Raw genomic sequence first — 121896 nt, 5'->3', positions numbered from 1 at the left:
GTGACCGCTTCGTGGAACAGCTACGTTCTGTCCACAAAAAAGACGGAGCTTCCAATTACCTGTCACTTCAACATACCACTATGTTCCCTGGCCATTATCTCTGTCTCAGGCCTGCTGCAATGCTCCAGCAAAGCTCAGCATAAGCTGAAAGAACAGCACCTTATTTTCTGCTTGACGACCCTGCAGCCTCTTGGACTCAATATTGAGTTAAATCATTTTTGGGCTTGAGCACCTTCTCCTATGCCCCTACTCCAAACTCCACATTATTATTCAAATGGGTTACTGACATAGCCATCCTATTGTAAGCGACTTATGGTCCTCATTAGCAACCATTGATTCTTCAGACTGACCTTTACCCATTCCTTCCTCTGCTCAACTGTTTTTCTCTCTCTGGGCATCTCGTCCACCTATTGTTTACCCCCCTCCCCACCCCATCTTCAGCATGTATACTAACAGTTTTCTAGCTACAATCAGTTCTCAAGAAGGGTCAGTGGACCTGAAATGTTAACTCTGCTTTCTGTCCATGGATGCTGCCAGACGTGAGTATTTCAGCTCAGCTTGAGGCAAAAAAAACTGCAGACGCTAGAAACCAAGGTTGACAAGCAGGAGGTTGGAAGAATACAGTAAGCCAGATAGCATCAGCAGGTGGACAAGTCAATGTTTCAGGTCCTGAAGCTGGATCACACCCAAAACATTGACTTCCCCACCTGCTGATGCTGCCTGGCTTGCCGTGTTCTTCCAGCCTCATGCTTGTCTACTCTGTATTTCAGTTGACACCTTGTCCCAGAGTACTGTTTGGAATTCGATTCCATAGTGCTTGTTGCATGTTGTTTAAACTATGCAGAGATTAAAAAAACACAGTCAACTACAAAAATGGTGTGTTTACTACCTCTGCCGATAGCAAAACCTGACGCCAAACTGCCCTGTCTATAAATAATAATGAATAGAATGTTGAATGAGAGACCTAGGGTCATGAGGTAGTATTGGGTCAAATTCTGTAGAACTGGTGCCGGTCCCACCGCTACAACCACCCAGAGAGACGCCAGATCACTGATGTAAACTTTCCAGACAGTCCTTTGTCTCAGAATCATCAAAGATCCCACAAGGCAATCTGCCAGGTCAACCCAGGGTCATCAAGTGTAATCATTCCTGGAGGAGGACAGACATCTGGCAGAGCCAGTAGGCTCAGCGGGGACATCTCAATCCTGAGGCACACACTTTTGAGGGCTCCAGCCTTTGTTATTTGTATGCAGTGCTCCAAGAAAGGAAACCTAGGTGAATTCTTTGTAGAAATGTGGGCTTCCAGCCAAAGGCAGCCTCCTACGTGCTGCAGAACATGTCGAACTGCCAGAGTCACCGCATGCACAGTAATCAGTCAGCCCATGTGTACTTGTTTGCAGGACCTGTCCAATCAGATAAGCCTTGGAATTGTCAGAGATGCGACAAAGGGATCGTAGAGAGCCTTGGTTGTAAATAGCAGAGGCTGTATCCGTGTCACTGACACTGATCTGAAGCTGGCAAGTGTGCAGTAAACATTTGCATGGACACTCGGGCTAAATGAGGACTGCTCAGACAAGATTTGTTTTGACTTAAAGCTGTACCTCGGCTACTTTAACTCAGAAGGAGACCATTCGGACCATTGAGACTGTGCAGGCATTTCAAAAGGGCATCGCATCACTCCCCCCACCCCTGATCCTGCCCCAACCCAACCCATCCAAACCTTGATGTGAATTTCTTCATTCATTTGTGATTGATCAGAAAGGTATAAAGAGAGACTGGTGCTACACAGGAGGGAAGTACTAGTGAGCAAACAAAGATAAGGCTGCGATCTGTGGCTAATAAATGATCAGGAAACATATTGGTGTCTAGTTTCATACGTGGCTTGGGACCACTATATCACAGTTGCTACATTACAACAGTGACTACTCTTCATTAAGGGCTAAATTGCGTATAAAATGTTTGAAGATATTCGGCGGTTGTGAGAAAGTATTACACAAATGCAATTCTTTACTTTTCTTGTTATTAACCCTTCAACTGCCAGTGGGTCACAAAAGTACAAACCCCCTTGCATTGGACTGGTCTCAGCTCAAGCCTTCTGCGGCTAAATAAAACATATACAATAATGAATATTTAATTTCAGCAAGAAATAATTAATGTTTAATTCCAAATTTCTTGGCTGCCTGTTATTTTACAATTTTACCCTCCACTGTCAATGTAAACACCACAAAACAGAAGCACAGAGTAACTAGGAGATGTGGGTGCAGTGGTAATATCACTGGATCTATAATCCAGAGGCCCAGAATAATTTTCTGGAAGACATCAGTTGAAGTACCATTGTGACAGATGGTGGAATTTGAACTCAATAAATCTGAACACTGCCAAACTACCGCTGATTTATTAGTATCTTTTCAGGAAGGTAATCTTCCATTCTCATCTGGTCAAGATCACACATGACTCTTGACCCACTGTTGTGACCCACCTAAATTTATTACTGGATAAGTCCGTTTCTAGATCAAAATCTGGCTTGATTTTGTATTTACCTTTGGCTTTAATGAGGTAATCTCTCACTGAAATACATGTATGCAGTGTTGCAGATTTGTATTTTAACAATTAAACAGATTTATTTTGCAGAGGAAATGAAGACAAAATAGAATAAACATTTAATGCACGTTTAAAGATTTTGAAACACATAGTAAGAATTGTAATCGCATTAATCTCAAAAATATTCCTTTACAGTTTCCCAAACAATATTCACATGAGAGAATTTCCTTCTGTATCTTCTCTATACATTTAAGGCAACTTGTTGGTTTACCCAAACACTGCTGACATGGAACTGTTACTAAACTCTTTACTTCTAACAAATCTAAACCAATTTTTCCCTTTCACAGGTGCAATTGCTTTACAAATGCATCTTCAGCTAAAAATCTGTGGTGCCGCAAAATGAAACCAAAACTGAAAGATTTCTCTCAAGCTATAAGCATTTCCCCCTTAAATTAACAAAAACAAATTCAGAATCTTCCATCAGAAAGCCCAATGTCCTACAGTGTGTATTTTGTTCATTTGTGAACTCTTCCACTGTAAACAAGAACCTGTCACGACTCGGTTCTCTCACCAAACTATTTTAAAATAAATACTTGCAAGTTATTTATTAAAATCGAACAGTCACACAAAAAACCCCATGTGCTATGAGTTCAAAATTCAAAAATCCAATCACAAAAATAAATGATACTGGAATATATATTAATCACACACCCTACGTCATACCATAGTAATGTGGTTGACTCTTAAGCTGCTCAATTCAAGGGCAGTTAAGGATGGAATAGCTAAATAATAATGAATCGAAATGATGGCCAAACCATCAATGGCCACATCCCGCGAAAAATGAAAATATTCCAGGTTTTTGCAACGGTGATGATAAAAGAATGCAATAGATTTCCCAGTCAAGGTGGTGTTTGACTTTGAGAAGACCATTTAGGTTGTGGTGCTCCCATACGCTTCCTACTTTTGTTCCTCTGGTGAGTTACAGCAGTGCATCTTGTAGCCAGTACTCACTGCTCGCATTGGAGAGAGTGAATATTGAAGTGTAGATAGGGTGCCAGTGAAGAAGGGGTGCTTTGTCCTGAATAATGTTGAGTTTCTCAAGTGCTTTTTGAGTTGTATTCATCCAGGCAAGTGGAGGGTATTCTATCACACTTCTGATTTGTGCCTTATAGATGGTAGACAGGCTTTGGAGAGATAGGAAGTGAGTTATTTGCCATAGATTTCCTAGCTTATGAGGTGATCCTGTAGCCACAGAGCTGGTCTGTATTCAATTTCTGGTCAATGGTAACCCCCCAGGATATTTGGGTGTTTCGTGATGGTAATGCCATTAAATGTCAAGGTGTGATTTTCTCTTCTTGGAGATGGCCGTTATGTGGCATGAATGCTGTTTGCCACTTATCAACCCAAGCTTAGATGTTGACCAGGTCTTACTGCAAATGGACATGGCCATTTCAGTACCTGAGGAGTAGCATTGAGCAATCATCAGCAAACATCTCTACTTCTGATCTGATGTTGGACAGTAAGTCATTGATGAAGCAGCTGAAGATGGTTGGGCCAGAATATTACCTGGAGGAACTCCAGCAGAAATGTCCTGGAACTGAGATATCTGACTTCCGACAACCACGACCATCTTCCTTCGCGCCAGGTTGGACTCCAACCAAAGGAGACTCGGTCCCACCTCCCTGAGTCGCATTGATTGTAGTTTTACTAGGATGTCTTGATCCCACATTTGGCCAAATGCAGCATTTATGTCATGGTCACTTGTACCTCACCGCTGGAGTTCAACTGTTTGTCTATGTTTCAAACAAGGTTGTAATGACTCAGGATCGAAAAGTGCGGCACTGGAAAAGCACAGCAGACCAGGCAGCATCCGAGGAGCAGAGAATCGACATTTCAGGCATAAGCCCTTCATCAATAATGACTCAGGAACTGAGTCACCCTTGCACAACACAAACTGAGTGTCAGTGAGCAGGTTATTCCTGAGCAAGTTTGTGGCACACAGAGTAACACAGGGATTGACTGTGTCATATGGAGTACCATAGAGACATAAGTATGCCTCACAGAGTAAATATCAACAGAGACTGGAGTGTGTCACTACAATGACTGCCAAGTTTGTGTTATAGTCTGGCGAGGGACCAGTACTTTTTAAAAAAAACTCGACAAAGTGTGAGATCCAGAGGACTTAATGACGGAATAAAGCCACAAGATTCCATTTGTTTTGAACAACAACCACAATAAACTTTACTATACAACATTCGAAGAGTCATATAATGATACAATACATGTATAACTTATATCTAACTCCCAGAATTAACATGTGGCTGAACACCCAACAGGGCATATGCAATGGAACTGTGATCAACACAAATCTGACAGAATTCTCAACAACTCTATCCAGATGTTAATGACACAGTCTGTAAACAAATCTCATCACACTGCAAAAGGGATCACAATTCTCCACTTTAAAATCTGGTCTTGAAACTCCCTCTCAAGAGTTGTTCCATCATGGGCTGTTGTAACAACTATTCATATTCTGTTAATCACTCTTCTTTCCTGGGTCAATGTTCCTTTCGACTCTGAAACTGCACTTCATAGGTTGAACTCCAGCTTTTCACTGACTGTTAGCTTCACCAAGTTAGAACTGCCCTGATTTTTTTTCCCTTAGCTCAGTTGCAACAAGCTTGTGAGCTTTTCAACACCCTCTCCACTGAACTATTCATTGCTCATGTTTTCTTTTGCGCCCCCATAGGTTCCAGTACTTTCCCAGAAACTTAACTCCAATACTTAGCTGTTTGCTAACTCCTAGAACTTTGTTTCAAGTTCCAACACCACAAAGCCATCCAACTATTGACTTTGCACCAAGTCCACATCCTGTGGATGTAGGTTTGCTCGCTGAGCTGGAAGGTTCATGTTGAGATGTTTCGTCACCATACTAGGTAACATCTTCAGTGAGCGTCTGGACGAAGCATTGCTGATGATTCCTGCTTTCTGTTTATATGTTTGGGTTTCTTTGGGTTGATGATGTCACTTCTTGTGGTGATGTCATTTCCTGTGGTGATGCCATTTCCCATTCTTTTTCTCAGAGGGTGATAAATCGGCTCCAAGTCAATGTGCTTGTTGATAGAGTTCTGGTTGGAATGCCATGCTTCTAGGAATTCCCGTGCATGTCTCTGTTTGGCCTGTCCTAGGATGGATGTGTTGTCCCAGCTGAACTCCACATCCTTTAGATGCCTTCCCAGTAATACGACTAATGGCAGCCCTGTCTAACATGGAGTCGGTGTCTCTGTCTGTTTCTTTCTCCAAGCAGCTGTAATCTTTGAACTCTCTTCAGTGACCCACAAACTGTCCTGAGTGACCTATTGAAAACATCATAATAAGCACCTTGCCTATTTCTATGCAGAAATGAAGGTTGCCACCTAGCAAGTCGTGAAACTGTCTGTTCCATAAATATTATGGATAAATAAATATTAAGGGTGGCACGGTGGCTCAGTGGTTAGCACTGCTGCCTCACAGCACTAAGGACCCGGGTTCAATTCCCGCCTCGGGCAACTGTGTGGAGTTTGCACATTCTCCCCGTGTCTGCGTGGGTTTCTTCCGGGTGCTCCGGTTTACTCCCACAGTCCAAAGATGTGCAGGTCAGGTGAATTGGCCATGCTAAATTGCCCGTCGTGTTAGGTGCATTAGTCAGGGGTAAATGTAGGGAAATGGGTCTGAGTGGGTTGCTCTTCAGAGGGTCGGTGTGGACTTGTTGGGCCGAAGGGCCTGTTTCCACACTGTATAGAATCTAATCTAATGACCAGTCATAGATTGCATAGGTAGAAATACAGTACTGATCATCATCGTACCTTGGAAGAAAGAAAACTTCACCACAGTAAAGGTTTCTATCCAATGACTTTGGAAAGGTGATTTGTATTCATAAATTTCGAACAAATAACTTATTACAGACATTATAAAACCTAACATTAACAAAAGCAACTGGAATTAAAAACAACAGAAAGTGCTAGAGAAATTCAGTAGCTCTGACAGCTTCTGTGGAGAGAGAAACAAAGTTAACATTTGAGCCCTATATGGGTGGCATGGTGGCTCAGTGGTTAGCACTGCTGCCTCACGGTGCTAGGAACTCAGGCTCGATTCCAGCCTCAGGTGAATGTCTGTGAGGAGTTTGCACGTTCTCTTGTTTCTGCATGGGTTTCCACTGGCTATTCTGGTTTCCTCCCACAGTCCAAAGAAGTGCAGGTTAGGTTGGCTATGCTAAATTGCCCATAGTGTCCAGAGATGTGTAGGTTTGGTGGATTAGCCATGGGAAATACAGGGATAGGGTGGGTCTGGGAGGGATCCTCTTCAGAGGATCAGTATGGGCAGAATGGCCTGCTGCCACAGTGTAGGGATTCGATAACGTTTCTTTGGAAAAGCAATGCATCTTTTATTCATTCATAGGATGTGGATATCACTGGCTGGGCCAGCATTTGTTGCTAATCTCTAGTTGCCTTTGAGAAGGTGGTGGTGAGCTGTCTTCATGAATCACTGCAATTCCTTTGCTGTAGGTAAACACACAATGCTGTTGGGGAGAGATCAGGAAGGTATATAGTTTAGAAGGGAACTTGTAGGTGATGGTGTTACTATGTGTCTGTTTGCCTGCACCCTTCGAGTTGATAGTGGTGATAGGTTTGGAAGGTGCTATCTAAGGAGCCTTGGATAATTTTTGCAGTGCATCTTGTAGATGGTGCACACTGCTGCTACTCAGCGATGGTGGTGGAGGGATCGAGCTTTGGTGATTGTGATTACAATCAAGCGGGCTACTTTGTCTCTGGATGATGTTGAGCTTCTTGAGTCTTGTTGAACCTGCACTCATCCGAGCAAGTGGGGAATATTCCATCACAGTCCTGACTTGTGCATGGCAGACAAGTTTCGGGGAGGTGAGTTACTTGCTGCAGCTTTCCTAGCTTTTGTCCTGCTTTCAGGGTCATAGGTTGTACAGCACAGAAACAGAAATCTTCGATCCAATTCATCCATGCCATTTAGTCTCATTTGCCTGTGTTTGGCCCATATCCCGCTAAACCCTTCCTATTCATTTCCCCATCCAGACGCCTTTTAAGTGTTGTAATTGTACCAGCCTCCACCACTTCCTCTGGCAGCTCATTCCATACACGCACCACCCTCTGCATGAAAAGGTTGCCCCTTAGGTCAGAACAGAGTGGGTCACACAAAGAGTGGGGTGTGTCACAAACAGTAACACAAGACTGGATTCTGCCACAAAGCATTTGGTGAGACATGTGACCGCTCTAAACAGCTTTTCACGCAGAAGATTTGAGCTGCAACCTTGTGACATCAAGGTCCAAGTGTCCAGTGGCTTTACTCAAATGGGACTGGCCTGATCATTGTCACCCATACTGAGAATTGCAATGAGCCACAGTCTCTCTTGGCTGCTTGTTAGATAGCAAGAGCAAGAGATTATCTTCTCTGCAACTGGTATGTGTTCAATTTGATTTGTTTCGCTATTCTTTAAAGGTCCTTTCAATACCACTCCGATTCAAAACCAGACCCTTGCAGTGCAGATTCTGCCAGGAGTTGTGCACTGACCACGCAGTGCACTGCAATGCAGATAAAAAGGAGCATAGCCTCAGCCTCTTTATGCAACAGGCAGAGAATTCTCTGGATAGCTCCAGAGTCAAAACCTTTCTATTGTTAGGACGAACGGTCTGTTCCGCAGGCAGATCCAATTCAGTCATTCAGAGATGTTTACACTCTGGCTGCAGCAGGAATGCTGTGTGCTTTTTGGGGGGTAGGGATCTGGTGCTTACTTCTACCCTACACCTCGTCCAACAGTGCAAGTTCTGTGCCAACATCGTCTCCTTTGGCCCTGGGCATCTCTGGTACCTTGACAGTCTGGCCCTGTTCCAGCTGTAAGACTAGCCCAGGATGTAGCCAGCAGGGTGACCAAAGAGTGCACCATCCTCCCTCATCCCTCATCCCACCTAGAGGTGTGTAGAGGTCACAGGTTTGGCAAGATTGCCCTCGTTTTGCTATGTGTCTGAACTAGTCACATGGCACTGAGCCACGATGACCAAATAGTTTCGCTCAGTTAGCTGATCTGAGCAAGGGTAGTCGCTCAGAGCTTGACAACTGGCTTTAATGGCCTTGTACTAAGAAAGGGAAAAAATATCAACTCTCAGTCCCTCTGCTGATCACTATCATGTGAATTCTTACTGGGAGGTGTTAAGGATGAATGTCCATTAGAAAATGCCATCAGGCCCCATCCTGTCTCTGTAGAGTAAACCAGTCAGTCTCAATTCCCCCTGCTCTATCCCACAGCCCTGTAAGTTTATTTCCCATCCAATCACTGTTCCTTTACTGTTTTTTTTGTAAATATATTTATTAGCAAATTTTTTTAACTCTACAAGCATATAAAATTATTGAAAGATACAATCATAACAAATATCAGTATAATAAGGAAAAAAACCACAAATTACAATACAACTACTGTCTACTAACTACTAACCTACCCTATAATACAAAACAAACCCTAACATTGTGCAAAGCAACACCAAAAAAAAGAAAGAAAAGCAAAAAAAAACAAAAAAATACACAAAATACAGAACAGCTATGCTCGGCGCAAAGCTCCCAAGCAAAGGAATGGGAGCATTGTATATGTACCCTTATTAAGTCAGGAGACCCCCTCCAGGACCCAGGCTTGACAAATCTAACCATCCTGGTTAAATAAATGCCATAGTTAAGATAACTGACAAATCTATATCCAAATAACTCAAGTAGGGCTGCCATGTCTTATCAAAATGGTCTGTTGTGTGGTGCACAATGTTTGTAAAAAGGTCCAAGGGAATGTGCTCCATAATTAACTTCTGCCATCCCAGCAAGCCCAGCAGGTTCTCAGACACACAATTCATCAGAATATTCTTCAGTGCACAGTATGCAAGAATATTAAATAGTTTCTTCCCATGCCCGTCTAAAGATGGTAAATTTGGTAGATCTAAGAGAAGAGATATCGGGTCTACTTTGACTTTAGTCCTCAATACCTCAATACCCCTGTTCCTCACTGTTACTGGATCAAAATCCTGGAACTCCCTCCTTAACAGCATCGTGGATATACCTACAGCACATGGACCGCAGCAGTTCATAAGGCAGCTCAATACCACCCTTCCAGGGCAACTAGCCTTCAGTGAGGCCTATTCCTCATGAGTGAATTAAAATGAATCGCCTTTAGAGAAGGTGAGGTAGTTTCTTGAAGACAAAGAGTTGCTTGCTACAAAACACTGCAGATGCTGGAGACCTGAAATAAGAACGAGGGGACAGACAGAGTTAATAATTCAGGTATACAAGTGGTTTGCCAAGCCATTTCAGACAGCAGTTAAGAATCAACCACATTGCTGTGGGTCTAGAGTCACATGTAAGGCAGACTGGGGAAGGTTGGCAGACTTTCTTCCCTTAAAGACACTAGTGAGCCAGATGGGAGTTTACCACAATCAACATGATCACCGTCTGTGATACTAGTGTTTTAGTTCAGATGTATTAAACGGTTGAATGTGATGCTCCAACAGGATTTGAATTCATATCATCAAGATCATTTGGCTTCAGAATTAATAGTCCAGTTACATATCCGCTATGTTACTCCAGGACTGTCTCTGACACTGAGCTTAAGGAAATGGAAAGGAGTCTAACAACATGTCTGACTTATTTTAGCACCTTTTAACTATTTTAAGGCAGAAGCATATTTGGAAAGTGTATCCAAAGTTTTATAGGTCTGGAACAGATTAGAGGGTGACAAATGTAGAATCATAGAATCCCTACAGTGTGGAAGTAGGCCATTTGGCCCATCAAGTCACCAATAACCTTTTGAAGAGCATCTCACCCAGATCTGTCCCCTTACCTTATCCCTGTAACCCTACACTTCCCATGGCCAATCCACCTAGTTGTACATCCCTGGACACTATGGGCGATTGAGCAAGATCAATCCACCACACCTGCATATCTTTGGACTGAAGGAGGAAACCAGTGCAGACTTGGAGAGAATGTACAAGCTCCACACAAACAGTCGCTTCAGGGTGGAATTGAACTCAAGTCCCTTGCGCTGTGAGGCAGCAGTGCTAACCACTGACCCACCATGCCACCTAGTTCCACAGGGAGGAAATCCACTGTTTAAAGATGGATGCAAGGAGAAAACAGAGAATTAAGACCAGTTAGTCCAGCATCAGTAGGTGGGAAAGTTAGAAAGCATGTGATAACAGGGTATTTAGAAAACATCAATATTAGTTGAAGTTGACATGAATTTATGAAAGGGAAATCATTTTGACAAAACTAAGAATTTTTTTGAGGATGTTGAAAAGATTGGGCTGAATAAGTGGATGTGATGTATTTGGATTCTCAGTAAGTTGTTGATAAAATCTCGCATAAAAGGTTATTGTGCAAAGTCAAAGTACATGGGTTTAAGGATAACATATTGGCTTGGATTTGGAATTGAGACAGGAAACAGAGTGATGGGTCATTTTCAGGCTGGGCTCAGTTATTCACAATGTATACCAATGATTTGAATCAGTGAATGAATGACGCAAAACTAGGTGGGATTGTGAGTGGTGAGGACAATGTAAAGAAGCTGCAAGGCAATTGAGACAAATTGAGTGAGTGGAGTGTACATGACAAATACAATATAACTTGGATTAGTGTGAAGGTATCTAATTTAATAGGAAAAACAGAATGACAGAGTATATTCAAATTATTATAGATTGTGTGATTGTGACCAGGTGGACCTCATTGACAATGCAGTTTTTAACTGGGATTGTTAACCTAGGCCAATCAGAAAAGCCTTGGTTGACCAAAATAACCAGGAAAATACAAATAAAGTTTTGAATTCCCTGCTGGTAAATGAAGTCCCATTGTCCATGCCCTTTGTCCTACATCTGCACAAACATGACATAGATGCTGGGGAAAAATAGTGTCGGGGTAAGGGAAAAAAATCCCTGGAAATTAGAATCTTCTCAGTTGAGCACTCCAAACTGGCTGGCCACAGCTAGTATAATGTGCACTAGTAAATAAAGGATGATTTGATGACAGGACCCAGTCTCTGTGCAGTTACTTCAGTGGTGACGGGAGAAGACAGGACGTCCCTGAAGAACATTGGCTTGCAACTGTCACCTTGGAGTTGGGGTAAGCATTTCTGGCATCATGCCTTTATTTGGGAAGCTTGACTCATTTGACCTTGCTGTCGAAGACCGTGGAAAGAATGCAATATTTAACCAGGCAAATGACATTGGGGCAGATAAAAAGCAATGAGTAATCCTCTGACTGCATGTGGACCTACAGCATTTTCGGTTATAAGGGGCTTAATGTTCCCAGAGGCACCAATCGCTAAAACCTGCCAAGAGTTGACAGAGTTGGTTAACTAATATTGGGAACTCAAACCTCCTCGAATCCTGAGATGCTATCAGTTTTATTTGGCTGGTGGTAATGGGGGAAACAAAAGGGTCATCGCAACCAGGATTGAAACCTATTTGGACCTGGTGAGACCAGATCACCGCAGATAGCATATTACTGTGAGGAGCCCTTCATCAGGGATGAGCTCATTCCCGATGAAGGACTTTTGCCCAAAACATTGATTTACCTGCTCCTCGGATGCTGCCTGATCTGCTATGCTTTTCCAGCACTACTCTAATCTCCAGCATCTGCAGTACCCACTTTCACCAATTACTGTGGGGAAGCAAGGGTGATTGACCCAAGTAAAGGTTGCCGTCAGACACTGGCTGACTTCCACCAGGGTCATCCAGGGGTTCCAAGATGAAGATGCTGACAAGAAGCTATGTCTGATGGACAGGCCTAGATGCTGACACAGCCGTGTTGACGGGGCAGTGCCCAAGTGCCAACAAGGACAAAAGTTGCCACCAGCAGCACCCTCACATTTGTGGGAATAGCTGGGTAAATGCTGGGCTCGGTTGCATGTTGGCTATGCTGATCCTTTCATGGGCTGAATGTTCCTGGTCATTGTGGATGCCTGTTCAAAGTGGTTGGACGTGCATAAAGTTAGTTCAGCAAACTCAGGGACAATGATGAAGAAGCTCTGAGCACCATTCACAATACATGGGCTCCCAGAAGTATTAGTCACGGACAATGGGACTTCATTTACCAGCAGCGAATTCAAATGTTTCCTCAAGTCCAATGGCATTTGGCACATAAGGACAGCTCCATATCTTCCCTCACCCAATGGTCTAGTGGAAAGAGCGGTCCAAACATTGAAGGCAGGCTTAAAGAAGCAGCCTACAGCATCAATTGAGACCAAACTATCCCATTCCTGTTCGATTATAGGTCCATCCTGCACTCAACCACAGGGATAACTCCAGCGGAGTTGCTGATGGGGAGAAGACTCTGCATCAGGTTAAAGCTGATATTTCCAGACCGAGAGAGGGGAATGAAATGGCAATAGGAACTCCAATGCCAGCCAAATGCCTCCTCCAAGAGAGAGAGACAATTCAGGGGTGAAGTTTAGTGCCGGAACCTTGGAAATGGCCCTGTATGGGTACAAGACAGGGTTAATGCAGTCAGGTCCCATGACTTACAAAGTTTGTATAGATGATAATGTCCTGAATAAACATGTGGATCACCTGAAAGCTGTTACCTTGAAAACAGGACAGGAGGAAAACACAGTTGGCCGCTCTGAACAGCCAGAAGGCCTGGCAGAAACCACAGGTGCTCCCTCTCTGTCTAGTCTCAGGGAAACTTCAGAGTCTTAAATGGAAGCCACTGAAGAAGAGAAGAAAACTCTCCTGAGACTTTCTGGTTGCAAGAGACAGGCCACAGTCTGGTGCACACCATCTGTGTCCAAACCCGAGTCAGAGGAACCGGACCTGGGGCAACAACGTTGCAATTGAAGCTACAAGCGAAAGCTACCAGGCCTACATCATGGACTTTGGGGGTGGGGGGGAAGGGCTGTAGTGATTGGGACCAGATGGACCTCATTGACTATGAGCCTCTTGATTGGGGCAGTTAACCTGAGCTGTACTCAGGTAAATAAAGAGTGACTTGGTGATGGGACCCGACCTCTGTGCAGGTATTTCAGATTGGGAAGTTTTAATAAATAAAGGGACCTAGGTGACCTTGTAAACCAGTCATTGAAGGCAAACATGCAGGTGAAGCAAGCAGTTAGCAAGGTAAATGGTATGTTGACCTACATTACAATGGGCAGCACAGTGGCTCATTGGTTAGCACTGCTGCCTCACAGCACCAGGGACTAGAATTCTTAGGCGACTATCTGTGTGCGGAGTTTGCACGTTCTCCCTGTGTCTATGTGGGTTTCCTCTGGGTGCTATGGTTTCATCCCACAGTCCGAAAATGTGCAGGTTCGGTGGATTGGCCATGCTAAATTACCCCATAGTGTCCAGGGCTATGCAGTCTTGGGTGGATTAGCCAATGCGAAATGTGGGTTGTAGGGAATGGGAGAAGGGGGGATTTGAATGGGTTGCTTTGTGGAGGGTTGGTGTGGACTGAATGGTCTGCTTTATATTGTAGGGATTCTTTGATACAACAGAGTTTGAACAAAAAACTAAGGATGCCTTATTGCAGCTGTACAGTGTTTGGGTGGGAGCTCACCTGGATTCTTGTGTGCAGTTTTGGTCTCCTTAATTAATAAAGAATATACTTACCATAGAGGGAGTACAGCAAAGGTTCGACAGACTTATTGTTTGAGAAGAGATTGGGTTAAATAGGCTTGTTTTAACTGGAGTTTAGAAGAATGAGTGGGAGATCTCATTAAAACATACAAAATCCTTCCAGGGCTGGACAGACTGGAAACAGAGACCGGGGTCTCCAGAACAAGGGGTCACAGACTCAGGATGCAGAGTAGGCCATTTAAGATTGAAATGAGGAGAATTTTCTTCACTCAGAGGATGGTGAACCTGTGGAATTCTCTGCCAAAGAATGCTGTGGAGGCCAAGTCACTGAATATATTTAAGAAGGAACATGAGTTCTCAAACTAAAAGGGTGATAGGGTTCTGGCATTGAGATAGCGGAGCAGTCATGATCATGTTAAAAGATGGAACAAGCTCACTGAGTTGACGCTTGCTCCTAATTTCTGTGTTCCATGTGCTGAACAGTGTAATGATGAGATCAGTAGTCAAGTGCTATGGAGACTCTAACCCTTCCTCTCCAACTCCCTAATTGCAACATGACCTCTCTACCCCATTCATTGACTTTCCAGTTGGGGTTCGCTTTGATTGATGTGACCTTGTGACACAAGGGGTCATTTCAAGGACCCTTCCCTCCTCTCCCAGAGAACTGGGACCACTATGTGGGACCACCAGGTTAAAAACTATTTGCTTGTCTGTTGGGGTTGTGACCTCCTGCTTGATATCCATCTAAGAGACCAGCTGTGGCCTGAGTTTTCAATGTTTCAGTAAAGGTGTAGCACTCCTACGGGACAGGTAGTGTCGATGCAAAGAGGAAACTAGGTATGAGGGAGAAGAGTAGAGGTGGGTATGTTAATGGAGTGAGATGAAAACCTATTGGAGGAGACTCATGTGGAACATAAACCCTGATTCAGACTGAGTGAAGAGGTGACCGTCTAGTGGGAACGTTACTGGAGAGCTTTAAGTTTAATGGTGTGGTGGAGACAGTTCAAATCCCATATAGCAGGAATTTTAATTGAATAACTCTTAATAATGGTGACAGTGGTCAGGTGGGACTAGATTGGATTGGGATAGCTGGTCAGCATGGACGAGTTGGACCAAAGGGTCTGTTTCCGTGCTGTACATCTCTATGACTGTATGACAGCTATCATCAGTTGTCAAATCCATCTGATTCACCAGTTTCCTTGAGGGAAGGAAATTTGCCATTCTTACCTGCGCTAGCCTCCATGTGACTCCAAGCCTATGGTAATACGCTGACTGAATTGGCCCAGCAAGGTACCCAGTTCATACTGGGATGTCAGCCTTGATTTTTCATGCTCAAGTCCCAGACTTGAACCTGGATGTTGGGACCACAGCTCCCCACTGAGACCAAGTGAAAGGTTTGAAAGGATGGAACAGGGTCCACAGAAGATACAACTCATTTTCTGTAGGACGGGTGACAAAAACAAAGGGCTATAGATGCAAGAGTGAGGGCCGATGGGGGATAAACCTCTTTGCAAACAAGGTAGGGGAATGCTCACTCTCTGCCATCTGGTTGAGGCAAAAACTGTTGGAACACCATTCCCTTAACTGTCAGCACATACCCCAAGCCCACAGAATTTCCAAAGTCTTGACCAATATCCTTCCTCATCATCAAGAGCCGAACATGACTTGGTCAAGTCGCTGAAGACAATGAGTCCAATATGGTAGATACGAACAGCATATGCGTGGTAACTCCAACACATCTAAGTTCACCTCTGAGTTACAAATATTATTTGACTTGGATACATATAGCATTGCTGGGTCAAAATCCTACTTAATATCAGATTGAAGATGGCTAGGCAGTAAGTGTAGAATCAGAGGCTTTTCACTTTCCACAATGGGAAATGTGCCATTAGCTGATGGTACACAGACTAGGGGGCCACAGATTTAAGTTCTGGGAAGGTAGGGATATGAGGAAAAATGTACCTTTACACAGCAAGTAGTAGTGACCTGGAACTCAATGCCCAAAAGCGGGCAGGGGAAGTGGCCCAGAAAGGTACGCAGTCCAAGGGCAATAAGGGCTCGGCAACAACAGTGATGCCTGAAAGAACGTGTATTTTAAAATGGGCAGAGGAAGTGGAGATGATCAGTGATTTCCAAAAGGAAACTGGGTGGATACTTGAAGAAACTCGCACCAACCAACCCAACCGCCCCGTGGCTGAACACTTTAACTCCCCCTCCCACTCCGCCAAGGACATGCAGGTCCTTGGCCTCCTCCATCGCCAGGCCATGGCAACACGACGCCTGGAGGAAGAGCGCCACATCTTCCGCCTAGGAACCCTCCAACCACAAGGGATGAATGCAGATTTCTCCAGCTTTCTCATTTCCCCTCCCCCCACCTTATCTCAGTCCCAACCCTCAGACTCAGCACCGCCTTCTTGACGTGCAATCTTCTTCACGACCTCTCCGCCCCCACCCCCTCTCCGGCCTATCAACCTCATCTTAACCTCCTTCCACCTATCGCATTCCCAACGTCCCTCCCCCAAGTCCCTCCTCCCTACCTTTTATCTTAGTCTGCTTGGCACACCCTCCTCATTCCTGAAGAAGGGCTTATGCCCGAAACGTAGATTCTCCTGCTCCTTGGATGCTGCCTGACCTGCTGCGCTTTTCCAGCAACACATTTTTCAGACTTGAGGGAAATAATCTTGCAGAGGTCACAGGTATAGAGCATGGAGAATGTGACTGACTGAATTGTTCTACATGGACTTGATGGTCTGATGCTGCAATGAATGCGGCAGATAAATGCATTCAGAGTGAGGCCTGAACAGTAACACGGAGTAAATGGATCGAAAGGCTTGTTTTGCCCTTGTCACTGTTGCATTATGAATCACATCAATTCTGTGAAGCCGACTGCTCAGCAAGACATTAATCACCTCCAGAGAGCTGCATCCATCCGTGACTGGCAGGGATTCTCTCTTGTGCATTGCACAAGGCATTGCTTGAACTTGAATTTCAAGGCACATTTTCGATTCCTGGAAACTTCATGGGTTGACACTGAATCTGCAGCACACCCTAATGGCTCCCAGTGGTAGTGGATACAAGTGGACATGCACAACACACACATTTCCAGCACGGAAACACACAGTGATAAGGGCAAAACAAGCCATTCGATCCATTTACTCCATGTTACTGTTCAGGCCTCACTCTGAATGCATTTATCTGCCCCATTCATTGCAGCATCAGACCATCAAGTCCATGTAGAGCAATCCAGTCAGTCACATTCTCCATGGTCTATACCTGTGACCTCTGCAAGATTATTTCCCTCCAGTGTCCACCCGGTTTCCTTTTGGAAATCCCTGATCGTCTCCACTTCCCTTGTCCATTTTAAAATACACATTCTTTCAGACATCACTGTTGTTGCTGAGCCCTTATTGCTCTTGAACTGGGTACCTTGCTGGGCCATTTCAGTCGCCATATTACCAAAGGTCTGGAGTCAGATATAAGCTAGCACAGGTAAGAACTGCAGATTTCCTTCCCTCAAGGACATTGGTGAATCAGATGGATTTCTGACAACTGATGATAGCTGTCACAGTCCCCATTATTAAGAGTATCTTTATATCCCACACGTATTCAATTAAAATTCCTGCTATGTGGGATTTGAACTGTCTCCACCACAACATTAAACTTAAAGCTCTCCAGTAACGTTACTGCTAGTCTGTCAGCTCTTCACTCAGTCTGCATTAGGGTTTATGTTCCACATGAGATTCCTCCCACAGGTCTTCACCTCACTCCATCAATATACCCCCACCTCTACTCTTCTCCCTCATATCTAGTTTCCCCTCTGTACCGACACTATTTGCTTCAACTGTGGGAGTGAATTCCATATTCTCCCCACTGTCTGGATCATGAGGTTTCTGCGGAACTCTCCCCTGGATTTATTAAAATCTGTCTGAGATTGATGGCTCACCTGCAAGCAGTAACACCTTCCTCATATCTACCCTGTCCAACCGCCTTCATCATTTTAAAGTCCCCAGTCGCTTTCCTAAAGGTGTGGAGGTGCTGGTGTTGGACTGGGGCAAACAAAGTCAGATGATACCAGGTTATAGTCCAACAGGTTTACACGAAATCACACGCTTTTGGAGTGCTGCTTCTTTGTCACCTTCTATAGCAGGGTGACCAAACTCCATACAGTATTCCAAAAGTGGCCGAACCAATTAATTGAGATCTCTTTGTAATCTTAGATAACCTTCTTCACTGTTCACTATATCACCAATCTTTAGCAACCTTTTCACGATCTATAAGATCATCTACGAATAAATGAGAAATAGAACTGTGCACCTTATTCAAAGTGAGCCCTGTGGTTTCCATACAAGTTCATGATAGCTACTCTGCTTTTGAATCCTAATCCTTTCAGGTTGAATCCCAGTGCTTTGCTCATATGGTTTTGCATAACAAGATCCTGCATTTATATGGCACACTTTGGTGCAGCAAACACAAATGATGCACAGCAAGATCCTGATTGAGATCATTACTTGAATCAAGTGTATTTTTAAAAAAATATTCATTTGTCAGATATCAGTCTCGATCGCTCGCCAGCATTTATTGCCTGTTCGTAGTTGCCCCTTGAGAAGGTGGTGGGGGTGAGCTGCCTTCTTGAACCGCTGCAGTCCACCTGCTGTGGGTTTACCCACAATTCCCTACGGAAGGGAATTCCAAGATTTTGATCCAGCAATAGTGGAGGAATGGCGATATATTTCCAAGTCAGGATGATGAGTGGCTTGGAGGAGAACTTAGAGGGGGCTTGTGTTCCCATGTATCTGCTGTCCTTGTCCTTTTAGATGGAAGTGGTTGTGGGTTTGGAAGGTGCTGTCTGAGGATCTTGGGTGAACATCTGCAGTACCTCTTGTCGATATTATACACTGCTGTTACCGAGCGTCGGTGATGGAGGGAGTGGATGTTTGTGGATGCAGTGCCAATCAAGTTTTGTTCTGGATGGTGTCAAGCTTCTTGAATGTTGTTGGAGCTGCCCCCAACCAGGGCAAGTGAGGAGTATTCCATCCCACTCCTGACTTGTGCCTTGTAGATGGTGGACAGGTTTTTGGGAGTCAGGAGGTGATTCACCACAATATCCCCAGCCTCTGACTTGCTCTTGTAGCCACTGTGTTCATGTGGTGATTTCAGTTGAGTTTCTGGTCAATGATCACCCCTAGAATGTTGATAGTGTGGGATTCAGTGATGGTAACACCATAGAATATCAAGGGGCAGTGGTATGGGCAGGGTATGTGAGCATCCTATCTACAAGACATGGAAGTTTTGAATGTGATCCATATCTTTGCTTTGGGCAACTTTCCCAATGGCTGTGAAAGCTGATCGTTGCGCGTTCAGCTACATGATCCACATGTGACACTGTGGGTTGTTGTTTTCAGCACTGGTGCTTGTTGCCGGAGTGCATGCCAATCTGCGATTGGGTTCACCATTTTCCTCTGTTGCCAGCTATTGTCTCCCTGGTACAATAATGGATATTTGGGGCCTTCATGTTGAGCTTCATGCTAGCATCCTTAGAGTCTTAGAAGCCCCCACAAGTCAGCTGTCCTGATTACCTCATCTTCAGGAGTTCCTCCACTATTATTGGGGTTGGTTAGTTCAGTTGGCTGCATGGCTGGTTTGTAGTAGGTATTATACCACTAGTTTGGGTTCAATTCCTGAACTGGCTGAGGGTACCATGAAGGACTCTCCAACTCAACCTCTCCCCTCGCCTGAGGAGTTGGTCCTCAGTTTAAAACCACTACCAGTTGCCTCTTTCTTGTGAGACAGCAGCCTTATGGCCTGGTAGTATGCTGGCAACTTGAGTCAAAAAGTGTGGTGCCGGAAAAGCACAGCTGACCAGGCAGCATCCAAGGAGCAGGAGAGTCGACATTTCGAGCATAAGCCCTTCATCAGGAATGAAGAGTCGAATCTCCTGCTCCTCGGATGCTGCCTCACCGGCTGTGCTTTTCCAGCACCACACTTTTTGATTCTGATCTCTAGCATCTGCAGTCCTCACTTTCTCGTGATGGCAGCTTGACCTTGGCTGTTAGAACATTTTTTTTTATCCTGCAGTTGCACCAAAGTCACCAAGTTCATGTGATCGTTGTCCTGCCAAATCGTATCCATGATGTTCCATGGATATACGTAAGATCCTGAGGGGATTTGACAGGGTGGATGCTGAAAGGATGCTTTCCCTTATAGGAGAGCTGAGAATGAGGGACACAGTTTAAAAATAGGGGTCTTCCATTTAAGATAAGGATGAGGAGAATTCTTTTTCTTTCAGTTCATGGTGAGTTTTACAACTCTCTATAGAGGATTGCAGGATATGAGCTATAAGGAGAGGCTGGACAAACTAGGGTTGTTTTCTGTGGAGGGGGCGGAGGCTGAGCAGAGACCTGATACAAGGTTAGAAAATTATGCGAGGCACAGATTGGATCGACAGTCAGAATATGTTTCCCAGAGGTTGAACTGTCTAATACTAGAGGGCATGTGTTTGAGGTAAAAGGGGGAAAAATTCAAAGGTGATGTGAGGGAAAGTTTTTTACACAGAAGGTGGGAGATGCCTCATAGAGCTGCAGCTTTTAATAGGTTTTCTTAAAATCATGAGGAAATATAGATAGGGTTAACGGTGAGTGTGTTTTCTTTAGGACGGGGAATTTCAAGACTAGTGAGCATATTTTTAAGATGACAGGAGAGAGGGGTATGAGGGACGTGAGGGGCAAATTTTTCACACAGAGGGTGGTTCAAGTGTGGAATGAACTTCCTGAGGAAGTATGGATGCAGGTACAGTTACAATGTTTAAAATACACTTAGATCATTATGAATAGGAAAGGTTTGGAGGGAGGTTGGAGGGATATGAGCTAAGTGCAGGTGGGTGATACTAGTTTAGATTCGGAGATGCCGGTGTTGGACTGGGGTGTACAAAGTTAAAAATCACACAACACCAGGTTATAGTCCAACAGATTTAATTGGAAGCACACTAGCTTTCGGAGCGACGCTCCTTCATCAGGTGTCAGAACCTCATAGATATTCTTTTGAAGATACAACAGATTCATTCTTATTTGGATCTTGATGCAACAAAAGCAGTTCAGGCCATTCTTCCCATCGGGTTTGTGCTGGCATTTTGAAAAAGATATCCAATTCATCCCAAGGACAGATTTGTTGCCAACACAATGCATGTGAGAGTTTGCACATTTGCAACGACATTGCAGAATTTTTGTGGACATGCCAAACAGTGACCACATTGGTATTGTCAGCATAGGGTCATAGAGATGTACAGCATGGAAACAGACCGTTCGGTCCAACCCATCCATGCCGACCAGATATCCCAACCCAGTCTAGTCCCACTTGCCAGCACCCCGTCCATATCCCTCCAAACCCTTCCTATTCATATACCCATCCAAATGCCTCTTAAACGTTGTAATTGTACCAGCCTCTACCACTTCCTCTGGAAGCTCATTCCATACACGTACCACCCTTTGTGTGAAAAAGTTGCCCATTAGGACTCTATCTTTCCCCTCTCACCCTAAACCTATGCCCTCTAGTTCTGGACTCCCCGACCCCAGGGAAAAGACTTTGCCTATTTATCCTATCCATGCCCCTCATTATTTTGTAAACCTCTAGGTCACCCCTCAGCCTCCGACGCTCCAAGGAAAACAGCTCCAGCCTGTTCAGCCTCGCCCTGTAGCTCAAACCCTCCAACCCTGGCAACATCCTTGTAAATCTTTTCTGAACCCTTTCAAGTTTCACAACATCTTTCAAATAGCAAGGAGACCAGAACTGCACGCAATATTCCAAAAGTGGCCTAACCAACGTCCTGTACAGCTGCATCATGACCTCCCAACTCCTGTACTCAATACTCTGACCAATAAAGGAAAGCATACCAAACGCCTTCTTCACTAACCAATCTATCTGCGACTCCACTTTCAAGGAGCTATGAATCTGCACTCCAAGGTCTCTTTGTTCAGCAACACTCCCTAGGACCTTACCATTAAGTGTATAAGTCCTGCTAAGATTTGCTTTCCCAAACTGCAGCACCTCACATTTATCCATCTGCCACTTCTCAGCCCATTGGCCCATCTGGTCCAGATCCTGTTGTAATCTGTGGTAACCCTCTTCGCTGTCCACTACACCTCCAATTTTGGTGTCATCTGCAAACTTACTAACTGTACCTCCTATGCTCGCATCCTTCGCTCCACGTTGCTCATTGGGTCAAATCCTAGAACTCCCTCACTAACATTGCCAGCACCCTCTCAAGGGGCAATTATCTATGCACACAAAGTGCCTGTGATGCCAATGTCCCATGCATAAGTAAACTTAAGAAAAAGAATACTGGCAGAAGGGGAAGTGAATGAGGGCCAGTAAAGATGGCTGTAGTAATTTGGAGAAGTGAGAGAATGGAGTTTGGTTGATAAGGAGCGTATGGAGAATTTGAAGCAGGATTACAATGGTTTTACAGAGCAGTGAGAGGAGTGTGTGATAATGCAATGGAGGTGAAAGTAGACACCAACTGACGAAGGAAAGACCTAGACTTTGTCAAGAGATTTGTTAAAATATATGAAGAGCTGGTATGGGGAAGACTCATGTGTATAACAGGACATCAGTCATCCTGTATTTGCATTTTGCTTCATATTTAGTCTCTGGACGTATTACTGCAGTAAAGGCGCTTGGGAAACACAAGTTTTTGTTGTTGTAAAGCCGTCTGATTGGTGGGGTGCTGTCCGGGAGGTCTGCTTCGGTGGGCAGTGTGGTGCACTCTTGCATCGTACCTGACACTCGTTGACTCAGGATGTTGAGTGCGGGCCCGGGCTGCCGCCATGTTGTTGAGGTCCCTCACGCGCATGTGTATTTGCGAGCGGCGGGTCGGAGGTTGTGACGGGGATCGAGCTCCAGCTCCAGCTCCCGGTTTGTGTTTCATCGGCGGCGCCGAGGCCCAGAGACCTTCCCCACCACCTTCCCGGCCCCGGCCTTGGCAGCGGACTAGGAGACCCCACTATTACCCGCTGGTGGGTGTCAGCTGTTCGACTCGAGGAGGCTTCGCGGTTCCGACGTGGTGAGTGCGGCTGTTCAACTCTACGAGCCATCACCATTCCTGGGTGCTGAGGGCTGGCTGTTCAACTCTACGAGCCATCACCATTCCTGGGTGCTGAGGGCTGGCTGTTCAACTCTACGAGCCATCACCATTCCTGGGTGCTGAGGGCTGGCTGTTCGGCCCCAGGAGCCATCACCATTCCTGGGTGCTGAGGGCTGGCTGTTGGGTCCCAGGAGCCATCACCATTCCTGGGTGCTGAGGGCTGGCTGTTCGGCCCCAGGAGCCATCACCATTCCTGGGTGCTGAGGGCTGGCTGTTCAGCCCCAGGAGCCATCACCATTCCTGGGTGATGAGGGTTGGCTGTTCAACTCTACGAGCCATCACCATTCCTGGGTGCTGAGGGCTGGCTGTTCGGCCCCAGGAGCCATCACCATTCCTGGGCGCTGAGGGTTGGCTGTTCGGCCCCAGGAGCCATCACCATTCCTGGGTGCTGAGGGCTGGCTGTTCGGCCCCAGGAGCCATTACCATTCCTGGGTGCTGAGGGTTGGCTGTTCGGCCCCAGGAGCCATTACCATTCCTGGGTGCTGAGGGTTGGCTGTTCGGCCCCAGGAGCCATTACCATTCCTGGGTGCTGAGGGTTGGCTGTTCGGCCCCAGGAGCCATCACCATTCCTGGGCGCTGAGGACTGGCTGTTCGACCCCAGGAGCCATCACCATTCCTGGGCGCTGAGGGTTGGCTGTTCGGCCCCAGGAGCCATCACCATTCCTGGGTGCTGAGGGCTGGCTGTTCGGCCCCAGGAGCCATCACCATTCCTGTGTGCTGAGGGCTGGCTGTTCGACCCCAGGAGCCATCACCATTCCTGGGTGCTGAGGGCTGGCTGTTCGACCCCAGGAGCCATCACCATTCCTGGGTGCTGAGGGCTGGCTGTTCGACCCCAGGAGCCATCACCATTCCTGGGTGCTGAGGGCTGGCTGTTCGACCCCAGGAGCCATCACCATTCCTGGGTGCTGAGGGCTGGCTGTTGGGTCCCAGGAGCCATCACCATTCCTGGGTGCTGAGGGTTGGCTGTTCGGCCCCAGGAGCCATCACCATTCCTGGGTGCTGAGGGCTGGCTGTTCGGCCCCAGGAGCCATCACCATTCCTGTGTGCTGAGGGCTGGCTGTTCGACCCCAGGAGCCATCACCATTCCTGGGTGCTGAGGGCTGGCTGTTCGACCCCAGGAGCCATCACCATTCCTGGGTGCTGAGGGCTGGCTGTTCGGTCCCAGGAGCCATCACCATTCCTGGGTGCTGAGGGCTGGCTGTTCGGCCCCAGGAGCCATCACCATTCCTGGGTGCTGAGGGCTGGCTGTTCGGCCCCAGGAGCCATCACCATTCCTGGGTGCTGAGGGCTGGCTGTTCGGCCCCAGGAGCCATCACCATTCCTGGGTGCTGAGGGCTGGCTGTTCGGCCCCAGGAGCCATCACCATTCCTGGGTGCTGAGGGCTGGCTGTTCGGCCCCAGGAGCCATAAGACATAGGAGCAGAAGTAAGGCCATTCGGCCCATCGAGTCCACTCCGCCATTCAATCATGGCTGATGGGCATTTCAACTCCACTTACCCGCATTCTCCCCGTAGCCCTTACTTCCTTGTGACATCAAGAATTTATCAATTTCTGCCTTGAAGACATTTAGCGTCCCGGCCTCCACTGCACTCCACGGCAATGACTTCCACAGGCCCACCACTCTCTGGCTGAAGAAATGTCTCCGCATTTCTGTTATGAATTTACCCCCTCTAATTCTAAGGCTGTGTCCACGGGTCCTAGTCTCCTCGCCTAACGGAAACAAGAGAACCAAATATCAGTGGTTAGCACTGCTGCCTCACAGCACCAGGGACCTGGGTTCAGTTACAGCCTCGGGCAACTGTCTGTGTGGAGTTTGCACATTCTCCCTGTGTCTGCGTGGGTTTACTGTGGGTGCTCTGGTTTCCTCCCACAGTCCAAAGGCATATAGGTTAGGTGAATTGGCCGTGCTAAATTGCCCATAGTGTTCAGGGATGTGTAGGCTAGCTGCATTAGTTAGGGGAAATGTAGAGTAATAAGTATAGGGGAATGGGTCTGGGTGGGATACTCTTCGAACGATCAGTGCAAACCTTTTGGGCCAAATGGCCTGTTTCCACACTGTAGGGATTACAGTTAAGTGAAAATCAGATTTTGGCATTTTTACTCAATGACACAAGAGCATCTTCGCCTACCTTCATTAAATTATTCCTTGGTTCAGCACACTCTCAGGATGTTCTTAAATACCACTGTCAGTTTTACTTTTCTTAATTCTTTCATGAGCATTGCTGGCAAGGCCCAGTATTTATTGCTTGGCCATTTCAGAGGACAATTAAGAGTCATTGCATAGGTCTAGAGTAAGTCAGACTGGGTAACCGTTTCAGATTTCCTTCACTAAAGGCAATTAGTATCAGTGAATCAGAGTGACGCAGCACTGAAACTGATCCTTTGGTCCAACCAGTCCATGCTGACCATAATCCCAAATTAAGCTAATTCTATCTACCTGCGCTTGACCCATATCCCTCCAAACATTTCTTATTCATGTACTTATCTAAATGTCTTTTAAACATTGTAACTGTACCCAAATCCACCACTTCCTCTGCAAATTCATTCCATATACGAACTAGTCTGTGTAAAAAGAAAATTTGCTCCTCGTGTCTTTTTCTGACATTTTTCTGACAATTGATGAGCATTCACATGCTCACCATCACTGAGCATAGCTTTATATTCCAGATTTATTAACTTGAATTTAAATTGCATTAGATGCCAATGGTGTGATATGTCGCACATCCCTGGGCATTACCTTGGGATCTGGGATGGCTAGTCCAGCAACATTATCACCACACCACCATCTCCTCACTTCACACAATGTCACTCAGTCTCTCCTCTTCCTACCTTTACTTCCTTCCAGTGAGTATGGCTGAAAACCAGCCCACAGCACCAGCGTCGGAGGGGGCAATGGACATGGACCAGGTGGAGTACACACTGCGCAAGAGGCTGCCGCGCAAACTTCCGAAACGCAAGAACGACATCTACGTCAACATGAAGACGGATTTCAAGGCGCAGCTGGCTCGCTGCCAGAAGATGCTGGACAGCGGATGCTTTAGCGAGATCTGCATTCATGGCCTGGGGCTGGCCATCAACCGCGCCATCAACATCGCTCTGCAGCTCCAGGGGGGCAGCTTTGGGAGTCTGCAGATCGCCGCCAACACCTCGACTGTCGAGCTTGTGGACGACCTGGAGCCAGAACTGGACGAGGGCGAGCCCCTCACCCGCACCAGAAACAACTCCGCCATTCACATCAAAGTCTTCCACACACTCCCTCAGTAGCAAGTGGTGGCTCTCAGTGTTTACAGTAGTGGGAGGATTGTGACATGTATCTCTGGAGAAACTCATTCGTGCATTCAACACCATCAAAATATATCCTGGATGCTAAGTAAAGGACTGCTTTTTTCATTTGCAATGTTTTCGGATAAAATAATTTTTATTTGAAGTGAAATCGATTCAAGTTATGAATTCAGTACATTTGTGATTCTGTTTGAATTATGTGTACAAGGTATTATGACCATAACCTCACCATGGAAGCAGGAGAAGCTGTTACACCAAAGGGTGTTTATGAACCTTGTAATCACAAGTATTTATTTTAAACTCTTATTTATTGGACCAGTGGACAGTTGCTCCTGATATCTCCCATTTACTCGTGTGTTACTTCTCGACTCTCAGGCTGAGCCAGTGCTTGGTGCAGCCTTTCCTGTACCTGTCAGTGGTTCATTTCTATACTTCCGTTGGATCCTCTGTGCCAAGTTTGAACATTTATCCCAGACTCACTCCAGAGCAAAATTGGCACCCTATTGTGGTACTGTGGGTGAGCCACACTTGTATAGGTGTGAAACAGAGGCCCCCTGCTGCCCATTTGAGCTGATGTTAAAGGTCCCAGGGATTTTATTTGAACAGGAGTGGTGGGGGGGGGAGTAGCCCATTGGTGTCTCCGAGTTAACAATTACCACTCAATATCACTGAAACAGACAATCCTGTCATCATCATATTGCTGTCTGTGGGAGCTTGCTGTGCACCACTTATGTGTCATAAATTGCAAACAAGGTTAATTAGCTATCAAGCACTTTAGGATGTTATATGCTTGTGATGCTGTATATCTCTCCTTGGTGCTCTGAATATAAAGCAAGTTTGGACATTTGTGGCTCTCATTGTTCTATATCTCCAATAACTACAGTTGAGGCAATTTATATAACTATTCAATCCTGTCTTGAACTTGTTAGTGCATGTGTTCAAGCTTCTGCCTGACTGAAGAGGTTGGAAGAGAATCTTATCAGTTGAGAGGGGTCTTTGATAATGCTGGCAGCCTTTCCACAGCAACAAGAAGTGTAAATGAAGTCCATGGATGGGAGGTTGGCTCCTGTCATGGTCTGGGCTGTGCACACCACTTTCTGTCGTTTCTTACGATCCTGGGCAGAGCATTGCCGTACCAGGTCGATATGCACCCAGCTGGAGTGTTTTCTAGGGTGCATAAGAAGGTCCTTATGTGCATGTCATTCTACGCAGTAACTGTGTGAATTCTCTGTGTAAAAAGTCCTTTTTAAATCTTTCTTATTTCACTTTAAAAATATGCCCCCTAGTTTAGAGCTACACCCAACCAAAATGAGAGTTCCTTGCTGTTCACCTTTTCTATGCTCCTAATGATTGTATAAACCTCTATCAGCGCATCCCTCAGCCTCTTGCGCTCCAGTGAAAAATGTCCCACCCTATTTTTAATAACTCAAACCCTCCATTCCTGGCAACATCCTGGTAAATCTTTTCCAAACCCTCTCCAATTTAATGATATCCTTCCTATAACAGGGCGACCGGAACTGGACACAGTGCTCCAGAAGAGGCCTCACCAATGTCCTGTACAAACTCAACATGACGTCCCAAATCCTGTACTCAAAGGTCTGAGCAACGAAGGCAAGCGTGCTAAACTCCTTCTTAACCACCTTGTCTGCCAGTGTTGCAAATTTTAAAGAGTGACTCACCTCCTGGCTTCCCAAAGCCCATGCACTGTCTGTAAGGCACAAGTCAGAAGTGTGATGGGATACTCCCCACTGACCTGGATGAATGCAGCTCCAACGACATTCAAGAAGCTTGACACCACATTGGATAAGTGGCCTGCTTGATTTGCACCCCATCCACCACCTTAAACATTCACATGTTCACTCCTTCCACCACTAATGCACACAGCAGCAATGTGTATTATCTACAAAATGCAGTGTGACCTCTACACCCCGCTAGAAGGACAAGGCAGCAGCTACCAGGGAACACATTTGCTGCAAGATCCCCTGTGCGTGCAGAGCGTCAGCTGAGGATCAGTTAGTCTTGGTTCAATACCAGCACCAACTGCTTGGTGCAGCCTTGACTCAGAGCCTTGTTTATTCTGTAATTGCAATGTCACCTAGGAATTGAGTTGGTTTGTTAATACTGGTTGGAGATATTGCTGGAAATGACCTTCCTGCTTCTGACAGGATCATAATTCGTCACTTGGAAACAAAATTGTGGATGAACTGCAGAGACATTCACTAGGTCTCCTCAGCAGATAAGGCCATAAGACACAGGAACAGAAGTAAGCCATTCAACCGATCAAGTATGCTCTCCGAATATGATCATCCTCAACTCTGCTTTCCTGCCTTTTCCCCATGACCTTTAATCCCCTTCTTCATTAAAAAATCTGTCTATCGCAGCCTTGATGACCTTGCCTTGTCAGAAAGAATTTCACAGATTGACTGCCCTCAAAGAGGAGAAATTCCTCCTCTGACTTAAAGTACAAACCCTCATAGTGCGGTTACGTCTGGTCCTAGACTCTCCCACAAGGGGAAACAACCTCTTCACATCTAGCCCGTCAAGTCCCGTAAGAATCTTAAATGTTTCAGTAAGGTCACCCCTCATTCTTGTAAACTCTAATGAGTGCAACTCCTGACGAAAGGTTCCTTCGATTTCCCCTGCTCCTCTGATGTTGCTTAACCTGCTGTGCTTTTGCCAGTTCCACTCTTTATCCACTCAGAACTGCAGATGCTGGAGATTCAATCTCCTGAATACAGGTCCATTCTGCTTACCATCTCCTCAAAAGAAAATTCCTCCATACTGACATCAACCCACTGAACCTTGTCTGGATTGCCTCCAATGCCAGTATATTTTTCCTTAGATAAGGGGACCAAAACTGTTTAGTAGCAGCATTTCAGCGTTGATCTGATTAGTGCCTTATATCATTTTGGTATGACTTGCCCATTTTCATATTCCATTTCTCTTTTTTTAAAAAAAAAAGGCCAGTAGTCAATTTGCCTTCAATATTGCCCACTGAACTCAGATCATAGAATCTCGAGATTGTGGAAGCAGGCCATTCAGCCCACTGAATCTGCACTGAACCTCCGAAGAGCATCCTACCTCATCCCTGTATCCCTGCATTTCTAATGGCTAATACACCCAACCTGCACAGCCCTGGATACTCTGGGCACTTTAGCATGGCCAATCCACTTGTGCGTCTTTGGACTATGGGAGGAAACCCATTGTTATGAAGGTTGAAGGTATGTACTTTACTTTTAAGAGAGAGTCAAAGCAGGCAAGCACCTGTCATGTCACAGAGTGTGCTGGAAAATTGAAAGATGTAACATTTTGGCTATAATCTAGATACTGGTTGTTTTCACAGCAGTTCAAATTTAACCAATCAGCTTAAATTATGCCCCAAGATACTAAAACCTAATCTAATTTGAATTTTAGTGTTTTGACAACATTGAACCAATGAGAAAATCAATGTTTGGGCTTTTTTAAAGCAGACATTTTGGACAGTTAGCCAGAAAGAGGACCAACTGCCATTGAAAGATTGCGATTCACCACACTCTCTGTTAAAGGTACCCTTTTCATATGAAACATCTTTGCAGCAGAAGACCAAAGACGACCCAGGAAGATCTACAAACAGGAAGACCGACACCGGAAACGACCGGAACCCTGTCTGGTTTTGAAAATTGAGTCACTGTAAATTTAATAGGGGCTTTTATTGGATCAGTATATTGTTAAAGGGTGGGAGGTAGATAACAAGAAAAAGGAGGCACAGAGTTGTAAATGGTTATTGTTTAATGTTCACTTTTAGAGTTAAATAATAAAATTGTTATTTTTTCTTTAAATAGTGGAATTTAGGTAGTTCTCTGTCACTCCTACTTTAACAGATTACAAGGCAAAATGAGCTTTTCTGTGTGGTTAGATTACATTACATTCCCTACAGTATGGAAACAGGCCGTTTGGCCCAACAGATCCACACCGGCCCTCTGAAGAGTAACCACCCAGACCCATTCCCCTATCCTCTATTTACCCCGACTAACGGATGTAACACTATGGGCAATTTCCCATGGTCAAGTCACCTGCCCTGCACATCTTTGGACTGTGGGAGGAAACCGGAACACCCGGAGGAAACTTACGCAGACACTAAGAGAATGTGCAAACTCCACACAGACAGTTGCCTGAAGTAGGGCTCGAACCCGGGTCCCTGGTGCTGTGAAGCAGCAGTGCTAATCACTGAGGCACCGTGCTGCCCGTAATGTGTGTTTGGTTTAATTAGCAGAAGGGTTTACAGTTGTGTCGTAACACGATGTAGACACAAGAAAATGTGCAAGCACCACGCAGACACCTGAGGGTGGAATCGAACCCAAGTCCCTGACACCGTGAGGCAGCAGTGCTAATCACTGAGTCACCATGTCACTCGTAAATCACAAAAAGGTAGCTACAAAAGCTTTGGGTGCTTAGTGGTTAGCACTGCTGCTTCACAACGCCAGGGACCTGGGTTCAATCTCACCCTTGGGTGACTGTCAGCGTGGAGTTTACATATTCTCCCCGTATCTATATGGGTTTCCTCTGTGTGCCTTGGTTTCCTCCCGCAGTCCAAAGATGTGCAGGTTAGGTGGATTGGCCATGGGAAATATGGGGTTACAGGGAGAAGGTAGTAGCGTAGGTCTGGAGGGGATGTTCTTCAGAGGGTTGGTGTGGACTTGATGGCTGAATAGTCTCTTTCTGCATTGCAGAGATTCTGTCGTGTTTCCCACAGTAGGAAGTGAGAAGGAGGTTTAGATTAGATTACTTACAGTGTGGAAACAGGCCCTTCGGCCCAACAAGTCCACATCAACCATCCGAAGAGCAACCCAACCAGACACATTCCCCTACACTTAACACTAGGGGCAGTTTAGCATGGCCAATTCACCTAACCTGCACATCTTTGGACTGTGGGAGGAAACCCACGCAGACACGGGGAGAATTTGCAAACTCCATACAGGCAGTTGCCCAAGGCAGGAATTGAACCCGGGTCTCTGGCACTGTGAGGCAGCAGTGCTAACCACTGTGCCACCGTGCACAGTGGTTTTGACCAAGTTGACCGAGACTGGAGGTATTCAGTATTGCTATCGTGCCATACTGGTTTTTCCAGTTACCACCGTGACCAATTAAATACCTTGTCTATATCAGGTTTCAAACAACAAGATCTGTCATCGAAGTTACTTAACAAATGTAATTATAGGTTTATTATCAAAGCAAAATGTATTCGATGAAAATGCAGGAATTAGTTAATAAACACACTTGGTAATATGAAAGAGCCAAAAAAAAAACAAATTTCTCTGCTAAGGTTGGCTTTCTGACAAAACAACACATTAACTAATAGGTTACCCGTGAGACAAAAGGATAAAGCGTGGATTATTATGGAGTCTGTTGTCTTGGCACATGGGGTCAAGTCTAAGATGTGTCTTGCTCAGGAAATACAAGCTTCGTTCAATGACTCTTTCAGAAGAACAAATCGATTTCATCCTGAACTGGTGTAGAGGGTATTCTTCTCAGAAGTGGGAGAGATCAGCCAGGTAGCTCTTCCTCGCAGGCTTCTTGTCCCCCAGATGAAGACTAGATAACAAAGCATTCTCCACCCAGTCAACGTGCGAAGATCAGCTCCAACAAAGGCCCATGGTAACACAAGCAGTTACCACCAGTCATCGGAGCACTGCTGCTTCATCAGGTGATTGTGGAGAAAAGCTCTAAGACACGGTATTTATAGAAAAAGTTTACAGTGTGATGTAACTGAAATTATATATTGAGAAAGACCTGGATTGTTTGTTAAGTCTCTCATCTTTTAGAATGACCATGTTGGTTTCAGTTCTCTGGTTTCTGTTGGTTACGTGAATCCATGTAAGATTCTGTAAATGCGGTTTTTAGATTAGAATCAGTCTGACCATTGTGGCAGAGACAGCCTCACACAGGGAGCTAACACCTTCAATACATTATCTGGGCCGACATGACACCAGTTGTTAAAGTTCACTCGAGAATGTAAAAGTTTTGTGATTTACATATAAAATAACTGAAACCAACATGGTCATTCCAGAAGATGAGAGACTTAACAAACAATTCAGGTCTTTTTCAATATATAATTTCAGCTACATCACACTGTAAACTTGTATTATAAATTCCGTGTCTTACAACCTTATTCTCCAGCAACCGCCTGATGAAGGAGCAGTGCTCCGAAAGCTAGTGTGCTTCCAAATAAGCACACTGTTGGACTATAACCAAGTGTGTGATTTTTTAGTTTGTACACCCCAGTCCAACTCCGGCACCTCCAAATCATGACCACCAGTCATGTGATTTTTAGGAAGTCTTGTTTAAACAAAAGACTCTCAATGCCCCCAGTGACCTACTAATGACACCTTTTAAAGAAACCAGGGATTTCCACAAAATTACATAGGAAGTAGGAGCAGGAGTAGGTCATCTGGGCCCTCGAGCCTACTCCGCTATTCAACAAGATCATGGCTGATCTTTTTGTATACTTAGCTCCACTTACCTGTCCTCTCACCATAACCTTTAATTCCTTTACTGTTCAAAAATCTATCTACCTCTGCCTTATAAACGTTCAACGAGGTAGCCTCAACTGCTTCACTGGATAGGGAATTCACAACCCTTTGGGTAAAGACGTTCCTCCTCAAATCAGTTCTAAATCTGCTCCCCTCCTTATTTTGAGGCTATGCCCCACAGATCTAGTTTCACCTGCCAGTGGAAACAATCTTCCTGCTTCTATCTCATGTATTCCCTTCATATTTTTAAATGTTTCTCGAAGATCCTCCCTCATTCTTCTCAATTCCAATGATTATAGTTCCAATCTATTCAATCTCTCAGAAGCCAATCCTCTCAACTCCAGAATCAACCAAGTGAACCTCCTTTGCACCCCCTCCAGAGCCAGTAGGTCCTTTCTCAAGTAAGGAGACCAAAACTGCACACAGTACTCCAGGTGTGGCCTCACTAACACCCTGTACAGCATAACCTTCCAGTTTTTACCAGGATATTGGAGAGGTTTTTGAAAAATATGAATGCAGAAGTGGGAGTGAAGAGAATCAAAGACACTGCCTCTCCATTGTTGGATATCCAGTCTATCATCCAAGAAACGTGGAGCTTAAGAAAGCAATGAAAAAGGCATCAGTGGCAACAGGACAGATGAGAGCCAAGGCTGAAAATGAAGCAGAGAAAATGCCATACAAAGAAATTAAAGGAACTTTTAAACATTTGCTTCCATTTGTGATCATTGAATGAATGTATTGCGAAGCACGAGGAGCCCAGTATTCCCTCCCCCATTTCCTGAATGGCTTTAATAAGCAGCTCCCCTGGTATTTATTAACTGCTGAAAATTTTTCTTTTAAACTCGGTCAACACTTGTGTTATTCCGGCCACTTTGTTGTGGGTGGGATGGGGTGAGGAGGAAGGTGTAGGCCAAGAGCCAGGGGAACTGCAATTCCTGTTAGAGTGGCCCTCTCTGTTGCCATAGCAACTAAAAGCTGCGAATGCTTGGAGATTGGGGCCTACTCTGACTTGTCGCACCCTGTGGCCTGACGAAGTCAGGCTGCACAAAGTTGAACTGCATTCCTTATGGAATTTAAAAGGTTCAGGACAGTGTGGGTTTGAGAGAAAGTAGATGCACTGGGGAAATGTTTTCTCTAAAGGGATGAAGGGAACCATAATTTCAAAATTGGCTGTGTCTATTGACACCACATACTGGTGTGCTAATTTCATGTATTTAAATGGTGGACAGAAAGGGGGTGTGACTGAACATTCACATGCAATGCATTTGGGTATAACATCATTGGATGTCACATTGCTGGAATCATATACATACACCTTTCTGGATTAGTGCTCTCTCAAAGGTGGAAGTGAATAAGTGTCAGCAGACACAGCCTTTAAGGTTAAATCCTTTAAGAGGGAAATCACACAAAGCATTGTGGAAATGTGCAGTTCCCTCTGACAAAAGCCTGAGATATGTTAGAGGTCCTCTGGAACTTCCAAAACTGGTAATCATGCCGTCATTAAAACTGGGCGAAAGTGAGGACTGTAGCTGCTGGAGATCAGAGTGGTGCTGGAAAAGCACAGCAGGCCAGGCAGCATCCGAGGAGCAGGAAAATTGGCGTTTTGGGCAAAAGCCGAAACGCCAATTTTCCTGCTCCTCAGATGCTGCCTGGCCTGGATTCCTGATGAAGGGCTTTTGCAAGAAATGTCGATTTTCCTGCTCCTTGGATGCTGCCTGACCTACTGTGCTTTTCCACCATCATTAAAACTACCTATTTCTACGTGCACAACATCGCCCCTGTGTGATCATTTCGTTCACATCTTGGTTAGCCGTGTGTCTGCCCAATTCTACCCTCTGTCATCTGTCATCTAAAACTTTGCTGCCCCGTCTTAATTCATGGCAAGTCCCATTCCTTTATCACAGCCAGAGAACACAGTGCTTTCAATTAAACCTGTTGGACTATAATCTGGAAAGGGAGTTTGAATATGGCATTGTGACACGGTGGTTCAGTGGTTAGTACTACTGCCTCACAGCACCAGGGACCCAGGCTTGATTCCACCCTCAGGCGACTGTCTGTGTGGAGTTTGCAAGTTCTCCTTGTGTCTGTATGGGTTTCCTCCGGGTGCTCCGGTTTCCTCCCACCGTGCAAAGGTGTGCAGGTCAGGGTGGATTGGCCAAGCTGATACTTTTTGGAGGGTCAGTGTGGACTTGATGGACCGAATGGCCTGCTTCCACACTGTAGGGATTCTATTCACAGGGACGTGGGTGAAGAGCATAGTGAATTAAACAGCTCTTCCAAAGAGACAGTATGGACAAGCTGCCTTGGGTGGCTACCTCTTTTGCTAACATGTTGGTGGTCTCCGGTGTCTCTATTTATACCTCGTCTTTTCCTGTACTTGGACTTTGAATTGTGTCAACTTTATAACTTTCAAACATCCTCATCCCCTCGATTTCCATTGTTCCACCATTGCCTTCAGCTACTTGGGGCCTCAAACTCTGGGATTCCCTCTTGAAAACTCTCTGCATTCTCTCAGTTCTACTTTAAAATGCTCCTTAAAGCTGATCTGACGTTAGGTCATCTGTTGTAAACTGTGGCTCATACAGTTTTCGGTTTGCTTTGGCAACCCTCCTCAAGGTTGGTTACATCATTAAGGAGGCTACATAAATGCAGTCATTATTGACTGACCCTCAACTGACGTCCTTACTCTCTGCCATCCGAGCTAGATGACTGAGTGTATAGTGCCAATGGTTGGGTCTATATAGATTTTTAGATTAGGTTACTTATAGTGTGGAAACAGGCCCTTCAGCCCAACAAGTCCACACCAACCCGCCAAAGCACAACCCACCCAGACCCATTCCCCTACATCTAACACTATGGGCAATTTAGCATAGCCAATTCACCTAACCTGCACATTTTTGGATTGTGGGAGTAAACCCGCACAGACACGGGGAGAATGTGCAAACTCCACACAGAAAGTCGCCTGAGGTGGGAATTGAACCCAGGTCTCTGGCACTGTGAGGTAGCAGTGCTAACCACTGTGCCACCATGACGCCCACTACTAGGCAGAAGTGGGTACTGCAGATGCTAGAGATTAGAGTCAAGATTAGAGTGGTGCTGGAAAAGCACAGCAGGTCAGGCAGCATCGGAGGAGCAGGAAAATCGATGTTTTGGGCTGAGTGAAGGGCTTTTGCCCGAAACGTCGATTTTCCTGCTCCTCGGATGCTGCCTGACCTGCTGTGCTTTTCCAGCACCACTCTAATCTTGACTCTATATAGATTACACTGAGGCTGTCCTCCCTGTGTGACATCATTGACATTAATGACTGGGTGCAGTTGGCAACAAATGGTTCAAAATGGTGCCAAGTTGTTTATTAAGCTGCTTCACACTTTGAGTCCGAAAATCTTCAACGATGAGGCAGAGCGGCAGCAGGGGAGTAAAGATAATCCTGCGGTCTAGATCCCACAGCCCAAAGACTCACAGACCTGTCCTGTCACTTGAAGACACTCAACAGAGCCCAAGTGGGTGTCACTCTCAAATTGAGGCATGGCTGATGGTCAATCAGCAAGCATTACATTTCCAGCCCTGCTCATCCCCTCTTTGGTCAGGTGGCTTGAACACTCAGTTGCCAAGCCTCAGAGCTAGGACAAGTTCTGTTTGAGTAAGGTGGTAAATGGCACTGGCAAGCCACAGTTCCCAGGCAAGTAGAGAGGAGCTCAGTACTACAAGCACACTGACTTTACAAGCATGTTGCAGCCAGGAATTCGAAGATTAAATGGCTGGAGTTTGCTCACGCAAATTCTGCAGGGTCTTAATCTTGTTTTCAATTTTCCCAGGTGTAATAAATTCGGAATTAAGTAAGCTCTTTGTTGGCCAAAATGCACCCATGTCAAACCTCCACAGAAATCTCTCCAGTTCCTAAATTGTTTCCCTGTTTTAAGGATCAAGCTATTTGCTGTGGCTCCACATCTCTCTCTCTCTCTCTCTCTCTATCGCTCTCTCTATCTCACCTCACACCCCCAACTCAAACATACAGGGATACTGGGATACACTGGCCTGGCCTGGTTCCAGAGAAAGGGAAAGCAAATCAGCCAGGGCTTTGACCCGGATCACCAGTGCAACTAATGGGAAATGCATGTGTGTGTGTGTCAGTTTGCTTGTGTAAGTGTTGGGCATGTTTTTGTGCATTTGGGTATATGACCATCTTAGGTCAGAAGACAGGTTAGGAATTAAAGCAGAGAGCGCTGGAAACACTCAACAGGTCAAGTAACCTCTGCCGAGAGAAAAACAGGATTACGGTTTCAGGTCAATAACTCTTCACTGAATTCTTTCACAGGATTTGGGTATTGCTGGCAAGGCTAACATTTGTTGCCATCTCAAATTGCCTTTGAGCTAAGTGGCTCCCTTGGCCATTTAAGAGGGAGTTGAAAGTCAACCTCATGGCTCACGGTTTCAAATCTCAACCTGTTTAAGGAGGGCAGGTTTCTCTCCCGAAAGCGCATGATTGAGCCAAGTGGGCTTTTACAGCAATTGATAGTCATTGAGGCTAGCTTTCTGTCCCAGATTAATTAATTCATTCCAATAACTGTCACGGTAGGGTTTGAACCTGTATCCCTTGACAACTATTATTCTTGGATTACTAATCCAGTGACATTGCTACCACACCACCTGAACTAAAGGGATCAAGAAAAAATAGTTTAAAACAATCCTGATGTAGTGAAAAAGAAACAAACAGAGGGAGAGGCTTTGATGTCAAAGTACTGAAGTCAAGACTTGGAGGTGCCGGTGTTGGACTGGGGTGAACTAAGTTATAAATCACACAACACTAGGTTACAGACCAACATAGAGTCATAGCGATTAGATTAGATTCCCTACAGTGTGGAATCAGGTCATTTGGCCCAACAAGTCCACACCGACCCTCCGAAGAGTAAACCACCCAGACCCGTTTCCCTCTGACTTATGCACCTAACACTACGGGCAAATTGGCATGGCCAATTCACCTGACCTGCACACCTTTGGACTGTGGGAGGAAACTGGAGCACCCGGAGAGAATGTACAAACTCCACACAGACAGTCGCCTAAGGCGGAAATCAAACCTGGGACCCTGGTGCTGTGAGGCAGCAGTGCTAACCACTGAGCCACCATGCCGTCCCAATGATGTACACCACAGAAACACAGCAACAGGTTTATTTGGAAGCACTAGCTTTCGGAGCGCCACTCCTGGAGTTCCAAACGTTAGTGCTTCCAAATAAACTTGTTATTGTGTGAGTTTTAATTATTGAAGTCAAGGCTGAGTCCAGAAGGTTGGAGATTGTCAAGTCAAAACATCCAAGTCAAGGGAGGGCAAATGGTTGGTACCTATTACCAAGTCTTGACTGCTGGTGAACATCTGAGAAGATTCAGTAATTCTTTTAAAAAATGCATGTTTCAATATTGGGAGGTTTTGTGTTGGCCTTGGTGTGGAGCTCTCTCATCTCTCACCCAATGACTGTTGTGAGTTCAAATCTATTCCAGAAAGAGGCATATAGAAAGAAACATATAGATATAGAAAATAGGAGCAGGAGTAAGCCATTCAGTCCTTTGAACCTGCTTCTCTATTCAACATGATCATGGCTGATCATCCAACTCAGTCCCCTACTCCTACTTTCTCCCCCATTTAATCTGTTTAGCCCCAAGAATGGAATCTAACTCCTTATTGAAAACATTCAATGTTTTGGCCTCAACTACTTTCCATGGCAGAGAATTCCACAGGCTTCCCACTCTCTGGGTGAAGACATTTCTCCTTGTCGCAGTCCTAATTGGCCCTGTATTATACAGCAGGGAAACAGACCCCTCGGTCCACGCTGACCATAATCCCAAACTAAGCTAGTCCCACCTGTCCGTATTTGGTCCCTATCCCTCCAAGAATTTCTTACGTGCTCATCCAAATATCTTTTAAACATTGTAACTGTACCCACATCCACAACTCCCTCTGGAAGTTCATTCCAGACGCGAACCACTCCAAAGAAAAATGTCCCTCATGTCTTTTTAAAATCTTCCTACTCTCACCTTAAAAAAATGCTCCCTAGTCATAAATCCCTCAACCTAGGGAAAGACACCTGCCATTCACTTTATCTTTTCCTCTCATGATTTTATAAACCTCTATAAGGTCACCCCTCATCCTTAGACTGTGACCCTCTGCTTCTAGGCTAACAGTCTCTAAGTAGTAGAGTGGTGCTGGAAAAGCACAACAGGTCAGGCAGCATCTGAGGAGCAGGAAAATCGACGTTTCGGGCAAAAGCCCTTCGTCTTGCCTCTAATCTCCAGCATCTGCAGTACCCACCTCCGCCTAGCCTCCATGGTAGTATCAAGGAAGCTCCACATTGCGGGTCGATTTGTAAGAACATTTCCAGAGAAGGGTTTCACCCAGGGTTCCTAGGCCAACATTTGCCCCCTTAAACACAACACCCCCTCCCAACAAAAAAAACCCTCTTTGAGCTGCATGTGAACAACTGGCCTCCCTCAGCGAGACCTTCCTTGGTCGCGTGGTACCCGCAGAAGGAGCAGGGTGCAGTCTGGGGGGCAGGGTAGGTGGCGTCGAAAGGTGTGGCGTTACCACAGACTACTCGATTCCATACAGATAGAGGTGGCCAAGCGACATGGGAGAAGAGGGAAGCCTGCGCTGTGTCACTGGGCACCACGGTGGGGGGAAGGTTAGGGACATCGATTACCACGTCACCAACTCTGGGGAGGATCAACTGTTTCTCCATCATAATGCCAGCTGCTGCTGTGTAGGATTATCACAGTGGAGGGCCCTTTATAAGGCCAGGCAAAATGAAAGAAATCAGAAGAGCTCAGGCACGAGGTTAATGTTCAGCAGTGACTCCTGACTCATTCCAACTTTTGCGCTGAAGCACTTTGTAATCGGACTGACTCTTTGTGATAAAAACACACACAGACACAGAGTCCTTGCAGCAACTTCTTGAAAAAAAAGTAACCAATCGAGTGAGGCAAGGAGGTCAGAATGGGCTGGTTTGATCTAGAGTTTGATTACCGAGGCCGGGTTATATTAAAAAAAAGGGATCAGCCATTACACCCTTCTGCTGCAAAGACACTCAGAGGATTCCAGGCCTCAGGTCAGTCACAGTCAGGAGTGTACTCCAAGGCCGGAGGTTTCATGCTGGGGATGCCTCCCTATTCGGAGAAGAACGACCTGGATAAAGATGAGGCGCAGATCGAGACGGTGGAGCCTGACAGCCAGTCCCAGGCCGGTGGGACGGAGAGGGAGGGCGAGAATTTGGAGCAGGAGGGCGCTGAGGAGAGCCATGATTCCTACAAACGCTACCTACCAGCCGATGAGGGGCAGAGCGCGACCAGAAAGGCGGTGCAGAGGATACTCAAGATCTTGAAACGTAAGTTGAACCGTGAGGCATTGGTCAGGCGAACAGTGTCAGGTGTCAAAGCATGGACAGTGGCCATTCGGCCAGTCATCCTCGCGCCGTTACTTGCAAAATCCAGAATCAATCCCACTGCCCCGTGCTCTCCCCATAGCCCTGTATCAATTCCCAAACCAATCCCACTGCCCTGCTTTCTCCATAGCCCTGTATCTATCCCCAAACCAATCCCATTGCCCCGTTCCCTCCGCGTAGCCCTGTATCAACCCCAAACCAATCCCACTTCCCACTCTCTCCCCATGATCCTGTATCAATCTCCAAACTAATCCCACTGTCCTGCTCTCTCCCCATAGCTCCATATCAATCCCCAAACTAAACCCATTATCCTGTATCAACCCCAAACCAATCCTACTCCCCACTGTCTCCCCATGATCCTGTATCAATCCCCAAACCCATCCAACTGCCCCATTTTCTCCCCATAGCCCTGTATCAATCCCCAAACTAATCCCACTGCCTTCCTCTCTCCCCATAGCTCTAAATCAATCCCCAAACTAAACCCTCTGCCCTGCTTTCTCCATAGCCCTGCATCAATCTCCAAACTAAACGCACTGCCCTCCTTTCCCCATAGCCCTGTATCAATCCCCAAACCAATCACACTTCCCACTCTCTCCCCATGATCCTGTATCAATCCCCATACTAATTCCATTGTCCTGCTCTCCCAATAGTTCTGTATCAATCCCCAAACAGGCCCCACTGCCCTGCTTTCTCCATAGACCTGTATCAATCCCCAAACTAAACACATTGCCCCGGTCTCTCTCCCCATAGCCCTGTATCAATTCCCAAACTAATCCCACTGCCCCGCTCTCTCTCCCCATAGCCCTGTATCAATCCCCAAACTAATCCCACTGCCCCACATTCTCCCCATAACCCTGTATCAATTCCCAAACTAACCTCACTGCCTCGCTCTCCCCAAACTAATCCTATGTCCCGCTTTCTCCCCATAGTCCTGTATCAATCCCCAAACTAACCCCACTGCCAGGCTCTCCCCATAGCCCTGTATCAACCCCCAAACTAATCCTATTGTCCCGCTTTTTCCCCATAGCCCTGTATCAATCCCCAAACTAACCCCACTGTCCTGCTCTCTCCCCATAGTCCTGTATCAATCCCCAAACTAACGCCACTGCCCCAGTCTCTCCCCATAGCCCTGTATCAACCCCCAAACTAACCCCACTGCCCTGCTCCCTCCCTGTAGCCCAGTATCAATCCTCAAACTAATCCCACTGCCCTGCTCCCTCCCTGTAGCCCTGTATCAATCCCAAACCAATTCCACAGCCCCACTCTCTCTCCATGGCCCTGCTTCAATCTCAATCCAATCCCACTGCCCCGCAGTGAATGGTCCAAGCATTGCTCAATGCAGCATTTCAATTGACAAGAGCCCTGAAGTTTGATAATGGTCTGGGAGCTGATCCTGGCTTTGATGTGTACTGTTCCATTACAGCGTTCATACTATCAGTACGGAAGCAGATCCTGAAATTCGGAGAGGATTGGATTTTTCTTTTCCTGCTGGGTATGTTCATGGCCACCATTAGCTTCAGCCTGGACGTGATCACTTCAAAATTTCAGAGAGGTAACAAAGGATTTTCTGCTGGATGAGAAATTGTCTCTAAGTCTTTACTTCCTGTCGTATAGCAACAACTTGGAAATACTAGCTTGAAAATTCATGTCAGGGAAAAGGTATTTTAATTCTACCATTGAGTCACACAGCATAGACGGAAGCCATTCAGCCCAGCCAACTTGTGCCAGCTCAGAGCTCATCAGTCGCCCTCTCTCCCCTTGTTGTTTTCCCAGAGCCTCAGAGTAATATTTTCCTTTTTTATTATTTCTCTGATTTCCCCTTCTGAAAGTTCCTATTGAATCTGCACCCACCGCCCTTTCAGGCAGTGCATTCCAGATCACAACCACTCACCGCTTTTAAAAAAAAAAGAAATTGGCCTTATCTCGAGTCTGGATTACTTGCCATTGATTGGAAACTCTGTCCCTATGGTTACTGATCCCCTTGCAAGTGGAAACAATCTCTCCTTGGTTATTCTATCAAAAGCCCTCACAATTTTCAAGACCTCAGTTAAATCGCCCGTTGGTTTCCCCTGTTGCAGGAAGTGTGGAACAGTAAAGCATAGGAATGCACCCCCTCCCTCCGCCACCATGCCCAACCATGTGCCAAATGAAACTAATCCCTTCTGCCTGTCCTTGGTCCATATCCCTCCATTCCTTGCATGTTCATGTGCTTATCTAAAAGCCCCATAAATGTTCCTATCATATCCTTCTCCACCGCCATCCCGCAATGTGTTCCAGACTCCTACCTCCCTCTGTATAAAAAAACTTGCCCCTCACATCTCCTTTGAGCCTTCCCCCTCTCACCGTAAATGCATACCCCCTAGTATTAGACATTTCAACTCCAGGAAAAAGATTCTGACTGTCAACCCTATCTGTTCCTCTCTTAATTTTATGGATTTCTATCAAGCCTCCCCTCAGCTGCTGCTGCTCCAGAGAAAACAACCTGAGTTTTTCTAGCCTCTCCTTATAGCTCATACCCTCTAATCTAGGCTACATCCTTTTCTGCACCTTTCCCAAAGCCTCTGCATCTTTCCTGTAATGTGGCGACCAGAATTGAACGCAAGTGTGGCTGAACTGAAGTCTTATAAAGGTACAACATGACATCCTGACTCTTGTACTCAATTCTCTGACCAATAAGTGCAAGCATGTCAAAGGCCTTCTTTACCACCCTGTGGTAAAGATACCTGTGTGGCCACTTTCAGGGTGGTATGGTCTTGAACCTCAAGATCCCTCTTTACATCCATATTGTTCAGGGTCCTGCCAAAACTCAACTTTTGGTGTTTCTCCATATAGTCAAAGTCCCTCATTAATGGTACCTCTCTGCACCCCCTTCAAAGGCTTGTCATCCTTCCTCACCCATGGTGCTCAGATATGGCCACAAAACTCCAATGGCTTAGAGATAGTAACAGTTAGTCCTCTATATTTATGCAGTTTAATTTGAGGGGGTTAATAATCCACAGGTCTAGACTAATATTCTGGGGATGTAAATTCATAATCCCAACACAGCAGCCGGTGAAATTTAAATGCATTTCATAAAATCCGGCATGATGAGCCATGACAACGGTCATTAAAAAAAATCATATAGTTCACAAATGTCCTTTAGGGACAGAAATCTGTTGTCCTTACCTGGTCTGACCTAGGTGTCACTCCAGTCCCAAAGCAATGTGGTGGTTAATATTTGGCAGCTGGTGAAACTTCAGTTCAATGAGTGCATCTGGGAATTGTATGTAGCTAGTCTCAGTAATGGTCAGCATGATGACCATCAAGACAACCACCGCACAGAGGGTGGTGAGTGCCTGGAGAAGACTGCCAGAAGTAGTGGTGGAGACAAGTACAATATCATTGTTTAAGAAACATTTAGATAGATACATGGATGGGAAAGGTATGGAGGGGTATGGACCAAACGCAGGCAAATAGAACTAATTAATTGTGAAACCTGGGCAACATGGATAAGTTGGGCCGAAGGGCCTGTTTCCATGCTGCAGACCTCTATGACTGTATCATCAGTTGTTGTTTAAAATCTATCTGGTTCACTAATGCCCTTTAGAGAAAGAAATCTGCTGTCCTTCCCTGATTTTGCCTACATGTGACTTCAGACCCACAGCAAATGGGTAGGCCGGTAAATGGCGTGGTGAGCCACTCTGATTTGGGAGGGCAACAAATATTGGCCTTGCCAGAGCTACCCAATTCCTGTAAAAGGATTTCCTACTTATCTTGGTGGACCTCCATTGGGTAATCTGAGGGGCAGATCACACTAGCAAGATAACCTTGCAATGTGGTTCTGCTGGCAGTCACGCTGAGAGCTTTTGCAGGGTTTCCACGGTTCCTTCATGTGATGTGGGCATGATTCCTGATGAAAGGGTTTTGCCCGAAACGTCAATTTTCCTGCTCCTCGGATGCTGCCTGACCTGCTGTGCTTTTCCAATCTAATCTCTAGCATCTGCAGTCCTCATTTTCACCCATCACTGACCTGGACCAGCGTTTGTTGCCATCCTTAATTGCCCCTTGAGCTGAGGGTTCACTTCAGAGAGCAGTTGAAGTCAGCCTCATCGTTGTGGGCCTGGAGGTACATATGTGCCAGGTCAGATAAAGACGGCAGGTTTCCATCCCTAATATTCTTCAGAGTTTTAACCTGGGCCTCAGGATTACTAATTGAAAAATGTGTTGCTGGAAAAGTGCAGTAGGTTAGGCAGCATCCAAGGAGCAGGAGAATCGACGTTTCGGGCATAAGCCCTTCTTCAGGAATGGATGCTGCCTGACCTGCTGTGCTTTTCCAGCAACACATTTTTCAGCTCTGATCTCCAGCATCTGCAGTCCTCACTTTCTCCTCAGGATTACTAACATTACCACAATGCCAATACTGCCACTTCCCCCTCTCATGTTCAAGATATTAAGGGGAACAGATAATGTAGAATTAGGTTTTATTGTCACATGTGCTGAAGCCCAATGATACAGGAGTGCAGTGGAATGTTCGCATTCCTAGCGTCACTTTTGGTACCCAGTAGAGGAAAAAATAAAGTTAAAAGTTCAACGTTACGTCCTTCTTTAGCCATGTTGGAATTTTAAAACAAAAAGGAAATATTGCTGGAAAGAGAGAGATGTTTCTGAAACTTCTCATTTTGCACCCATCAGTTTAATACAAGAATATATTTGTTTGATAGTGGGGCTGTTGGCTCACTTGGAACTATTCAGCATGGGATGCCCGATCACAGAATCATATCTAATGCCTTGCATTTGTTTTATCTTTTACAAGCACGGGGTGGTTAAGTATGGTCTATACTCTGCCTATTTTGAAAACTTGAAGGAACATAGTTTTCACTTCAGTCAGCCAATCGCTGGAGAAAGCACTGACAGAAAAGATACCTGGAACACAGGTGCTATTTACCCAGAGACCATTCGTCAATATACCATTAGCCTGGCTATTCAATTAACAAATGTCTTGGACTCTCTCCTGAGAACATGGGGAGGCAAAAACACAAGCAGAAGCTTTCAGATATTATCGAAGAGTTAATGGCAAGTCCAAGCCACTGCCCACCTCGAAAGGTCAGAACGCAGGAGTGCAGTTGGTAATTGATCAGTAGGTGTTGGCATATTGGTAATGTCATATTGGCCACTGCTAAAGCAGTTTCAGATCCCAATACACCACAGCAGCCATGTGGAATTTAAATTCAGTGAACGAAATCTGGTTTCTCAGTCATGGTGATTATAACAGTATCGTCAATTACTGTAAAAACCCATCAGGTGTCCTTCAGGTCAAGTTGTCGACTGTCTCTACCTTCATTCCTGAACACCTATTGTTATAACCATGGCTTATCGATGGATTTTGGAATAGAATAAATAGACCCTTAACTGTGAAGACAGTTGCAGGAGACTGGTTTCACTCTGAGAGGCATGGCACAGAAGATGCCAACTCAATATCTGTAAATCCATCTTGTTAATTGGAGCAATCCCAACAGCCTGGAATGTTACCCTTCCTTCTTTTCCAAATAAGGGACTGATTCCATAAGTGCTATAGCCATCTTGCTTTGCTCTGGCTCCTGTTTCACACAGGCAAATGACTGTATGGGGTTTGCACGTTCTCCCCATCGTCTGCATGGGTTTCCTTTGGGTGCTCCTTTTTCCTCTGACAGTGCAAAGATCTGCAGGTTAGGGTGGATTGGCCATGGGAAATGCAGGGGTAGGGTCTGGGTGGGGTGCTCTTTGGAGGGTCGGTGCAGACCCAATGGGCCGAATGGCATGCTTTACAATGTAGGGACTCTATGATTCTTATGAATGACTTAAACCCAAGACAAGGGAGTGTAGTGACTACACAGAATAAGAGCTCATGGTGTCGGGGGTAACGTATTAGCATGAGCAAAGGATTGGTTGGGTGAACAGGAAGCAATGAAGATGCATAGATAAGTAATTTTCAGGCCAGTATGATTATACCTAATATGATATTTGTGAACTATACCAATCATTTGGATGGAGGGACCAAATGTAGGGTTGTTGAGTTTGCAGGTGGCATCAACTGGGCAGCATTAAACACAGTATTGGCAGCAGCATAAAATTCCATCAAAATATTGATGTGATTAGGTGAATGGGCAGAGCTATGGCAGATGGTTGTTAATGCAAGCAGGCGCAAGATCATCCATTTCAGACTGAGGGAGGAACAATCAGGGTATTTCCTCGAAGATACTGAATCAAATACACCGGGTGTCCAGTGAGATTTGGAGGGTTCAGGTGCCTAACTCTAAAATGCCACAAAACAGGTACAGAAAACAGTCAAGAGGGCTAATGGAATGCTGGCCTGCAAATCTAAAGGGGTTTTGGGGCAGCATGCTGGCTCAGTGGTTAGCACTGCTGCCTCAGGGACCCGGGTTCGATTCTAGCCTCGGGTGACTGTCTGTGTGGAGTTTGTACACTCTCCCCGTGTCTGCATGGGTTTCCTCCGGGTGCTCTGGTTTCTTCCCACAATCCAAAGTTGAGCTGGCCAAGTGAATTGGCCATGCTAAATTGCCCATAATGTTAGGTCCATTAGTTAGAGGTACAGTAGCGCCTTGACTTATGAACTTAATCCGTTCTGGGACCTGGTTCGTGAACCGAAAAGTTCGCAAACTGAATAAATTTTTCCCATTTTTCGGATAGCGTAAGAATGCTTGGATGGCTGTTCACAGCGCACCCGCCAAAGACGAACTGAATGAGATCACACGGGGCCCGAGAGCTTTTGCGTTCAACAAGCGCATAGCAAAGCAGAACAATGAAACCAGGTGGTCGCACACGGGATTTTTGCGTTCGTACCTTCGTTCGTGCCTTGAATTTCATATGTACATTGAAGCAATATTTTACGTACAATCCTATTCGTAAACTGACTTGTTCTTGAATGGGGTCGTTCGTATGTTGAGGTGCTACTGTATATATAGGGTAGGGGAATGGGTCTGGGTGGGTTACTCTTTGGAGGGTTGCTGCGGACCTTTTGGGCTGAAGGGCCTGTTTCCATACTGTAGAGAATCTAATCTAAAAGGCTGGAGTGTAGGGGTGCAGAAGTTGTGCTGCAGTCATACAAAACCCTAGATTGAGCATCCTTGGAGCACTGACACTGCGCCATAGGAGGGATATTTGGGCTTTGGAGGGAGTTCAACATAGGTTTACAAGGACAATACCTCAACTTCAAGCTTAACTCATGAAGAGAGATTAGACAAATTAGGCTTTTATTCTCTTGAATTTAGAAGGTTATTAACAGGGAAAGACCATGGAGAAAGTGAGGGCTGCAGATGCTGGAGATCAGAGTCAAAAAGTGTGGCGCTGGAAAAGCACAGCCGGTCAGGCAGGATCCAAGGAGCAGGAGGGTCGATGTTTCGGGCAAAAGCTCTTCATCAGGAATCATGTCAATGATGCTCACATCATATGAAGAACACAGAGGACCCTTGGGAGCCCTTCAAAAGCTCTCATGGTGACTGCCAGCAGAACCAGTGTGACCCACTTTGCAAGGTTACCTTGCTATTGTGATTTGCTCGAAACGTTGACTCTCCTGCTCCTCAGATGCTGCCTGACTGGCTGAGTTTTTTCCAGCTGTACACTTTTTGACATAGATAAAAGTAAACTATTTGCACTGATTTAAGATTCTAGAACCAGGAGACATGGTCTAAGAATTAGGGCCAGAACATTCAGGAGGGATGTTAGAAAACACTTCAACACACAAAAGGTGGTATAAGTTGGGAAGTCTCTTCCTCAAATGGCAGTCGATGCTAATTCATTTGTTGAATTTAAATCCGAGATAGACATTTTTATTAAGCAAGGGCTATGGACCCAAGGCAGGCATTTAGAGTTAGGCCACGGGATCAGCCATGATCTTACTGAGTGGCAGAGCAACCTTAGGGAGCTATTCCTGCATGTGTGTTCCTGGAATATTGTCGATTATTGCAAGGGGGATGCAATATAAATGCAGAGATGTTTTGCTATGGCCAAACAGGACATTGGTGAGACCACATGTAAAGTACTCTATACAATTTTGGTCTCCTCAATTAAGAAAGGAATAATTTATATTAAATACAGTTCAGAGAATGTTCACGCAACAGATCCTGGGATGGGAATGGTTATCTTGTCAGGAAAGGTTTTATATAAGTAGACAAGAAATAGGACCCAGGGGTAGGCCATTTGGTCCCTCAAGAATGCTTTGCTATTCAACAAGATCACGGCTCCGAGTCTTTGGAGCTGTCTTCCCCAGAGAGCGGTGGAGACAGGACTCATTAATTATTTTTAAGGCAGGTGTCAATAGATTCTTGACCGACAAGTGGGTCAAGGGTTATGGGGAGATGGAGGGGGAAAATAGTGTTAAGACAGAGCATCCAGGATCTTACTGAAAAGTAAGCAAGCTTAAAGGGCCTAATGGCCTACCCTTGCTCTCAATTCATTGGGCCACGTGTGTGTTTATGTACGTAAAGGGTATCATGTCGAAGAAAGGTTGGTTGCATGGGAGGGCGGGAGGGGATGTTAGCTGAATTATGTTATAGGTATTACATTAGATTCCCTACAGTGTGGAAACAGGTCCTTTGGCCCAACCAGTCCACACCGACCCTCCGAAGAGTAACCCACCCAGACCCATTTTCCTCTGACTAATGCACTACGGGTAATTTAGCATGGCCAATTCACCTGACTTGCTCATCCTTGGACTGTGGGAGGAGAGAATGTGCAAACTCCACACAGACAGTCACCCGACCCTGGTGCTGTGAGGTAGTAGTGCTAACCACTGAGACACCATGCCACCTAGGTCTTTTAAAAGCCTCTCACTCCCCAATCATCCCTTTACCTGTGAATAGCCTCCCCCAATGAATTTTTGAAAGGTCCTGTCCAATACCATCAAAATTAGCCTTACTCTAATTTAGAACTTCAACTTTTTAATCAGTTCTGTTCTTTTCCATAACTATTTTAAAACTAATAGAATTGTCCCAAAGTGCTCCCCCATTGACACTTTATACATTAATGAGCTGGTATGTTAAGGGTGCTGCTGGTAATGAAGGTTGTTAAGTTATCAGTGTTGAGCATAGAAGCAGAGGTAGAGCATATGGTCCTGAGAGCCTGCTCCACCATTCAATATGATCATGTCTGGTTATCCAACTCAGTACCTTGCCTACCACCTATAAAGGCCAATCCCCACAGTTTCGTTTCCAATCAAATTCCTAACTCCTGTTAGAAGCTGGAGATCTGAAAGGCTTGGTTTGCATGCTGCCGGCCTGATAGTAAAATCAGCTTGAGCTTTGCAAGAATTAATACGATCTTGAGTCCAAAAGGTTGCTAGTGCCCTATGATTGGGACTGCGACAAAGGAAGCTTTAGGCACTCTGAGATTGCATCTGCTTAGCGGTCAGGCGATTTGTTATTTTGTAAACTTTCTCAAAGAGCTACATCTTGCAAAAAATGTGACAACAAGGAAAAGAAGGAACAGTAACAAGGTGCACAGGGTAGATTCATAAGAGTCTTTGGCAAGCTGTAGTAAAAACAGCCCACAGTGCCATTTGGCTCATCAAGTCTGCATCAACCCTCTGCAGAGCATCCCACCCCCTGTACCTAGCCCACACATCCTTGGACATTATGGGCAATTGGACAGTCAAGATTAGAGTGGTGCTGGAAAAGCACAGCAGGTCTGGCAGCATTCGAGGAGCAGGAAAATTGACGTTTTGGGCAAAAGCCCTTCATCAGGAATATTCCAATCAGCTCTATTCCTGATGAAGGGCTTTTGCCCAAATGTCGATTTTCCTGCTCCTTGGATGCTGCCAGACCTACTGTGCTTTTCCAGCACCACTCTAATCGACAGTCCTCGCTTTTGCAATTTAACACAGCCAACCCACCTAACCTGCACACCCTTAGAACTGTGGGAGGAAACCAGAGCATCCATGGAGGAAACCCATGCAGACACAGGGCGATCTCCCAAGGCTGGGATCGTACCCGGGTGCCTGATGCTATGGGGTAGCAGTGCTAACCATTGAGCCACCCGTGCTACCCCCACAATGGCTGTTGTCCAACTATAGACACAGTAATATTCATTAATCAGTGATTAAAGCCTCTCATTTCAAGTGTTTGTTTGCTAGTTGGCATCCTACTCCAGCTGTGTCATACTGTGCATCAATTTACTGGAAATACCTCTATCCACAGATAAAGAATGTTTTTTAACTTTAATGGAAAATGCAAACCAGCCAGTGATCCGAAGCTAAAACAAACAGTTGATCTGCGATTGGCTTCAGTGGATTGGACCTTGTTCCTTTCAGGAAGGTCTTCATGTTCACAAATGACTTGCTCCCATTCGTGGGCGGCACGGTGGCACAGTGGTTAGCACTGCTGCCTCACAGCGTCAGAGACCCGGATTCAATTCCCGCCTCAGGCGACTGACTGTGTGGAGTTTGCACGTTCTCCCCGTGTCTGCGTGGGTTTCCTCCGGGTGCTCCGGTTTCCTCCCACCATCCAAAGATGTGCAGGGTCAGGTGAATTGGCCATACTAAATTGCCTGTAGTGTTAGGTAAGGGGTAAATGTAGGGGTATGGGTGGGTTTCGCTTCGGCGGGTCGGTGTGGACTTGTTGGGCCGAAGGGCCTGTTTCCACACTGTAATCTAATCTAATCTAATCTAATCTAATCATTCCAGTGAGCTGGCTGGTAAACCCAGACACTGGCACACTCAGGGTGTTTGATGGTTCAGGTGGGCGGAGTATTTTGGGGTAGGGTGTGCACTCCCTCTGATGTCCAGTCTTTACCTCTGCACGTTCCCAATGAGGTCTCCCTTTCCTGAATGAACCTTCTCCATCTTGGTGGGTCTCTGGCAAGGATCACACGCGTTTGCTGCAGGACTGTTTGTTTAACCTCCTCGGGGGGGGGGGGGGGGGGGGGGGGTGGAATTTGAATTCAATTTCTTTTTAAATTAAGAGTCTAATGATGACCACGGAAGCCATTGTTGATTGTTGGAAAAACGTCCTCCGGGGAAGGAAACTGCTATCTCTACTTGGTCTGGCCTAAGTGACTGCACAGCAATGCAGTTGATTCTTAACTGACCTCCGGGCAATTAGGGATGGGCAGAAAATGCTGCCCAGTCAGTGATGCCCATATCTCATGAATGAATAAAGAAAAAGATAGTTGATTTGGGAGATGCTGCTGCTGGTTGGACTGCCTTCTGGCCAGCAGATTTGGAAGATCTTGTGAAAGCACCACAGTGGATTAATAACTGACTCAGATCGGTGGCCTTCACAGGGCAGGCAAGTTAACTGGCCATCTCCACATCCATGATGTAAATAGTAGAGCTCCCATCTGGTGAAGAGCCCAGCATTTCTAACGTTTTGATGAGACTCAAGAACAGTCTTTTTAAATCTCCAATCTTTTCTAGGGTGTGAGTGATGCGAGCAAGTCCTGGATTTGTTGTCCATCTCTAATTGCCCTTGAACTGACTGGTTTGCTACAATCATTCCAGAGGGCAAATAAGAGTCAACCCCACTGCAGTGGGTCTGGAGTCACGTGTAGGCCAGACTGGGTAAGGACGGCAAATTTCCTTCTCTGAGGGCATTAGCAAGCCAGATGGGGTTTTTGCAACAATTGATCATCACCATCACTGAATGTTGCTTATTAACTGGATTGAAACTCCATAAGTTGCACCGGTGGGATTTAAACCCACAACATTAGCTGGGCTTTTGAATTACTCATTCACTGATGTTATCATTACACTACCATTTCCCCTTAGCACGTCAAATGGATCAAGTATATCAGATGAAATTTAATGCAGCAAAGTGAACAGTGAAACATTTTGGTCTGAAGAAAGGGCAAGGCAATATAAAATGGAGGGCATAATTCGAATTGGGCCGTATAATCTGAGAGACCTGGAGGTATACTCTTTTGCAAACCAGTAGAATAAGTCAATAACTAACCAACCTACTCAGAGGTGTCATGATACACCTCTGGTGCAGGTGGGACTTGACCCCAGGCCTCCCTGATCTCAGATAGGGGCTCCACCACTAGAGGGCCCTCTAGGCAGAGTACAGGGGACATTTACAAGCAGGGCTTGAAAGTCAAGCACAGGAGTTGAGGAAAGATTGGATAGATTCAAGTCAGAACAGAGGAGGCTGAGGAGTGTAATAATTGGGGTGTACAATATCATGAGGGCCTGGGAAGAATCATTTCCACTTGTAAAGAGGTCAGTTATCAGGGGGCATGAACTTAAAATGATTTGTGTTGTAGCTGGGCATGAGGAGAAACCTAACCCAGAGGCTGGTGATTGTCTGAAATTTGCCGCAGAAACCCAAAACTTATCAAAGATGAACCTGGATCTGACCTGAAGCACTGATGCCTGCAAGGCTATGGACCAGAAGATGGGATCAAATGGACAGCGAAATTTATTTCTTTTCGGCTGCTCAATTTGATGGGTTGAATGACCATAATGTTCCAAAGGTTTCTTAAAGTTCTATGAACTGTCAAAAGTTGCTATATAAATGCAAGTCTTTTTCTAATTTCCCTTTGAGGAGAGATTGGAACAAAATCTACCATGCCTGCTTAATATATAACTACAGTGATTGGTGTGATAAACAAGGCTAGAGTGACCAATTAACTATTGTAAAGATTAAGTAAATAGCTTTGCTTTTGCCAGGGTCAGAGAACAGATAGATAACGAAGACTATGAAATGCCCTCTAAAATCAGCAACCAAGAAAGTGTAGTTAGAGAGATTGACAGAGAGAAAGGACAAATCTACTGTCGAGTGTCTAATTACCTCTGTTATAAGGTTTGATCTGCAGGCTACAAATCCATACTAATTCTCTGGGGACTTGAGGGTCAATCCCCACCAAAGGGCTGGGGAAGTTTAAATTCGATTAACGTAGGCAGCTCTAGCAAGGAATTTGAAATTATCTTTGCACTGGTTAACATGTTAACTTATTTCAATTAGCCAACTGCATGGCTGTTAGTTTGAGGTCACATGTAAGGTTGGGAGATGCCGTCCCGAAAGGAGGTTACTGAGCAAGATTTTTCTGAAAATTAACATAGGTTGTCATTACTGAGGCAAGTCAGATTTAAGTTGCATTGTTAATTGTTAATTACTGTGGGATATAACAGTGCCAATATTTATCACTCTGTTTAAGGATCCTGCTGTGCACAAATTGGTTGTCATCGTTTCCAAATTATTACATTGATCGTCACTGGCTGCAAAGCATTTTGGGATGTCCTGTTACAAATCCATTGCCCTTTCCCAGAAAGCCATAGGCTAGCTAGGCAACCTTTACCGAATTGATAGCTAAGGTGGTTAAGCCGGCGTAAGGGATACTTGTCTTTATTAGTCAAAGCATTGAATACATTCGGTTTGTTTGCCTTTATTGTTTAGTACATTGAGTGTAGTAGTTAGGAGGCCAAATTACAGCTATACAGGATATTGGTGAGGCCACTTTTGGAATACTGCATTCAGTTCTGGTCTCCCTGCCAAAGGAAAGATGTTGTTAAACTTGAAAAGGTGCAGAAAAGATTCACGAGGATGTTGCTGAGCTTGGAGGGTTTGAGCTATAGGGAGGGGCTGAATAAGCTGGGGCTATTCTCCCTGGAGTGATGAGGGGTGACCTTACAGAGGTTTATAAAATCAGGAGGGGAATGGATAGGGTGAATAGTAAAGGTCTTTTCCGCAGGTTATGGAAGTCCAAAACTAAAGGTTGTAGGTTTTAAGGTGAGAGGTTCTGGGTGTAGGTTTTCTCGCTGAGCTGGAAGGTTCGTTTCCAGACATTTTGTGACCATAGTAGGTAACATCTTCAGTGGGCCTCCAGGCGAAGCACTGCTGATGATTTCTGCACTCAGGCCCCTTGGCATCATGGTAGTCCACAAACCCACCAACACACTAAAAGCAGCTAATGAACTTGAAAGACCCTATACAGACAACAAGCAAAACTAATGTAATTTACAAAATACCATGCAAGAACTGTAACAAACACTACATTGGACAAACAGGCAGAAAACGAGCCACCAGGATGCATGAACATCAACTAGCCACACAACAACATGACCCTCTCTCACTAGTACCCTTATATACAGATAAGGAAGGACACCACTTCAACTGAGACAACACATCCATCCTAGGACAAGCCAAACAGAGACATGCATGAGAATTCCTAGAAGTATAGCATTCCAACCGGAACTCTATCAACAAACACATTGAGTTAGACCCCATTTACCACCCTTTGAGAAAAAAACAGGAAATCACATCACCACAGGAAATGACATCACCAACCCAAAGAAACCCAAACATATAAATAGAAAGCAGGAATCAGCAGCAGTGCTTCGCCTGGAGGCTCACTGAAGACGTTAACTAGTAGGGTGATGAAACATCTGGAAATGAACCTTCCAGATCAGTGAGCAAACCTACATCCAGAACCTCAACCTGAGCTACAAATCTTCTGAAAGGACCTAAGGGACAACTTTATCACACAGAGGGTGGTGCATGTATGAACTGAGCTGCCAGAGGAAGTGAATGAGGCTGGTGCAATTTTAACATTTAAAAGGCATCTGAATGGGTACATGAATGGGAAGGGTTTAGAGAGATATGGACCAAATGCTGGCAAATGGGAGTAGATTAATTTAGTATATCTGGTCAGCATTGGATGGGTTGGACCGAAAGGTTTGTTTCTGTGCTGTACATCTCTATGACTCTATGACAAGAGCAATGAGATAATGATGGAGCTGTTAGTTAGGCCACAGCTGGAGTACTATATGCAGTTCTGGTCACCCCACTATAGGAAGGATGTGTTCACATTAGAGTGAGTGTAGAAGAGATTCACCAGGATGTAGGCTGGAGTGGAGCGATTCAGCTATGAAGAGTGACTAGGTAGACTGGGGTTGTTTTCCTTAGAGCAGAGAAGGCTGAGAGGGATCTATTGAGATCACAGAGTCATAGATTCATACAGCGTAGAAACAGACATTTTGGTCTGACTAGTCTACACCAACCATGTTCCCAAACTAAACTAGTCCCACCCGCCTGCACTTGGCCCATATCCCTCTAAACCTCTCCTATTCATGCACTATCCTCAAGTCTTTTAAACACTGTAACTGTACCCACATCCACCACTTTCTCTGGTGGTTCATTCCACACACTAACCACTCTCTGCGTAAAAAAGTTGCCCCCATGCCCTTTTTAAATCTTTCTCCTCTCACTTTAAAAATATACCCCCTAGTTTTGAACTCCCCCACCTTAGGGAAAAGACCTTATCTATACCCCTCATGATTTTATAAACCTCTGTATGGTCACTCCTCAACCTCCTATGCTCCAGTCAAAAAAGTCCCAGCCTATCCAGCCTCTCCTTATAACTCAAACCCTCCATTCCTGGCAATATCTGGGAAATCTTTGCTGAACTCTTTCCTTTTAATCCTTCAAATAACAGGGAGACCAGAACTGGGCACAGTACTCCAATGTCCTGTACAACCTCAACATGATATATAAAGTTCTGAGAGGCATGGACAGGATAGATAAGGAGAAACACTTCCCCTTAGTATAGAGATCAGTGGCGAGGAGACACTGTTTTAATACCATAAAATATAGGAGCAGAATTAGGTCGCTCCGCCCATCGAGTCTGTCCTGAGATTCTGATAGGGCTAGGGTTCAGGTAATATCCTTTAAGGGGAGGAGCAGGAGGTTTAGAGGCGATTTTAAGAAAACAACATTCACCCAGAGGGTGGTGGTATTGTCTGGAACTCACTACCTAAAGAGTGATAGAGGCAGAAATCCTCAAGACATTTCAGAACTTTTTGGATAAGCACCGTAGCAAACTTGGCCATGGGCTAACTGCTAGAAAATGGAATTAGAATAGATGGGTGTTTGATGACCAACGGTGAACACAATGGATCAAGGGACCCCTTTCTCTTCAGTAAAATCTCAATAACTATGGATTGGGAAATATGATATGACACGATTGATAGATTAGATTCCCCTGCAGTATGGAAACGGTCCTTCAGCCAACAAGTCCACACCAACCCTCCAAAGAGTAACTCACCCTGACCCATTCTCCTACACTTACCCCTGACTAATGTACCTAACTCTATGGGCAATTTAGCATGGCCAATTCACCTGACCTGCACATCTTTGGATTGTGAGAGGAAACCAGAGCACCCCTAGGAAACCCACACAGACAGTCACCTGAGGCTGGAATCAAACCCAGGTCTCTGGTGCTGTGAGGCAGTAATGCTAACCACTGAGCCACTGTGTGATTGCCAGATGAGGTAATAAAAACCTGGCCTAATTTACAAGCAGTAGATGGCTGGGGAAGCCTCTATCTGCAGACAGATTTCACTGTTGTTGTATTCTGTTTAAGAGAGTTTACCTGTAAGGATTCCACATGCAATCTGTACACAATGTTGTGACTCTGTCTGCCAGTTAGACTGCTGTGGATCTGTAGACTGCACACACTAGTCAGTTGTTGCTGTAATGTCTACCTCATCATTGATAATGTGCTTTACAGTTCGAGATAAACTAGCCCACAGAGGTAATCGGATCTGGTGAGCAATTGATGGTTATCGTTAACAGGAACAACTTCTTGTAAAATTAGTTGTCAATTTTCACTGCCTCCTTCTTCTTTTCCCTGTGTCAGCCAACCTGTGGGTCTATGACACACTGGAAAATTATCGGTACCTGCAGTACTTCTCCTGGGTGCTTTATCACGTCATTCTCACCATGGTGTCCGCTGGAGTGGCCAAGTACATCTCACCACAGGCCGCAGGTACGTACTCTCTGCCACCATCCATGCCCCTGCACATCGAGTGGCACACGTGAGTCATCCATATGATCGTCCTTTGGGAGTTTTTGAGTTTATCAAATAGGAAAAGACTTGGATTATTTGAGGGGTTCATCCCCTTGAAGGGGTGCAGAGGGGCTGAGGGTCCACGAGTGGGGTCAGTGTGGAAGTGCGCTTTGCTGAGCTAGACTTCTCAAGCTCCGCAGCCACGTGAACTGTCAGCTCTGAGTTAAAGGGTTAGCAAATAGGACTGTCACTCCCTGTGCCTGATGAGGTGCTGTCTTCTGGCTGAGACATTAAACAGCGGACCAGTCAGTGTCATTGCAGATGAACGTACAAGAAGCCGGGGCCACCCTTTGCCGAAAGTTTAAAGAAAGGTCTGAATTTATGTGGTGCCTCTCAGGACCATAAGACACATCAGAGGGTTTTACAGCTAATTACACACTTCTCGAAGGACAGTCACAGCAGCAGTGTGGGAGCATAGCAGCCAATTGGCATACAGCAGTGTGATAAGTGCTTGATTGAGGGACAAATATTGGCCAAAACATTGGTTGCATCTTTTAGAACCATCCAAGCAGAGATATTGATTCATTCTTTCCTGTGGCATGGGTGGGTAAGGATGACAGATTTCCTTTTCAAAAGGGCATCAGTGAACCAGATGGGTTTATTTTTTAAACAACAGTCAATGATAATTGTCATGATCAACATCATCATTTGTGGGAGATTCAAGATGGCGGCACTCTGAACAGTCTGCAGTGTTGGGCTCTGTGCCAAACCCCAGGCAAGGTGGGCTCTTACCTCACCCCCATTAGCTCCTCCCACCCCAGAGGAAAGTTTGTAATGTAAAATAGAGAGAATGCCTAGAGTCCTTTTAAATTAAGATTTGACAGATCTGGAGCTGAAATGAAAACATCCGAGGGAAGGGGAGCAAAGGGAACACAGCAGGCAGGGTGCTCTATTACTATGTCAGGTACACCCACAGCCTTGACCTCAACTCCCATGGCTGCGCCATTAAGTTCAGGGGAGCAACAGCATTTACTAACGGAGTTTGCAAAACTCCGTGACTAAATCGAGGGAGCGCTGGAACCAATTGCTGCCACGCTGGCAAAACATGAGCAGGAGATCTGGGCTTTGGATCAGCACATGGAGGTGGTGGAACAAAGGACCACAGGGTGGGTGGGGGGGGGGGGGGGGGGGGAAGCCTAGTAAATACGGGTATAATCACTGTTGTTCCTGTGGATGGGAGCCTTGGTGGAGGTGTGGCGAGTGGAGTAATGTAATATAGTACAATTTTAATTTTAGTGGGTTTAATTTAATTTAATGTTATTTTATTTAATTTGAGTTTATGCTAATTTGGTTAAGTTAAGTAAATATGAGACGAGTGTATCTTGAAGAATAGTAGGCAGTTTATTGTCAAGGTTACTGTAATATAATACAATAGTACAATATTATTTCTACCTTACTGAACTTTTATAACTTCTTTTGGTTTTTTTTGTAAAAGAGTGAAAACTTTTTTCAATAAGTATATACATCATTTGTACCGTAACACTAGAGTAGGGCTTCCCCCCCAAAAAAATGGTCAAGTCCCTCAGTAGAGACTCAAACTAAACATTTGGAGTCACCAGGATCAAGGCAATGATAATCATCACAAAGTCCCAGACGAGTACCTAGCAACTAGTGGGTGGCACAGTGGCTGAGTAGTTAGATTATTTAACTACTGAGCAGTAGCTGTTCCAATATAGAAATATCAGATAAACACACTCTTGGCAAAAAGACAAATTCAGAAACAGATTGCCTCACATGCAGTTCTCCAAACCAGGAGGAAAGAATATTGAAAGACAATTCTGGGAGAGAGAGTGTAGTAGCTGGGAGGGATTCACTGCCTTCCAAACCTGCTGAGACTACAGCAACAACAACTTAAAGCTAAACCAAAACTTCCTGGATCTGTGAGAGCTTGACTGCACCCAATCAGGCTGCTTCTACTATTCGAACTTTAAAAAAATACACCAAGGCCTCACAAGTTGTTTATCTTCTTATAGACTGCTTGGTACCTGTCCCTCAATCTCTCTCTAAAGGAAACCAGGACAAAACACATCTCTGAAAGCCATAGCATCATCACAACATACATGCTGCACAAATGACAGGAAATGACCATCTTCAACAAGAAAGAGTCTAACCATTTCCTTTGATATTCAACAGCATTACCATCACTAAGTATCTCACTATCAACATCATGGGTTTAGCATTGACCAGAAACTGATGTGGTCCATGTACACATTGTGTCTACAAGAACAGGTCAGAAACCAAGAGTACTGTTGGGGTAACTTACCTCCTGACTGCCCAAAGCCTGTATTCATCTACAAGATACAGGTCAGGCGTGTGATGGAATACTCCCCACTTGCCTGGATGGGTGCAGCTCCAACGACACTCAGGACACTTGACACCATCTAGGACTAAGCAGTGATTAGCACTCCATCCAGCATCTTCAGCATTCATGCCCTGCACTACCAAATCTCAGCAGCGTGTACCATTTACAACATGCAGTGCAGAGATTCACCAAAGTCCTTTGACTGCATTTTCCAAACCTGTGACCTCTTCCATCTCGAAGAATAAGGCCAGTAGATGCATGGGAACATCACCACCTGCAGGTTCCCTTCCAAGCCACTCGCCGTCCTGACTTTGAAATATATTGCCATCCATTCAGTGTTGTTAGGTCAAAATCCTGGAGCTCCCTTCAAACAGTATGATGGGTGTTCCACAGACTGCAGTGGTTCAGGAAAAAAGCAGACCATCACCTACTCGAGGACAATTACAAATAGGAAACTAATGTTGGTCTTCCCAGCAATGCCCACATACCATGCAAGAAATTTTAAAATTGCTGGCATTTGTACACAACAACAGCCTCCACCCAACCCTCTACATCAAAACCTCTCTTGGCATCTCTGAGACATCCTCCTTTTGCAAAATTGAGGTCTACAAAATCATGAAGGGTATAGACAGGGTAGATAGAGATAGAGCTAACACCAATTGTTACAGCTAACCTGAGAATGCAACTTTTTAAAAAAAGGTTTTGTGATTTACATATGAAAGAAGTGAAACTATCACTTTATTCTAACAGATGAAAGACTCAACAACAATCAAGGTATTTTTCAATGTATAATTTAAGTTACATCACACTGTAAATTTTTGCTATAAATTCTGTGCCTTACAATTGTGTCCTCCACTATCACCTGATTGGAAGCGAGTGTGCTTCCAATTAAACCTGTTGGACTATAACCTGGTGTTGTGTGATTTTTAACTAGATCGAGATAAGCTTTTTCCCAGGGTGAGGGATTCAATAATGAGAGGTCACACATTCAAGGTGAGAGGTAAAAGGTTTAAGGAGGATATACGCGGCAAGTACTTTACACAGAGGGTAGTAGGTACCTAGAATGCGTTGCCAGCAGAGGTAGTAGAGGCAGGCAGAGGTAGTAGAGGCAGGCACGGTAGATTCATTTAAGGGGTGTCTGAACAGATGCGTGAGTAGGTGGGGAGCAGAGGGATACAGATGCTTAGGAATTGGGCAACAGGTTTAGACAGTGGATTTGGATTGGCTCAAGCTTGAAGAGCCAAAGGGCCTGTTCCTGGGTTGTAAATTTTCTTTGTTCTTTGTTCTTTCTCCAGCATTGATAGGCTCAAGCCTTGCCCTTTCAGTCTTTCCTGATAGCTCTATCTAGTTTAGTCTTAAAGTGTGACCCAATAATCCATGATACCTTTGATATAACGGCTCCTAATATAATCTGTCGTCTGTTATTTCAGCTTAAAAAAAAGCTTAACACTAAATGAATGCACAGGTTGAAATTCCAATACATGTCAGAATATACTTTGCTCACCTCATTCAGATATGTATCAAGATAACTGACTGTTTTGTACATAGTGTCAATGCAGTTTTTTCTGTGGTCCTGGTATTTGTTTTTGGTTCCTGTTCTTGTGCCAGGGTCTGGCATTCCAGAGTTGAAGGTGACCTTGCGAGGCGTGGTGCTGGATGAGTTCTTTACCTTCAGGACCTTTGTAGCCAAACTCATTGGCGTCATCTGCACCCTGGCAGCTGGAAGTACCATTTTCCTAGGCAAAGTGGTAAGTGGGCACTGCATATCAATGGCATGTTAATTTCATTGCTAAGATACAGTGGTGAAGGGCATTGCTTAATCGGGTACCTGGAGAACCCACAAAGAGAGACTGCTGGAAAATGGGAGGATAGTAGCCAGAAAACTGCTGCGTTTTCACAAATGAAACTATTATCAAAAAATGTGTTTGTCTCTCATTTCATGTTTCATTAATTGGCTTGGGATTGAATTAACAGTGATGGCTGGTATGAGTTGTCCTTGCATCGTTGGAAGGGGTGGTTTGTGATGTTGTGGCCATTCCTCTATCTTACTGAGATCAACCCATGTTGTTAATGTTCATCATGCACTCATTATTATGCACTAGAAACTTAACTGGTCCACATAGGCTCCAAGAACAGGTCAGGAATTCTGTGCTGAATAACTCATTTCCTGACTCCCCAGATCTTGCCCACCATCGAGATGGAAAAGGTCAGGAGTGTGATGGAACACTGTCCATCTATTTGGATGAGTGTAGTTACAAAAACATTTAAGAAGCTCCATTCCATCCAAGATAAAGTAGCACTATTAATTGGCACCCGTCCACCATTTTAAACAATCACCCTCTCCGCCCTTGATGCTCAGTGTGTACCATCTTCAATGTACACTGTCAAAACTCATCTAGGCTCCTCTCGTCGCCTTCCAAACCCTCTACCACCTGGAACAACAAGAGCAGTGGATACATGGGAACACCATCCCCTGCAAGTTCTTCCCTAAGCCACTCAGCATCCAGACTTTTTGGCATTCCTTCAGAGTCGTTGGATCAAATTCCCTCCTGCACTGTTGTGGACCTCCAGCTCATAGACTGCAGCAGTTCAAGAAAGCAGCTCACCGCCACCTTCTCGAGCACAATTACAGATGGACAACCAATGCTGGCTTAGCCAGTGATGCCTACATCCTATAAGGAACAGGCACGAGAAGAAGAAATAGGCTGAGAGAGTAATTAGCCTTGAGAATGTGTTGACAGCTGATTTGGTTGGTATTAATTCAATGTTATAAGACATAGGAATGGAAATGGGCCATTCAGCTTATCGGTGAGATCATTGCTGAAATCTGATAATCTTCTACTCCACTTTCCTGCCTTTTCCCACAATCCTTGATTCCCTTCCTGATTAAAAATCTGTCTATCTCAGTCTTGACTATACTCCCACTCCAGCTTCTATAGCCATTTGAGGTGGATTCAGTACCATCTGGCCAAAGCAAATCCCCTTCCTCTCTGCTCGAAATAGGTGATTGCTTACTCTGAGATTGTGCCCTCTTGTCTTACACTCTCCCACAAGGCAAAACAACCCGTCCTCATCTACCCCATCAAGTCTCCTCAGAATCTTGTACATTCTCATTCTTCTACAGGCCCGACCTACTCAACCTCTCCTCATAAAACAACGCATCAACCTAATGAGGCTTATGTGTATTGCCTCCAATGTCAGTCTATTTTTCCTTAGATAAGCGGTCCAAAGCTGTTCACAGTATTCTAGGTATGGTCTGACTAGTGCCTTGTACAGTTTTTAGCAAGGCTTCCTACTTTTAATACTCTCTTCCCTTTGAAATGAAAGCTACTTCCTTACTCCCTGTAACCTTTTTGTGATTCATTCATGAGTGAGGATCTAAAATTTGAATTTAGGTTGCTGTCAGAAGCAACAAGTATATGTAGATTTTTATTAACCACAAAATGGTTTTTCAATTTAAAATACCACAACAAAGTGGCTGAAAGTAATGATTTGACTCTATAAACTTGTGCTGCTGTTTTGCTGGGTTAAGGTAAATGGATGGTAAGAGAATACAATGGATTTTTCATAATATGAATTATAAGACAGTAATTTGGTATTCGAACCAACCTCGAACTGCTACCATGACATGACGACTTACATAATTAAGAACCCTTTCCCAGGGAATATCATTGGATTAGCCTGTTGTCAATCACATCACCTTATTACAGTTGATTAGACTTTTCTTGTAATTAAGAACCCTTTCCCAGAAAATATCATTGGATTAACCTGCTGTAAATCATGTCACCTTATTATATGTGATTGGTCTTTTCTTGTAATTGAGGCTGTACTATCTCTTAAAAAACATATAAATAATGTGTAATTTTCGAATGTAATTGCACCATTTCTCCACTGAACATAGAGGTTTTTAACCTCCGTGCTGCTGGTCAAATCAGCGCCCGCTGCCTTAATTTATTAAACTGGTAACCTTGCTTTAAACAGACTGTACTCCTAGTGATTCTTTTGACTGATCTCGAACCAAGAGGCCCGTCTAGAGGGGTCCAGACTCACAAATCCTTCAGTGCTGCAGTTTCCTGCAGTCTTTCTCCATTGAAATAATATGCAGCCCCCTTGTTTTTACTGGAAAAGTGCATAAGCTCAAATTTTCCCCACATTACATCCCTTCTGCCAAGTTTTTGTCTTCAAGGGCGAAGTGGATGGCTCCTAAATGGGGGAGGGAACACACTATAGGGAAGTGTCACCATGCTCATTAACGCTCAGTTGAAATGATCCCTGTAATTAGGTTCAGTTGCCAGAAGAGATGAGCTATCATCTGCGTTCCAGGACTACCAGGGACTTAGTGCATGGGGAGCACAAAGGACATTTATAGTCTCATTCTTGAAGCACGGACCAGGTTTGATGGTACCAGCTGAGTTTCTTCTGCCCAACAATGTTGGATTCTGATTTCTGCTGGGCACCACCTAACCATTTACCATCAGAGTTTCCAGCAGAGATATTTCAGGATTACTGCTCACAGTTTCCCAACACCCACTACTGACAGGCCAATTAACCTTTGTGGTATTATGATTAGATTCCCTACAGTGTGTAAACAGGCCCTTCGGCCAAACAAGTCCACACTAACACTCTGAAGAGTAACCCACCCAGCCCCATTTATCTCTGACTAACGCACCTAACACTATGGGCAACTTAGCATGGCCAATTCTCCTGACCTGCACATCTTTGGACTGTGGGAGGAAACCGGAGCACTCAGATGAAACCCATGCAGACACGGGGAGAATGTGCAAACTCCACATAGACAGTTGCCCGAGCCTGGAATCAAACTTGGGACCCTGGTGCTGTGAGGCAGCAGTGCTAACCACTGAACCACCATGCCCCCACTTATGGGCCAGGCCAGACCAGACCCCCTCAAAATATTGTAAGGTAGCCTAGACCCTAACTTTTTCCTATCTAAAGGCAAATGTAAAGGGCCTGTGTTCCAGATGCAATGCGACTGGTCAAACAACTTGACGTTAAGCAAAACACAATTTATTCAAATACTATAGTTAAAATACAACACAAGAAAGGAGAACTTAGAATAACAATGCTAATGGAAGACTTAACAGAGTAATAGATGCAGTAACTATTACTAATTAACTGTTCCAATATAGTAACATCCCATAAACACACCCCTTGGGCAAAGTCAGAAAACAGATTTTGTCTCACATGCAATCCAGCAGCATAGGAAGAGAATCCCCAGATTTTGGCTGTAATCAAGAGAGGGAGAAAAACATTTCCACTTCTTCAAGCCCAAAACAGCTGAAAGCTAAAACGAAGAATCCTGGATCAGAGAGAGCTTGACCACATCCAGTCAGGCTGCTTCTATTGTTCCAACTTATTTAAAAAACCCCAAGGCGTCAGCAAGTTGTTTATCTTCTCATAGATTGCTTGACACTTGTCCCCCAATCTTTCTCTTAAAGAAACCAGGACAAAGCACACTCCAAATAGCCACAGAATCGTCACAGTGGGTACTTATAAAGTATGAATTGGCAAGATTGACCTGAGCAGTAGTGGCTTCTATAGGTCACTACAACAAAATGCCACCTGACTAAACAAACCCCTGGTCATCCTGCCAAATCCATTATTGGTTTATTTAGTGGTTTCTTCAAGTCAGCCTCCGTTACAGCCAAAGACTGAATTGCGATTAGCTTCCTTGAGATTATCTATGGTTTAAACTGCACCACCTTCAGTTGATACAAAGATCCATCCAATCACCGTTAATTTCCTGTTTACGAGTGTGATCCTGCTGCACAGCGATCCATGAGTGTGTCTCTACCCGCCAAGGTGCTAAGGATTTGACAAGTCAGACAGAGTTCTTCCACACTTTGTTATGTGGCTCAGTGTCTAATTATGTTCGACGGTCACTCCTATAAAGATCTATGAATTGCTATTTTATTGGGAATGAATTTGAGTGTATAGAACGATATTGCTGGAGGTTAAAGCAGTAAAGGGCCCATTTGCAGAGCAGTAAACCTGGAAATAGCGAATCTTTACTGCCCACCTGCAGACATCCACCATTTCACACAGCACTGACAGTGGACATCTTGTGCTTTTTAAAAGCACAATTGGACAGCACGGTCAAACCCAGCATTTGTTGCCAGTCTCGGGTAAGGATGGCAGATTTTCCCTCCTAACGGGCATTAGCGGTTTTGCAATGATCACTCCACCATTGCTGAGAGCTAACTTTCAATTCTAGATGGTTTATTAATTGAGTTTAAATTCCACCAGTTGCCATGGTGGGAATTGACACCGTGCTCCCCCCCACCCCCGAACTTTAGCCGATACCTCTGTATTACTAGTGATGTTACCGCTGCGGCACCATCTTCTCATGTAGTGCAGTGGGTGGTGTTCCTATCTCTGGATTAGATGCTCCACTGTGGAACTAGATGGCCACAGAATGTGTGTCACAATCTGGCCAAGTGATCTATAAATCCATTCAATATGCTGCTGGTGGATAGTAGAGAGTCTTCCAGTCAGATGGAACCATGTGTAGCTACGACACCACAGCCTGCTCCTGTTAAAAGACTCCATTCTCATTCTTGCATGCAGTACCAAGCTTGACCTTATCATTTGGGAGTGGCAGTAATTGCACTGACTGGCTTCTTGTTGTTCGCAGGGCCCCTTTGTTCACATGGCAACCATCCTTGCCACGTTGCTGGGAAAGGTCATGGTCAAATTCGCAGGAACCAAAGAGGTAAACCTGGACTAAGACACATTAGCTAGTAGGAATTCAGACACAACTGGATTAAACTGATCCTTGGTCATATCAATTCCACAGAATCCAAATGGACAAATTCTTCTCAGTTCAACCTGACGTCAAAGAATCCCATTGCATTCCCCACTGAGCTGAATTCCAATGGGCCCAGAGACTTCGATGTATAATCGAGGCTGGCACTACCCTCTAAAGGAGTGCTGCACTATCTGAGGGACAATCTTTCACCCAAGGTGTTAAACCCTTTTTGTGTTTGCCTTTTGCCAATCCCATGGGAATATTCTCATGACCTCTACCTCCACTGAAATTCAGCCCAATGGCACTGATCAAATAAAAATTGGGGATTTTTTTTCCTGGAATCTCAGCTGTCAACCCTCAAACAAGCAGGATATCTGTCCACCCCCAACTCGTGGTACCCTCTGGCCAATGATAAATATCTGTCATATAGTCTCTTTGTTATCAAATGCAGGCCTCAGTGATCTCATCCCTGTGGGGCTAAGATAGAAACAGCAGGGGCCTGTACGTGCAGATCATTCAAATGTCAGAAACGTTGGGAAGGGAGTGCAGATCAGATCCGTGAGAATGGCTTCGGGGATGAGGAACTTCATTTCTGTGAATAGATTGGAAAAAAAGTGGGACTGTTTTCCTCAGATGGAGAAGGCTGACGGGAGATCTGATCGAGGCGTTCAAAATTATGAGGGGTCTGGACAGAGCAGACAGGCAGGACGACCCCACCTGTGAAAGGTTAGAGAATCAGCGACCACAGATTTAAGGTCATTGACAGAAGAAACAAAAGTGATAGGAGGAGAAAGTGGCTATACCTGCAATGTGCTGCCTGACAGCATGGTAGAGGCATCAAAACTTTCAAGTGAGTTCGATGCTATCTGCTAAGGAGTAACGAGGGAGGGGCCATGGAGGTAGGGGGTGCAGGGGGAGGCAGGAGAATAGCACTGAGTGCATTGCACATTCAGGGAGCTAGTACAGACATGATGGGCCAAATGGCTTCCTTCTGTCCTGCAATAATTCTATGATTCTGAGATGTACAGAATGTAACCAGAAGGGTTTTAGCTTTCAGATTTTTCCATCTAAAGGACTGGACTACAAGGGGTTAGATGTCAAGCTTCAGAAACACAAGACATTTGTTAGACCATAATTGGGACAGCTTAGTGGCTCAATGGTTAACACTGCTGCCTCACAGTGCTAGGGACCCAGGGATCAATTCCACCCTTGGGGGACTGTCTGCATAGAAGTTTGCATGTTCGCTCTGTTTCTGTGTGGGGGTGCTCTGGTTTCTTCCCACAGTCCAACAGATGTGCAGGTTAGGTGGATTGGCCATTTAATTTGACCATACTGTCCAAAAGTATGCAGGCTAGGTGGGTTAGTACAGGCAATGGAGATAGGACGTGGGCACTGGATCTGGTGGGATGCTCGTTGGAGGGTTGATGCAGAACCAATGGGCTGAATGTCCTCTTTCTGCACTGTATGGTTTCTATGGAGTCAAGATGAGGAGTTCTGGGCATCAGATTTTAGGAGGGAGATACTGGCCTTGAAAGGAGTATGGTGTGGATTCACCAGAATAATATCTGGACTTCACCAGTTAAGTTATGAGGAGAGGTTACACAGTCATGGCTTGCATTTCCTGGAATTTAGCATGTTTGATCAAGAGAATAAGATGCAGAAAGGGGAGGTAGAGAGAGACCTTTCAGGAGTGAAATTAGGAAACCCTACAACACACAAAGGTCGGTCTGGGTTGGACCTCACTTCTGCCGATAGCGGATCATTCTGGATCAGTTGTTACTTGGAGATCTGAACTTGATATATTTTTGTTTACCAAGAACTTGGTTAGAGATCAGCAACTGAAGGGCTGAATGGCCTCTTTGAGGCTTCTCTGTCGTGCATGAGGTCCATGACCTTTCTTCTTGTTCTCTGTGCAGAATAAAGGACGCAAATATGAAATGCTGATCGCTGGCGCAGCGGTGGGTGTAGCCTGTTGCTTTGTGGCACCGGTTGGAGGTAAGGACTTTTTCTCTCTCACTTCCTCCCATTCTTCCCAACCATTGTCCTGTGAGGGAAGCATGGACAGGCTAGGCCTGGATTTGATGGAAATTAGAACAATAAGAGATGACTTGGTTCAACCCAATTGGAATAGACAAGATAGAAGCGTGAGGTTGTTTCCATGGGTGGGTGAAACTATAACTAAGGGGCATAGCCTCAAAATAAGGGGGGGAGCAGATTTCGGACTGAGTTGAGGAGGAATGTCTTCACCCAAAGGATTGTGAATTTGTGGAATTCCCTGCCCGGTGAAGCAGTTGGGACTACCTCGTTGAATGTTTTTAAGGCAAAGATAGATGGAGTTTTGAACAGTAAAGGAGTTAAGGGTTATGGTGAGCGGGTGGGTAAGTGGAGCCGAGTCCATGTAAAGGTCAGCCATGATCTTATGGAATGGTGGAACAGGCTCAATGGTCCAGATGACCTACTCCTGCCCCTAGCTCTTACCTTCTTATGTTAAGCATCTTGATAGGGGAAGGGATGTTTTGACCTCTGGAAGATTCTAGAACTAGGGGTCACTGTGTTCAGTTTTGGAAACCTGGTCAGTATGGACACGTTGGGCCGAAGAGTCTATTTCCTTGCTGTATGACTCTAAAATAAGGGGTCAGCTGTTAAAGCAGAGGTGAGGCAGTTTTATTTTCTCACAGATGTTTGCGAGTCTTTGGGACTCTCCTCAAATGTGATGCCAACAGCGTGGGTTCAATTCCCGCACCGTCTGAGGTTATCGTGAAGGACTCTTCTTCTCAGCCTCTCCCCTTGCCTGAGGGCATGGTGGGCCTCAGTTAAACCACCATCTCTCTCTAATGGGAGAGCAGTCCTTTTTTTTCTTAAAGTCATAGAGTCATAGAGATGTACAACATGGAAACAGACCCTTCGGTCCAACCCATCCACGCTGACCAGATAGCCCAACCCAATCTAGTCCCACCTGCCAGCACCCGGCCCATATCCCGCCAAACCCTTCCTATTCATATACACATCCAAATGCCTCTTAAAATGTTGCAATTGTACCAGCCTATTTTCAACGAGGACATAAAAATCAAGGCCAATGGCTCTGCAATCTCCTCCCTTGCTTCCCAGAGAATCCTAGGATAAATGCCATCAGGCCCAGGGGACTTACCTATTTTCACCCTTTCCAGAATTTCCAAAACCTCTTCCCTACATATCTCAAAGCCGTCCATTCTAATTAATTGTGACTCAGTATTCACATCGGCAACAATGTCCTGTTCCTGAGTGAATACTGATGAAAAGTATTCATTCAGTGTCTCCCCAATCTCTTCAGCCTCCACACGCAACTTCCCACTACTATCCTTGACTGGACCTATTCCTACCCTAGTCATTCTTTTATTCCTGACATACCTATAGAAAGCCTTTGGGTTTTCCCTAATCCTACCAACTAAGGACTTTTCATGTCCCCTCCTTGCTGCTCTTAGCTCTCTCTTCAGATCCTTCCTGGCTACCTTATAACTCTCAATCGCCCCAATTGAACCTTCACACCTCATCTTTACATAGGCCACCCTCTTCCCTTTAACAAGGGATTCCAATTCCTTATTAAACCACGACTCCCTCACACGACCCTTTCCTCCCTGCCTGACAGGTACAACTGAACGACTTATCGGTCCTGTGGTCCGATAAGACTCTATGGCGACTTGACTTCCTCAAGAGGCATTGGCAGCAGGGTCTTTGAATATTTTTAAGGATAAGCTGGATAGATTCTTGGTAAATAAGGGGGTGAAAGATTATTGGAAGTCGGTGGGAATCAGATCAACTGCGATCTTATTGAATGGCAGAGACCAAGTGGCCTAATCCTGCTCCTGATTCATATTTCGAAAAGTCAACCACACATACAAAATAAGGGGCTGACATATTATGTGGAAAATAAAGAGTAATAGCACTTACAAGCACAAAGTACAAGCCATTACAAGCTGTGACCCAGGTTAGTTAGACTGTTGAGAAGCAAAGCCAATCTTGGAGATAGAATTGATGAAACAAAGAAGTTGTGCTGAACAGATGCAGAGGAACTGCAGCCGGTTCTCAATGCCGTATTAGCAAAAGAAAATCAAGGCATAGGGCAACGTTCAAAATAGGATGGGCATCAATGGCAAGGTCAGTACGTGTTGCCCATCCCTAGTTGCATGGTGGCTCAGTGGTTAGCGTTGCTGCCTTGGGCGACTGTCTTTGTGGAGTTTGTACATTCTCCCTGTGTCTGCGTGGGTTTCGTCTGGGTGCTCCCAAAGTCCAAAGATGTGCAGGTCAGGTGGATTGACTGTGCTAAATTGTCCTTAGTGCAGGCTCGCTAGATTAACCATGGGAAATACAGGGATATGACATTGGGTCTGGGAGGGTTTCTTTTCAGAGGTTCGGTGTGGACTTGATGGGCTGAATGGCTTGCTTCCACACTGTAGGGGATTCTATGAACTGTCTATAACTGAACTGAATGACTTGTGATATTCTGATAGCCAGACTGTATCATCAGTGATTGGGTTGGGGCCTAATGGGCAAAAATCCTGGTGAAGACCAAAACCAGAATATCAGAAACATGTTCTGGAGAAACTCAGCAGGTCTGGCACCATCAGAAGGCTGCGGAGAGGAAGAGAAACTGAATTCAGATTTCGGTCCAATATGACTCTTCTTGTGAAGCCATGCTCCTGCATGTAGGATAATGGTCAAGAAATGTTACTTCCTCACCATCAGCATTACTCATTATATTTGCCATTTCAGAGAGTAGAGTCTGGAATCAAACGTAGATCCTTTCAGGAAAGGGTGATCAGACTGGGTCTCTTTTCTCCCGAAAAGATAAGGTTCACGTTGGTCGTGAAAATGATGAAAGGTTTCCACAGCGTGGATGTAGAGAGAGAATTTCCTTTGAGGGGAAGAGCAGAACTAGAGGCCATTCAGTATAAGAATGGGAACCAGGAGATACGTCTCCTGCCAGAGAGTGTTACCACAAGGAGTACTGATGAAGAGGAGTTTATATAAGCATGTGTGGGGTCAGGGGAGTACTTTCCAAACCTTCTCCCAGCATGATCCATTGTAATTCCCCAGAATTCACACAGCGGAGAACATCTGAAAATTGACGAGATGAAGGGTGGGGTGTGCTTTTGGGCTTTAGCCACTGAGCAGGGTGTAGAGGACTCACGGGGAGGCTGCTGAAGAACGGAAACATTTTAAGCTACCGAGTGTTTTCACTGACCCTTGTTTGCAGCAGCATTCAGGCATCAAAGAGCTATCCACTGGGCCATGCTCACTGGTAAGAAAAAAACACGCTATTCTCAGGCACTGTAAGTGAGAAAGAGAGAGATGCCTCTGTTAAGAGGTGTGTTGTGTCCCATTATTAGCTGTAGAATTGTTCTAATTGTTCCAGTGACAGACACAACTTTTTTGCCCTTCTCTCCCTCCCCCAGGAGTCCTGTTCAGCGTGGAGACAACAGCCACTCACTTTGCCGTACGGAATTACTGGCGAGGGTTCTTTGCTGCGACCTGTGCTGCTCTGATGTTCCGGGTGCTGGCTGTGGTAAACAACGAACACGGTACTGCTCTGGAGTTACTGAATGTCTAGGCTTCGGGTGCAAAGCAAGAAACACGGCTGCTTGTTACCAGGTGGCAAAGTCCACGCTGACACTTTGAACAGCATCCTCGCCAATCCCTGTAACGCTGCATTTCCAATGGCTAACCCACCCTAGCCTGCACATCCCTGGGCACTATGGGGCAATTTAGCACGGCCAATCCACCCTAACCTGCACACCCCTGGACGCTATGGGACAATTCAATACGGCCAATCCACCCTAACCTACACATCCCTGGACGCTATGGGACAATTCAATACGGCCAATCCACCCTAAGCTGCACATCCCTGGACGCTATGGGACAATTCAATACGGCCAATCCACCCTAACCTGCACATCCCTGGGCACTATGGGACAATTCAATACGGCCAATCCACCCTAACCTGCACATCCCTGGGCAGTATGGTTAATTTAGCATGGTCAACCCACCCTAACCTACACATCTTTAGACTGTGGGAGGAAACTTGCGCAGACGTGGGGAGAATGTGCAAACTCCATACGGGCAGCTGTCCGAGGGTGGAATCGAACTCGGATCCCTGTTAACTGTGAGGCAGCAGTGTTAACCACTGAACCACTGTGCCGCCCAAGCTATGGGGTAAATCTTTAAATCTGACTTCAATTGCTCTTATTCATGGGGACAAATCCCCTGAGAAGGTGGTGGTGAGCAGCTTTCTTGAATCTTAACAGCCCTTGAGGTGTAAATACACACATACAGTTTCCTTCTAGTCCATTCTTTCATGGGACGTGTGCACATCTCTGGCAAGGCCAGAATCTGTTGTTCATCTCCCTCATTGCCTTTGAACCGAGTGACTCACTGGGTCATTTTGGAGTCAGTCATTTTGCTGAGGCAGGCAGATGTGGGATTTTTACTCCGTGAAGGTGAAAGAATGGTGGTCTGTTTCCACCTCAGGATGGTGTGTATGATTATGAGGGGACTTTGGGCTGGGATTAGGGTTTCCCAGGTGCCTGCTGCTCCTGTCCCTCCAGGTAGTGAAGGTTGCAATGGATGCTTAATAGTGTCACCCTCGAAGCTGAATTATGTATAATGTGCCCAGCTCTGGTCCCGAGTTTTCCTTCTGACAATAGACTGGGAAGACAGTTTGAGTGGAGTTCAGTCAACCGGACCTTCCTGTTCCCTCAGAAACGGTGGCTGTGCTCTTCACGACCAACTGGAAGGTGGAATTCCCCTTTGACCTGCCAGAATTCCTTTCCTTCGCCATTCTTGGGTAAGTTTGAAAAAGTTTCACTCTTCCCAGAGAAAGGGGGTAGTCTTGAGGCATTAGGGGAACGTCCCTGTCTGTTTGAGGCTCCAGGTTCGTGTTGCACTCCAGGGGTGGACGGCCAAGGAAGGTGTGACCATAGGACGGCCAAACAAGTCGATTATGAACCCATTAATCTTTCCAAAATGCTTCTGGCAGGCGATAAGAGTGGGACAATCTTCTAGTCTCAGGCTTGAGCCTCAGGCTAACAATCTGTTCCGGGAAATATGAGCCAAAGAAACATATATTCTGTCTTCATGTGTAGACTTGGGAAAGTTTTCTTTTCTGTTCTTGCCTGGGATGAGGGTGATGCTGCTGGCTAGACTGGTATTTATTGCCCATCCCAGAATGCAGTTGAGTCAACCACATTGCTGGGATCTCAGAGAATCCCCACAGTGTGGAAGCAGGTCAGTCGGCCCATCGAGCCCATACCAAACCTCCAAACTGCATCCCACCCAGACCCACCCCCATCCCCATAACCCTGCATTTTCCACAGCTAATCCACCTAACTTGCACACTATGGGGCAATTTACCATGGCTAATTCACCCAAACCTGCACATCTTTGGGCTGTGGGCGGAAACCCATACAGAGACAGGGAGAACGTGCAAACTCCACACAGACAGTCGCCTGAGGGTGGAATCGAACCTGGGTCCCTGGTGCCATAAGGCAGCAGTGTCAACCACTGAGCCACCATAACGCAGATCCCAGCATTTTCGTTGACTCTTGACTGCTGTCTGGTATGGGCAATAAATACGTATGGAGTTGTTATTTTTTTTTCCATGGAGTGCAGCAGTGAAATTTTGGTGACAAAATTGCTGCAGATAAAACAAAGCTGAAATGTCCATGCTGTGAATCACCTCCTACTCTGGACCTTTCCCATAGGGTCGTCTGCGGATGTCTGTGCTGTGTCTACCTGTTTTGCCACCGGAACCTCACCATATTTATGACCAACCACAAAAAGATCTCCAGGTTCATGGCTGACAAGTAGGTAACCCAAAGGAATTTCAAAGCTCTTTGTCAATTTCACATTTGGCTCTCTGTATGACCAGACCAGTCATTAGCTGTATCCGTCTGGTCCTGTAAGTTTATTTCTTCATATATCCACCCAGGTTCCTTTGAAATCATTCACTTCTCCACTTCCACACCTTTCATGGCCAGCAAACTCAAGTTCATTTGTGTTTGCTACATAGAAGCATGTCCATCAGAAATGTGAAACCTTAAATCTATGCTCACCTGAGTCCTTGAACTATCAACCAATGGAAACAACTTTTCTTTCCATCTGACCTAAGCCTATCATAACCTTGTCCCCTCAACTGAATTGCTCCTTCATCCCAAGGTAAATGACTCTACCTTTTCTAACCTGTAGTTAAAATTTCTGAATCCTGCCTGCTAAGTCTACCCTGCACTCTCTCAACCGCACTCACGTCCATCCCAAAGGATGACTATCTTGGAGCATTGCAAATTTTTGGGATCCCCTATCTCAGAGAGCTGGGCCGATGAGTTGATTCAAGGGTAAAATCGATAGATTTTGGATGCCAAGGTGATGAAGGGATGCAGAGAGCAGATGAGAAGGCGGAGATGTGGTGAAAGATCAGACCCAAATCTTATTGAGTGGTGGAGTGGGTTCAGGGGGCTGAGTGAATGCATGAGAAATGGGAAGAAGAGGAGGCTACTCAGCCCATCCAAGCCCACTCTGCCATTCAATGATATCATGTCAGATCTCCTACTTTAACACTGGTTTATCCCATATCCTTGATGCTTTCAGGTTTGATAGGTTCTTGATTGGTAAGGGGGAGTCAAGGGTTATGGGGTGAAGGCAGGAGAATTGAGTTGAGAAACATGTCAGCCATGATTGAAAGCTGGAACAGATGATGGGCTGAATGGCCTATATCTCCTGGTCTTTTAATATGTAAATATCTATTGATTTCAGTCTCGAACATATTCAGTAACTGAACTCCACATCTCTCTGGAGTAAAGAATTCCAAAGATTCTCCACTATCTGAGTCCTAGAGTCATGAAAGCATGGAAACAGACCCTTCGGTCCAACCATGCTAACCATGTTCCCAAACTAAACCAGTCCTACCTGCCTATGTGTGGCCCATATTCCTGCAAACCTTTCCTACTCATGAACTTATCCGAATGTCTTGTAAAGATTGTAACTGTCTATCGCTTCCTCTGGCAGTTCATTCCACAAGGGTACCGCTCTCTGTGTTAAAAAGCTAACTCCTCATGTCCTTTTTCCCTCCTTCTCCTCTCACCTTAAATATATGCCCCATAGTTTTGAACACCTCCACCCTGGAAAAACGTAGCTTGTCATTCAGCTTATCCGTACCCCTCATGATTTTAGAAACCTCTAGAAGGTCACCCCTCAGCCTCCGACACTCCAGTGGAAAAGGTTCCAGCCTTTCCAGTCTAAGAAGACAACTCCTCTTCATCTCACTCTGAAATTGCCTGCCCTTGATTCTGAGACTGTGTCTCTGGCTGCTTGGATCCCCCACCAAACAGGGGGAAACATCCTTCCTGCATTTGTCACGTTAAACGTCTGAGGGTTTTGTGATCACCTCTCATTCTTCCATAATACAGAGGATACAGGCTTAACTTCCTCAGCTGTTCCCTGTAGGACAATCCTGTTTTCCAGGAATTAGTTGGGTGAATTTTTGTTGCATTCACTTTATGTCTTATATTGAGAAAGAAAACAGTATTTTTGTTTCCACAGTAAGATTCTATTCGCTGGATTTGTGGCTCTTGTATTGGCAAGTGTAACTTTTCCCCATGGAGTGGGCCAGTACATCGGTTCGAGGGTAAGCAATGAACTTTCTTTCAATGCAATACAGTGCAATTTAAACCTTCTATGTATTGCCCTGCACAGTTTCTATTCCTCTGTTTGCTTCCTGTTCATGTGTCTATTAAGATATGCCTTAAACGTTGCCAACATACCTCCTTCCACCGCCTCCACTGGCAGTGTGTTCCAGGCACCCATCACCCTCTGTGTGAAAACTGTCCTCCCATTTCCCGCCTAAACTTTCACCTTGAACCTGTGTTCTCTTGCAGTTGAGCTCTCCACCCTGGGGAAAAAAAGCCTCTGACTATCCATCCTATCCATACCTCTGGTAATTTTGTAAACCTCTATCAGGTCTCCCATCAGCCTCCTCCTTTCCCGTGAAAACAATCTGAGTTTATCCAACCTCTCCACGTAACTAAACTCCTCCAGACCAGGCAACATCCTGGTAAACCTTCTCTGCCAGAGCCTTCTCCAAAGCCTTCACCTCCTTCTGGTACGGTGGCGACCAGAACTGCAATATCTCAAATGTGGCCTAACTAAAGTTTTGTACAGCTATAAATTAATTGGCCAACTTTTATATTCGATGCTGTTAGATCTTAGTGCTGCTAGATTTTAGAACGAAAATCCAGTGACAGACAGAAGCATTGGTTAAATCCGAAACCAGACATCATAATGATTCAGTGCAAGCTTACACCTGAATCTGTCCCATGACCAGTTTCTCTCAATCCTTGCACCTCACTGATGCTAGAGACGCACAGGATCACAAACCGTCTCTGCTTGCTCTGCCATATTCAGAAATTAAACCGTAACCTCCTTGAGCAAGCTTGGGGCAGGAGTCACAGGAGCATCTAAAAGAGATTTTGTGATCAGTACTTTTCTGGATGGTTTTATTAGTTGATGGCGTTTTAGATTTTGAGGTAGGGAGAGGCAGATCTTCTGGGGTCAGAAACCAGGTACAGCCTCCGGGATTCGAGCCAACCACTAACAATTCCTGGTCACACAAGTGCTAAACGAGGGGCCAGGTGGCCTTAAGACCATTATGAATGCAACATAGAAACTGGTGTTATCCAAAAAATAAATCCAAATAATATACAACCAACAAGGGAATTGCACAATTTCTTCCTTGGTTAATTTTTTAAAAAATTATGTACACTTTTGAGATTTGCAATGTGATTATTTTAATCAAATCTTTAATGACAGACTTGTAGTTCTGCTGTAACACTATGTGGGAGGAATTACAGACTGAAATATCCTTGCCATTGTTCTTGTCAATTTGCTGAAATTGCCTTTTCGTGGTGGTTCATGGAGGAGGAGATGGTCTGGGGAAAGCATCCCAGACTCCAAGTGAAGAGAACCGAGAGGGTGGTGCATAATTGGACAAGGGCAGGCATACGCAGCTTGTTTCTTATTCTATTATCAGGCTTCCTGTCCTCCCATTACAAATTTCTACATTGCTCTTTACAATGGGAAAGCTTATCACAGAATCACCACGGTGTGGAAGCTGGTCATTCGGCCCATTGAGTCCACACTGACCCTCCAAAGAGCATCCCATCCTATTCCTGTAACCCTGCGTTTCCCATGGCTAACCCATCTAGCCTGCACATTCCTGCACACTATGGGGCAATTTAGCACGGCCAATCCACCCTAACCTGCACATCTTTGGACAGTGGGAGGAAAACACAGCACCCAGAAGAAACCCACACAAACACGGAGAGAGTGTGCAAACACCACACAGACAGTCATAGAGTCATACAATCATAGAGATATACAGCATGGAAACAGACCCTTCGGTCCAACCCGTCCATGCCGACCAGATATCCCAACCCAAACTAGTCCTACCTGCCAGCACCCAGCCCATATCCCTCCAAACCCTTCCTATTCACATCCAAATGCCTCTTAAATGTTGCAATTGTACCAGCCTCCACCACATCCTCTGGCAGCTCATTCCATACACATACCACCCTCTGTGTGAAAAACGTTGCCCCTTAGGTCTCTTTTATATCTTTCCCCTCTCACCCTAAACCTATGCCCTCTAGTTCTGGACTCCCCGATCCCAGGGAAAAAGCTTTGTCTATTTATCCTATCCATGCCCCTCATAATTTTGTAAACCTCTATAAGGTCACCCATCAGCCTCCGACACTCTAGGGAAAACAGCCCCAGCCTGTTCAGCCTCTCCCTATAGCTCAGATCCTCCAACCTTGGCAACATCCTTGTAAATCTTTTCTGAACCCTTTCAAGTTTCACAACACCTTTCCGATAGGAAGGAGACCAGAATTGCACACAATATTCCAACAGTGGCCTAACCAATGTCCTGTACAGCTGCAACATGACCTCCCGACTCCTGTACTTAGTCACCTGAGGCTGGAATCGAACTTGGTTCCCTAGCACTGTGAGGCAGCCATGCTAACCCCTGAGCCACTGTGCCATCCTACGATGCTCTGTTTACACACTCTAGTCAGTAGCGATGCAGCAGCACCTCCAATGGATAGGTTGGTGAGATGTGATGACAATCTGACAAGTTTACAGAGACACCTTTCATTATAAAGGGGCATGTCAGAATTAAAGGTGATTGGAAGGATGCCCACCATCTGATCTTTACCACAGTATGGATAGAAAGCAGATTCATTGGTCAATGCTGAAGTAATCTCTCTATTTTGAGCACAAGTCCTTTTCTCACAGCTCTCGATGAAGGAACATTTGGAAACATTCTTTGACAATCGTACCTGGGGTTCCGATGAGCAGATGCTGGAGAACAACACCAGGCAGCCTCCTGCCCCGACCTATAATGCCAACTGGCTTCAATGGACCCACATGAGACTTTCATCTCTGGAGATGTTGACGTTCTTTATCATCCTAAAGGTAAATAAATGATTTCTGTTTCAGTGACAAAACAAAATGCAGTTCAGAAAGAATGAGATTTGAAGTTGCTTTGATCTGAGGTATGGTCCTGGTCTGTGCAGGAACATAAGTTATTGGATCAGATGTAAATCATTCAGCCCATTGATCCTGCTCCCCCAGTGAATGCCATCATGACTGATCTTCTGCCTCAGCTATGTCTTCCCACTTCCCACATATCCCAAGATGCCCTGAGAGGTCTGTCTATCTCAGGCTTAAATAGTTACCACAATGGACTATCTGCAGTCCTCTGGTGTAGACAATTCCAACAATTTATAACCTCTAAATAAAGAAATTTCTCCTCATCCCTGTCCCAAATGATCAACCCATTATCCTGAGATTGCAGCCCCGTGTTTTAGTTTCCACAGACAGCCTCTGTCAACCTTGACAGGATCTTGTACATTTCACTTAAAACACCTCTCACGCTTCTGAACTCCGGAGAATGTCAATTCCTCTTATAGGACGACTCTCCCTGATCCCAGGAACCAACCCTTTGCTATGTAGGACAATGCAAGTATATCATTAAATTGACCAGAAACTGAAACTGAACTGGATAAACACCGCAGCTACCAGAGCAGATCAATGGGGAATCCTGTGGTGAGTAAATCACCTCCTGTCTCCCAAAGCCAGTCCACAATTCACAAGTGTGTGATGGAATATTCCCCACTTGTCTGGATGGGTCCAGCTCCAACAACACTCAAGAAGTTTGACACCATCCAAGTCAAAGCAGTTCACTAGATTGACATCCCATCTACCATTTTGGACATTCACTGCCTATACCGCTGACACAGTTACAATGTTTAAAAGACATTTGGATAAGTACACAAATTGGAAAGGTTTGGTGGGATCTGGGCCAGGAGCAGGCAAATGGGACTACTTTAGTTTGGGAACTTGGTTGGGGTAGTCTAGTTGGACCGAAGGGTCTGATGGCTCTGTGTCACACAGTGGCAGCAGTATGCACCATCGAAAAAGTGCACCGTAGCAACTCACCAAGACTTTGGCAGCACCTTCCAAAGCTGTGCCCTCTGAGCAACAGACGCATAGAAACACCATCCCTGACCTGGAAATATATTACTGTTCCATCAGTGTCGCGGGGGCGAAACCCTGGAACTTTATCCCTAACAGCATTGTGGGCGCATCCATCACCACACAGACTGCAGTGGTTCAAGATGGTGGCGTACCATCACTATTGGTAATAAACAATGGCCTGACTGAGAACCACTAACAGTCCTTGGGCACTCCCCCCATTCCCCATGCCAGTCTTCTTACCAACTCAAACTCCCATGCCAATTTCATAGCCACTTATTCCGTATTCGCAATGGATGAACTTCAGAGGCTTCGTGGAGATGAAAAAAAATAAACTTCTGACAACTTAAGGCAGCTATTTCTCACACGCGTATGATATTGAAAAGAATCTTCCATTCACAAAACCTATCTAAAGATTTAAAATCCCATGAAATATTCGATGAGTTATAAAAATAAAATTCTGTTTAAAATCCACATCGGGGGCAGATAATCCTTTAATAGTCACTTTAAACTAACAACCAAAATAATATCAACCCCACACATCCTCACAAAGCTGAACAAGTAGCTTTTGAAATCCAGGCAAGCATTCACAATGACATCAATTATCAGCCCTTGACAAATATCAAAAAGGATTCATCAGAACAGATAGAATTTATTTTTCTAAATACCAGATGACTCGCCAATCAGAGGAGTCCAGCAGGTAATATGAACTTAAAAATGTGTTGCTGGAAAAGCGCAGCAGGTCAGGATAGCTCTGATCTCCAGCATCTGCAGTCCTCACTTTCTCCTACTGTGAATCCTCTTGCAAGGATGCCTTCCTCTACAAGGATCTCAGTGAGTCCCTCTCTCACTGCACCCCCCCAGGTCATCTCCTCTGTAATCTTCTTCACGACCTCTCCGCCCCCACTCCCTCTCCGGCCTATCACCCTCACCTTAACCTCCTTCCACCTATCATATTCCCAGCGCCCCTCCCCCAAGTCCCTCCTCCCTACCTTTTATCTTAGCCTGCTTGGCACACCCTCCTCATTCCTGAAGAAGGGATTATGCCCGAAACATCGTTTCTCCTGTTCCTTTGATGCTGCCTGACCTGCTGCGCTTTTCCAGCAACACATTTTTTAAGCTCTGATCTCCAGCATCTGCAGTCCTCACTTTCTCCTAGGTAATATGAACTGACAGCTTCAGCTGCTTTTCCAATATTTATAGGGCTGGGAATTTAATAAATGTTAGATCATAAAATTTAAACAAACCTTAGTCATCCATCGTTAGTGTTTGCTACTGCTCATGACTCCTACACTGTGGGTTAATGGCCTTGAAGGAACAAAAATTGAATTCAGCACTGAATGACCCTTCTGATTTCAGATTTCCCACTTGTGTGTTTTGCATAGTGTATCTTTCACCCAATGATATTTGGATCTGGAACCCATGCATCATTTGCAAAGGTCTCAGGAGATGACCTGATTCTGCGAAACAAATAAACTTTAGATTCCAAGTTTGCGTAAAATCCACCATAACTTCCAATGGTGCTGTTAACTGAAGGATAACTGTGAGCCTGATTGCTGCGAGGGACTGAACTCATTGCTTTATGAAGAAAGGATGAACAGTCTGAATTTTTACCCATTGGAGGTTAGAAGAACCAGAGTTGACCTTATTGCAACATACAAGATCCTGAGGGAACCTGGGCAGGAGGATGTTTCCTTTCGTGAGAGAACTGAACCTAGGGGAAGAATACCAACAGGAGAATGATTTCCTCTTGGAGGGTTTTTCATCTGAGGAATTTTCTCCCCAAAAGGGGGTGGAAGCTGGCTCTTTGAATCTCATACTGTGGAAGCAGGCCATTCAGCCCATCAAGTCCACACCACCCCTCCAAAGAGCGTCCCACTCCCCTACAACCCTGCATTTCCCGTGGCTAACCTGCACAGTATGAGGCATCTGGTATGGCCAATCCAGCTAACCTGCACATCTTTGAGCTGTGGGAGGAAATCGGAGCATCCAGAGGAGACACAGGGAGAATGTGCAAACTTCAGATGGTTCCCCGAGGCTGGAATTAAACCTGGGTCCCTGGTGCTGTGAGGCAACAGTGCTAACCACTGAGCCCCTGCTGTCCCAGCTAGATTAGTTAATATTTGTGATAGATAAGGGTGTGAAAGGTCGAACAGGTGCGGAGAATTGAGGCTGAAACCAGATCAATCACGATCTTAGTAGAGTATGCTCAAGGGGCTGAATGGCCTGCTACAATAGCACTTCCACAGGCTGTTTTTATATCTGCCTGAGAGGACAGGAGTAAGGTCTCACTCAAAAGCAAAAGGCACCTCACTCAATCAGGTGCATCAGCCAAGAGTATATGTAACCAAGGATCTGAAAGTGATCTCTGAAGGCAATCAATTGGAGCTAAGGGAGCCAGGGCTAACTCCTCTTGTTTTTAATATTTCTTTCATTTTACCTTAGTTCTTCATGCTGCTGTTGGCTACGACGATGGTTGTTCCTGCAGGTTACTTTCTACCTGTTTTTGTCTATGGTAAGCACTCCAAAAATGATCCATTATTAAGAACAAAACTCTTTACCACTGCGTGCTGTGTGTAACTGCGGGTCATTGTTTTAGTAGTATTCCCCCATGTGAGCTGTTTCTATGAAGATCTGCACCTCCTGCACACTGTCACGCTGTGTCGGTCTAGTTAGTTTCGAACAAATAACTCTGATCACAGTAACTTACCAAGTGTGGAGCACAGTAATCTCTAGCCAGTCTGTAATCCCAGTGCTGCAACAGGCTAAAACTATGAATCGGATTTATATGAAATGTTAGAGTTTAGCGGTGTGAAGGTACACTATACATGATAAGTTTTCCACTACTTTACTAGATTATTGACAGGGCTGTTCTGTGTATCTAACCCGTGCAACACACACTGGGAGAGGGAGCTTTACTCTGTATCTGACCCTGTGCTGTACCTGTCCTGGGAGTGTTTAATGGGGGGAACAGTGTAGAGGGAGCTTTACTCTGTATCTTAACCACGTAATGTCCCTGTCCTGGGAGTGTTTAGTGGGGACAGTGTAGAGGTAGCTTTACACTGTATCGAACCCCGTGCTGTCACTGTCCTGGGAGTGTCTGATGGGGGACAATGTAGAGGAAGCTTTACTCTGTATCTAACCCTGTGCTGTCCCTGTCTTGGGGGTGTTTGAATGGCTCAGATTTCTGTTGCAATCCTAAAACTCTCACTATTCCACAGGTGCAGGCCTTGGGCGGCTGTATGGGGAGATAATGGCCAAGATCTTTCCGGAAGGAATCATTTCAGAAGGAATTCACATCAAAATCACTCCTTCAGGTTATGCATTGGCAGGTGACTGGGTGTATATAATTTTGTACTTTGGCAAAAATTAGGAGTTATAATCCACCTCAGTAACCTTTGAATGATGTCACAAAAAATGAGCATTTTCTGGAACAGGTTATTAGTCTCACTGATTTCCTTCAATCCTCTCCCTACACAGGAGCCCATCCAAATCTCCACTCTCTGTATTATGAATTGCACCAAGTGCCACACTCCCATGTTCACACTGACCTCCATTGACATTTTGTTGAGCAACATGTCTCTACTTAAATTGTCATCCTTGTTTGAAAGATTATTCCATGGCGTCACCCACTCTTTTTAATCTCATCCAGTACCACACGTTTATGAAATCTTCCAACTCTGGCTTTTCTCAGTGTCCCTACTTTAATTGCTGCATTTTTACCTAGGCCCCAAGCGCTGGACTTTCCTTCGATTGCCTCCCTGTCTTTCAATCTGCCTGACCTCCTTTCAAGTGGTCCGAGCCTCTGGTCGTCTGACCCAACATGGTGTAATAGTGGATTGGTCTCTTCTTATTCGTTCACCGCATGTATCAAAACCCCTGCTGTATCTGTCCTGGGGAGTGTTTGATGAGGGACAGTGTAGAGGGAACTTTACTCTGTATCTAACCCCGTGCTGTCACTGTCCTGGAAGTGTTTGATGGGGGCAATGTAGAGGAAGCGTTACTCCATATCTAACCCGTTGCTGTCCCTGTTCCTGTCCTGGGATTGTTTGATGCGGAGCAGTATAGTGGGAGCTTTACTCTGTATCTAACCCTGTGCTGTCACTGTCCTGAGGGTGTTTGATGGCAGGGGGCAGTGTAAGGGGAGGCTTCATTCTATATCTAACCCTGTGCTGTCACTGTCCTGGGAGTGTTTGATGGGGGGGACACTGTAGAGGGAGCTTTACTCTGTACCTAACCTCATGCTGTCCCTGTCCTGGGAGTGTTTGATGGGGGCAATATAGAGGGAGCTTTACTCTGTTTCTAACTCTGTGCTGTACCTGTCCTGGGAGTGTTTGATGGGGGACAGTGTAGAGGAAGCTTTAATCTGTATCTAACCCCTTGCTATCACTCTCCTGGGGAGTGGTTGATGGGGGGCTGTGTAGAGGGAGCTTTGCTCTGTATCTAACCCCATGCTGTCCTATCCTGGGAGTGTTTGATGGGGGACAGTGTAGAGGGAACTTTAGTCTGTATCTAACCCCATGCTGTCACTGTCCTGTGAGTGTTTGATGGTGGGGGGCAGTGTAGGGGGAGCTTTACTCTGTATCTAATCCTGTGCTGTCCCTATCCTAGGAGTGTTTGATGGGGGACAGTGTAGAGGGAGCTTTAATCTGTATCTAACCATGTGCTGTCACTCTCCTGGGGAGTGTTTGATGGGAGGCAGTGTACAGGGAGCTTTCCTCTCTGTCGAAACCCATGCCGTCAATGGTTGGACCACTACTAACTGTCCATCCCTAATTGTCCTGGAGAAGGTGATGGTGAGTTGCCTTCTTTAACCACAGCAAGATGTAGGGACAGCCATAAAGCTGTTCGGGAAGGGAGTTCCAGGATTTTGGCCCAGTGACCTTGAAGGAATGGTGATGTATCGCCCAGTCAGGACCTGAGTGGTTTGGAGGGAATTTGCAGGTGATGGTGGTCCCCATGTATCTGCAACCCTTGTCCTTCTAGGTGTGAGAAGTCATGGGTTTGGAAGGTTCTGTTGACAGAGCCTTAGTGAGTTGCTGCAGTGCATCTTATCGATAAACACTGTTGCCATTAGTGGTGATGTCTCAGTATGTTTTATATCATTGCACATTATAGAGGCATATAAAATCATGAGGGGCATAGATAAGGTGAATAGCAAAGTTTTTTATCTGTAGGGTGGGGGAGTTCAAAACTAGAGGGCATAGGTTTGAGGTGAGAGGGGAAAGGCTTAAAAGGGACTTGAGGGGCAACTTTTTCACACAGAGAATGGTTCATATGACATTTGGACAGGTACTTGAAGAGGAAGGGTTTAAAGGGATATGGTCCAAACACAGGCGAATGGGACTCATTTAGTTGGGAAACTTGGCATGGACGAGTTAAACCAAAGAGTTTGTTTCTGTTTTGTACGACTCTATGTTTTATTGCAACTGTTTAGATTCCCAAATAGCCGTCTTCTCAAACCCCCTTTGATAACAGGTGCGGAAGTTACTAATTGCTGTAGTGTTCCCATGCTGTGTGGACTAGTTCACACTGCCATCCTCCACATATTTCAGAGCCAACAAAATGCTGAGTTCACACCCTAATATTTCCATCCCTGACGGCACTGCCTTGAATGTAGGATACAAACCTCCTCAGGACCTCTAGAAGCATTCAACAATGAATGACTCACTTGTGGAGTGCGGTCGCTGTGGGAAGCAGTGTTGTGGGTTCAGACCCTGTCCAGAGACTAGAGAACATAATTCATAGAAACCAGGCCATTCAGCCCTTCAAGCCTTCTCTATAATTCCAGATCATGTCTAATCATCTACTTCAATGCCATTTTCCTGCATTATTCCCATTTGCCTTGATATCATTAGTATCTAGGAATCTATCGAACCTTGTCTTGAACTTATTCAATGTATAAACAATGCAATAATTATGATAACTATAAAAAAAATGCAATAATATAATGTAATAATTATAGATAATGCAATAATTATGATAACTATAATAAGCAATGCAACAATATAATGTAATAATTATAAATAAGTTTAAACAATGCAATAATTATGATAACTATAATAAGCAATGCAATAATGTAATGTAAGTAATTAATATTCAAGTCTGGCTGACTCTTCCAGTGCCGTACTGAGGGACTGCTTCACTCCTGGAGGTCCGTCTTTCTGGCCAGATGTTAAGCAGGGGTCCCTCTCAGACAGATATATAAAAATCATGATCATGAACTTCTTTCCTGACTCCTCGCACCACAGCCCCAAAATATTGGCGACTTGCCTTTGGTGGTTAAAATGGCATTATCGACCAGGCACCTGTTATAGATACTTCTGCATTATGAGTGAAATTAATTGCCTAAAACCTTGGCAAAGCTGTTTCTCCTTCTGTCCCACAGTCTGGATCTTAAACGCAGCCACCTTGGGTCAGAACTCTCCTGGGCCCAATAACTTTAACAGCCAAATCTTCCATCTAGAACTTTCTCTCTCTCGTTCTCTCTCTTCAGGGCTTGGCTATTCCAGAATCCAACTCGCTGTTTCAAGTATGCAGCCTTGTTCTTTAACACTTTCAACCATCACGCAGAATTTCAAACTAATTCTGCTGAAAAGAGTTGTTCCAAACCAAAACTAAATCGGGCAGCACGATGGCTCAGAGGTTAGCACTGCTGCCTCCCAGCGCTGGGGACCTGGGTTCAATTCCAGCCTTAACCAACTGTCTGTGTGGAGTTTGCACATTCTCCCAGTGTCTATGCAGGTTTCCTCCGGGTGCTCTTGTTTCCTCCCACAGTCCAAAGATGTGCTGGATTGGCTGTGCTGAATTGCCCCATAGTATCTAGGGATGTGTAGGCTGGGTGGCTTAACCATGTGAAATGCAGGGTTATGGAGTAGGAGTGGGTCTGGGTGCGATGCTCTTTGGAGGGTTGGTGTGGACATGATGGGCTGAATGGCCTGCTTCCACACTGTAGGGGATTCTACACTAGAAAGGGAACAACATCCTTCCTTAGAATCAACTTCCTGCTCTCATTACTGCTTTGCCATTGTTTATCTCCCAGGCAACTTGGTCAGATGCTCAATTACTAGAAGCAAACTACATTTCCTCTCAAGGGATCTCCTTTCAGAAAAATCCAGTTCTTAAAGGACCATCACCTCAACATAAAATAAGGACTTTCCCCCAAAAACACACAGACCAACAGCTGAAAAGGGGAGTAACTATCCCATTCAGGCAAAATCCCAAATGGAAACATTAACAATGTCGTTGCCAGATTCTGAGTATTCCCTCAGAGCCAGGATTTCCAAGATTCAACTGCCTTTAATCCTGACAGCAATAGACACTGCAGAACCTTTTCTCCTTATTTATAACATTGTAACCTCCGGGTACGTGGCCTCATTGCTGACTCCTCTTCGACTTTCAGCAGCATAGTAATTAAAACTACCTTTGGTGTATATTAGCTTCTGTCAACAGTGGGAAAATGAGTCAGGCTAGAAAAGTGGCTTACTTGAGATTGCTATGTGCTACATATGTTCAAATGAAGGTACCTCTCCTCTGCAGGCAGGAGGAACATGTCCAGGTATTGCACTATTTTTGAATTAAACAGTAGTTCCTTGAATGCCTCAGCCAAATTGGTGTTGACTTGCCAACTAATCAGCAACCTTTTTTCATACATGAAAAGTTATCGTTCCCTTTGAAGTTTGGCACCTGTCCTGACAACCTAAAGATGGAAAACATCAACAATACATGTAAAAAAAAATGCAAAGGACTGTGGATGCTAGAAAACAGAAACGCAAACACAAATTACTGGGAAAACTCAGCAGGTCTGGCAGAGTTTGTGGACAGAAAGCAGAGTTGACCTTTCAGGTCCATTGACTTTTCTTCAGGATGGTTGTGAAGAAGGGTCACTAGATCCAAAATTCTGGATTAGTGGTGTTGGAAGAGCACAGCAGTTCAGGCAGCATCCAAGGAGCTTTGAAATCGACGTTTCGGGCAAAAGCCCTTCATCAGGAATAAAGGCAGAGAGCCTGGAGCATGGAGAGATAAGCTAGAGGAGGGTGGGGGTGGGGAGAAAGTAGCATAGAGTACAATGGGTGAGTGGGGGAGGGGATGAAGGTGATAGGTCAGGGAGGAGAGGGTGGAGTGGATAGGTGGAAAAGGAGATAGGCAGGTAGGACAAGTCCGGACAAGTCATGGGGACATGCTGAGCTGGAAGTATAGAACTAGGGTGAGGTGGGGGAAGGGGAAATGAGGAAACTGTTGAAGTCCACATTGATGCCCTGGGGTTGAAGTGTTCCGAGGTGGAAGATGAGGCGTACTTCCTCCAGGCGTCTGGTGGTGAGGGAGCGGTGGTGAAGGAGGCCCAGGACCTCCATGTCCTCGGCAGAGTGGGAGGGGAAGTTGAAATGTTGGGCCATGGGGCAGTGTGGTTGATTGGTGCGGGTGTCCCGGAGATGTTCCCTAAAGGGCTCTGCTAGGAGGCGCCCAGTCTCCCCAATGTAGAGGAGACCGCTGTTAACTCTGCCTTTTGTCCACAGATGCTGCCAGACCTGCTGAGCTTTCCCAACTATTTTTGTGTTTGTTTCAACCACGTGAGTGTATTTTCAGAGGTACTCAAATGGGATACGGGTTCCCTACGTCCAATGAAGGACATTTGGATGATTTCCTGTCTCTTACTGTGTGTGTGGCGCTCTCTCTCCCTCTCTGTAGGGGCTGCAGCCTATTCCGGGGCAGTCACCCACACCATCTCCACCGCTGTGCTGGTTTTCGAGCTGACAGGGCAGATGTCCCATATCCTGCCGGTTCTCATCGCTGTGCTGGTCGCCAACGTGATCAGCCAGCGATCCCAGCCATCTTTCTTCGATGGGATAGTCATCGTGAAGAAGCTTCCCTACCTGCCCAAGCTGACGGTGGGGAAGAGCGGGTAAGGGAAAGAATCTACATGCCTGTGTCGTGCATCTGTCTGGGGCTGGTGAGTCACGCTCAGTCTAGCTCAGTTGTGTGTGGGCTCCAAATTGATGATGGAGCTTTTAATGGAGGTTTGAACACATAACCCAGTGCGTAACGCTCCAACACTTCGCTGTCAAAGGTGTCGTCTTGCGTGTTAAATATTAAATCATGCCTCTGATTGCCATCTCAGATGGAACACAAATGGCACTACTGGAAAAGGAACAGAGCAAGAGAAATAGGCCATTCAGCCCATTGGGCCTGATTCACCATTCAATTACGGCACAGCTGACCGTCTGCTCCACTGGGTGTTGGAAGACGCTATTCTCCCTGGTTTCTCTGACAAAAAGCCTCAAATCTCAGATTGTCTGGTTGCCATCATAATGCTGGTTTTGGGATCCTCCTGTGCCCACATTGGCTGTTGTCATTTCCTACTTTACAGCAGTGACTGCACCACCAATGTCCTTCCTCGGTTGGAAAGCACTTTGAGATTTGGGAAAGGCACTGCAAGTTATACGGAGGGTGGGGTGGGGGGGCAGGGAAGGGGAATTGGTGGGGGGAATTGGTGGGGGGCATTGGTGAATATTCAGCCCCCAGGATTGGTTAAGATGGGGCAAATGTGGCACTGGCTAGGGTCAGAACTGGCAAAAGGGATGGTGGGGGGGGTTACTGTTGGAGGCCAATCATCTCAGGACATCACTTCAAAAGTTCCTGGGAGCAGTGTCTGAAGTTTAACCGTGTTCATCAATCACCTTCCCTCCATCATAGAGGCCTGTTTGTTGATGATTGGAATAGGGTAGGAGGCTGGGTCAGGATGGGATGCTCTTTGGAGGGTGGGTGGACTGAATGACCTCTTTCTGCACTGTAGGGATCCTATGATCGTATGATCTCGCGATTCCATGATTGTATGATTGCCCAGTAATCAGCTTCATTCACAATTGTTTGTGTCTCTGTGAGTGCACATCCACACACACATGGTGCCTGCTCACGACTTGGCTGTGACGCACCTTGCAGGCAAATAGCCGGACCCTGCTGACCAGTCCAGGTTTACAGTTAGCTGCAGTACTGAAGTCCCATGAGACTCTGCAGGAGTGATGGGGGCAACGTAAAGAAATGAGAAGCCAGGAAACAGTTTGTTGATGACTAGGCTTTTACAGGTTTGAGCACCTTGAACATGTGGGCTCTTATTTCAGGGCTCACGATATCTACGCAGAGGACTTTATGGTGACAGACCTGAAATACCTGGCCAAGGACCTGAAATACAAAGACATCCGAAACCTGCTGAAGAACACAGAGCTGAAACAATTCCCTCTTGTTGACTCAACAGGTACCTCTGTTGGGACACACCCCCCAACACACACACACACACACACACACACATCCATAGCCATGTGAATATCAAACAATTCTGTAGCAATCGAGGGCGTCAATTGTGGAGATCTCACCATCGGAACAAGGCAGATTCAATATGGTTTAAAAATTTCAAATTTGGTTTTGATCAATTTTAGTTATGATTCCTTACTCTTTCATGGAGTGTGAGTATTACTAGCAAGGCCAGGATTGATGGCCATCCTTAATTGCCCCTTGATCCAAGTGGCTCAGTCACTTCAGAGGGTCTGGTATCATGTGAAGGCCAGGCCAGGTAAGGTCGTTCCCGAAGAACATGAATGAACTGGGCAGGTTCTTACAACAAGTAATTATTGTTGTCACAGTTGCCATTATTGAGACTTCCAGATTTATTGACATTTGATTCCACCAGCTGGGGTTGATCCGCTGTTCCCAAAGCATTAGCCCAGGCTTTTGGCTAATCCAATAACATTCTCACTAAGGGACCATCTCTCCCTACTGTGGAGCCAAGGAGGGAAAATGGAGTTGAGTAACAATCTGATTGAATGACAGAACAGGCTGAGAGGAAAGGTGGCCTCCTCCTAGCTACCTACAGTCCTTTACCTGCCCATGTGGAAGGAATTTCAATCAGTAGCGACGATGCTGCATAATCCGGGCGGACATCCATTACCTTTATTTCAGCTTTTGGTTGAATGTTTCTGCAGAAGGCTAGATGCCAGTCCTTGGTGCACAGAGTGAGGACCCGCAGACAATTTTGGTGACCCTATTTTTCTGAAGGATAGAAAGGCAGTGGAGGGGAGTAGTGGAAACTTACACAGAATAATACCAGAAGTGCGTGCCTTTTCATATCGGGAAAGAATGGACCAGCTGAACATCTATACTGTTCATAGAGGTCCTCCAGAAGAGGTCTTTGAAAGTGGAGACAGAGAGAATCATGCAGGAAAGATCAGAACAAGGGGTACTTCAGTGTGAGATAATGTCCGAGATATCCATTCAGGAGTTCAGGAGAAACTTCCGCATCCAGAGGGCGGTGTGAATGTGACACTCATTCCGACAAGAAATGAATACCAGCTAGAATTGTGAGGGAGGAGACAATAGAGGGTGGGATTGAGATAAGGAAAGACAGGGAGTAGCTCAAGCGGAGCAGATATAATGGCGTGGACTGGTTGGGCTGATTGACCCATTTCTGTGCCATGTGCCTGATGTATATAATTCCCTGTGATGTTAGCTACTCCCAAGGACATTCTACATTACGTGGCAGATGCCAGCCCTGAGGCCTAAGGCAATCCCCAGCATTGAGGGGCTGACTTCATCTTTTACTAGCAAGGGCAAGATTGAGAAGGGCTGCCATTCTGGTAGAACCCTACCCCAGCAGATACTAATCCATTCGGGGAGATGCTAAGTGGTGTGAGTGTGAGACCTCAGCCAAATCCTTAAAGGAGAAATAGTCAGCAAGAGGACAAATCTGGGATGAGCACAAGATTGTAAAGGAGGTAAAACAAAGTTTCCTTTAATTTTCTTTTCCAGAGTCAAAGGTTTTGCTGGGTTCCATTAAGCGTAAAAATCTTGCCAAGCTCCTGACAGAGCAACTGAGCCCAGTGAGAAGGCTGAGGTATATTCTAGAACAATCCAGGCAGCCAGCACGATTTTTCTCAGGCCAGGAGGTGAGTAATTGAGGTGGGTTGGGGTGGTGGAGTTGGTGGTGGTTGAATTGGTGGTGGTGGAGCTGGTGCTGGTGGAATTGGTGGTGGTGGAGTTGGTGCTGGTGGAATTGGTGGTGGTGGAGTTGGTGGGGATGGAGTTGGTGGGGATGGAGTTGGTGGTGGTGGTGATGGTGGTGGTGAGTTGGTGGTGATGGAGTTGGTAGTGATGGAGTTGGTGGTGTTGGTGGAATTGGTGGTGTTAGAGTTGGTGGTAATGGAATTGGTGGTGATGGTGGTGGTGGAATTGGCAGTGATGGCATTTGTGGTGGTGGAGTTGGTGATGGTGCAGTTGGTGGCGATGGTGTTGGTGGTGATGGAGTTGGTGGTGGAGTAGTGGTGGTGGAGTTGGTGGTGAAGTTAATGGCAGAGTTGGTGGTGTCGGAGTTGGTTGCGTCAGAGTTGGTGGTGGTGGAGCTGATGGTGGAGTTGGTGGTGATAGAGTTGGTGGTGTGGAGTTGGTGCAGGTGGGGTTGGTAGTGATAAGAGTTGGTGGTGGTGGAGTTGGTGATGGTGGAGTTGGTGGTGGTGGAATTGGTGATGGAGTTGGAGATGGATTTCCTGGTGGTGGAGTTGGTGGCGGTGGAGGTGATTGGCATGGTATTGATGGAGTTGGTGGTGATGGAGTTGTGGAGTTTGTGGTAGTAGAGGTATTAGTGATGGAGTTGGTGTGTTGGAGGGATTGGTGGTGATGGGGTTGATTGTAATGGTAGTGGTGGAGTTGGTGGTAGTGGAGTTGGTGCTGGTGGAGTTGGTGGTGGTGGAGATGGTGGTGGTGAAATTGGTGGTAGTGGAGTTGGTGATGGCATTGGTGGTGATGGAGTTGGTGGTGGTGGAGATGGTTGTGATGGTGGTGGTGGAGTTGGTGGTGATGAGGTTGATGATGGTAGAGTTAGTGGTGGGGGATTGCTGGTGGTGGAGTTGGTGGTGATAGAGTTGATAGTAGTGGAGTTGGTGGTGGAGTTGCTGGTGATGGAGATGGTGGCGGTGGAGTTAGTGATGATGGGGTTGGTGGTGATGGAGTTGGTGCTGAGGGTGGTGGTGGAGTTGGTGGTGATGGAGTTGATAGTAGTGGAGTTTGTGGTGGTGGGGTTGGTGGTGATGGAGTTGGTCGTGGTGGAGTTGGTGGTAATGGAGTTGTTGGTGATGGTATTGGTGGTGGTGGAGTTGGTAGTGATGGAGTGGTGATGGTGGAGTTGGTGGTGGTGGAGTTAGTGGTGATAGAGTTGGTTGTGATGAGTTAGTGGTAGTGGAGTTTGTGGTGATGGAGTTGGTGGTGATGGAGTTGGTGGTAGTGGAGTTAGTGGTGGTGGAGTTGGTTGTGATGGAATTGGTGGTAGTGGGGTTAGTGGTGATGGAGTTGGTGGTGATGGAGTTGGTGATGATGGAGTTGGTGGTGATGGAGTTGGTGGTGATGGAGTTGGTGGCGATGGAGTTGGTGGTAGTGGAGTTGGTGGTAGTGGAGTTGGTGATGGAGTTGGTGGTGATGGAGTTGGTGGTGATGGAGTTGGTGGCGATGGAGTTGGTGGCGATGGAGTTGGTGGTAGTGGAGTTGGTGGTAGTGGAGTTGGTGGTAGTGGAGTTGGTGGTGATGGAGTTGGTGGTGATGGAGTTGGTGGCGATGGAGTTGGTGGCGATGGAGTTGGTGGCGATGGAGTTGGTGGTAGTGGAGTTGGTGGTGATGGAGTTGGTGGTGATGGAGTTGGTGGCGATGGAGTTGGTGGTAGTGGAGTTGGGCGGTGGAGTTGGGTGGTGGAGTTGGTGGTGTTGGAGTTGGTGGTGGTGGTGGGTCGGGGGTCACATGTTGAAGAGAGACAGCCTTGTCACTTCCCAAAAATGAAAGGAATAGACAAGGCTGACATTTGACCGTGCAGGGCCCGCTCTGTTTGTGGCCTCAGCTTTGTGTCATAAAAAAAGCCTCCCTGACAAAATACTGAAGGCTGTGCGTGAATTCCACTTGCCTTATTTTGGAGAGTACATTCTGTTCCACTAGGGATTCAACCCACTAATCTGAATCCAAAGAGCAGAAGATAACAGGAATAACATTATGGAAGCCACTACCCCTCCCCCATCCTCTGGTGTGTGTTAATAAGCACCCCATGCATCGCCACTCAAACAAGGTGTAACAATGGTATTGTCTGGACTGTTATCTGGACAGGGTTAGGTCCCATCACAAACCTTGGCAATAGCTCCCATCATTATCTCACCTCCTGACTCCCCAAAGGAGGTCCACCTTGGACAAGGCACAAGTCAGGCCAGTGATGGAATACTCCTCAGCTGCCTGGATGGGGGCAGCTCCAATAACACCCAAGAAGTTCAACACTACTCAGGACAAAGCAGTCTGCTAGATCGACACTAGATCCACCACCAACTCCGTCGCAGTAGTGCGTACCATCTCTGAGAAGCACTGCAGAAATTCATATGAGCTCTCTAGACAGCACTTTCCAACCCCATGGCCACTGTCATCTGGAAGGAAAAGGGCAGCAGATAGATGTAACACCAGACCCTGCAAATTCCCCTCCAATCCATTCACCATCCTGATTTGGAAATATATCTCCATTCCTTCAGTATCACTGAGTTAAAACCCTGAAAAAGGTTTATCCTCCCGGTAATGCAATTGTGTCTAACTAAGACAAAATTTTGTCAGGGCTGGGTGATTTTGAGTTTTGAAAAAGTAAACTTACGAAATGGAACAAATTTTGATTTAAAGGACATGGATTGACAAATTATTACATTGTTCGTAAGGGGCTGGAGACTTCACAGTCACAAATAAATTATCTGCAGTTATACCTGTGTGTTTCGTATGAGGATTTCTGTCAGTCACAAAGCTGTATCAGAACTAATTAACGTTTCTGCTAATGTTTTATTTAATTCAGAATAACTCATGTTCTGACCGAATTGGCTGTGAAGGTGAGTCATGTACATACGTATCTGTGAATGTATTTATATTCTTTCCTGGGGATATGCTTGTGCATTGTGTCTATAGACTTGGGTCCCCAGGTAATTTTGCATTTACTCCTGTATTGTATGTTCAATTTTTACATTAGGTTCTGTGCATGTGTAAATGTGTCTGCATTGCTTTCTGTGCCTGTGGGTGTATTTGTACAAGGCATGATAGTACAGTGGGCATGTTACTTGTAATTCAGAGGTGGGTGTTCAAATTCTACCATAACTTCTGGATGAGTTTACTTCACTTAATAAAAACTGCAACTGACAAGTAGTTTCAGTTAATGTTGACCATAGCAACTACTGTATTAAAAGCCTATTTGGGGTGGCTCAGTGATTAGTAGTGCTGCCTCACAGTGCCAGGGACCTGGGTTCGATTCCAGCCTTGGGTGATTGTCTGTGTGGAGTTTGCACATTTTCCCCGTGTCTGTGTGGGTTTCCTCCCACAGTCACAAAGATGTGCAGATTAGGTTGATTGGTCATGCTAAATTGTTGCGTGGTGTCCAGCGATGTGCAGGCTAGGTGGGCTAACCTTGGGAAGTGCAGGGTTACAAAAATAGCAGGGTGGGTCTGGGTGGGATGCTCTTTGGAGGGTCCCTGTGGACTCGAAGGGCTGAATGGCCTGCTTCCACACTGTAGGGCTTCTATCTGCTTTACTAATGCCTTTAAGGAATCTACCACCCTTACCTGGTCTGGCTTATATATGACTCCAGACCCACAGCAATGTGGTTAACTCTTAACTGCCCTCGGGGCAATTAGGGACGGTCAATAAATGCTGGGGCCTAGCCAGTGACGCCCACATTCCATGAAGGAATTTTTAAAAACTTGGATGGGGTGGGGTGGGTATTGGGACTTATTCAATTCACATTCTATCCTCCTATCCTTTCCCATTCTCTTCCAGCCTCTCATTGCTCTCCCCAGTTACCTGCCAGTCCATCTTCTTGAAGGTTTTGATGTCAAAGATGATGTGCCAATGATTGGAACAGTTCTCTGATTCTGCTCCATTGCTGACTCTCATGGATCCAATCTGTCAATCTGTCCTTCACCTTTGCTGTCTCGCACCTCTGAAACTCCTTGGATTTTCTTCCCCACCCCCAGCACTCCCAACCCCCCCACTCCCCACATGCACCAGGGAGTGAGGACATGAAACCAACACGCCAACCAACCAATCAAAGGCACTGGAGTCAGACTGAAAGTATGCATTCAAATATGCAGAGTGGTTACAACACAGAAGGGATCCGTTTGGTGCATTGTAGTAGCGACAGCTCTCCAAATGGGCAATTCATTTAGTGCCCGTCCCCCCTCGACTGAGTCTGCCTCCATCACGCTCTCAAGCAGTACATTCCAGACCCTAACCACCCACTGTGTGTAAAGGTTTCTCCTTATCTCGCCATTGCTTCTTTTGGCAATGACCCTAGAGTGCGACCATCTCATTCCCAATCCTTCCACCAATGGGAACGGTCTCTCCCTGTCCACTCCCTGTATGATTTTGAACAGCTCTCAGCCTTCTCTAATGAAGAGAGTCCCAACTTCTCCAATCTGTCCACGTGACTGAAGTTCCCCATCCCTGGAATCAGTCTCCTCAATATTTTCTGCACTTTCTCTCATTTCCTGGCATTTCTCTTGAAATGTGATGCCCAGAACGGTACACAATACTGAGCTGAGGCTGGACTAGTGTCTTACACCAGTTCAACAGAATCTCCTTGCTTGTGAACTCTATACCTCTATTAAGGAAGCCAGGGATACAGTATGCTTTACTAACTGTGCCCTCAATTTGTCCTGACACCTTCAATGAATTATGTACGTACGCATCCAGATCCCTCTGCTCCTGCTCTCGCTTTGGAGTTGTATTCTTTATTTATCTTGTCGCTCAAAATAATGGGAAGAATTAAGCTTCTCTGCACTAAATTACATCTATCTCTCCTCCGTCCATTCCACCAACCTATCCACAAGTCATAGAATCATAGAGTTCTACAGCACAGAAACTGACCCTTCGGTCCAAATCATGCATGTTGACCATACATCCTAAATAAATTTAATCCCATTGTCAGCATTTGGCCCATATCCCTCCAAACCCTTCCTATTCATGTACCCATCCAGACGCCTTTTAAATGTAATTGTACCAGCCTCCACCACTTCCTCCAGCAGCTTGTTCCATACGCCACCTGCATTCTGTTTGAAAACATTGCCCCTTAGGTCCCTTTTAAATCTTTCCCCTCCACCTTAAACCTTTATCCTCTAGCTTTGGACTTCTCTACTCTGGGGGAAAAGACCTTGGCTGTTTGCCCTATCCATGCCTCTCATGATCTTATAAACCTCTGCAAGATCATCCCTCAGCCTCTGACAGTCCAGGAAAATAGTCCCAGCCTATTTAGCTTCACCCAGCAACATCCTTGTAAATCTTTTCGGAACCCTTTTAAGTTTAACAACATCTTTCCTATAGCTGGGAGACCAGAATTGAGCACAGTATTCCAAATGCCTTTGATTATTATTAAATTTTAAAGAACAAATGATGTAGGGCCTGGTCTCTAGGGCCAATTGTTAAAGTAAAGTCACTGTAGTCCTAGAGAACTGTAGAACTGCTCTGTCATGGACAGAGAGATGACTGGTGAGGATTTAACCTGAGGGTCACCACATCTCAGGCAAGGGGCAAGGTTGAGAAGGTGAGGCCTTTTTGGTATCCTCAGCTGGTATAGGAATTGAACCCACACAGTTAGGTTCACTCACCAGCTGTCCAGCTAACTGATGCTAACCAACCCCTGTGTAGCAACCCACTGGGAAAATTAGAACATGGAACATGGAACATGAAACATAAAACAGTACAGGCCCTTTGGCCCATGGTGTTGTGCCGAGCATTTAATCAATCTAGGATCAACCCAACCTACACACCCCTCAATTTACTGCCGTCCACGTGCTTGTCCAGCAGTCGCTTAAATGTCCCTAATGTCTCTGACTCTACTACCACTGCTGACAGTGCATTGCACACACCCACCAATCTCTGCGTAAAGAACTTACTGCTGACATCTCCCCTAGACCTTTCCTCAATCACCTTAAAATTATGACCCCCTGTGACAGCCATTTCTGCCCTGGGGAAATGTCTCTTGCTGTCTACTCTATCTACACCTCTCATTATCTTGTACACCTCCATCGTCACTTCTCTTCCTCCTTCTCTCCAGTGTGGAAAGCCCCAGCTCACTCAACCTCTCTTCATAAGACAAGCCCTCCAATCCAGGCAGCATCCTGGTAAATCTCCTCTGCACCCTCTCTAAAGCATCTACATCCTTCCTATAATGTGGGGACCAGATCTGGACACAATATTCCAAGTGTAGTCTAACCAGGGTTTTAACCTCGTGGCTGTTAAACTTAAGCCCCCTGTTAATGAAAGCCAAAACACCTTACGCCTTCATAACAACTTCTTAAGATAAAACCAGCCACAATTATTCCTGATCTCAAGACTGTGATGAGAATACCAGGACGGTGGGGGGCGGGGGGGGGGGGGTGGGAAGCATTCAACTCCTCCAGCCTGCTCTCTCATTCAATAATCCCAGGGCTGATCTGTATTTTAGCTCAATGTATCCACCTAGCTTCTGTAACCCTTAATATCCCTTCCACCCAACTACATTCCATCAATCTCCCAGAAGGAGGCCATTCAGCCCGTTCTGTCTGAACCAGCTCTCCTGACGTGCATCTCCATTTTGATATTTTCAGCTGAGCCTCCAGCACCCACATACAGGAGGGTTAGAGGAAGCTCCCTATTCCCACTCCCTTCTGAATAACAAACTGCTTTTTGGCATCATTCCTGGTTGGCTCGGCTTAAGAGTGTTAAGATATTGCCTGTTGGTCTGAACTGCCTCAAAGGGAGGAAGTAATTTCTCTCCATCTGTCCAAGCCAATCATCCTAAATGCCTTAATTAGGCGCATACTTGATCTTCAAAGCTTGAGGGAACTCAAGCCCAGTCTATGTAATCGAACCTCATTGATTAACCCTTTAAGCTTGCTGACCAGAACTGAACACAGTCCTACATTATTACAAAGGCCACCCACCCCACATTTATTGGATCTTTATTGCAGATGCCCAACCTCCAGAGACCCAGCAGTTAAACCGAGAAGACAACATCTACATTGAGAACGAAGAGGTAGGACACTAGGGGCTTTTCCTAGACCCATTCAACCAGTAACTTCAATTGTCTTCTCTGCTGAGCCTCCGGAAAGGATAAAGGGACTTCTATGGGAGTGGCCTCCTCAAGCTGTTGTTATACCGAACCCTGCTCCCGAGGGCTCAGTCAGGTAGAGCACAGGTCTTCTGCTCCGTTGGCTTTCACTGAGTTACTGGGATGGACAATCCTCTGAGACCGGTGTAAAGGGAGCTCAGAGGGTGAGTCTGCACAGAACAGAGCACACCTCAGAGATGGAAGTAACTCTCCCAATCTCCTTCTAAGCTGGGCCTCCTGACAAGAGACGGAAAGGACTCAAGGGCTATCAATATAGGGGAGAGGGGTAGTTTTTCAAAAAAAAAAATCCTCACTAGTCTTTTATCCTTGACAGGCCAAAACGATTCAAGAAAGTCGCCCATCAAAATCGAGCAAGCAGAAGAGGTTTCGTTGCTACACTGTGGTAATGAGGGAGGATATTAATTCAAATGGGACTGCAGTGCAGGGAGGAAGGAGTCTTAACGTCCATCTGGCAAATCGGTCTATTTGCTGCGAGGGGCGGTGACAGGGAGGTGAGGGAGGAGTGCTGCCCAGTGAGGTATGGGTAGGGCACTGGTTGGGCCACCTGCACTGCCCATTGACTCTGGCGTGGGGTCGATGCATTAAAAACACGGGAGACTAATACGCTCCATGGAGCTCCTCATACCAACCAATCAGACAAGGCTAAAGCAGGTAATTCCCTCTTGGTAGTCTTATATCTCTGGAGGGAGGATCACACTGGAAATTGAATCCCACTTCTCCTCGTGCTGTACCAAGAGTGCAAATCTTTTATTCAAACACCCAAATGGTCAATTTGTTTCTCTTTATTACAGTTAACTGGAACAACAAGAGACTTTCACCAGGCGTTTCCAGTAAACTCAAAAATAGCACATTTACTATAAGCAGAACTAGTCAAACAAGTGGCAAACTGGATGGCAGCTAAGCTACTGTGGAAATTAAACTAAACCCCTTCATTACACACACACACACACTCACCCATGTTCAAAGATGGAGGTGGCACAGTGGCTCAGTAGTTGGCACTGTTGCCTCACAGCGTCAGGGACCTGGGTTCGATCGGGTGACTGCCTGTGTGGAGTTTGCACATTCTTCCTGTGTTTGCGGGTGCTCCGGTTTCCTCCCACAGTCCAAAGATGTGCAGGTTAGGTGAATTGGCCATGCTAAATTGCCCATAGTGTTCAGGGATGTGTAGTTTAGGTGCATTTGTCAGTGGTAAATGTAGAGTAGGGGAATGGGTCTGGGTGGGTTACTCTTTGGAGGGTTGATGTGGACTTGTTGGGCTGAAGGGTCTGTTTTCACCCTGTAGGGATTCTATAACTCTGGAGAATGTGCAGAGAAGATTTACCAGGATGTTGCCCATCTGGAGAGATTTACCAGGATGTTGCCTGGGCTGGAGAATTTCAGTTATGAATAGAGATTGGACAGGCTGGGATTGTTTTCCTTGGAACAGAGAAGACGAGGGGTGAATGTGTTTGAGATGTATGGAATTATGAGGGGCACAGACTGGGGAGACAAGAAGGAATATTTCCCCTTGGTGGAGGGACCAACGCCCGGGGGAATGGATTTAAGATAAGGGGCAGGATGTTTAGAGGGGATATGAGGAAACATATCCCCTGGGAATGTGGGTATCTGGATCTCACTGCTTGTCATGGTGGTAAAGGCAGAAACTTTTCATAACACTTAGGAAATATTTAAATGTGCACATGCAATGCTGAGACATACAATGCTATTGGAAGTGCTTGAAAATGAAATTAGAATAGTTAGGTGATTGTTTTTGATGAGTACTTTCCAAATGTGCTCAAGATCTCTATGACTCTATGACTAATCCAGTAATGTCCAGAACTCCGTTTTCCAGTTCTCATCATACATAAATGTATGGGTTCCCAACAGCTGGGTCAATTAATTTGTCCAAACTACATGTCCCCCCCTGAAAAGCAGAGATGAGGAATCCTCTACATAGTCCTAAACTTTATATTAAATGATTGAACAATGCTCATTGTCTCAATAAATGCTTTTAATTTGACTTTTGTTCCAGGACGGAGAGGAGGTCTTGGACACGATGACCACATGGGAGGTAATGATGTTTTTGTATTCAGTAGTGAAGAAAGAGCTAACTTTTATTTACCTTTCATGTCATCACGGCATTTTCCTTTTGTTGCTGAGGCTAACTTGGCAGCAAATGTTGTACATAACAAGATCCTGCAAGGATTAAGTGGGAATGAATGATGCATTTTATCTTTGGAGGAATTTGATTAATATTGCCCAGGACAGTGGGAGGTCTCTCCCTCCAATAGAGCCAAAAGCTACATTATGCGTACACCACATGACCAAGTTAACAAGGCCACGGTTTAACAACTTGTCCGAAAGGGATCACACAGCACCCCCCCCCACCAATGGCACTGTGGTGGAATGGCAGCTGAGTGCTACATGCTAAAGCCCAAGATTTCAGAGCCCCCTAACCCAGAGAGGTCAGTGGTACTGACCAAGCCAAGGTGGCCATCTAGTGGGAGAGGGACTGGACTAACATCAGCACCCATAATCTCCAGCAACAACAGGGTATGATAAACCAGGGCCAGGCATGTTATGAGTCGCCAAATATTGTGAAATTTGAATAGGGAGAGATTCTTTATGGTTAACAGACAAAGGAGTATTCCTCAATCATCTAAACTAAAGAGAATTAATACATTGGTCAATGAGAATGAAAATGTCAGTGCTCCCAAGTGAATCATTGGAGGTTAACCATTTAATAACTTCCAATTTAACCTCAGGTAGACAGACAGACCCATTTTGCCTTCTGAGAGGGTTAGTAAGGTTGTTGGGAGCTGGGTCGAAGGAGTCTCCTACACTCCCAAGCCTTAGAGCTGCATCAAGGATCTGCTTGCATCCAATCTCAGGCCTCCATAGGAGCAGGAGGCCTTTCAGCCCCTCAGGCTCAGTCCTCCATTCAGTTAGACCATGGCTGTTGGGGGTTCTAGCTAACATGCCCTTTAGGCAGCACGTGCTGGGAGGCTCCATGCCCAACATTTAGGACTTTGGAGACTCCTGCAGCAACAAGAAAAATATGAGGGAATGTTGGTCGTAGCTCCAGTTACCTGTCTTGATATTGGAACCCTGAATCTTGCTACCCAATAAAAACCGATCGGTCTCCATTTTAACAGTTTCAACAGCCTCAATGTTTTGTTTTGTGAGAGGAGAGAGTTCCAGATTCCCATTACACTTCGAGTGCTTCCTTATCCTACCCTTGAAAGACCTGGCTTCAATTTTAAGGCGATTCCCCCTCACCTCGACCTCCTCCCCCACTTGCCAAAGGAAATAACTACCTTTCTCAATAGTACTGTGGGTGTACTGGTGCAAGAGGCAGCTGATTCCAAACCAAATTCTGGTGCAGCCACCAATGCCCACATCCTGTGTCAGAATTAAACAAAAATTCTAATGAAATTGTTTAACCACCATAAATAAGTCACCCTCATACCTTTTGCATTCAAGGGAATGGAATCCTTGCATTGTTGCCCTTAGACCCAGTGCAGCTATCCTCTGAGCAGCACCCTCTCCAGGGTAAACCAATCCCTCCTGAAGGTATGGTGCCTGGAATTGAACCTCGTTCTTCCAGATTCCTGATGAAGAGCTTATGCTCAAAACGTTGGCTCTCCTGCTCCTTGGCTGCTGCCAGACCAGCTGTGCTTTCTCAACACCATACTCTTTGACCCTGATCTCCAGCATTTGCAGTCCTCACTTTCTTCCAGTTAAGGACTGACCAGAACCTTGTGCCATGGATTCTATCCCTTGCATTTCAACCTGCCTGAGACAAAACTAATACTCTAACCCACTTCGACTTTCCTGTATCTGCTCAGAGGCATGTGTGGAAGCAGCTTTAATCTGTATCTAACCTCATGCGGTCCCTTTCTGGGAGTGTTTGATGGGGGACAGTGTAGAGGGAGCTTTACTCTGTATCTAATCCTGTGCTGTCCTGTCCTGGGAGTGTTTGATGGGGGGACACTGTAGAGGGAGCTTTACTCTGTAATTAACCCTGTGCTGTCCTTGTTCTGGGAGTGTTTGATGGGGGGGCAGTGTAGAGGGAGCTTTACTCTGTATCTAATCCTGTGCTGTCCTGTCCTGGGAGTGTTTGATGGGGGGGGGGGGCAGTGTAGAGGGAGCTTTACTGTGTAATTAACCCTGTGCTGTCCCTGTTCTGGGAGTGTTTGATGGAGGAGGTCAGTGTAGAGGGAGCTTTAATCTGCATCTAACCCTGTGCTGTCCCTGTCCTGGGAGTGTCTGATAGGGGACAGTGTAGAGGGAGCTTTACTCTGTATCTAACCCTGTGCTGTCCTGTCCTAGGAATGTTTGATGGGAAACAGTGTAGAGGTAGCTTTACTCTGTATCTAACCCCGTGCTGTCCCTGTCCTGGGAGTGTTTGATGGGAGACAGTAGAGGGAGCTTTATTCTGTATCTAACCCCGTGCTGTCCTTGTCCTAGGAGTGTTTGATGGGAGACAGTGTAGAGGGAGCTTTACTCTGTATCTAACCCTGTGCTGTCCTTGTCCTGGGAGTGTTTGATGGGAGACAGTAGAGGGAGCTTTACTCTGTATCTAAGCTTTATCTAAACCATCCTATTCCTGAGTGCTGACTTCAGTGTGTTTCTGACACATTGCTGTGGTTGATTCTGATAGGCCAGCCCCTCCAGGCCCAGACTCAAAACTTGACTGTGCTTTTCTAAAACAAATGAGGTTTGATCTTCTTTTCTGGGTGCAGGTGGAGAATTGGGAATACGCTCAGCTGCAGGAGGTGCTGAAGCTGGATGAGTGTGTCATTGACCCAGCCCCGTTCAGACTCGTGGAGAAAGAAACCCTGTATGAGGTAAGAGCTTGGTCCCAAGAGTGGATTGATCTGAACCATCCCCTGCTCCTCTGATTGGCTCCCTGTTGACTGAGTGAGCAGGTAGGTTTACTGCGTCCAAGTGGAACAGGAGCCAACATGGTGCTGACCTCCATTCCCCAACCTACCTGGATGTTCAGCTCATCCACATCAGTGGGGCACACCCTTGGAAGTACAGTCATGTGACCCACCTGTGCCCAAACGCCCAAGCTCCTTACTCTCCTGCCATTGGTCACCAATTTGTCCATTCCTCATGGTGCCCCAACCATTTGTTGCCTGTTAAAAGATACGACCATAAAATATAAGAGCAGAATTAGGCCATTCTGCCCTTTGAGCCTGCTCCACCACTCGATCATGGCTGCTATGTTACAACAAGATCATGCTCTGTAAGTCTTGCTTTATATCCCCAACCCCCCCACAACTTCCCAGCCAGTGTCTTACATTATCTCGTAAGAGTTGATCGACTTCGTTGACTGCTCCCATCTGTCGTATGCTGTAAGACCTGACCATTTTGTTATTCTCAGTCTGGGAGGCGTAAATGTCAAGGGTGGATCCCTTTGGGTTGTTCCCTGGGCAGACTGTCGAAGTCATTTGGCAGAACTCCTCGTCACCAAAGCTTTGCAACATGCACCAAGACATGGTTTGGCTGGTGGTGAGACGGGCATTACCTGTGAGATCCTTCACGCATGCCCAGACACTCAGTGCCACCGAGGTGGCTACAGGGGTGGGGGAAGAGACTGTCACACAAAGAGACCACGAGGAGCAGGTGAATGGTTCACTGAAAGTGGAGTCGCAGGTAGGCAGGATAGTGGTCAATGCATTGAGTGTAGGAATTGGAGGTCATGTTGCAGCTGTACAGGACATTGGTTAGGCCACTTTTGGAATATGAGTCGTTCACGTATAATGCAAGTTTCATTAACCCGAGTTAGCTATAATGTGATTAACGAATTGGATAACCCAAACTTTCTACTGAATGGGTATAGTGACTTTCTATTAGCGATCTGCTACATTGCGATTTTCTATAATGGTTTTCCACAGTGCAATTTTCTACAGTGCGAGATTACGGAGGAACGCAACTGTCGTGTTATCGCAGAACTGTGTTCAATTCTGGTCTCTCTGCTATAGGAAAGATGTTGTTAAACTTGAAAAGGTTCAGAAAGGACTTACAAGGATATTGCCAGGGTTGGAGGGTTGAGCTACAGGGAGAGCATGAATAGGCTGGGGCTGTTTTCCCTGGAGTGTCGGAGGCTGAGGGGTGACCTTATAGAGGTCATGAGGGGTGTGGATAGGGTAAATAGCCAAGGTATTTTCCCTGGGGTCGGGGAGTCCAGAACTAGAGGGGCATAGGGTGAGAGGGGAAAGGTTTAAAAGGGACCTAAGGGGCAACTTTTTGATGCAGAGGGTGGTGCATGTATGGAATGAGCTGCCAGAGGATGTGGTGGAGGCTGGTACAATTACAACATTTAAAAGGCGTCTGGATGATTATATGAGCAGGAAAGATTGAGAGGGATATGGGTCAAATGCTGGCAAATGGGACTAGATTAGTTTAGAATACCTGGTTGGCATAGATGGGTTGGACCGAAAGGTCTGTTTCCGTGCTGTACATCTCTATGGTTCTATCTCCATCTGGGATGTGTATTTGCAAAGGTCTGGAGAGAGATTTTGTTGCGATTTTGTCCTACATAGCTAGTGACGCAGAACTCTACGGGCTTTTCCCCAGGACACACATGGAGACAATCATCGACTGTGCTTTGGAGGACCATCGACTGAATGAAAAACAGTCTGTAATCTTCCTGAAACATGTGGGTCTCCAACTGCCAGAAGTTGTCTTGAACTAAGTATTACATTCTGGCAGCATCCAAGGCCAGAATCTAGATTAGAGTGGTGCTGGAAAAGCACAGCAGTTCAGGCAGCATCCGAGGAGCAGTAAAATCGACGTTTCGGGCAAAAGCCCTTCATTCCTGATGATTTTCCTGCTCCTCGGATGCTGCCTGACCTGCTGTGCTTTTCCAGCACCACTCTAATCTAGACTCTGGTTTCCAGCATCTGCAGTCATTGTTATTACCTAGTATCAAAGGCCAGGACTTTATTCTGAGGGACGAACTAAACCTTAGGATAGCCACTGCCAAAGTGTGAGAGGGAAAGGTCACTTTGAGCCCTAGTGGGCCCAAGGGGCTGGTAATGTCTGGAACCCCTCAGGCTGTGCGCTTATAGTTAAAGTACAGTTGTGCAGTTGGAACGTGGCACAATAGCATGCATTCTGCTCAACTGAGGAAAGCAGAGTTTTATTGTCTTTTCCACAATGTCCAAGTCGATATGTTTTGTAACTGCAGAAGGTACCCCTTTACCTCCTCCCTGCTCACCATCCAAGGGCCTAAACAGTCTTTCCAGGTGAAGCAGGGTTTTTCACCTGCACCTCTTCCATTCACTTGCTCGTTCCATTCACTGCACCCCATGTGGTCTACTCTATATTGGAGAAACCAAACTCAGACTGGGTGACCGCTTTGCAGAACACCTCCAGTCCAGGACCCCGACCTTCCCGTAGCCAGTCATCTTAACACAGGGTCCTGCTCACATGCTCACATGTCCGTCTTCGGCATGCTGCAGTGTTCCGGTGAGTCACAGCACAAACTGAGAGGAAAACATCTCATCTTCGGACTAGGCACTTTATAGCCTTCTGAACTTAATATTGAGTTCAACACCTTCAGATTGTGAACCCACTCCCATTCCTTCCCTTTCTTCTGGCTTTGCTTGTTGCACGCTCTGTCCTCTCTCCCCTCCCCCCCCCCCCCCCCCCACCCCAGGGGGACTACCTGTCCTTACGAGTCTTTAGACTCACCATTGTTCTGCCACTCTCACATTCCAGTCACTTAACCTGAACTATCAACACCCTTTCTCCCTCACCATTCCACCCTCTCCCCGAACTATTGCAGGAATGCTGTCCCCACCACAGTTTCCACCAGCTCTGACGAAGAGTCATCGAGGGTCGAAGCCTTAGCTTGCTCTCCCTCCATGGATGCTACCTGACCCACTGTGATCACCAGCATTTTCTGTTTTCAGTTCATATGTTTTGAGCTGTACTTATAGAAATTTCATAAATAAAGAATATTTTTACAAAAAAGAATTATTTCACAGTGTCGCTCACCGTAGGGGGCCTGACACCCCCTTGTAAGTCTTTTTAAGTTCACTGTACAATGTCAGTGTAACTGGGGGATAAATGGGTTTCGTCTGTTAGGGTAAATATTAAGAACATAGAAACCAGGACCAGGAGTAGGCAAGTCAGTCCCTCGAGCTTGCTGTGCTGTTTAATACAGTCAAGGCTGATCTCATCTTGGCATCAATTCTATTTTCCCGCCTGCTCCCCATAATCCTTCAACCCATCACTGATTAACTTCAGGCACAGCAATGCCGACTTGCATCGATGTAGCGCCTTTAATGTTGTGAAGCTATCCTCAAGGTGCTTCACAGGGAGTGCTGTCTGCCGAAACAGGCGGGAAAGGTGGTGAAAAGCAGGAGGTTTCAACGAGAAGAGAGAGTGGGAAAAATTTTCAGAAGGAAATTTCAGCACCCAGGCAGCTGAAGGGATGGCCGTCAATGGTGGATTGATGACTGTTTGTTAGGCTAGAACTGGACAGATCTCGTTGGAGGGGGAGTGGAGATGGAAGAAATTGCAGAGGTAGCAAGGGGATTAAGTCAGGGAGGGGTAAGCCAGTCTAGGTCTGTCAGGAATGATGGATGAATGGGAGTTGATATGACAGAATGTCACAGCAGAGACATATATATTACGGGTTACATAAGATGGAAGCTACAAAAGTGTTGGAGAGACAAACATCAAAGCTCATTTCGGGTGATGGTTGAACTTTGTTTATCTGCTTTTTAAAAAAATAAATGAATAAAAGCACTCCTTTGATTTCAGTGTTACGACCTCTTCAATCTCCTGGGACTGAGGATAGCCTACGTGACGTCAACTGGAAGACTTGTTGGTGTCGTTGCTCTGAAAGAGGTAAGGGAAGGCAGCAATCTGTATCCGGCATCCCTCAGGGACTTTCCCCAGATACTGTGATTCAAGATCGTAGAGGTTCACAAAATGAAAAACCTGCACTTGTATATCGCCTCTCACAGTCTATAGAGCCCTCAGAGGCCACCCATGAGGTGCTTTTGAAGCGTGTTTATTGCTGCAGTGTGTGAAACAGAGCAGGCTGTTTGTACACAGTGAGATCCCGCAGACAGCTGTGCAATATTGACAAGATAAGCCATGACTGATGCTGAACGAGAAGTACAGGATTGGCTACTTACTTGCTCTTCTTTCAAGTAGCAGCCAGGGGATTGTTTATTTACAACCATCTCAGAGACTAGGCAGGGCCCTCCATTTAATGTCATCCCAAAGGCAGGAGCAGCAACTCCAAGCCAGGACAGTCAGCCCTAATGTTGTCAAGTCATAGGGTCATACAGCACAGAAACAGACCCTTTGGCCCAACCAGTAGTCCTGATGAAGGGCTTATGCCCAAAACGTCGATTCTCCTGTTCCTTGGCTGCTACCTGACCCGTTGTGCTTTTCCAGCACCACACTCTCGATTATTCATGTACTGATCCAAAAGTATTTTAAATGAGATCCCCTACAGTGTGGAAACAGCCCTTCAGCCCAGAAAGTCCACACCGACCCTCTGAAAAGTAACCCACCCAGACCCATTCCGCTACCCTATATTTACCCTGACTAATGCACCAAACACTCTGGGCAATTTAGCATGGCCAGTTCACCTAACCTGTACATCTTTGGACCATGGGAGGAAACCGGAGCACCCGGAGGAAACCCATGCAAACACGGGGAGAATGTGCAAACTCCACACAGACAGTCACCCAAGGCTGGAATCGAACCTAGTCCCTGGCGCTGTGAGGCAGCAGTGCTAACCACTGAGCCACCGTGCCACCGTGCCACCCCTTTTTAAATGTTGTAACTGTACCTGCATCCACCACTTCTTCTGGAAGCTCATTCCACATACAAACCACTCTCTGTGTTAAAAAAAATGTTGCCCCCATGTCCTTTTTAAATCTTTCCCTTCTCACCTTAAAATTATGCCTCCTAGTTTAGAACTCCCCCATCCGTGCTATTCATCTTATCCAGGCCCCTCATGACTTTATCAACCTCTATAAGGTCACCCCTCCTATGCTCCAGTGAAAAACGTCCCAGCCTATTTTTATAACTCAGACCCTCCATTCCTGCCAATTTCCCGGTAAATCTTTTCTGAGCCCTCTCCAATTTAATAATATCCAGGGTGACCAGAACTGAGTCTCTGGATTGGGACTCAAACCTCAGTCACCTGTCTCAGAGGCAATTGTGCTACCCACTGAACGACACCATCAGGTGGAATACAGTCTGATATGGTTGCTACAACTGTGAATGTTCCTACACGGGGACCTGTGCAAAATGACCATGTCCAGTTCCATTCTCTGAATTAAATAAAAGCATGGGGGGCAATATTTACACAGTATGCCTCGATCAACCTGAGTTAACCTGCCAAACCAATTAGTACCCTTTTCTCATGCAGTAGAACTCATTGCTACTGCTGATATTTGGTATTCTTGCATCAGTCCTGATGAGTACAAGTGAAATATTTGAATCAAATCTTTGGGAGCGTAATGGAGATAGATCAAGAGTTAATGATCAGGATGGACATTCACACAGTAATTTACAAAGCAAACTAAAGGTTTGCAGACAAGGCATGGCCGGAGGTGATTGTGACTGCATCAGGGTGTATTGCAGTTAATTTAAATTACACGCAATTCCACAGCTGGCCGGATATTCTTCCACAGCACTCCCTGTGTGGAGATGCACTGGAGTGTCACACAACCTGGGATTAGACTGTCCTATCCCTGAAAATCGAACAATCGAGGTCAGTGCGAGAGGCTTCTGGAGCTCAATATTACCAGCCCATTACCAGCTGTAACATGTCAAATGGCTTTTGTTCCACCTCCTCACCAAGTTCACGTACATCATAGAACATAAATTCACAGAACCTAATCAGGTATTTAGTAACAGACCCATCCACACAAGTACTGTACCTCAGTGTTACAGAGCAACAGACCAGTCCCCACCAGTACTGTACCCCAGTGTTATACAGTGACAGACCTGTTCCCACCAGTACTGTACCCGTGTTATACAGTGACACATCTGTCCCCACCAGTACTGTACCCGTGTTAAACAGTGACAGACCTGTTCCCACCAGTACTGTACCCCAGTGTTATACAGTGACAGACCTGTTCCCACCAGTACTGTACCCCAGTGTTATACAGTGACATACCTGTCCCCACCAGTACTGTACCCCAGTGTTATACAGTGACAGGCCTGTCCCCACCAGTACTGTACCCCAGTGTTATACAGTGACAGACCTGTTCCCACCTGTACTGTACCCGTGTTATACAGTGACAGACCTGTTCCCACCAGTACTGTACCCCAGTGTTATACAGTGACAGACCTGTCCCCACCAGTACTGTACCCCAGTGTTAGACAGGTACAGACCTGTCCCCACCAGGACTGTACCCCAGTGTTATACAGTGACAGACCTGTCCCCACCAGTACTGTACCCCAGTGTTAGACAGGTACAGACCTGTCCCCACCAGGACTGTACCCCAGTGTTATACAGTGACAGACCTGTCCCCACCAGTACTGTACCCCAGTGTTAGACAGGTACAGACCTGTCCCCACCAGTACTGTACCCCAGTGTTATACAGTGACAGACCTGTCCCCACCAGTACTGTACCCCAGCGTTATACAGTGACAGACCTGTCCCCACCAGTACTGTACCCCAGTGTTATACAGTGTCAGACCTGTCCCCACCAGTACTGTACCCCAGTGTTATACAGTGACAGACCTGTCCCCACCAGTACTGTATCCCAGTGTTATACAGTGACGGACCTGTCCCCACCAGTACTGTACCCCAGCGTTATACAGTGACAGACCTGTCCCCACCAGTACTGTACCCCAGTGTTATACAGTGTCAGACCTGTCCCCACCAGTACTGTACCCCAGTGTTATACAGTGACAGACCTGTCCCCACCAGTACTGTACCCCAGTGTTATACAGTGACAGACCTGTCCCCACCAGTACAGTACCCCAGTGTTATACAGTGACAGACCTGTTCCCACCAGTACTGTACCCCAGCGTTATAGAGTGACAGACCTGTCCCCACCAGTACTGTACCCCAGTGTTATACAGTGTCAGACCTGTCCCCACCAGTACTGTACCCCAGCGTTATACAGTGACAGACCTGTCCCCACCAGTACTGTACCCCAGTGTTATACAGTGTCAGACCTGCCCCACCAGTACTGTACCCCAGTGTTATACAGTGACAGACCTGTCCCCACCAGTACTGTACCCCAGCGTTATACAGTGACAGACCTGTCCCCACCAGTACTGTACCCCAGTGTTATACAGTGACAGACCTGTCCCCACCAGTACTGTACCACATGGAGTGCTGCTACTCGCTGTGACTCCCTTGTGCTTCTCTCCAGCTGAAGGCAGCGGTTGAAAGCTGTGTGAAGGGGACTTCTACCAGGGGGAGCTTTTCCAAGGAGGAGGACCTGCCTCAGAATATCACCCTGATCCACAACGAAGGTGCAAAGGAGAGCTGAAGGCTAAAGGAGCGTGGCCATGCCTGGATGTTGGAATCTCCCTCCAGCCCTGCCTTGATTGAACACTGCTAGAGTGATCACTTTGCCTTCCCATTGACAGGAGCCACTACTGAAAAAGCCAGAGAAAACCATGTTGCAAATGAATCTGTCACTCACCTCTTGCATTCCACCCAGCTGCCCTCTCTCCACCCCTGTTCCCCCAATGCTGTGTCTGGAATAGAATCATAGTTTCTCTACGGAGTGGAAGCAGACCATTCAGCCCATTGAGTCACATCAACCCCATGAAGAGCATCCCACCCAGACCCATTCTCCTACCTTATCCCCGTAACCTGCATTTCCCATGGCTAGTCCACCTAACCTGCACATCTCTGGACACTATAGGCAACTTAGCGTGGCCAATCCACCCTAACCAGCACATCCCTTGGCACTATGGGGCAACTTAGCGTGGCCAATCCACCCTAACCTGCACATCCCTGGGCACTATGGGGCAACGTAGCGTGGCCAATCCACCCTAACCTGCACATCCCTGGGCACTATGGGGCAACTTAGCGTGGCCAATCCACCCTAACCAGCACATCCCTTGGCACTATGGGGCAACTTAGCGTGGCCAATCCACCCTAACCTGCACATCCCTGGGCACTATGGGGCAACGTAGCGTGGCCAATCCACCCTAACCTGCACATCCCTGGGCACTATGGGGCAACTTAGCGTGGCCAATCCACCCTAACCTGCACATCCCTTGGCACTATGGGGCAACTTAGCGTGGCCAATCCACCCTAACCTGCACATCCCTGGGCACTATGGGGCAACTTAGCGTGGCCAATCCACCCTATCCTGCACATTCCTGGACACTATGGGACAGTTTAGCACGGCCAATCCACTCTAACCTGCACATCCCTGGACAATACGGGACAATTTAGCACGGCCAATCCACCCTATCCTGCACATTCCTGGACACTATGGGACAGTTTAGCAAGGCCAACCCACTCTAACCTGCACATCCCTGGACACTATGGGACAGTTTAGCAAGGCCAATCCACCCTAACCTGCACATCCCTGGACGCTATGGGCAATTAGTGAGGCCAATCCACCGTAAACTGCACATCTTTGGATTGTGGGATGAAACACTGGAGGAAGCCCACACAGACATGGGAAGAGCACGCAAACTCCACACAGCGAGTCTCCTGAGGGTGGAATTGAACCCGGGTCCCTGGTGCCGTGAAGCAGCAATGCTAACCACTGAGCCACGGTGCCGCCAATGTCACATCTCCCACTTCACCCCTCCCCTGTCAACAAGCATGCCTTTGCCCGTCGGAATCTGAGCTTTCCTCCCTCCATTCTGTTGGAGATGCTGCTAAGATGCAAGATGTTGTTGTAGTGCTTGCTGTTCTCAGTCTCGCCACACGGTGACACTGTTTCTCCATCCAGCTCTCGATCAAAAGTGCAGCTAAATTCTATCATTGAATTCGGTAGCGACTCTCTGCTGGATGGGTTGAACAAAAAGGAAATGGTTGTGGTTGTTGGAGGTCAGTTGGCTCCATCCCATTGCTGCAGGAGTTGCTCAGGGTGAGGTTCCATCTTCAGCTTCTCCATCAGTGGCCTTTCCACCAGGTCTGAGGGTGGGTACCTTCGGCTGGTGATCACATGCAGTGTACAGTTCCATTCCCCAGTTACAGGAGCACTCCACGTCCACAGGGGGCAAGACCTGGTCAATATCCTGGCCTGGACTGATAGGTGGCCAATAACATTTATGCCACACCTGTGCTGAGGCAATGCCCGTTCCCAGCAAAAGAGAATCTAATCATCGCCCCCCCCCTCGACATTCAATTAAAAATCACACAACACCAGGTTATAATCCAACAGGTTTATTTGGATGCACTAACTTTCAGAGCGCTGCTCCTTCATCAGGTGGTTGTTTAACCTGATGAAGGAACGGTGCTAGTGCTTTCAAATAAACCTGGTGTTATGTGATTTTTAACTTTGTTCACCTCAGTCCAACACCGGTACCCCCCAGGTCTTGACATTCAGTGGTATGGTTGTCCCAGAATCCTCGACTCTCAACGGGGCTACCATTGACCTAGAAACTGAACTGGACCAGCCATATAAACACTGTGGCTACAAGAACAGATCAGAGATTGGTAATTCTGCAGTGAATAACTCTGATTCCCAGTCCACTATGCCTGTGTCATATTGACCTTCTCACACAGGTAACAAACACCCCCACAGAAAGTTGGGAATTTAGACTTTTTTTTGAGGGGGTGGGAGGGATTTTTTGATTCAATGATCAGTCCAGGTTTCAGGATAGGATTTCCAAATGATGGCATTGTGAACTGCGCATCCAAATTGTGCAAGACTGAGCTGCAAGCAGTCATGGTGGATCATGTAGCACGGAAGGAAGCCATTCGGCCCATCGGACCTATACTGGCTCTTTGCAAGAACTTTCTAATTGCAGTTTGGCGAACCTTCAATTGGCTGACTGCTGAGGTGAAGGGTTATGAGGAACTGTTGTTGGAGTTTAGAAAAATGGCAGATGGTTTTATTGAAATGCATAAGATTCTGAGTCAACTGGACTGGGTAGATGCTGTTTCCCCTCGTTGGGAGAGTGTACCACACTGTTTTCAAACAAGGAGCCTCCCATTTGCGATGGAGCTAGAGGAAATTTCTTCTCAGAGAATAGTTAATATTATTGTTTCATTTGTTCGGGAGATGTGGGCAATGCTGGCTGGGTCAGCACTTATTGCCTGTCCTAATTGCCCTTCAGGAAGTGTGTGGTGAGCTGCCTTCTTGATCTTCTGCATTCCTTGAGGGCTAGGGATACCCAGATAGTGCTGTTATGGAGTGACGTCCTGGATTTTTAACCCAACAATGGTAAGCAAACATCAAAACAGTTCCAAACTTCTCCTCTGTGGAACCTTCTGGAGTCTGGTTGAGGCCGAGTCATCGGTTCTACTCAAGGCTGAGTTAAACAGATTGTTGCTGGTCAGGAGTTTTCAGGATTTATGGGAGGACAGATGGGAAAGTGGCATTGAGGCCACAATCAGGTGAGCCACGATCATATAGAATGGCGGAACAAGGGGCAAAATGGCTGTCTCCTGCTCCTATCTTATACAGTCTTAACGATAAATGAGTCCCTTACTTGTTTCCCTTACTCTTGCTGGTCAACCCTATGAATTGTCATCTTTTTTGCTGACTGGACATTGGTAGTTTTGAGGGGTTCAGGAAATGAATTGCCTCAGAATTACAAAGACTTGGTAGCCACAGTATTGATATCCAGTTCAGTTTTGGTGATAGATTGAAAGTAATTGGTAGAAAAATCAGGGGAGATTTGAGAAGAAATCTGTTGAATTTTGGAGATTGTTGAAGGACACTGTTGTTTGCATCACCAGTTGTGGTTAGAGTGAGTTTTGTAATAACTTTTAAAATATAAATTGACACTTTCATGCGTTAGAAAAGCCTTTTACTGATTCAGTGTTAGCTTTCCTGTATGGATTCCCAAGATCCTTGAAGGTAGTGGTGGGACAAAAGGATTTTTAGTTGTTTCCCGGAGTTGACATGCAGAGGGAATTGGTCACAACAACAAATTAGTGCTTTCTGGTATGGACCCCTGATACAACTGCTCTCAAAGAAGATTTATACGAATGGTTTAATTAATCTAACTGCCAAAATTGTGAATACAATGCTCACCAACCCCGTTTTCAGTAAGGCTTTTGGTGAATTGAGGGCCAGCTCACTAGTACATCTGTTGACAACAGTGTGCCAACTGATGACTAAGAGATAGGTAGAAAAACTCACAGCAATCAATCTATTCTGAAGTCTGTTTATTTCCCAGAGTTAATTAGTGGGATGTGGGTATTGTTGATTAGGCCAGAATTTGTTGCCCATCCCCAATTGCCTCTGGAAAAGGTGGTAGTGAACTGTCTTCTTGAGTTGTTGCAGAATGCGTGGCACTGTTAGGAAGGGAGTTCTGGGACACTGAAGGGTGGTGTGTGGCTTGGAAGGGAATCTGTCATTGCTGGGGCTCCCATGTATCCGCTGCTGTTCTCTCTCTCTCTAGGTTGTAAAGTTGCAAGTTTGGAATTTGGTATGGAAGGAGCTGTGGTAAATTTCTGCAGTGCATCTTGGAACTGGTGCACGCTGCTGCTATTGTGCATCGGTGGTGGAGGGAATAGATGTTTGTGGATGTGGTGCCGTACGAGTCGGCTGCTTCATCCTCGATAGTCAGAGTCATGGAGATGTACAGCACAGAAACAGACCCTTCAGTCCAACCCGTCCATGCTGACCAGATATCCTAAATTAATCTAGTCTCATTTGTCAGCATTTGGTCATATCACTCGAACTTCTTCCTATTCATATACCCATCCAGGCGCCTTTTAAATGTTGCAATTGTACCAGCCTCCACCACTTCCTCTGGCAGCTCATTCTATACATGTACCACCCTCTGCCTGAAAAAGTTGCCCTTTAGGTCCCTTTTAAATCTTTCCCCTCTCACCTTAAACCTATGCCCTCCAGTTTTGGACTCCCCTACCCTGGGGAAAAGATTTTGGCTATTCACTCTACCCATGCCCCTCATGATGTTATAAGCCTCAATAAAGTCATCCCTTAGCCTCCAACACTCTAAGCAAAATAGCCCCAACCTGTTCAGCCTCTCCCTGTAGCTGAAACCCTCAAGTCCCAGTAACATCCAGGCATATTCCTGACCTCTGTCTCGTAGATGGTGAGAATGATGGGCTTCTGGGGAGACAGGAAGTCATTTACACACTGAAGGATTCCCAATCTTTGATCTGCACATGTAGCCACAGTATCTATAGAACATAGAACATAGAACATAGAAGAATACAGCGCAGTACAGGCCTTTTGGCCCTCGATGTTGCGCCGATCCAAGCCCACCTAACCTATACTAACCCACTATCCTCCATATACCTATCCAATGCCCGCTTAAATGCCCATAAAGAGGGAGAGTCCACCACTGCTACTGGCAGGGCATTCCATGAACTTACGACTCGCTGAGTGAAGAACCTACCCCTAACTTCAGTCCTATATCTACCCCCCCTTAATTTAAAGCAATGCCCCCTTGTAATACCCGACTCCATACGCGGGAAAAGGTTCACACTGTCAACCCTATCTAACCCCCTAATCATCTTGTACACCTCAATCAAGTCACCCCTAAACCTTCTTTTCTCTAATGAAAACAGCCCCAAGTGTCTCAGTCTTTCCTCATACGATCTTCCTTCCATACCAGGCAACATCCTGGTAAACCTCCTCTGCACCCGTTCCAGTGCCTCCACATCCTTCCTATGCAGATGGTTTAGTTACATTTCTGATCAGTACTAAGCCCCTGCCCAGTCTCTAAGACGTTGATAATTGGAGATTCAACAATGGTAATGCTGTTGAATATCAAAGAGATGAGGTTACTGTGATTCATGTTGACAGTTCTTTTGCCCGAAACGTCGATTTTCTTGCTCCTCGGATGCTGCCTGACCTGCTGTGCTTTTCCAGCACTGCTCTAATCTAGTTCAGAGAGGTCAAAGACCCTTTGGCCCATCGGGTAAGCAGCGGTCACAAACAAAACCACATGCTAGAGCAGTCTAGACACCTTACAAAAATATAAGTCATGACAGTAACTGCAGCTAAAGCCATCCAGTAAAAGCAGGATAGTTTTTCCAGTGAAATACAGCCAGTAGGGAATAGTTACATAATACATAATCTGAGTGTAGATTCAATCCCATTCCCGACAGCAGTGGAATTCCAGGAATGATTGATGCCAATTAGCACAATCTATCATTATAATTATCTGCCTGTTTTATAACCTGGAGATGTACAAGACCCTGATTGGTTAATAAAGATATATTTAATTATGTAAAACGATATTGGTTTAGCTGTTATTAAAGAAGATGAGCATTGTTCAATTTTCCATTAAATAGTGAGTGGTTTAATTAAAAGAAAATTGCAATCTGGAATAGTGTGAAATAAAATGGATAGGAAGGACCTGTTTCCCTTAGCTGAGAGAGTCATTAGCTGGTAAATTTTTAACATCACATGGGAGTTACTGGCTGGGCCAACATTTATTGCTTATTAATCTCTAATTGCTCTTGAGAAGGTGATCGTGAGCTACCTTCTTGAAATGCTGTAGTCCATTTGGTACAGTGCAGCTAGGGAGTGAGTCCCAGGATTTTGATGCAGTGACGGTGAAGAAACGCAATGTATTTCCAAGTCAGGATACTGTGTGGCTCAGAGGGGAGCTTGCAAGGGCTGGTGCTCTGCTGCCCTTGTCCTTCTGGATGGTAGAGGTTGTGGGATTGGAAGTTGCTGCCAAATGAGCCTGGGTGAGTTGCTAAAATGCATCATGTTGATGGTACACACTGCTGCTACCATGTGTCAATGGTGGATGTGGTACAATCAAGTGGTTTGCTTTGTCCTGGATGGCGTTGAGCTTCTTGAGTGTTGTTGGAGCTGCAACCATCCAGGCAAATGGAAAATATTCCATCACACTCCTGACATATGTCTTGTGGATGTTGGCCAGGCTTCCAGAAGTCAGGAGGTGAATTGCCTTAGAATCATGACACTCTAGTCTACTCTTGGTAGCCATAACATTTATGGGGCTGGTCCAGATCAGCTTTGGTGATAGATTTAAAGCAATTTAATATAAAGATTAGAGGAGATTTGAGGAGAAATGTTTTACTGAGAGGTTGGGGATCTAGAAATCCAATGTCCAAAAAGATGATTGACTGCATTTAAAAAGTTCTTAGATATTCACTCAAACTGCTCCCCCATTCACTGGTTGATCTGCACCCTAACTTTATCAACACAAATTAGCTCCTCGTCCCACAAAACTCTATCACAGTTCTGCACAGGATCTCTGGTAGTGGAGGAGGCCATTCAGCCCAAAACATCCTTGCTGGGTTTTTATGCTCCACTTGAGCCCCTCTCAGCTTCCCACATTTAAATGCACTCACTGCATTTAAAAAGTTCTTAGATATTCACTTTCTGTGCTCTAACCTATAGGGATATAGTTAAAAATCACACAGCACCAGGTTATAGTCCAACAGGTTTATTTGGAAGTACCAGCTTTCAGAACACTGCTGCTTCATCAGGTAACTAGGAGCAGCGCTCTGAAAGCTAGTACTTCCAAATAAACCTGTTGGACTATAACCTGTAATCTTTAAGTTTGACCACCCCAGTCCAAAACTGGCTCCTCCACATCATGTCTATAGGGATATGGGAGCAAGGCTGGAAGTTGGGTTAGGCTGGATATCCTCTGCCTGTGCCTTACCTTTTCCATTTTTCCATACTTACAACTAGAAAATCACGAACATGCACAACAACGCAGGAGGGAGTGGGTGGGTTGGGACAGGATGGATAGAGGAAGCTAAGTAAGTTTTATCAGAGTGGGTTTGATGTAAAGAATCCTTCTCAATGCGAGGTGTTTGCCTGATTATCATGTTCTCAGTCATCTCGACTCCATTTCTAAGCCTGTGCAAATCATGTTTTATTGTCCTTTTGCAGGTATTACATTTACCTGCCTCCTATCAGTCTGAGCACAGGACCAGGTGTAACCTCTCAAACTGCTCCCCCATTCACTGGTTGATCTGCACCCTAACTTTATCAACACAAATTAGCTCCTCGTCCCACAAAAATCTATCACAGTTCTGCACAGGATCTCTGGTAGTGGAGGAGGCCATTCAGCCCAAAACATCCTTGCTGGGTTTTTATGCTCCACTTGAGCCCCTCTCAGCTTCCCACATTTAAATCTGTTACACTAATTCTAATAATGAACTAGTCTCCTTGTTCCCTGAAATGCAACTAAGTTATTTGCCTCAACCATTTCCTATGGGAATGAGTGCCACAGTTTTACTAATCACTAGGTTTTCCTTTAGTTCCAAAATATACTTTATTCATAAATATAATCTCCGTACATACACGCACACACACACACACACACAGAGTCACTGAAGCAGTTTGGTTCTGTACAGTAGAATATGAGGAAACAAATAAACATTGGAGTTTGACTCCATCCAGTAAACAAACTCTTTTACTTGTGCAAGATTAGACTTACATATATTTGAGGCATGCTTCAATAACTGAACGCACACCCATTCAATTTTGGCTGAAAGATCTCAGGCGATGGTCTTTGGCCACTGTGCCTTGTCAGCGGCTGCCCCAGACCTTATCTACATCAATGGAGCTGAGGTGGGGATGGTCGAGAGCATCATATTCCTAGCAGTGACAATCACCAACAACCTGCCCTGGACTGCCCACGTTGATGCGATGATCAAGAAGGCGCAACAACCTCTTCTTTCTCAGGAGGCTAAGGAAATTTGGCATGTCCATAAGGACCCTCTCCAACATTTACAGATGCTCCACAGAAAGCAGTCTATGTGAATGCATCGTGGCTTGGTACAATAACTGCTCTGCCCAGGACCGTAAGAGACGACAGAGAGTTGTGATCACACAAGCCAACCTTTCATCCGTTGACTTCATCGACACTTCTCGTTGCTGTGGTAAGGCAGCCCTTAAAAACCTCTCACACCCCAGTAATAATCTCTTCAAGCCCCTTCCATCAGACAGAAGATATAAAAGCTTGAACATACATAGCAATAGGTTCAAGAACAGCTGTTATTAGTCTTCTGGATGGACATCTCAAAATTTCAAATCTCATGTTGATTTTGCTTTTTGTGCACCTTCTTTGCAGCTATAACTTTGTATTCCTTGCTCTGTTCAATCACCCCATGACCTTGGTGTCTTTGTATGAAAATGATCCGCTGTACTGCATGCAAAACAAAACTGTTCATTGTACTTTGGTACATGTGACAGTAATAAATCAAATCAAATTGTAGTGTGTCCCTCAGCATGTAGTCCTGGACCCTGGAAGATGCCAGTCTGCAACACCCAGTTAGGGTCAACTCCTTACTCTGGAAGCAGGTGAGGACAGTAGATGCTGGAAATCATAGTCACAAAGTGTGGTGCTGGAAAGCACATTCCTGATGAAGAGCTTTTGCCCGAAACGTCGATTCTCCTGCTCCTCGGATGCTGCCTGACCGGCTGTACCTTTCCAGCACAACACTCTTTGATCCTTTGCTCTGAATGACGAACAATTTTTGGGTGGACCAAAGAATGGCTTTCACCAAGTTGATGGCTCTCCAGCCGTGCTTCCTGGGGAAACAACGGTAGAGCACGGAGTCCTATGTCACGGAGCAGCTCGGGACAAACCCTGACAAAAACCACTGCATTTCTTTCCAGGTCTGTTTTGCAAAGGCACAGTCCAGAAGGAGATGTGTGACAGTCTCTATCCACCATCCTCCACCCCCCCTCCCCCCCCCCCCCCCCCCAATCTCCAACAGCCACTTTGAGGGCAGTGCATGGTGGCACAGAGTCTGGGCATAAATGAAGGATCTCACAGGTAGTGGCCTTCTCACCACCAGCCAAGCAATGGTACCTTTTGGATGAGGCTTTATGTCAAATGCTCAGGGAACATCCCGACAGGATCCAGCCTCTCCTCTTCCAACAACGTCTCGAGGATGCTAGGTGCTGACTACTTCCTGATGGACTTATGGTCAAAGGTATTTTGCTTTGCAAATTTCTCCATGAAGGTCAGGTGAAACAGAACTACTTCCAGCATTCCGCAGCAATTAGGCCAGACCCATCCATCACAACACTGGGGACAGGTAAAACCTCAGTACGTAGCGACACTTGGTATGTGCATACTGAAGGTCTATGTTTGGCTTGATGCAGCTGCATGCAGAGGTGGCCATCAGGATTTTTACTTGTCTCTGGCAAAGGGGTTTCTTCTGAATTACACAACCAGGCAATATGGTGGTGTACTGGTACTGTCCCTAGGTTACTAAAACCAGTGGCCCATGCTAAGGCTCTATGGTCATTCAGTCAAATCCCAACAGAACAACTACTGAAATTTAAATTCAATTTATAAATCTGTAATCGAAAGACAGTTTCAATAATGGTGACAACACTATTGTCATAAAAAATTCATGATATTGACTAATGCCTTTTAGGGAAGGAAATCTGCCATCCTTGTCTGGTCTGACCTAAATGTGACTCCGGATTTGCAGCAACATGGTTGACTCTTAACTGCCCTCTGAAATGATCCAACGAGGTACCCACTTGAAGGGCAATGAGGGTTGGGCAACAATTGCTGGTCTTGCTAGTGATGTCAACATCCCACAGTAGTCCCAAGGGAGTTTGCTTTTTATTCTATCTCATATTGACGACCTTGAAGGGTCACGCTCCCCATCTTCTCGCTAAACAGATCTGCTGTCATACATACATTTCTGGCATTGTTCTTGTAAATCTTCTCTATGTATTCTCCAGTGGC

The 121896-nt window shown here is 45.8% G+C and overlaps 2 protein-coding genes across 3 annotated transcripts; both read left to right on the top strand.

Annotated features, from left to right (window-relative positions):
* Nucleotides 1–23003: 23003 nt before the first annotated feature.
* On the top strand, nt 23004–27414 carry pop7 (POP7 homolog, ribonuclease P/MRP subunit). Its single transcript, XM_043683680.2, has 2 exons — nt 23004–23205; nt 26131–27414. Exon 2 carries the CDS (start codon nt 26136–26138, stop codon nt 26547–26549), a length of 414 nt encoding a protein of 137 aa, XP_043539615.1. The 5' UTR covers nt 23004–23205; nt 26131–26135; the 3' UTR covers nt 26550–27414.
* Nucleotides 27415–40008: 12594 nt separating this feature from the next.
* LOC122544340 (chloride channel protein ClC-Kb-like) lies at nt 40009–115059 on the top strand. Of its 2 annotated transcripts, XM_043683534.2 has the most exons (23): nt 40009–40446; nt 41927–42055; nt 57109–57237; nt 61229–61368; nt 66273–66350; nt 68303–68381; nt 71819–71944; nt 73122–73206; nt 74123–74224; nt 75957–76041; nt 78702–78881; nt 82389–82458; nt 83165–83275; nt 88632–88845; nt 90062–90195; nt 91743–91879; nt 94792–94825; nt 98933–98997; nt 99407–99475; nt 101105–101143; nt 103818–103922; nt 107857–107943; nt 111450–115059. In XM_043683534.2, exons 1-23 carry the CDS (start codon nt 40059–40061, stop codon nt 111567–111569), a joined length of 2706 nt encoding a protein of 901 aa, XP_043539469.2. In that variant the 5' UTR covers nt 40009–40058; the 3' UTR covers nt 111570–115059. The 2 variants fall into 2 exon arrangements, with proteins under 2 accessions (XP_043539469.2, XP_043539470.2); XM_043683535.2 differs by lacking the exon at nt 57109–57237.
* The last annotated feature ends 6837 nt before the right edge of the window (nt 115060–121896 follow it).

The sequence above is a fragment of the Chiloscyllium plagiosum genome, unplaced genomic scaffold (genome assembly GCF_037043375.1).
Source record: "Chiloscyllium plagiosum isolate Xiang-an unplaced genomic scaffold, Cpla_swu_hap1 HiC_scaffold_44, whole genome shotgun sequence".
Classification (NCBI taxonomy): Eukaryota; Metazoa; Chordata; class Chondrichthyes; order Orectolobiformes; family Hemiscylliidae; genus Chiloscyllium; species Chiloscyllium plagiosum.
This window is presented reverse-complemented; position numbering and strand designations above follow the sequence as displayed.

Excerpts from the sequence above, each read along its gene's own strand:
- pop7 (XM_043683680.2), top strand. The coding sequence starts at position 26,136 with ATGGCTGAAAACCAGCCCACAGCACCAGCGTCGGAGGGGGCAATGGAC.
- LOC122544340 (XM_043683534.2), top strand. The coding sequence starts at position 40,059 with ATGGGCTGGTTTGATCTAGAGTTTGATTACCGAGGCCGGGTTATATTA. Across the intron at positions 82,459-83,164 it reads TCTACCTGTTTTTGTCTATG|GTGCAGGCCTTGGGCGGCTG; the intron begins GTAAGCACTCCA and ends ACTATTCCACAG. Across the intron at positions 94,826-98,932 it reads TGACCGAATTGGCTGTGAAG|ATGCCCAACCTCCAGAGACC; the intron begins GTGAGTCATGTA and ends TCTTTATTGCAG.